Genomic DNA, 144,179 nt, shown 5'->3' on the forward strand with positions numbered 1-144,179 from the left:
GATCGTGCAGCAACGTCTCGATCCCTGAGTCAACAGATGGGGACGTTTGCAAGACAACAACCACGGTCTACTCATCGACGAACCTGGGTGCACGAATGGCAAAACGTCATTTTTTCGGATGAATCCAGGTTGTGTTTACAGCATCATGATGTTCGCATCCGTGTTTGGCGACATCGCTGTGAACGCACATTGGAAGCGTGTATTCGTCATCGCCATACTGGCGTATCACACGACGTGATGTTATGGGGTGCCATTGGTTACACGTCTCGGTCACCTATTGTTGGCATTGACTGCACTTTCAACAGTGGACGTTACGTTTCAGATGTGTTACGACCCGTGGCTCTGCCCTTCATTCGATCCCTGCGAAACACTACATTTCAGCAGGATAATGCACGACCGCATGTTGCACGTCCTTTACTGGCCTTTCTGGATACAGAAAATGTTCCACTGCTGTCCTGGCTAGCACACTCTCAAGATCTCTCACCAATTGAAAATATCTGGTCAATGGTGGATGGGCAACTGGCTCGTCACAATACGCCAGTCACTAGTCTTGATGAACTGTGGTATCGTGTTGAAGCTGCATGGGCAGCTGTACCTGTACACGCCATCCAAGCTCTGTTTGACTCATTGCCCAGGCGTATCAAGGCCGTTATTACGGCCAGAGGTGGTTGTTCTGGGTAGTGATTTCTCAGGATCTATGCACCCAAATCGCGTGAAAATGTAATCACATGTTAGTTCTCGTATAAAATATTTGTCCAATGAATACCCGTTTATCATCTGCGTTTCTTCTTGGTGTAGCAATTTTAATGGCCAGTAGTGTACTTCAAGATAGACCTTTCTAAATACCCATCCTATTGTAAAACCTTTCCAAATAACCATCCTATTGCAAACTAGTTGTCTGCAAAGTGCAACAAAAAAATACCTTCAGCAGTGTCTAGATAGAAAAAAATTACACGTTTTTAAAGCCAGTAGTCCACGAGACTCTGCACTAAAATGTCCACATTATGATGAGGGCCACACCAGACTACGGCAATATCCTGTTGCAAAATTTGATGAAGAATGATGCTGCCCACTGAAAGGTTTGCCAACAAGCGTCTCGCACAAGTTCTTCAGCTCAGTGCAAAGACATTCGTCGCAAACTTCACGCAAGAACATTCGTAGACATCGTGTGAAAATAGTGGTCGAAATTAGTGTCAGACAGTGAAAAAGCTGCAAAAAAGCACAACAATTAACATATGACTTCGATGTATTTATCTCGATTTGATACAGTTTGCGTCTCTCTATATAATACGTGTATGTGTCTCAATAAGAACTGTATAACAGTCTTTTCATAATATTTGATTCATGAGCAGTGAAGAAGAAACCTTTTCGTAAAGAAACGTTTTATGTACTTATAATATAATTAGAGTAAGAAGTCAAAAAGAAAACGTGTTCATGTTTATTGTGTCTTAAATATGACATTTTTGTAGAGTTAATTTACTGTCTATGAGTGTGATATTTTAAAATTTTATTCATGCTTAACTACCAACGTAACGTTTCTTAAAAATTACATTATCAGAGTAAATTATTTTAGAATAATATTTGAGTACGAATATTCTTTGTGATTACAATATTTATCAATTTGCATAAATCAGTAATAGACATGATCAAAATTTTTGCAAGATTGGGATTCGCTAAAGTATTATTTTGATGCTTACATTAGTTGGTAGAATCATAATTTTTGTAAAACAAACAGCAGAATGTAAACACTGCATTTTTGGATTATATATAAAGTTTATAAATTTTAAGTTGATTTAAATAGCAAGTACTTGAGAAAATAGTGTTAAAAGATGGATATGAGAGGCTCCTCATCTTTGATATAAAATCTAAAATAGACACAACTCGTTTAAATAAACAAGAAAATAAATTGATATTACTATAAAAATTTAGCCTTCACTTAAGGGAGACAATTAAATCAGTAACCAAGTTAACCATGATAAAAATTATAACGTATAGAAACCAACAGAATTAAACATAATAAGGACTATACCAAGTGGCTGAACAATATTCTATGCGTTAGAAAAATTATAATTTTTGACTGACTTAGACAAAGCCTCAACCAGTGTCTAACTTCAGTACAAAAATTATTGTGGAAGGGTGTGTGGAAAAGTGGTGATATGTAAGGTGTCAAACAAATAACACACCTTACATTGAATTCCTGAAAAAATCCTATTTAACTCGATATGTCACATGACATAGTTACGTGAAACTGAACGAATTTTCTTAATATGCACATGCGATAAATAAGACAGCATTTCGTGAATATAAACCACTAACACTCACTCTAGTAATCACACAAGAGTAATTTCCTACCAAAGCTACGAGACGCTGCTCTGAGGGAAAGAGAATTTTACGACGGCTATGCCTGTCCCATGTAGGCCGCCACCTTTCGCCAAAGGGCATCTAGCGGATACAATGAGACGCCCCATGTCCGCAAAAGCCGCCCCTTGACCCTTCTTTTAACGATGACCCTTTGGAAAGCCTTTCTACAGGAACACGGCAGGAGATGGCAGATAAAATGTCCAGAAATGAAACGTTCAGAGAAACCCAACTCAAAACATTGGTGACTCTTTGTAGCCACCTGCGTTAAAAACTCACGTGAAAGAAAAATCTGTTTCTCTCAGTATTGCGTAGCAGAAGTTAAAGTCTGCCCTATGAAAAAAAGGACAGCTTGCGATAGGCTAAAAACTAGTCTGTGGAGTTTTAACAAGTACGAAAGCCCTGATTGGCCAGAAAGAAAATGCATCGCCATCAACTTTAATACAGGCAAATTGCAGGCAGAGTAATACGTTCTTCTCTGGCAGAAAATCGTCGACTGTTTGAGCAAGGTGACTGACGCCGCGTTGAGATGATTGTGAGAGTCATTATGTGAACACTTGTTCACATGCTAGCCTTAACTCAAAGCAATTAATCTGCAAACTATCCTAGTACGGAGAATCACACCGAGAACTGACAATTTATGCTTGTGAGCGATTTGAGGGCAACGACGTACGTGCTATTCCAGCCAAATAGCGTGTACCATGCCAATTAACTTAGCTAGGGAATAACTAGGAATCTTGGCTTCATTGAGGACGTAGGAAATGTATGTGAGTGGCCTTTAACAGTCGAGAGAGATTTTGAATAGACTGTCGGGTGCAGCCGCCAGTGCCACTGCCGATGCAAGGTAAAACACACATGCGCTTGGGCCTTGCCAGCAAGTGATATTCTATTGACACTCCGAGCTGCGGTCATCTCTGTCCCTCCACTTTTATTTTGTACATTCAACGATGACGTGTAGTTAAACATATTCACGACTGTTGGGCCTAATTGAAGCAGAAACGCGAGAAGTCAGATCTAACGAAAAGGATTGATCAGTCACTGTAGAGTTATGAATTGTTTTAATTGTCTATTTCATCTTGATTGTTCTCTACTGACCCTCATTCAATTTGGGAACTTTCATTGTGCATTTTAGCGTAATTGATATCTCTGGCCCCGACTGTATTTAATTTGTTTGTATTTTTATCGACTCCCAGCCATGGTCATCAACAATCTTACCATTAAAGAACCTTATAATAGTTAGATATTTCCCTTTACAGATGTGAAACCCAGTATCAATATTTTACTAACCTGTACGTAATTTTGCTAACATTTTTAAGTCAGAAAGTCAGACTGAAAAGAAACCTTAATAACGAAAATCTAAGCTTTTCATTTTTGCTAAGATATAGTTACACCTGAACCCATAGACTATAATCTCTATAAGTGGTAATGTTTCCTTTACAGAGAGTGTAGTGGTAATGACACTGAAATCATTCTCTAATTAAATCACTGTCCATACTGCTGGACTCTTCTGAACTGCATGTGTGAGAGGGTATCTTTCTATCCTGCAGGCCGTAGGTTCAACACCAAATTCCTAAAACACTCACAGCGCATCATTGCATAACTGTGGTAGGAAGATACATCACAACCAGTGAGAGTGTCTATAACGCATTTCGAAACTTCCAGCAGTTTTCAATCTTTTTGTTTGAAAATTTAATCACAACTATAAAGTAACATTTGAAAGTGAACCACATTGGGGATTTTCAATTAGTTATTTTAGACAATATTTACTAACAAATGAATGTCCTTTTTCCATGAAAATTTAATGACCTGATTCAAACCCTCTCCTGTTACACAGAAATCAATATTTGTAAAAGCCCCTGCCTGTTTCACTAACTACACTCATGAAGATTACATAGATTTTTCTTCTTTTTTCCAGATTCGGAAATCGTGTGTGCCACAGACCGCCTCAAATTCGACATGCCTGGCGAGAGATGCTGCAGAGCTGCTATTTTCTAATATTTTCCAACAATTTTTGTAATATACTTTAACATACACTACTGGCCATCAAAATTGCTGCACCACGAAGATGACGTGCGACAGATGCGAAATTTAACCGACAGGAAGAAGATGCTGTGATATGCAAATCATTAGCTTTTCAGAGCATTCACACAAGGATGGCGCCGGTGGCGACACCTACAACGTGCTGCCATGAGGAAAGTTTCCAACCGATTTCTCATACACAAAGAGCAGTTGAACGGCGTTGCCTGGTGAAACGTTGTTGTGATGCCTCGTGTAAGGAGGAGAAATGCGCACCATCACGTTTCCGACTTTGATAAAGGTCGGATTGTAGCCTATCGCGATAGCGGTTTATCGTATCGCGACATTGCTGCTCGCGTTGGTCGACATCCAATGACTGTTAGCAGAATATGGAATCGGTGCGTTCAGTAGGGTAATACGGCACGCCGTACTGGATCCCAACGGCCTCGTATCAGTAGCAGTCGAGATGACAGGCATCTTATCCGCATGGCTGTAACGGATCGTGCAGCCACGTCTCGGTCCCCGAGTCAACGGATGGGGACGTTTGTAAGACAAGAACCATCTGCAACAACAGTTCGACGACGTTTGAAACAGCATGGACTATCAGCTCGGAGACTGTGGCTGCGGTTACCCTTGACGCTGCATCACAGACAGGAGCGCCTGCGATGGTGTACTCAACGACGAACCTGGGTGCACGAATGGAAAAGCGTCATTTTTTCGGATGAATCCAGGTTGTGTTTACAGCACTATGATGTTCGCATCCGTGTTTGGCGACATCGCGGTGAACGCACATTGGAAGCGTGTATTCGTCATCGCCATACTGGCGTATCACACGACGTGATGTTATGGGGTGCCATTGGTTACACGTCTCGGTCACCTATTGTTGGCATTGACGGCACTTTGAACAGTGGACGTTACATTTCAGATGTGTTACGACCCGTGGCTCTGCCCTTCATTCGATCCCTGCGAAACACTACATTTCAGCAGGATATTGCACGACCGCATGTTGCAGGTCCTGTACGGTCTTTTCTGCATACAGAAAATATTCGACTGCTGCCCTGGCCAGCACATTCTCCAGATCTCTCACCAATTGAAAACGTCTGGTCAATGGTAGGCGAGCAACTGGCTCGTCACAATACGCCAGTCACTACTCTTGATGAACTGTGATATCGTGTTGAAGTTGCATGGGCAGCTGTACCTGTACACGCCATCCAAGCTCTGACTCAATGCCCAGGCGTATCAAGGCCGTTATTACGGCCAGAGGTGGTTGTTCTGGGTACTGATTTCACAGGATCTCTGAATCCAAATTGCGTGAAAAAGTCAATCATATGTCAGTTCTAGTACAATATATTTGCCCAATGAGTACCAGTTTATCATCTGCATTTGTTCTTGGTGTAGCAATTTTAATGGCCAGTAGTGTATGTTCAATAACTACCGCAAATACTACTTCTCTATCACCTTTCTTTCCACCGAAAAAAATTGTCAGGAAAACTCTTGTTTTGGGCCGTTACACTGGTGTTACCCCGTAAGTATGGTGAGGAACTGGAGCATTCGAGAAGCAAATAATGGGGAGTGTAATTAAATTCGCATGATTATATGAGGCAGCTGATGACTGGTACGGTCACCCGGTACAGCGTTTTCATAAATCCAGAGCGGTATGTCGACGGCTCGCAGTAAACTCACACCTTTGCCTGTGCTAATCTGCTTTTTATGTGTTCATTCCTTCGTCTGAAATGCGTTATTTACCTGATAAGGTAGCAATACAACTTAGACTACTTCAGGATCCCCAATTTTGCTGTTAAGTTTTCACTGGTTGTTATGGTTTCAGTTGAGATGTACAGGATCTTTCAGATATTATGCAATTTGTAAACTGAGTGGTAAAATTTTGTTTTCAAGTCTACAGTACTGTATGTATTCCTTTTAACGTCGATTTTCATTCCGATTACTTGATCAGTTGTTGTGTTTGTATTTCAGGATCTAAGATGCCACGGAGCGGTTCAAGAAGGAGGAACGTGTTACCATTGTGAAAACCCTTCACAGAACGAGCGAATGCTATGCAGAGACTGTTCGTGTACTTCGCGGGATCTACTGACGTAATAATGCTGCTACAGCGTCAAAAGTTCTGCAGTTGACAAAGAAATTCGAGGAAGCCGGGTCCGTTGCAAAGATAAAATAGTCCGCACGAAACCGTGCATTTAGTACGGAACGAAACATTGCTTTAGTGCAGTGTAGTGTGGCTGTGTGTCATCGCAAGTCGCTTCAGTGTCGTTGACAACAATAGGAAATTTCGGCAGTCACTTTGGGAAGAATTTTGAAAAAGGTTCTTCATTTGCAACCATACAAGATTCAGCTGACGCTTTATCTTAAAGCAAGAGATCATCTGAAAGGGAGAAATTGCTCGAGTGGGTTCTCACCAAGCAAAAAGAGGAGAAAAATTTTGCTGAAAGAATAATGTTCAATAACGAGGCACATTTTCATCTGTGTGGGATCGTTAACCGACAAAAATGCCGTATTTGGGATCAAGAAAACCATAGCGTGATCCAAGAGAGCCACGTGCATCCACTGCGAACCATAGCTAGTTGTGGCTTATGGGCATGTGGTGTTATTGGTCCCCCCCCCCCTTTTTTTTAAGTTTTCAACAGTAACGCAGTAACAGTTAGCAGTGAGTGTTATCGTGAAACGGACAGGAACAACTTCTGACCTGCTCTGGATGAAGTGTATACTGCCAATATTATGGTTTCAGCAGGACAGGGGTACGTAGCACACATTCCACGAGACAATAACCCTACTCCATGAAATATTCCCTCAGCCTGTAATCTCACTTCGCGCCGACTTGGAATAGCATCCAGATCTTATAACCTTACTCAGTGTGACTTCTTTTTATAGGGTTATGTGAAGTCCGAGGTCTACGAGAACAACACACAAACAATTTTTTCAACTTAAGGATGAAATTCAGTGACATCAACAGAGATGTCTGTGAAAGGTCCGTCACGACCTTCGTAGACCGAGTAACTGCGGGCTGAGGCAGCAGAGGTGGACATAAGCTTCGTACAATTTACAGCTCTTAAATGTGAGTGTACGCAGACAAAAAATTCTTTATTTTGATGCATTTTTAGTTAATTTCCGCATTTTTAAAAATTGCATAATGTACGAAAGACCCTTTGAATCTGACCGGACTAATTAATAACTTAGTCTCTCCAACACAGACACTGAAAAAAGTTTTCATTTACGATTGCCTCCACGAAAATTTCCCCCAGACAGTGAAGTACAATTCCAGGACGACACATACGGAATAATAAGATCTCAGAATCGTTAGTAGAAACTTGCTTCCGAAAAGTTGTTTCTTAGCTAACAAAAAGAGAATAGCCAAACACTGTAACACATCATGGTACGCAAAAATTAAGGAAAGTAACTTTCGTTTGAGGTTTCATTGCTAAGTAACATAGCTCGATGAAACTTGGACCATACATAGAAAGATTTGCTGCGGTATAGTACAGAAAATAGTTGAAGGAATACTCAATGAGAGGACGAGAGACGACACATTTATACAAAAGGCAGGGCATGGTTCTTAACAGGTTGTGTGGTCACCGTGGGCTGCAACGTGCTCCAATGCTGGCCACGGGGTTGCTACGGAGTTGTTGTGGTGGAGCTTTACATCCCTCCACCGGCGCGGCTGACAACTGTTAGATGGTCGTTGGTGCATGTGGACGTCCAGCAGTACGTATCCTCAACGCGTCCCAGACACGCTCGATGGGATTTAAGTCGGACGGGCAGGCCAATTCATTCGCTGAACATCCTCTCTTTGAAGAGTTTTCTCACCTGCGCTGTGCGCTGTTCTGGGCCTGCTGGACACTTTAGATTAAGTGCACTTCCTGTTGCTTCCAAGTTTTTCAACTGCATCTGCCGATGGTGCAGGATCGCTCCGTCTGAGGCTCAGGTCACGACGGAGTTCCCGTGTAGCAGCCGCACCACAGCCACAGCACGTTCAAGCCCACTACATCTCAGCAAATGGCGAACCAGCTGAAGCGTATGACAAACCAGTGGTGAAGGTATTCAGAGGCTTATGAGGCTTAACCCAGACAAAAATTTGAAGAAAACTTACAGTTGGAACTTACAATGTAGGCTTTCACGTCTGGTGTAAATCTTTAGTTGAAACTTCCGGGCTGAGAGGCCGTGGTCGATGGATAAAATTTCCACCTAACGTTTCGTCTCCATCTGTCGGAAACATCTTCTGAGGTTGTCCGGCTCAGAAGATGTCTCCCGCAGATGAAACGTTAGGTGGAAATTTTATACATCGACCACGGCCGCCCAGCCCGGAAGTTACAACTGAAGAGAATATACACTGTCTCATCATTGCTAAGGGACACAGACATTATGGAACAGGAATAATCACAGACAATGATGGCTGGCATGAAGCATGGTACATATGTAATATACACTCCTGGTAATTGAAATAAGAACACCGTGAATTCATTGTCCCAGGAAGGAGAAACTTTATTGACACATTCCTGGGGTCAGATACATCACATGATCACACTGACAGAACCACAGGCAACAGAGCATGCACAATGTCGGCACTAGTACAGTGTATATCCACCTTTCGCAGCAATGCAGGCTGCTATTCTCCCATGGAGACGATCGTAGAGATGCTGGATGTAATCCTGTGGAACGGCTTGCCATGCCATTTCCACCTGGCGCCTCAGTTGGACCAGCGTTCGTGCTGGACGTGCAGACCGCGCGAGACGACGCTTCATCCAGTCCCAAACATGCTCAATGGGGGACAGATCCGGAGATCTTGCTGGCCAGGGTAGTTGACGTACACCTTCTAGAGCACGTTGGGTGGCACGGGATACATGCGGACGTGCATTGTCCTGTTGGAACAGCAAGTTCCCTTGCCGGTCTAGGAATGGTAGAACGATGGGTTCGATGACGGTTTGGATGTACCGTGCACTATTCAGTGTCCCCTCGACGATCACCAGTGGTGTACGGCCAGTGTAGGAGATCGCTCCCCACACCATGATGCCGGGTGTTGGCCCTGTGTGCCTCGGTCGTATGCAGTCCTGATTGTGGCGCTCACCTGCACGGCGCCAAACACGCATACGACCATCATTGGCACCAAGGCAGAAGCGACTCTCATCGCTGAAGACGACACGTCTCCATTCGTCCCTCCATTCACGCCTGTCGCGACACCACTGGAGGCGGGCTGCACGATGTTGGGGCGTGAGCGGAAGACGGCCTAACGGTGTGCGGGACCGTAGCCCAGCTTCATGGAGACGGTTGCGAATGGTCCTCGCCGATACCCCAGGAGCAACAGTGTCCCTAATTTGCTGGGAAGTGGCGGTGCGGTCCCCTACGGCACTGCGTAGGACCCTACGGTCTTGGCGTGCATCCGTGCGTCGCTGCGGTCCGGTCCCAGGTCGACGGGCACGTGCACCTTCCACCGACTACTGGCGACAACATCGATGTACTGTGGAGACCTCACGCCCCACGTGTTGAGCAATTCGGCGGTACGTCCACCCGGCCTCCCGCATGCCCACTATACGCCCTCGCTCAAAGTCCGTCAACTGCACATACGGCTCACGTCCACGCTGTCGCGGCATGCTACCAGTGTTAAAGACTGCGATGGAGCTCCGTATGCCACGGCAAACTGGCTGACACTGACGGCGGCGGTGCACAAATGCTGCGCAGCTAGCGCCATTCGACGGCCAACACCGCGGTTCCTGGTGTGTCTACATCTACATCTACATCTATACTCCGCGAGCCACCTTACGGTGTGTGGCGGAGGGTACTTATTGTACCACTATCTGATCCCCCCTTCCCTGTTCCATTCACGAATTGTGCGTGGGAAGAACGACTGCTTGTAAGTCTCCGTATTTGCTCTAATTTCTCGGATCTTTTCGTTGTGATCATTACGCGAGATATATGTGGGCGGTAGTAATATGTTGCCCATCTCTTCCCGGAATGTGCTCTCTCGTAATTTCGATAATAAACCTCTCCGTATTGCGTAACGCCTTTCTTGAAGTGTCCGCCACTGGAGCTTGTTCAGCATCTCCGTAACGCTCTCGCGCTGACTAAATGTCCCCATGACGAATCGCGCTGCTTTTCGCTGGATCATGTCTATCTCTTCAATTAATCCAACCTGGTAAGGGTCCCATACTGATGAGCAATACTCAAGAATCGGACGAACAAGCGTTTTGTAAGCTACTTCTTTCGTCGATGAGTCACATTTTCTTAGAATTCTTCCTATGAATCTCAACCTGGCGCCTGCTTTTCCCACTATTTGTTTTATGTGATCATTCCACTTCAGATCGCTCCGGATAGTAACTCCTAAGTATTTTACGGTCGTTACCGCTTCCAATGATTTACCACCTATGGCATAATCGTACTGGAATGGATTTCTGCCCCTATGTATGCGCATTATATTACATTTATCTACGTTTAGGGAAAGCTGCCAGCTGTCGCACCATGCATTAATCCTCTGCAGGTCCTCCTGGAGTACGTACGAGTCTTCTGATGTTGCTACTTTCTTGTAGACAACCGTGTCATCTGCAAATAGCCTCACGGAGCTACCAATGTTGTCAACTAAGTCATTTATGTATATTGTAAACAATAAAGGTCCTATCACGCTTCCCTGCGGTACTCCCGAAATTACCTCTACATCTGCAGATTTTGAACCGTTAAGAATGACATGTTGTGTTCTTTCTTCTAGGAAATCCTGAATCCAATCACAAACCTGGTCCGATATTCCGTAAGCTCGTATTTTTTTCACTAAACGTAAGTGCGGAACCGTATCAAATGCCTTCCTGAAGTCCAGGAATACGGCATCAATCTGCTCGCCAGTGTCTACGGCACTGTGAATTTCTTGGGCAAATAGGGCGAGCTGAGTTTCACATGATCTCTGTTTGCGGAATCCATGTTGGTTATGATGAAGGAGATTTGTATTATCTAAGAACGTCATAATACGAGAACACAAAACATGTTCCATTATTCTACAACAGATTGACGTAAGCGAAATAGGCCTATAATTATTCGCATCTGATTTATGACCCTTCTTGAAAATGGGAACGACCTGCGCTTTCTTCCAGTCGCTAGGTACTTTACGTTCTTCCAGCGATCTACGATAAATTGCTGATAGAAAGGGGGCAAGTTCTTTAGCATAATCACTGTAGAATCTTAAGGGTATCTCGTCTGGTCCGGATGCTTTTCCGCTACTAAGTGATAGCAGTTGTTTTTCAATTCCGATATCGTTTATTTCAATATTTTCCATTTTGGCGTCCGTGCGACGGCTGAAGTCAGGGACCGTGTTACGATTTTCCGCAGTGAAACAGTTTCGGAACACTGAATTCAGTATTTCTGCCTTTCTTCGGTCGTCCACTGTTTCGGTGCCATCGTGGTCAACGAGTGACTGAACAGGGGATTTAGATCCGCTTACCGATTTTACATATGACCAAAACTTTTTAGGGTTCTTGTTTAGATTGTTTGCCAATGTTTTATGTTCGAATTCGTTGAATGCTTCTCTCATTGCTCTCTTTACGCTCTTTTTCGCTTCGTTCAGCTTTTCCTTATCAGCTATGATTCGACTACTCTTAAACCTATGATGAAGCTTTCTTTGTTTCCGTAGTACCTTTCGTACATGATTGTTATACCACGGTGGATCTTTCCCCTCGCTTTGGACCTTAGTCGGTACGAACTTATCTAAGGCGTACTGGACGATGTTTCTGAATTTTTTCCATTTTTGTTCCACATCCTCTTCCTCAGAAATGAACGTTTGATGGTGGTCACTCAGATATTCTGCGATTTGTGCCCTATCACTCTTGTTAAGCAAATATATTTTCCTTCCTTTCTTGGCATTTCTTATTACGCTGTGCCGTGCGTGTGATCATTGCTTGTACAGCCCTCTCGCAGTGTCCGGAGCAAGTATGGTGGGTCTGACACACCGGTGTCAATGTGTTCTTTTTTCCATTTCCAGGAGTGTACGTAGAGTGGTATATTCAATAACGAAAAATGGTAGAGATTTCACCACATGGAATAGCAAGACAACACGTAAAAAACGATATTGGATTCTCAGTAAGGAATATGCCCTCCTCGAGCATTAATGTAGATTTTGTACCTATTATTCATGCTGGTTACCAAACTGTTGAGAAGTGCTTGGGCATATTGTCCCACCCCTCTCTCAAGGCGGTTTTCAGTACTTGTACGGTTTGGAGAAGGAAGTTCGTTGAAAACACGTCTGCTAATAGCATTCCCAGCCATGCTTAATAGGATTTAGGTCCCGAAAGTACGCAGGCCATTCCATGTGTACAGTAACTTATGTCTACTTTCCAGTGTGTCCGACACCTCAGCGGTCCTGTGTTGGCGGCATTGTCGTCCATATACACTACTGGCCATTAAAATTGCTACACCATCAAGAAATGTAGATGATAAACGGATATATCATATATATCATTATATATTATACTAGAACTGACATGTGATTACATTTTCATGCAATTTGGGTGCATAGATCCTGAGAAATCAGTATCCAGAACAACCACCTCTGGCCGTAATAACGGCCTTGATACGCCTGGGCATTGAATCAAACAGAGCATGGATGGCGTGTACAGGTACAGCTGCCCATGCAGCTTCAACACCATACCACACTTCATCAAGAATAGTGCCTGACGTATTGTGACGAGCCAGTTGCTCGGCCACCATTGACCAGACGTTTTCAGTTGGTGAGACATCTGGAGAATGTGCTGGCCAGGGCAGCAGTCGAACATTTTCTGTATCCAGAAAGGCCCGTACGGGACCTGCATCATGCACTCGTGCATTATCCCGCTGAAATGTAGGATTTCGCAGGGATCGAATGAAGGGCAGAGCCACGGGTCGTAACACATCTGAAATGTAACGTCCACTGTTGAAAGTGCCGTCAATGCCAACAATAGGTGACCCAGACGTGTAACCAATGGCACACAATACCATCACGCCGGGTGATACGCCAGTATGGCGATGACGAATACACGCTTGGAATGTGCGTTCACCGCGATGTCGCCAAACATGGATGCGACCATCATGATGCTGTAAACAGAACCTGGATTCATCCGAAAAATGACGTTTTGCCATTCGTGCACCCAGGTTCGTCGTTGAGTACACCGTCGCAGGCGCTCCTGTCTGTGATGCAGCGTCAAGGGTAACCGCAGCCACGGTCTCCGAGCTGATAGTCCGTGCTGCTGCAAACGTCGTCGAACTACTGTTCGTGCAGATGGTTGTTGTCTTGCAGACGACCCGATCTGTTGACTCAGGGATCGAGACGTGGTTGTACGATCCGTTACAGCCATGCGGATAAGATGCCTGTCATCTCGACTGCTAGTGATACGAGGCCGTTGGGATCCAGCACGGCGTTCCGTATTACCCTCCTGAACCCACCGATTCCATATTCTGCTAACAGTCATTGGATGTCGACCAACAGGAGCAGCAATGTCGCGATACGATAAACCGCAATCGCGATAGGCTACAATCCGTCCTTTATCAAAGTCGGAAACGTGATGGTGCGCATTTCTGCTCCTTACACGAGGCATCACAACAACGTTTCACCCGGCAACGCCGGTCAACTGCTGTTTGTGTATGAGAAATCGGTTGGAAACTTTCCACATGTCAGCACGTTGTAGGTGTCGCCGCCGGCGCCAGCCTTGTGTGAATGCTCTGAAAAGCTAATAATTTGCATATCACAGCATCGTCTTCCTGTCGGTTAAATATCGTGTCTGTAGCACGTCATCTTCTATTTTAATGGCCAGTAGTGTAATCTGCCTGCAACACTGCTGCGACGCAGCAGTACCTCGCGCAAAGATCTGCAGCATTGTTTGACCATTGTGTATAATCAGGACTCACACCATAATGCCTAGACCATACCGACGACGATCGTGAAGATTCTGTAGTTCTTCTCTCTGTCCAAGCTGACTGGTGCGACAGTGTAGCGGCATTTGTCGGGGAACATCACTCTGGACCTGTGTTCCTGACCCCAACCAACAAGCTCCCTCCACCCGCAAACTCTTTCCCGGCGATGGCGTGGCTGAAGTGGGATGCGTTTAGCAGGTTTCCGAGCATAAAAACCAGCCTGACTTAATCGCCTTTAAATGGTTCTGGGTGAGACACTTTTACCAGTAGCGGTTGCAAGGCCTGCAGCTACCTGTTCAGGGGAGAAATGTACCTTCCTTTTCGCATCTAGGGCTACATATACATACACATCGGTGTTGTGGTCCGTCCATAACCACCAGCGTACTTCCGTATAGCATTTCCACCTTAATCGCGAAATCACACTTTTGGACACACACATTACTGCGGCTACGGCTTCGATACCAGCTGCTCGTCCACGGTCGTAATGAATCAAATGACGTCTTGCAAACATCTCGCCACACTACACGGAATGTCGCCATATTCTGTTCCACAACTACCATCGTCAAACAGCGTAATGCACACACACACACACACACACACACACACACACACACACACAGAGAGAGAGAGAGAGAGAGAGAGAGAGAGAGAGAGAGATTGTACACCGCGCTTTGCGCAGTGAAAAGCCGATTCCAAAACCGAAAATACCCTAAGTACATTTAATATGTGTGTGCAGTGCCCTCGCAACGAGAAAGAAGAAGGATCAGTCACAACAAAACATTTTGCCACATCAAAACAAGGTTTTTAAAAACCTTTCTGTTAAAATTCACGTTGCCGATGACAAGGTATCAGTGCAGGACACCATACTGATGGTCGTGAAAAAACATATAACGTAAAATCAAGGTAAGAAGAAAAAAGGAAAAAAATATCACCTTTAGGCCTCATTTTGTTAGAGCAGTTACAACCTAAAGTATGTTCACTTAAGGCGGAACCTATATCGAATAGTGATGGTATCCAGTTTAACAGCTCACTAGAGGCTTCTGAAAATAGCCCCTTGTCTCCAATAGGCAGCTGGCAGTCACGTGTGTCGCAGCGAGGATTTACTCAGCCGTCAGACTGTGTGTTATCTCGCGCGCTGTTCAGTCCTGGTTTAATAAAGCTCGTTTTAGTAGTATAACTGACGAGTTCATGTGATTAACATTATATTATAGCTTGCGCAGAGGGAATGAATGTGACTTTACTGCGCAGATTGGATGATAAACCATTTTGAAGCAGAATTTACGAAACAAAGTGCACTTATAAAGATAAGCAGTTAACGCCACACTTAAACGTTCAAATAGTTAATGGGAAAGAAAACAGAAAATTTTCTTGGTATAAAAAGTGTCCTTGAATCACAGGTTGCTCTGTAACACATGTATTGCATTGCTACACACGTATTTCGTTTGGTGACCTGGTGTTGTAAAATAATGGACGTCAGCTTCTTTCGTTGTATGTGTGACAACAAATTTTAACAGAAAGGTCTTAAAGAAGACGTGTTCAGAATCAGGAGAGTTTTCAGTTGTTGGTCATGGACGAATTGAATATTCAGTATCTGAAGGAGCGAAACTTCTAGCCATGACACACAACATGATTGTGAAACAAAATAGATTCGTAATCGATAGACTTATTCATATGCTTTGTGTCTCGGCAGACAAGAGCTTGCATTCAGACGGACACTTTGAAGATGAACCTCCCGACAACAAAGGGAATTACCTTGAATTAGCGGAACTTTTGTCTAGATGGGAACAGGTTACCTGCAGAATACTTTTGGGCTTAAAGGAACATCATGCACTATTCAAAACTAATTAACTGGCTCGTTTACCGATGTCATTAATGATCACATTAAAGAAGAGTTACATTCATGTGAGTTTGTTGGAACACAAGCAGATGAAACCGTCCATGTTTCTTCTAAGTCACAAATAAGTATTTGTATATGTTTGGGGAGTTACTGACGAAATAGCGAGCCGAACATATGATGCAGCCTCAGTAATGGCAGGTAAATATGGAGATGTCTAAAATTTTGCTAAACCTCTTAGCCGATGTGGTTCCGTTGGAAGCCACCTAGTATTTTCTCATTACGTCTCAAACGTCTGAAGCCACCCTTTACGTCTCCAGTAGATGCTGCCCTTTAGCGACTGCAGCTTGAACACTTTCATACATTTCGAATCTTGGTACTTAGACGAACAAACATGGGAGCATTTTTGTATGCAGTGCACGACCGTTTTAGAAGTGAATGACCTTCTACATTTGTTATTGTTTGCAAGAAGCCAATCCAGCTTTTTCTCTACAAAAATTTACAGCGAGTGCAAGGAAAACGTCTGAGAAAAAGTAAAAACCTGAAAATTAGTAGTATAATATTCATATTTTTTAATTTTTTATGGGAGGGTTTTATGTTTTTATTAATTGATGCCTTATAAACAATAAAAATATAGGAAAAAAATAGAATTTAGAGTCCAGGGTATTTGAGTTTTCGCCACATCGACATTATCATGCGACATTATGTTCATTTTGCGCAGTTTTCTCCTGAAATGCGTTTTTTCGTAAAAATAAACTTTAAAATTTATCGCGCTGATCGACAAAACTATCGCCCAACTGGCGATGGTGGCATTTCTTTAAAAAATTTACTCGGCATTCTATCAAATGGCAAAACATCGCTCAATTTGGCGACCCGGACGACACTCCGTTATGAAATCCAGTTTTTCTACGGAACGATGAGGAGAAGATTGTGGGCAGCGGAAGGAGTATGCGATGACACAGCACGTTTTGTAGTTCGTCCGTTCGACGGGCTGATGGAATTCATCCGAGCCTAGTCCACTGCTCCAAGTGGCTTTCGAGAACTGCAACGCTGGAGTACATCTGCATACTAGGAGAGATGGAAGGCTTTTCAGTGTCAGTCTTCTGAAGAGTAAGACAAAGCACTACGAGATAGTCGCCAAAATACAGCACGCCCAAGAACTGACGCTACACCTCCGCTTGGTGGAAACTCCCTGTTCATTATCGAATAAAATGGTTTATTGTTCTTTATGGAAATTTTCAGAATAAATTAAAAACACTCTTTTTAAGGTCCTCTTTAACAAATTGGCCTCCCCCCCTCCCCCATTAAATCCTGCGTACGTTCTTGCGGAGTAGCAGATCTTATCAAATTGGTTCTTACATTCCCTGTCAATACAGCTTCTTCTGAAAGGAGTATGAGCACCCTTGAAAGAGTTAAACTCTGTCTTCGCATTTCAGTGGTTAAGTTCTCTCCGAAAAACTGCCGTAGAAAAAAACCTGGTTAAAAATTTTGCATTTGATCGGAAATTTAAAGATAATGTGACTGATAACCTGGGCATCAAAAAGGATCGATGCATAGATCTTCTGTACAGAAATGCACCAGGTAAGTTGACACATAAGTAATCCATTAGCTTCACCACTGTTCAAACTTCCAGTGCTGCCAATAAAAGCTTTCCACTTTTAGACACTAATTCAAGCAACCTGTTTTTCTGCCACGCCCTATATATACGACAGCGTGAGCCGTTACCATCAGTTTACACACACACACACACACACACACACACACACACACACACACACACATATATATATATATATATATATACAACTGGGCTTATTCTAAAGTGCACACAATAGGAAATTGTTACACTAGCGTTTTTCGAAAACACTGCTGGGCAAAGTAAGAGATCACAATTTAATATCCGAAATTAATTATAATACAGTATTTATCACAATTCAAGTTTATTAAAAATTGATCTGTTTCGATCATGCAGTTGACTATCGTCATCCACCGGTTCCTGCTCCATCAATATGGTTGACGGTGTTACGATGATCTTGTGATAATAAACGTGCCTGCGATCTATATTGTTTCACAATTAATTCCAAATGTTATACTAGTAATTACATCATCGAGAATGACGCCTAAAGGTAAGGATATTTCATTAACAGATGCAACGATGTATTTATGCTACGAGGTGATGTCAAATGAAATCCGAACACACGGAACTATGAAAATGATCCCATTCAAAAGTAATCACCGCACGTGTTAATAAGACATGTATCCCACAGGAAGACGATCAATTTCTGTTTCGTAGGCGGCGGTCGGCCGTCCACAAATCCAAAACCGCGATCACTCTTGCACTTTCTCGTCCGTCTAAAAGCGACGTTCACGCATGTCTATCTTCAGGTTCGAAAATTACACGGTGAAAGATTCGAGCTGATTTCTTTGGAGCCTGCAGTGCAAAATATGTCTTTTAATGACATGTTTATCATCAATAATAGCCAGCTGCACTAATCTGTAAATTTCTGTTTTTTTATGTCTTTCACGATGAGCCCGTTTCGGCAAATTGCCATCATCAGGTGCTGTGTAAGTACATAAGAAAGCGATGATCCTAATATAATGTAAATGTAAATTTAAATTAATGCAGATGAATAGGAAAAAGAATTCCGTAATGTTTGAATACTCCATTAGTTGTGTAGTGCTTGACACAGTCACGTCGATTAAATATTTGGGCGTAACATTGCAGAGCGATATGAAGTGGGACAAGCATGTAATGGCAGTTGTGGGGAAGGCGGATAGTCGTCTTCGGTTCATTGGGAAGATGTGGTTCATCTGTAAAGGAGACCGCTTATAAAACACTAATACGACCTATTCTTGAGTACTGCTCGAGTGTTTGGGATCCCTATCAGGTCGGTTGGTTGGTTGGTTTGGGGAAGGAGACCAGACAGCGTGGTCATCGGTCTCATCGGATTAGGGAAGGATTGGGAAGGAAGTCGGCCGTGCCCTTTCAGAGGAACCATCCCGGCATTTGCCTGGAGTGATTTAGGGAAATCACGGAAAACCTAAATCAGGATGGCCGGACGCGGGATTGAACCGTCGTCCTCCCGAATGCGAGTCCAGTGTCTAACCACTGCGCCACCCCGCTCGGTCCTATCAGGTCGGATTGAGGGAGGACATAGAAGCAATTCAGAGGCGGGCTGCGAGATTTGTTACTGGTAGGTTCGATCATCACGCGAGTGTTACGGAAATGCTTCAGGAACTCGGGTGGGAGTATTTAGAGGAAAGGAGGCGTTCTTTTCGTGAATCGCTACTGAGGAAATTTAGAGAACCAGCATTTGAGGCTGACTGCACTACAATTTTACTGCCGCCAATTTACATTTCGCGGAAAGACCACAAAGATAAGATAAGAGAGATTAAGGCTCGTACAGAGGCATATAGGCAGTCATTTTTCCCTCGTTCTCTTTGGGAGTGGAACAGGGAGAGAAGACGCTAGTTGTGGTACGAGGTACCCTCCGCCAAACACCGTATGGTGGATTGCGGAGTATGTATGTAGATGTAGATAATAGTCTGTAGCTACGATCAAAAAAGCTACAATACATAATACAATAATAATAAGTACATTATTAATCAAGAAAACGGGTAAACTGATAAATCAGGTACCCTAAACAACATATATCCATAGTAATAGCAATAACAACATGAAGAGTATAAAACAGAGACATAATACCAACATAAATCATAGACAATAACAAAATTATTACGAAAAAATTGAAAATGTAAAATAAAAATCTCAAATCTAAAACTCTGGGTAAAAACATAATAAGAACCAAACCTATAAAAATAGTAAAAAGCAACTGTATTTCACATATTACTTATCTATAATGGTAATTACGTAAACACGTAATATCGTTGATCCACTGTCATACAAGCTGTCAGAAAAGTTGAATATATGGAAACCAACCTAAATCAGATGTACATCTCCAGTTTTCACCTAGGAGAAAGTAATAATTTTAAACAAAGACAGGACATGACAGAAACATGTCACGTGTAAGTTAAAAACACCTAACAATGCATTATAACTTTTGTGATCGTAGTTAACAGACCATTGGGTGTGTACTTACGGAGCGCCTGATCATGGCAATATGCCTAAATGGGCTTATCGTGAATGACATAAAATATTAACAATTGACAAATCAATGTAACTGGCTATTATTCATAGTAATCGTGTACGGAGAATGTTGCAACGTTTCGCAACCAAAGTGCTGAAGCGTAGCCTTAGTCCGAATGGCAATGTGGGGGGCAGGCGTTATCGTGCAAGGGGGTGGTTGCTCCCGCAGCATTCGTGGGAGTTTTGACTTAATGTCTTGTCGCAGTTCCTGCAAAGTGTCTTCATAGCGCTGCACGCTGATTGTGGTTCCACGCACGAGAAACTCGGCAAGCAGAGGCTCCACGCTGTCGAAGAAGGAGCTCATCACGACATTACGTTGTGCTACCAGTTTGAAACGAAGAGCAAACGGCAAAAGCAGCAGTGGAAACACGCCACATCTCCCCCGCCAAAGAACTCCAAAGCTATGCCTACAAATTCTGTTAAGTTGGAGGATAACATGTGCCCCTCCCTCCCCGCCCCACAAACTGCCAAAAGGCTTAAGCGATTTTGTTGGGAAACACTGGAACATCCTCCGTACAGTGTGTTAACTGTAAGACGGCTGAGTTGTGAGGGGTGTGCGGGGAGAGGAGGAAGCAAGCATTGGCTGGCGAGGGGACAGGAGCCGTTGTGGGGGGGACAAGGAACGCCTACCAGTTGCAGTGCTGGCACTACAAATTGCGCGTCATGCTTACACGAAAGCAGACGAAAGGCTTGCAAGTAAAACTCGCGTTAAATGTTGTTCGTAAACGAAACTGAAATCGTCATGTTCATTAAAATCTATACATATAAAAATGAATGTATGTAAGTTTGTCTACTATGCGCTCACAAACCATTCATCCGATTGCAATGAAACTTTGGCGAGTTGTTCTCCGAACGCCCGAAAAGAGTAATGGAAGCAATTTTTTCTGCTCCCTTCCCCTTTCGCAGCATTCAATCACACGCAATATAATTTTGCGAGCATCGCTACGTAATACTGGTTTCCTTCTAACCGTAGGCCTACCGGTAGGGGTTGTTGGCGACTCCCGAGATGGGCCAGCAACTGCCTCTTCACTCATTTTGATAATGTTTAGCACAACTGCACAATAAAAACACGCAGAACAGTACAGCGCAAAACAAAAACGAAGCAGACGACAATGGCTGCCTTGTACAACACAGTCAGCTACGTAATGTTGGCAGCAGTCGAAACTGCGTGCCTACCGAAGCCCCCCGACGTTTACCGACTTCTATCGATTCAGGACTAGGGAGAGGTCTGCCATCTAAAAGTTTACGCACTGTACAACGCGTAGCTTCGCGATTGTAACATCGTTGGTGATGTGAAGAAAGACGGGCGTCGACGTCGGTTTCAGTCGGACGGGGAAGTTCAAGAATTGGTGCGGTTGTGGATCCGCCAGCGGCCGACCGCGTTCTGCGCAACAATTGATAGCCTCCTGTCCCAAAGGTATAAATATCTGAAGGCGTGCGGTGATTACTGCCATCGTCCCACTGTAGCGTGTGTTCGTATTTCATTGGAATGCTCCTTATATTAACAAAAATATTAATAAAAATTTGGATGGAACCTGTTTTAATAAAGGCAGCGTAGTCAACGTATCAGGTAATGAAACTAGAAAATATTCACTAATGATATTTTATTCATATACCAAGAATGTTAGTCTGATCCTGAATGTTAAAAATCCGAAACAAAAAAAAATATCAGAGTGAAAAAACCGTGTTCGGGCGATCAACAAAAATGCATTCTTCGAACCGGAAAAACAGACACTAAACTTGAAAAAAAAAGTTTATACAATTCTGATATACTCTTTAACATTATAGAAGACATCATATTTACGCCAGTGACTCTAACACTTCCTTCACCAAGCGAGGTGGCGCAGTGGTCAGCACACTGGACTCGCATTCGGGAGGACGCGGTTCAGTCCCGCGTCCGGCCATCCTGATTTAGGTTTTCGGTGATTTCCCTAAATCGCTCCAGGCAAATGCCGGGATGGTTCCTTTGAAAGGGCACGGCCGACTTCCTTCCTCGTCCTCCCCTAATCCGATGAGACCGATGACCTCGCTGTCTGGTCTCCTCCCTCAGAACAACCCTCTAACACTTTCTTTATTTCACGATTGCAATTTTGGGCCTCAGGCCATTATCAAGTAAAGATTTTGTGGCTATTAGGCCATGTCAACCAAAAATGAGTTGACACATTTATGTGTCATTGTCAAAAATGTGTCAGCTCATTTTAGTTTGACATGGCCTAATAGCCATAACATCTTCACTTGATAATGGCCTAATGCCGAAATTGCAATCGTGAAATAAAGAAAATGTTACAGTCACTGGCGTAAATATGATGTCTTCTATAAAGTTCCACATGACTGTGGATCCCAGGTATAAAAAGTCTATAACATTGTTTGCTTACAAACTTCATATCTGTTCATTTTAAGGGATTTGTTGGATTCCTTGCGTGTATACAATTTTTTCATGTTGAGTAGTAGAACTGAAGTTGAATAAAATGCATTATGAAAGCTACGAGAGTAAACTGATAAGCATGGTAAAAAAGCAAGAAAGTATGTTCATTGTGTAAACAACTCATCTCAATTCTTGACTGTCTCCTTTGAGGAATATACACTGGATCCAGCGATCCTCCAGCTTTTTCATCCAATCAGAAAAATACGTTGTGTCAAATTCTACAAAAAACTCGTTGACTGCAACTGTCACTTACTCATTTGATGAAAATTTCTTCCCAGCAAATCAACCTTTCAAGTTTGCTCCAAGCGACTTCTTCCTGTTTCCTAGATGTATTGAGCAGGGTGGCGTTGGAACCTGTTCAAACCCCATGCAGGCACTTTCGCCATTGTTATCGCTGATGTTTGGGATGGTGCATTATCCTGGTGAAAGAATGCTATTTTGCATGCCAACCTTAGTCTTTTTTCAGCCAAAGCAAGTTTCAAACGATTCAACAATAAAACATAGTAGGTTCCAGTTATGGGTCGGCCTTTTTGTAAGTAATCTTTGAGGATTATTCGTTCAGTGCTCATCACTTTACAAGCTGACAAATTTTTTTCACATCCTTCGATGCACTTTCACTTGATTTTGTCTGTGCTTTTGAATAATGATGGACCCAGGTTTCATCAACAGTTACAAATGAGCGCAAAAAGTATTGAGGATTGTCATTAAACATCTCTAGCAATGGTGCCGAAATGTTGTGCCGGATGCGCTTTTCGTCGACTGTGAGCAATCGTGGTACCCAACTCGCACACAGCGTCTTCAGAGCTAATTCTCGGTGCTGGAAATTATGCACTCGCTCCGTTGAGAGGGCTACAGTCTCAGCATTCTCACGAATTTTTCCTCGGCAAGGTTTCATTACCATATCATGGATTTTGTCAATGGTTTCCTTTGTAGTGACCTGACTGGATGGGCTGTATCTTGTCCGACCACGTTTAAATTCATTTGTCCCAAAGTAAATGATTTTCAGCGACGGTACATAGTCTACGTCAACTTCATCCAATGCTGTTTTGGTCTGCACGGCAGTCGAACACTTCAAATGAATATGTTTACTTCATTTGCAATCTCAGTCGACACATTGTCCATTTCAGACGATTGTGAACAATCAGTTGTACGCTGTACATTTTTGAAATTCTTTATACGATCCTTGGAATAATCGTGCTCACCAGCCATGAAGGCGCAACAAAAATGTTCTATTTTTTCATCGACACTGACTAGATTTATCACCACCCTCGTAATTTTTATAGGTTGTTTGGGGAAGAGTAACTCACGCCCAGTATTCGAACCTTCCAAAACCCCACACTCAGATTGTCCGGTAAGCGACTCTTTAACATCGTAGCACTGAACCAAGACAGTCTTCGGTGTGACACGTTATTGTGCTGCTGTGCGAACAGGACTGGAGTATCCATAACTGTGTGGTAGCATGATTGGGGACCCGTGGTCTAGGGTGCCGGCACCGTAGCTCAGCGTGTTCTCTGTAATGAAAAACTCAGTGATAGGATCAACAACGAACTTGGACTAACGCTACGATCACATACAACGAACAATAACGAACAAAATGCAAAAAAAAGGGAGGTAGCGTTTCGGACTAGTAATCAAAACTTCTTGGGCCGCCGGTTTGAGCCTAGCTACTGCTTAAATTCTGAATAAAATAATAAAATAATCAGCCAAAGATTTCCAGCATAAGAAATCATCCTCGTTCTGCCAAAGTCCTTGCTAAACACGGCGGACGAGAGGACAGAGGTTCAGGGCACTCTCTTGTCCTTGGGATGGGAAACTGCACTTTAAAGGCAGGAGAATCAGCAATGATCAACGGCATGAGGATGCAGCAGGCAATGGAAAACATTACATTAAATCGCCATAATACGTATCCATAGGACATGCGGTCTGTAACTGAAAAACTATCATAATGACTTCTCCATTGATTCTCCAGGTGGGATGTGGGAGGTGACCATGAGAAAAAGACGTAATACCTACACCGGGACAATATTCTACGAGTTTGAGCGTGGGATGTCAGAAGTTTGAATGTGGAAAGCTAGAAAATTTGAAAAGGGTAATCTAAAGGCTTAATCTGAGTGTTGTAGGGGTTGGTGAAGTGAAGTGGAAAGACAAGGATTTCTGGTCAGACGTACATAGGGTAATAACAGCAGCAGCTATAGTTGGAGTAGGATTGTGTAAGGATAATAAAATCGGGCTGAGAGTAACTGCGAACACTACAGTGATAGGGTTGTTCTCACCAGATTCGACAACAGATCAACGCCTACGCACAGGTACATATTCCAACGTCATAAGCATCAGATGAAGAGATATATAGAAAGTATATGAGGATATTGAACAGGTAATTCAGTAAGTAAAGGGAGATAAAAATCTAATAGTCACAGGGATTGGGACGCGGTTTTAGGAGAAGAAATAGAAGAATGGGTTGCGGGAAAATATGGGTTTGGCGGTAGGAATGAGAGAGCAGAAAGACTAATTCAGTTCCCCAATGATTTTGAGATGGCAGTAGCAAATACTCTGTTCAAAAATCACAAGAGAAGGAGGTATGTTTGGAAAAGACGGGTAAACACTGGAAGGTTCCAGCTGGATTATACTATGGTCAGACAGAGATTCCAGAATTAGATAGTGGATTGTATGACGTATCCAGGTGCAGATCTACACTCAGATCGCAATTTAGCAGTGATGAAGAGTTGACCGAAAGGATCAATGTGGGGAGGAAGCAGGATAGTAAAGTACTGAGGAAGAGCGAGACGTGTTTGAAGCTCGGTGAGGATGTGAGTACTGCGATAAGAAAGACCGGAGCAGACAGTTCAGCTGAAAAGGGCAATCACAGCAGTTGAAGTAACAAACATTGGTACAAGGAAGGTAACTGAGAAGGACCCTCAGGTAACAGATGAATATTTCAATTGAACAAGGAAAGAAGGAAGTACATAAATATTCGGGGAAAGACAGGAATAGAGCCATATAAATCGCTTAGGAAGGAAATAATAACAAGTGTATGGGAGCCAAGTCGAAACGTCTGCAGAAAACATGTGAAGAAATCTAAAAAGAAATGATCGTCGGGAAGACTGACTCAGCGTACAGAAAAGTTAAAAGAACGATAGGTGAAATTAAAAGTAAGGGTGGTAACATTAAGAGTACAATGGCAATTCCACTGTCAAATACAGAGGAGAAAGCACATAGGTGGAAAGAGGACATTGATGGACTCTATGAGGGGCAAGACTTGTCTGGTGTGACCGAAGAAGAAAGAGGAGTCGATAGGGAAGAGATTGGGGATACAGTATTAGAATCTGAATTTTAAAGAGCTTTGAAAGGCTTAAGATGCAACAAAGCAGAAGGGATAGTTAAAATTCCATCTGAATTTCTAAAATCATGGTGGAAAGTGGAAACAATATGACTATTCCCGAAAGAACGGATACCATCTTCATATGTATATATAATTAAGGCTCACCAGCCATTTGACCATCTTCTTCTGTACGGATGCACAAACACTGGCCGAACTCTTACGGGAATCGGCAGTAAAGCAGGATAATGTGTATAATGTGTATAATGGGCAGGGGTACTATGAATATAGTGCGGGACAATAAGTTGCTAATGTGGGTCTCACGGGAGGCGTGCCAGAGATAAGTCTCTGCAGTCGCACTATCCTCTGTGTCCTCGGTGGCTCAGGTGGATAGAGCGTCTGCCATGTAAACAGGAGATCCCGGGTTCGAGTCCCGGTCGGGGAACAGATTTTCAACTGTCCCCGTTGACTTATATCAAAGATTGCATGCAGCTAGGGGTATTCATTTTATGGTAAATACACAGAAGAATGAAAAAGAAATCTGAGGATGTGTTAGATGACGATTTGTTTGGCATAGAGAAAGATAAAGGCATTAGACAAGCAGTTCTGACGCGCTTGATAATGGAAGCAAGACTGAAGACAAATCAAGATGTATTCATAGGATTTGTCGACGTGGAAAAAGCGTTTGACACTGTAAAACGGTGCAAGATGTTTGAAATTCCGAGAAAAATAGGGGGAAGCTATAGGGAAAGAGGGGTAATATACAATTTGTGCAAGAACTAAGTCTTATTATTCTATAAGACTGGACGACAGAAAATTAAGTGCTCGAAATAAAAAGAATGTAAGACAAGGATGCAATTTTTCGCCCCTACTGTTTAGTCTGTACGACGATGATGCAGTGATGGAAATAAAAGAAAGATTGAAGAGTGGGATTAAAATTCAGTCTGAAAGGATATCAGTGATAATATTCGCTTATGACATAGCTACCTTCAGAGAAAATGAAGAAGAATTGCAGGATCTGTCGAATGGAATGAAGTCTAAAGAGTACAGAATATTGACTGAAAGTAAACCGGAAAAAGACAATGGTAATGAAATGCAGCAGGAAGGAGAACAGCGAGAAACTTCACATCAAAAATCTAATGCTACAGGGGAATGGTCAGAATTAGGCGGACTGTTCAAGAACGAGGAGATTCTCTGCAGAATCCGAGAAGAAAAGAAGATAGGAAAATACTGCCAAGAAGGGACAGGATGATACAACACGTGTGTGGCACTAGGGAATAACATCCATGGTGTTAGGCGGAGCTGTAGAGTGTAAGGACTGGAGGGGAAGACAGAGATTTGACAAAATCAAACAAATAATTGAGTATGTAGCCACAAGTGCTACTCTGCGATGAATAGGTTAGCGCAGGATAGAAATTTGTGGCCGCAGCAAACCAGTTAGAAGACTAATGACTTGAAGAAAAAAAAAGAGATGGCCAGGTGTGAGTAGTACTCGCGATCTGAGTACAGACTGTGTGCGGGGTGTTTGGAAAGTCCCGTTACAAATTTCTAAGATTTGTAGAGGAGTGTGAGTACATGATATGTTTAACGGGAAACCATGTCCGAAAACATACCGTTTCCGTGCTGCAGCCATTTCAAATCATGTTGGTAACGCTACCACTTTTGCAAGTAAGTAATTGGGCGCGACCCAGTACCGTTAACAATCAAGAAAACAAAAAGCAAACTTAATCATACAAGAGCGGTCTCTTCCACTTCGGGGGTGCGGCGTCTTCTTGGAGCACAACAGTCACGTCTTCTGACGGTCAAGGTATCCATTTCTCGAAGCAGTTGCGTAATTGTGGCGAAAACTGTATTTCGTTCTACTCTTGCTTACCGGTCCGTTAATTGATATTTTGACTTCAAGCCTGCCTATAATTTACTTAAACTTGCATATAATAGAGTTCAGACTTCCGTAGGGCCGGCTCTGTGGCCGAGCGGTTCTAGGCGCTTCAGTCTGAACCGCGCTGCTGCTACGGTCGCAGGTTCGAATCCTGCCGCGGGCATGGATGTGTGTGATGTCCTTAGGTTTAAGTAGTTCTAAATATAGGGGACTGATGACCTAAGATGTTAAGTCCCATAGTGCTTAGAGTCATTTGAACCATTTTGAACTTCCGTACGCAAGTCACTGATATAAGAATACGTAAAAATAATTAAGTATTGACTTTGCATTTACTTTTTGTTGGCGGCTTCACTTTCATCATACATGGCGCCTGAACAATTTATATGTTTAAAGATTCTTTCGGTCGTATTCAAGGACAAATTTGCTGTATCTAACTTGGATCTAAAATATTGAAAATGCTGACAATGTAACAAAATAAACACTTTGCTTTGCAAGCTATTATTAGATGAAATGCATTGAACTGCTTTGGGCAGTAGCCGTGGAAAAAAGACATTAAACATTTTGTAATATTTTAAATTGCTGCGTATTGGCGGTTGATTTATTGCGCACCATCGATGTTCTTTTTCCTGGCGGCGCGGCAGCTATAAATTGCTAGAAATTGTTCAAAAGTTGAAAATATTGATACATCGGTTCGGAAGGTTACTGTCAATAATAACAAGGCTAGCCTTTGATACATATATTAACAATTACAACGTACACACTTCCTCAACGTAAATGATTGTTTCTCCAAGGACAGCGAAAACAAAATTAAGACAGAAGATTACGACCACTTGTTTTATAGAACAAGAAAAGATATTTATTATTGCAGTTGTCAGGAATGGTAGCTATATTGTTCAGACTATGTCTCTGATGAAAATTAATTACTGTAAACTTAAGACATTTTAGTAATAAGTTACAAAAATCACGCAGTTCTTAATGTCCAAATCTGGAGACGTTATAAGGGCATGCGACGGAGTAGGTCTTTGTGGATAACGACTTGATAAAGGCGACGAGCACCTCTTCCATTACAGTGAGCTTCGCCATTCAGAAGGATCGTGTCGGTGTATTCTGCAAACGTGTACTCAACCATGTTGCTCTAACGCCCACAGAAACGTGAATGAGGCTCGAACCAGGCCAGAGAGGTATGACAGATGTGAAATGTCAGCTGATCTGATGTAATCACCTCCATCACGACGAAGCTGTTGCATATCTACCTAGTAAACATGTTCTCAAACAGCTTTGGTTGAAATGAAATGGCTCTGAGCACTATGGGATTTAACTTCTGAGGTCATCAGTCCCTTAGAACTTAGAACTACTTAAACCTAACTAATCTAAGGACATCACACACATGCATGCCCGAGGCAGGATTCGAAACTGCGACCGTACCAGTCGCGCGGTTCCAGACGGTAGCGCCTAGAACAGCTCGGCCACCCAGGCCGGCTCAAACAGCCTTCTCAAACATATATCACTAATCAAAATGTTATGTATCCACTCCACTCTAGTCCTAGAAGTTCGTAACGGGGATTTCGGAACACCCTTTGTAGACCGTTCATCCATCTCGATTATTTTTGCCTGTTATCTACACTGATATTGGTAAGATATCAGTCTCGGGAAATCAAATACTTTCAAGAGCGCAAAATTTTAAGTTTGAAATCGGATAACAAATGACAAAAAATATTTTGATTGTGTTATATAATTAAAAATTAACACTTTCTGGATGTGTTCCTTTACTTGCACTGTTAGACCTTGTTTCTTGCTAATTTTCATAATTCTAGGTCAACGGTAAGTACTCAGCAAGCTATGATGACTGAGTTTTCGAGTATCGAAATACGTGACGTAAATGGCTGCACTGAGTTAAAGCCTTCAATTTTGTACACCGCCAAGGGACCTTAGACCTTGGTACGTGACTTCAACTTGATGCTATTGGTGAGAAAAAGGGGTCTTAAGCGAGCGACGAAGACTGTCGGATTATATACGACAATTTTTTGATTTTGTGAATAATAACTACTTAATAGATTTCAGCTATCATTATTCAATGAACTGTGGATGAAGCCCGACCAACAGGCATTACATGCATTGATCAAAAATTATAGTGCATTGAGAATGGCTAGTTTCTAGCTGAACTCTAGATCTGCCAATAAAATTTAAAAACGACGACTGATAGCTGAAATCTATTGTTTACAGGTCAATATAACACTCCCTGCGTGCAACAGCCTTCTGAATGGAAGGTAACCTGATAATTAGCGATTGACAATTCTCGGATTTTTTCTCAGAAAAAATATTTTTAACGGTCGGACAGACAGCCGAACAATAAAGCGATCGTTTGTGGTTTCCGCCAGGGTGTTGCTACGGCCCGTATCTGCAGTTCAGTTTAGTCCGCAGCTCGTGGTCGTGCGGTAGCGTTCTCGCTTCCCGCGCCTGAGTTCCCGGATTCGAATCCCGGCGGGGTCAGGGATTTTTCTCTGCCTCGTGATGACTGGGTGTTGTGTGACGTACTTAGGTTAGTTAGGTTTAACTAGTTCTAAGTTCTAGGGGACTCATGACCATAGATGTTAAGTCCCATAGTGCTCAGAGCCATTTGAACCATTTCTGCAGTTCATTAACCGCTCTACGAGGAAGCAACAGGGGAAAAAGTATGAACTGCGATGTTCTACATGGGGTTGGATCCACTTTTGACCGCAGAACAGTATCAGAGCCAAATTCGAATCAAGAAAACGGTATAATTTTTCTTGAACACCCACACAACCAAACTCATGTCACACAGCGGTTGCTAAAGGCGCAATATTTTTCGTCGCGCTCATCAGTGCAAAAATTCCAGTTTAGTAAACTCAGAGACCATCATTTCCAGAAATTCACGATATCACTGTAACGAATAAAGATTACGTACTTCAGATTCCGGCAGGGGGCAAATACCCCATGTTTCAGTTGCCTGTAAAAAATGGTTCAAATTGCTCTGAGCACTATTGGGCTTAACATCTGAGGTCATTAGTCCCCTAGAACTTAGAACTACTCAAACCTAACTAACCTAAGGACATCACACACATCCATGCCCAAGGCAGGATTCGTACCTGCGCCTAGAACCGCTCGCCCGCACCGGCCGGCGTTCGCCTATAGCTGACCTGTTCAAAAAACCCGTGTGAAATATTATGGGACTTAAGTGCTAAGGTCATCAGTGCCTAAGCTTACACACTACTTAACCTAAATTCTCCTAAGGACTAACACAAACACCCATGCCCGAGGGAGGACTCGAACCTCCGCCGGGATCAGTCGCTCAGTTCATGACTGCAACGCCCTAAACCGCTCGGCTAATCCCGCGCGGCTAGCCTGTTCATTTCGAGAATATTAAAACTGCACACACCATTCTCACGAGGGAGCAGAGATTTGGCGAGTATGCAGGAAGGTCAAAATAAACCTATGTAAAGCTTTTCGGTAATGTCCCTACGTAATGTAATACAGGGTGATTCAAAAAGAATACCACAACTTTAAAAATGTGTATTTAATGAAAGAAACATAATATAACCTTCTGTTATACATCATTACAAAGAGTATTTAAAAAGGCTTTTTTTTCACTCTCAAACAAGTTCAGAGATGTTCAATACGGCCCCCTCTAGACACTCGAGCAATATCAACCCGATACTCCAACTCGTTCCACACTCTCTGTAGCATATCAGGCGTAACAGTTTGGATAGCTGCTGTTATTTCTCGTTTCAAATCATCAATGGTGGCTGGGAGAGGTGGCCGAAACACCATATCCTTAACATACCCCCATAAGAAAAAATCGCAGGGGGTAAGATCAGTGCTTCTTGGAGGCCGTCCAGAACTTTTCCCTTTGCACAAACACCCATTCTCTGTAAACTGTTTATACCAACGTTTAATACACCACCTATCAGGAGGTTTAACACCATACTTCGTTCGAAATGCACGCTGAACAACTGTCGTCGATTCACTTCTGCCGTACTCAAAAACACAAAAAGCTTTCTGTTGAGCGGTCGCCATCTTAGCATCAACTGACGCTGACGCCTAGTCAACAGCGCCTCAAGCGAACAAATGTACAACTAAATGAAACTTTATAGCTCCCTTAATTCGCCGACAGATAGTGCTTAGCTCTGCCTTTTGTCGTCGCAGAGTTTTAAATTCCTAAAGTTGTGGTATTCTTTTTGAATCACCCTGTATTATTGTAATATACTGGCTGCGAGTACCAGTGATGATGCGCTACTGTAATTGAGACGACAATGCTCTTTGCTGTAAAAAAAAGGAGCATCTATGCTTTTTGTAATTGTTGGGGGTAAGGGATCGCTATGGGACAATGTCCTTTTTTTTTGGTCAGATAAGTTTGCATATAGAAGTAATCTGAAGTGCAGACGATATACAATTTGTAATCGCAATTATCAAGAATACAAAAAAAAAAAAACTCTTGCGAAAAAGAATGTAAATATCGTTTACGAACTTTTATTCGATGTTGGATCCCACGACCTTCATAAAACGATTAGTGTGTTTAGGAATTCAGTGCATAGTGATTTCTTCGCAAATTAACAATACTGGACGAATCTGCTACTATCACGGTCCGAACGACGCGCAATATTTCGCCGTCAGCTTGTGTGTTCAAGATGTTCCCTAAGCGAACGGTTTGTTAGTCAGAAGATGTACTGCCACTGTTCAACCTTCTCATTCTGACAGTGTTTCCAAAAAATCTTACGACGGCTGCGAGTACTTCAGCTGTCACGAGGAACGGAGTCTTCATCGCAAGTTGTAGCAGTTTTCTCCGGCTTTGCGTGGGGTTCCCTGAGAGCCGGAGAAACGGAAACCTCCGACCGCCATCTCATCCTGTAGGTAACCTGTTCTCTCCTTACAGCAGCTACGAAGAAAACATATTCATCCATAGTCAAATTTTTTCACAGATTTCTTTTTTATTTTACACAGGTAGAAAATTTCTGGGCAAAAAATCAAAAGAGTTTAAATGCAGTACCTACAGGGTGTTTAAAAATTGACCGGTATATTTGAAACGGCAATAAAAACTAAACGAGCAGCGATAGAAATACGCCGTTTGTTGCAATATGCTTGGGACAACAGTACATTTTCAGGCGGACAAACTTTCGAAATTACAGTAGTTACAATTTTCAACAACAGATGGCGCTGCAAGTGATGTGAAAGATATAGAAGACAACGCAGTCTGTGGGTGCGCCATTCTGTACGTCGTCTTTCTGCTGTAAGCGTGTGCTGTTCACAACGTGCAAGTGTGCTGTAGACAACATGGTTTATTCCTTAGAACAGAGGATTTTTCTGGTGTTGTAATTCCACCGCCTAGAACACAGTGTTGTTGCAACAAGACGAAGTTTTCAACGAAGGTTTAATGTAACCAAAGGACCGAAAAGCGATACAATAAAGGATCTGTTTGAAAAATTTCAACGGACTGGGAACGTGACGGATGAACGTGCTGGAAAGGTAGGGCGACCGCGTACGGCAACCACAGAGGGCAACGTGCAGCTAGTGCAGCAGGTGATCCGACAGCGGCCTCGGGTTTCCGTTCGCCGTGTTGGAGCTGCGGTCCAAATGACGCCAACGTCCACGTATCGTCTCATGTGCCAGAGTTTACACCTCAATCCGTACGAAATTCAAACGCGGCAACCCCTCAGCGCCGCTACCATTGCTGCACGAGAGACATTCGCTAACGATATAGTGCACAGGATTGATGACGGCGATATGCATGTGGGCAGCATTTGGTTTACTGACGAAGCTTATTTTTACCTGGACGGCTTCATCAATAAACAGAACTGGCGCATATGGGGAACCGAAAAGCCCCATGTTGCAGTCCCATCGTCCCTGCATCCTCAAAAAGTACTGGTCTGGGCCGCCATTTCTTCCAAAGGAATCATTGGCCCATTTTTCAGATCAGAAACGATTACTGCATCACGCTATCTGGACATTATTCGTGAGTTTGTGGCGGTACAAACTGCCTTAGACGACACTGCGAACACCTCGTGGTTTATGCAAGATGGTGCCCGGCCACATCGCACGGCCGACGTCTTTAATTTCCTGAATGAATATTTCGATGATCGTGTGATTGCTTTGGGCTATCCGAAACATACAGGAGGCGGCGTGGATTGGCCTCCCTATTCGCCAGACATGAACCCCTGTGACTTCTTTCTGTTGGGACACTTGAAAGACCAGGTGTACCGCCAGAATCCAGAAACAATTGAACAGCTGAAGCAGTACATCTCATCTGCATGTGAAGCCATTCCGCCAGACACGTTGTCAAAGGTTTCGGGTAATTTCATTCAGAGACTACGCCATATTATTGCTACGCATGGTGGATATGTGGAAAATATCGTACTATAGAGTTTCCCAGACCGCAGCGCCATCTGTTGTTGAAAATTGTAACTACTGTAATTTCGAAAGTTTGTCTGCCTGAAAATGTACTGTTGTCCCAAGCATATTGCAACAAACGGTGTATTTCTATCGCTGCTCGTTTAGTTTTTATTGCCGTTTCAAATATACCGGTCATTTTTGAAACACCCTGTATCTTATCTGTGTCAAAGTCAAAGATGAAGTTAATTAAATTTTTCTTTACGACGTGACAGTTCATTACAAGGAGTAAAAACACCCCGAAAGGTAATTTGGTATATTAGGTTTGGAGAGGATATCTTCGAAATCGTGATCTGTAAAAAATGTCTTTTATATAAAAAGTGAAATGTAAGTAAACGTTCTTGAAAAATACATGATCAACTTTTGTAGAAGGAATTTGATATTTTGCAAAGTACCCCACCACCACTAATTAATTTTGAAAATTGAAATCTTTCGTTACAACACTATTAAAAAAAAAAAAAACTTTCATATCATGTCCATCTATGTGTTAGTGATGCGGCAAGCGACTGTTCTCAACAACCGGTTGGTCAGTCGATATTTTTTCGTTCACTCGGTTTTTTCAGTCGATTGAAACGACCCAATGAAATTAGTCTGGCACGTCCTTGTCAAAGTTCGAGTGGTTTCAGTTAACCTGAGACAACTGACTAACAGTTGCGGCAGTTATATAATGTTTTTCACTCAGTCTCTGGGTCTGAGCGATTTCACTTACATACTTTCTTCATCCAACATTTTTCGTGGAGATGGATAGATGTGGGAAAAACCTACAGATTAAAACTGGTACCGGTATTTTACTTATGAATAACCGGTATTTTTCGGTATTCGTTTGCGCTCAGTTATAAGATGTGTTTTTTTAATTTTTTACTAATTACTAAGAAACTCGAATTGTCAATTAGCCATAGCAGCAGTGCTAAAATTTTTCGTTTGTAAATGAACTTTTTTAAAAAAGGATTAATTTTTATTTGCAAAATCTGCATCGGTTTGTAATACTGCACTATTACAGAAAATGGGAAAAGCGATCAGCGCTATTTTAGTAACAATGCCGGCAGAAAAGTGCAACAAACACACGACTTAAGAAGTGGCACAGCACTGCAGAGACAATACTATCCGCTTTGCCGTGTCTCGTGGCTTAAACCACGCGGGTACGTGGCAGTGTGCAAGGCTTGCCGCCACCCGCGCCGCCCCCGCACGCTGTTCGTTTGTTTTGTTTTGTCAGTCGACTCTACTGAATCGAGTTATCGACTATTCGTACATTCCTATGTAGCATGCGCGTCCGTGTCGTATTTTATACGCTTCTGTCTGGCACATAGACAGCTAACACATACCTAAGAGAAAAGTCGCGGCCATTCTAGTGATTTCGATACATTATTGTCTGAAGTTTGTTCGAGAGGCGAAGGCAGTTATGGAAGAGTTAGCCGTGGAGATGAGTGTTCCTCGTCTTTCAGGCAGACAAAAGACACAGGGAAAACTGCGATCGTAATGATGATGCTGTGACATATTGGAAAATAACTGTTTTTATTCCAACACTGGACCATCTTATGACTGACATGAGAGAACGGTTTGCTGAAGAAAATATTTACCATTTAAAATTCAACATACTTTTCCCTCACAACTACTGAAACATGACGGTTATCATCTTGCACGTAAATTGAATCAGTACTTAACTGAACTACCGTTCATTCAACAACAATCGCTTGCCGGCCAGTGTGGCCGAGTAGTTATAGGCGCTTCAGTCTGGAAGCGGGCGACCGCTACGGTCGCAGGTTCGAATCCTGCCTCGGGCATGGATGTGTGTGATGTCCTTAAGATAGTTAGGTTTAAGTAGTTCTAAGTTCGAGTGGACTGATGACCTCAGATGTTAAGTCCCATAGTGCTCAGAGCCAACAATCGCTCTTTGTGATTGATTCAAATGGCTCTGAGCACTATGGGACTTAACTCCTGAGGTCATCAGTCCCCTAGAACTTAGAACTACTTAAACCTATCTAAGCTAAGGACACGGCACACGTCCATGTCCGAGGCAGGATTCGAACCTGCGACCGTAGCGGTCGCGCTGTTCGAGCCTGTAGTGCCTAGAACCGCTCGGCCACCTCGGCCTGCCTTTGTGATTGAAAAGAGGCTAATGGGACAGATTGTTCAATACAAGCAAACGAGCATAAAAGCCTTTAACGATCGTGATTCTGTTATGCATGCGTTGTCTGTTTGTCATAGATCTGACTATCCTACTTTGCACACGCTGTACAAAATATTTGCTTGTCTACCTGCATCTGTTACAGCAGAAAGAAGTTTTTCAAGATTGCGGCATACAAAGACATGGCTGAAGTCGACAATGAAGAAGGATGGACTTAATGGCTTAGCTCTATTGAACACTCGCCCTTACATTGATTGTCCTATTGACGATCTAATTAACCAATTTACCAGGAAGAATAGGTGCATAGAATACATCATTTAAGGAAGACAACCACAATTGTAATTTTTTTATATCAAAAGATGGCATCGTCTTGTATATTTGTATAATCAGTTTAAATAAAACGTTCTTAAACAGTGCATGTGACTTGATTATTTATTATTACACTAAAAGTGAAGGTAGCTCAAGATAACATTAGTGCCCCCTCCTTGAGATTGTGTCTGTATCCACCACTGCCGCCACCTGATCTATACAGTAGTGTATCACTTGTCGCCGGACAGCCGTTGTACTGGAGAATCTCACCAAACCTATTTTGGAAATATGTTTACGAAGTGACGTTACAATGAAATACGATGCCTCATTTGCTTTAAAAGATTAAAGATTTGCCTGCCATTTCTATAAAAGAATAAAAGAGGAACAAAATTATGGTAAAAAAAATTAAAAACTTAACAACATAGTGTAGAATAAAAAGAGGAAGTAACTGATTTGCTGCCTGTGTATACATAGTCTGCTTGTAGTCCTTGAAAACGTACAAATTAACACGAAAAATAGAGATGTTCAACCTCAATTTTCACACTTTACCACTGACTTTTTGTGGTGCCGAAATAGTGTCGTTCGATTACAATACGATTTCTGAGCGAAGTGTCAAACAATTAGGATCATTAGGTGAATGCTTTACGAGAAAATCAGCGAATGATGGAGAGGCAACTTCCTTTTTTTTATTTGCCTGTTTAATTTAGTATTTTGATTCTATGTATTTTGAAACAAACAGAGTGAAACTTTTTGAATCTGTATTTGATTTCCACGTTTCAGTAAGTAAAACGAATAAAAATCGAACAGGAGTCATCTCAGAAACCGGTTGTTTTGAGCGATTTCAACAAGCAGGTTAAAATGGCGTGTGTTATTTCTTTTGTCTCGGTCGTAACAGGCGTTTTTTTAATTTTTTGCTAACAACCGAATAAAAAACCGAAATATCAGTTAGCCATGACAGCAGCTGCGAAAATTTTTCCTTTTGAAATAATCGTTTTTTAAAAAAGGAATAATTTTTGTTCCTAAATGTGCATTGCTTTGAAATAATGCGTTATTATAGAAAATGGGAAGAGCACTTAGTGCTGTTTTAATAACAAAGACAACTGAAATGAGCAACAAATACATGGCACAAGAATTCGACCAACTGAGTCATTGGGCCTGACCTGGATTTTAAAAAAATGTCCCATACCTTAAATTGGTGCACTTCACGTAAAACTGTGTCAGAAATTTTAGCTGCAGAAATGGTCCGTACGCCAGCTGGAGTTGCCAGGCGGTTCTAGGCGCTTCAGTCTTAAACCGCGCGACCGCTACGGTCGCAGGTTCGAATCCTGCCTCGGGCATAGATGTGTGTGACGTCCTTAGGTTAGTTAGGTTTAAGTAGTTCTAAGGTCTAGGGGATTGTTGACCTCAGAAGATCCCATAGTGCTCCAAGCCATTTGAAACAATGGTCGGTAGGCAATGTTGCATTTGGGTAATTAGGAGTATTCCTGAAATAATTCTTTGATTTCTCTTTAGCTTTTCGATCCATTGAAGTGAGCCCTTAATACAGTGCACTGAAAAATAAGTATTGTGTTAATGGCGGCAAATTGACTTTTTCCTTACGACAACACAATGTGAATACCGTTGTATTGTGTAACGTTAAACCTCGGATTGCATTACAAAATCTGCACTGTATATTCATCAAACAGCAATTATACATCTCAAAAATATATGGAATTACGTTCAGTGCACATTTGAAGGGCTTATTTCAATAGTGGTACAAGTCCCTTACCTCTACTTTTCTGTCTATAATGCTTCTGAAATTAATGAGCCAAACAAACAGAAAGAAAGGTTCATCTCTAGCAAGAAGCCATATGCTTGAATATTTCTGGTATCTCAACTGCAGATTTTTCAGTGTTCATTTAACTTTAGGACTCTGTATCTCAATATGAACAAAAGTGGACTTGTACCACTATTGAAATAAGCCCTTCATTTAAAATGTATGTCCTAAAAGAGCAACACATTATCATTACCAATGTCCACGTTATTCTTCATACTTTGCCTACATATGAATCACCTCTCTCTAGTTCCTCGTCTTTCAGTCCTACCTGTCAGTGTTCATACACACATAGAAACATTTAGTTCCTGTATAATAAGGGAAGTCATAGCTATTCAAAATAAAGAAACTGAAAATAAGGATCACTTCAAATTTTATGGTGCTGGCGGAAAAGGAGAACAAAGTCAGTTCCGTTTACTCTTCGTCAAAAATAATTTTAAAAAAACGACGATAAAAAAAAGTTTGTTGTCCTGGACTGCTTCATTACTACGTTTCGTCTTCCACTGCTACATCAACGATATAGTAGCTGTGGCATTGTAGCTGCCCGGTTAGCGTGTTTTAGTGCAAATGGAATATCTGCAATATTTAGACATGAACGTCCCCAGAATGCGATTTCATCAATCGTTGTTACTTCACTGTGTCATTTTTTCCATAGCACCTAATCCGTTCACAGGGATGAAGGTGGTAAGACTAATTTTAGATCTTCACGTATTACAAACTTCAGTGTATGATAGAGAAAGTGCCATTAGAGTTATGTATGGATATGAAAGCATCTACTTCCTTTTACCTCTTGTAATGGTTACATACACACATTATTTGTTCTTTTTGCACATCTATGGCGAAGTACCTTTCGAATCTTGTAAGTTTCATTGGCTTCCTTGGATAGCTGATATTAAAAATTGGTGCTTCAATTTTCGTGTTCACGTATTAACATTATGATGCACCTTATCAGTAAAACAGAATGTAAATAGTCACAAAAATTTCACAATGTTCATTTCTTCACCATCTACTTCTAAGGCAACTACTAACTTGCTCACCTTTGTGCTCTTAACGAAACTTTTTTATTCGTCAAGTGTTAATTGCACCTAGAACAGTTTAACAAATAGCAATCTATTTGTCAAAATGGTTCAAATGGCTCTGAGCACTATGGGACTTAACATCTATGGTCATCAGTCCCCTAGAACTTAGAACTACTTAAACCTAACTAACCTAAGGACAGCACACAACACCCAGAATCTATTTGTCGGTTTTAAATGATGAAAAGAAGAATTAGTTCATTACTTTATTAAATGAATATGTATACTGCTTACCTTAACTTTGGGGTATCCAATGAGATCTCTACACACACGCCTGGGGGACAGGCGGGGGGGGGGGGGGGGGGATGGGGTGGCTACCCTCTGGTGGTATGCATAAACCCAGGTTTTTACTGCAATACCACTGCTTTACACTGAGATGATAAAAGTCATGAGATTTCACCTAATATCGTATCAGACCTCCTTTTGCCCGGCATAATGCAGCGACTGGACTTGGTATGGACTCAACAAGTCACTGGAAGTTATCTACACAAATATTGGGCCGTGCTCCCGCTATAGCCATCCATAATTTCGAAAGTGTTGCCAGTGCAGCAGTTTGTGTATGAACTTTATGTTCCATAATAGTCTGAGTGGATTGATATCTGGCGATCTGGAAATCAGTCGCTCAAAATGTCCAGCAAACCAGGCGTGAACAACCATGGCACAGTGACATGGCGCCTTTTCATCCATAAAAATCGATCGTTTTTTGGGAATGTGAAGTCCATAAATGGCTGCAAATGGTCTCCAAGTAACCGAACATAATCATTTCCAGTCAATGATCAGTTCAATTAGACCTCAGGACCCAATACATTCCATTTAAACACAGCCCACACCATTATGGATCCACATCCAGCTTGGACAGTGCCTTGTTGACAACCATGGCTTTGTGGGATTTGCGCAACACTCTAATCCTACCATCAGCTCTTACCAACTTAAACCGAGACTCATCCTCAGGGCCACAGCTAAAGTCGTCTATGGACCAACCAATAGGACCACGGGTCCAAAAGTGGCACTGCGGGTGATATCATGCCGTTAGCAAAGGCACTCGCTTCGGTCGTCTGCTGCCATAGCCCACCGATGCCAAATTTCTCCACACTGCCCTAACAGAGACGTTAGTAGTACGTCACACATTGATTTCTGCAGTTATTTCACTCAGTATTGATTGTCTGTTAACACTGACTGCTCTACGCAAACGCCAGAACTTTCAGTCATTAAGCTAAGGCCATTGGCCACAGCATGCTCCGTGGAGAGAGGTAATTTCTGAAAAGTGGTTTTCTCAGCATATTGAATTCCCTAAGGCTTTCTGAATGGATGTCCTATGTATCTAGCTCCTACTACCATGATGATGATGATGATGAAGTCCCATCCTCCGTGAAGGAGCATAGGGGACGATGCAGGAGACCTGCACCGCTTTACTAGGTGAGGTCCTAGTGGAGGTGGTTTGCCATTGCCTTCCACCGATCGTGATGGGGGTGAATGATTGCCTATACCATACCATACATACTACCATACCACACTCAAAATCTGTTCCCAGCGTGTTTGGAAATAGTCAGGTCGGAAACCTTTCCACAAGAATCATCTGCGTATAAATGATAGCTCTACCAATGCTGTCCTTTTTTACCCTGTGTACGTGTTACTACCACCATCTGTACGTCTGCATATCGCTATCCCATGACTTTTGTCGCCTCTGTGTACTTCGCCTAATAAAAGTATTACAGACTGTTTTCTCTCGAAAGAATAACTGGATAGCTCAGTCAACTAAACCGCTAAGCAATGCTTTCAGTTCAATAAACGAATGAATTGATGTTCCAACCGAAAGAAAAAATAAAGACGGGTTTCACATGAAAAGAAAAAATAACTCAGTCTTTACGCAAAACACCACCACATTGCGTTGACTTTTTCATTCGGTTGCGCCCAGAGACTGGTTTCACACGAAAGATATGAATACACCCCTGGCATATACAGGGTGAGTCACCTAACGTTACCGCTGGATATATTTCGTAATCCACATCAAATACTGACGAACCGATTCCACAGACCGAACGTGAGGAGAGGGGCTAGTGTAATTGTTAAATACAAACCATACAAAAATGCACGGAAGTATGTTTCTTAACACAAACCTACGTTTTCTTAAATGGAACCACGTTAGTTTTGTTAGCACATCTGGACATATAAACAAATACGTAAACAGTGCCGTTTGTTGCATTGTAAAATGTTAATTACATCCGGAGATATTGTAACCTAAAGTTGACGCTTGAAACCTCCGACGTTCAGTTGCGTGTTGTAACAAACACGGGCCACGGTGGGCGAGCAGCTGCAACATACATCGCGTTTCTACAGAGTGAACTGCCAACGTTGCTCGAAAATGTCCCACTGAAAACGCGTCGACGTATGTGGTATCAGCATGATGGTGCACCTGCACATTCCGCAATTAACACTAGGCTGACCCTTGACAGGATGTTCGACGGGCGTTTCATAGGACGTGGAGGGCGCATAAATTGTGCTGTTCCAGTCTCTTCTGTACCTAAGGTCCATCACCGTTCCCTTTGGATCCCTATGTAATTCGGTACTCTCCGATACACACGATCGAACAGCGGAGGAGTGGTACTCAAGCGTCAACTTTAGGTTACAATATCTCCGGATGTAATTAACATTTTACAATGCAACAAACGGCACTGATTACGTATTTGTTTATATGTTCAGATGTGCTAACAAAACTAACGGGGTTCCATTTAAAAAAAACGTAGGTTTGTGTTAAAAAACATACTTCCGTGCAATTTTTTATGGTTTGTATTAACCAATTACACTAGCCCCTCTCCTCACGTTCGGTCTGTGGAATCGATTCGTCTGTGTTTGATGTGGTTTACGAAATATGTCCAGCGGTAATGTTAGGTGACTCATCCTGTAGATTTCACTCATATCGAAACTGTGTTTAAAACGTTATCCTATATTGTTCTCAGTCCTGAAACCGATTTGCAGTCTAGTTTTTCGAAACAAGTGACTTATTACGTCGGAAACGTGACCAGTGTGGTAAGGTTAAAAAATTACTTTTTTCTACTTCCTTGCTCTTTTCTAATGTAATCTTATTTCTACTCTTAATATGTTATTTCTGTTTTTTTTTTTATTTTTTTTATAATCTCATAACTGTTTCTGAGTCATAGCCATAGTGAGATCATACTTTCTTTAGTGCATGTGATTCACCACTAATACTCACCTCGTTTAAAGGGTATTTGTGTAACTTGTCAATTGTTGAGCGGAAATAAGTCTCTTTATGGGATCACCGCCAGCAAGAACTGCTGTGAATTACGCAGTCACTTGTAGTGGGTTTACAGAATATGTTGGAAAGCTTGGTATCCCCTTCTCTTTTAACTGTCAGGCCCAAAAAGTTAACACTTCGATTTTCTACATGTTCTGTGTTGAAGGTGAGGTTCTTATGTAGCCGATTAAATCGTTGGTAACAAGGGTTAGCTTCATCAAAAGTGCCATCGAATAAGGCTAGTGTATCATCTACATGACGGCGACAGTATCTGACTTTCTCAGGTAGACCATCAGAATTTTCAAAAAAAATGTTTTCAATATGCTCTAAATATATATTTGAAATAGCTGCTGACAGGTGGCTTGCGAACTTATTCTAGTTCAATAAAACTAGTCAAACAGAAATTGAAGAGTTAGGTGACTTTATTGAATTAGTTTTGTCATATAACTATTTTACCTGGAATGGCCAGTTATCTGAACAGATAGAATGCCTAGCTATCGGAAACTGCCTGTCATTCCTATAGAAGTGCATGATATCAGTATACTTATACCACTGCTACATACCTACAGTTATCATTTTGAAGAAATCGTTAAACATACAGTTGTTTGCTTCTGTGCATAAGATTCCATTGATGATGGGTTATGATCCTGAAAAACGGATTTGAGAAATAAAACATTACTAGTGCAGCCCATGGTGCATAGAATATGTCTTTTAATAAATATCTGAAAGCTACAGAGCATCAAGCAATCAAGATTTTTAACATCGGATATCGCAGAACATACTTCTATTACATTTGTAAGAGAGTCCTAGAATGCTGTAACAACGCTAAGAAGGGGAAAAATATTTGCATATGACAGGACGCGAACCTACATCTTTCGATTTCTTAAGGCACAACGTTATCCATTACGCTAGCACTTCATGATGTATCAAAATTGTACTGCCTTGGTGGTAACAGTACGTAGTGCCTATATCGTTGATGCATTATTAGCTAACTTTTAGTGATAATGGTAAAGGATTTATGATAACACAAGTATGTTTCATGCTTAATTTATAAATTATTGGCCATTACAGCTCAGTACTGAGAGACCACTCTTATGTGAAAGCATTAACCATCATTATGTTTCGTTTTATTACAACAATAATTATTATAAATCGTACCAAGAACAACATGTTTTTATAAATCTCCAGTACACTTGCATGAAGTTTTGCTTTATTTATTAACTCGTTCGGCAATGACAAAGTAGTTCATCAAATAATGTGTTAAGTAAAGTATTCTGATAGCTCTATCCTGAGTTACAACATTCTTTATACATGTTCTTATAATACTACACGGTATTACAAATGTTCTTGAGCCACTCTATGGCTGAGACAGAGGGCCTGGGTATGTCCTTCACGTCACCCTCATAGCCGTGCACTGCACACACAAGTATTCCATTGATTGGGTTTCCCTGCATTCACATTGAGAACTGTCCAATAAGTCCCATTTGTTCATCAGTTACTTATTTCTACCAATGCTTGTCCTGACACAGTTCAAATGTGTCCACAGTCTCGTCGGAAGGTTGACTCCATGGATCTTCTTGTTGCTGTCGTCCACCAAGTTTCGGTTTTATGTCCTTTCCAATCTGTCTTCGAGTCGAACCCTTGAAGTTTATCGACAATTTTTCATAAAGGTGACCTGGGTTTAAGTCTGTTTTGAGATGCCGCATCTTGGTGTATAGGGAGTGCTGGGTTGTCTAGGATTTTTCTGTACTGTCTTGTGGCTAATTGTGATCGCCCAATTTGAGGGGGCTCTATTTTTGCTAGGACGGCGAGGTAGGCACATGGGGTGGCCCAGAATGTCCCAGAGATTATCCGCATTGTCTTAGATACGTGTGCGCTACTCATCTAGACTGGCGAACTGTTAAGGACATCATATAATGAAGCACATTGTTTACATGCCATGGTTTTGAAGACGGTCCCTCTAAACCTAATATGCTAAATAACATTTCTCGATGTGCTTTTCACCCCTTAAAAGTGAAATTTGGTGAAAATGAAAAAAATATTTATAACATTATTCTGACGTCTCTACGTACCCACCAAGTATCATCAAGATTGTTTATTTTCACCTGGGAATGTTCCCTTGTGAGAAACTGTGCTACCCCTGTGCGTAGCTCTTGCAATTCAGAACTAAAGTCGATACAGAAAAGTACGTCACTGTGTCACTTTAATAGTAAATTGGAGATACGGTTGTGCTGGCGACTGAGACGAGATGGAAAACAGGTATCTCTGATGTTGTGTGTGTGAGCGTGTAACAAAATAGGCAGCCATATTTCGCTTCGAAATTTCTAATCTGGACGCCTGATTCATTTTACCCTCAGAAGAGTGGAGAGAAAGGTAAGACTATATCACTGTAATGAAAGTTAAATGGAAGGATGTGTAGCAAGAATATCCCAGTTCTGCGATTCCAGAAATATAATACTGAGAGAAGGCACTGACGTAACAGTTAAGTAGTCAATGGCCAACGAAATTCATGCGAATTTAGTTTATTGAATTATTAATTACTGACTGTAATTTTACATTGCCATATGAAGGTGTAGTTCACTTATTTTCAGCAAAAACACTGTGTCCATCATGCCCACAGAAACGAAACGAGAAGTTAAATTTAGCGTTAGACATGTCTAATGACTTCCTTCATGTCTTACAGCTTCTAAGCCAGACTGGCACTTGTTTTTATCCCTGGTGAGATTAAATATCTCAGAATTATGTTTGAAGGTCAGATTCAATAATCCTTACTAATAAACTACTGGTACTATGACAGCTTCAGACAGCCTGATGCAGTTCTTCAGTAGTATTGGTCGAAAATACGGAAGATATCCGTCGAATCAATTTTGAGAAATGAATCATTTCTGAAGGTAATCTCGTACTTGCGTCGAGTTTAACGTGGACTTCACCCAGGCTGCTCCTGCTGTGGTCTTCAATCCTGAGACTGGTTTGATGCAGCTCACCATGCTACTCTACCCTGTGCAAGCTTCTTCATCTCCCAGTACCTACTGCAACCTACATCCTTCTGAATCTGCTTAGTGTATTCATCTCTTGGTCTCCCTCTACGATTTTTACCCTCCACGCTGCCCTCCAATACTAAATTGGTGATCCCTTGATGCCTCAGAACATGTCCTACCAACCGATCCCTTCTTCTAGTCAAGTTGTGCCACAAACTTCTCTTCTCCCCAATCCTATTCAATACCTCCTCATTACTTACTTCATCTGACCATCTAATCTTCAGCATTCTTCTGCAGCACCACACTTCTAAAGCTTCTATTCTTTTCTTGTCTAGAGTATTTATCGTTCATGTTTCACTTACATACGTGGCTACGCTCGATACAAATACTTTCACAAAAGACTTCCTGATACTTACTTGCTGGAAATTTAGGCAAAATAAAAATCGGACTGGTGGTAGTTTTGAACACAGGATTTCCGTATTCGTATATCTGCATTTCGCTGACTTAACCACAGTGACAGCGCTCCCAAGTGGCTAATTTAACCGTTTAGATATCATATTGTGTGATCTTTTTCTTTCAAAAATTATCAGGTTTATTCTTCGAAAGAAAATAAATACATCAATAGTTTTCAAAATTTCAGTGATTATACCACCTGAATATAAAATGTTCTTTAATTCGTGTGTAAAAGCAAAAATGGCTACCACAGTTTAACGTCATCTTGTAATGCTCCGGGGAGTTTCTGCTGAGCAGGCTCCTCCGTAATGACAAAGAAACACGCAACCAACAACACCACACGGCCTTACGTAACCAAATGAACAATATTTACGAAAATGGCAGTGTTACCATTCCTTTCGCCATTGAAGAGGTAGCGCTAGCGATAGCTAGAGTTAAAAATAGGAAGGATATAGGCAGAGATATGTAAACAGGCAGAATACGGCGTTGCGGTCATCAACGCCTATATAAGACAACAAGTGTCTGGCGCATTTGTTACATCGCTTACTACTGCTAGAATGGCAGGTTATCAAGATTCAAGTGAGCTTCAACGTGGTGTTGCAGTCGGCCCACGCGCGATGGGACACAGCTTATCGGAGGTAGCGATGAAGTGAGGATTTTCCCGTACAACCATTTCAGGAGTGTATTGTGAATGTCAGGGATCCTGTAAAACATCAAATCTCCGACATCGCTGCGACCAGAAAAAGATCCTGCAACATTGGGACAAACGACTGAAGACAATCGTTCAACGAGACAGAAGTGCAACCCTTCCCCAGATTGCTGCAGATTCCAATGCTGGCCATCAACAAGTGTCAGCTTGCGAACCACTCAACGAAACATCATCCATTTGGGCTTTCGGAGCCGAAGGCGCACTTGTGTACCCTTGATGACTGTATGATACAAAGTTTACGCCTCGTATGGACCTGTCAACACCGACACTGGACTGTTGATGACTAGAAACATGTTGCCTGGTCGAACGAGTCTCGGATGGACGTGTACGGGTATGGAGACAACCTCATGAATCCATGGATCCTGCATGTCAGCAGGTGACTGTTCAAGCTGGTGGAGGCTGTGTAACGGTGTGGGGCGTGTGCAGTCGGAGTGATATGGGGTCCCTGATACGTCTAGATACGGCTCTGACAGGTGACACGTATGTAAGCATCCTGTCTGATCACCCGCATCTGTTCAGGTCCATTGTGCATTCCGACAGACTTGACCAATTCCAGCAGGACGATGAGACAACCCACACATCCAGATCGGCTAGAGAGTGACTTCAGGAACACTCTTCAGAGTTTAAACACTTCCGTTGGCCACCAAATTCCCCAGACATGAACATTATTAAGCATATCTGGGATTACTTGCAACGTGCTGTTCGGAAGAGATCTCCACCCCCTCATACTCTTACGGATTTATGGACAACTCTACAGGATTCACGGAGTCACATCCCTCCGGTACTACTCTAGACATTAGTCGAGGCCATGCCGCGTCGTGTTTCGGCACTTTTGCAGGGGCCTACACGATATTAGGCAGGTATACCAGTTTCTTCGGCTCTTCAGTGTAGATGCAGACATGCACAATAACAACATTTGACACAGACTCATAACACAAGGAGTAGCAGCATTTCAGATAGCAAAGATAATAATAAGAAAAGGAGATGTAGCAAGTGATTGGTTTACGTATCTAAACTGTATTTTAAATATGATAACTAAATAATCTAAAGGAAAAAGGCTAATATAAGCAACGAGACAATCATTATAGCTGAGGAATACTTCATACGGTAATGCGAGGCTCGAAGTTTAAGTTCCGGGGCTTCCCTCCAGCCTATGCATGCAAACATACAACATAAAATCACACATAAAATATGTGCAACTACTTCTAGTTATAGTAACACAAATAGTGCAATGGGTATGCCATGCATAAGTACTTAAATTATGTAATACGTAGTACTAGTTTCTTAGACACTAGAAACAGATACGCACAGAATCACTTGCGATGTATTTCATTTAGTAATGCAAAAAGACATCATTTTGTACGCTACTTCACTTCGGACAGGCTCGATGTTTGTCGGGGCCTTCCTATCTGGAACAGCAACACGAAGCATGATTTATATGTTACATTTTGTTTCAACAGTACACAAAAAATTATGATTGTTCCTTTCCTATCTTTCTATTATTTTCATCTAAATCACTAACATTTTTTATTTTAAGACTCCGTTTCCTGCGAATAGTTTAATTTTTTTGCAGCTCACTGTAATTACCCTTGTTCCATTGCTCAAAACAAATTTTTGCTAGTGATATGGAACAATGTACTATTAAAATTGTATTGTGTACGAAATGCTTTTTAAAAGGCAGCAGGTCATAAAACGTGAAATAAATGAAATGAAATGAAACGAAATCTGTTGATCTATCTGTTTCTCATTCAAAGTGTTTACTTGTTGAAAGTAGTACACGGCACACATCACATAACACGTATTTCTGCTTAACTTGTCTTACAGTTCTCCCGGGTAGATAATAAATACTTCCTCGTCTGAAATCTCGTGTACGTCGCTTGTGTTGATATCTGCACTTACAGCCGTTACTGCTTCGGTGTCGCTTTCTGACGCATCATAGCAGTGGCAGTGTTCTAGGCGGTCGACGAGGAATTCAGCATTTTCTGTCTGATAATTGCCATGGCAACAGCAAAGGAACTGCCGTAGCACAGCAATGAGTCGCAGAACTGTCTTAAAACGGAGAAAATATGGAACTGGATTAACTGCGCGGTCCATGCTGTAGAGGTTTCCCAGGGCATCTTGTGAAGGCATGCACAATAAAACACAGTAGATACCTTTTTCATTCAGTAGATAATTTTGATTGTTAATTCATGTGGCTATTGCCGGAACTAATACTGCTTTACACGTACCTGCTTCCCAAATTTTCAAATTTTCGAACAGCGTAGTAGCACTCGTGATGGATTGCGCTGCACCATTGTGTTTGTCTTCAACAGTTACACACCAGCACATTTTCTGACCAGAATATTATTGCATGCCGCCACTTGTTTGGGAAGTATAATGTGGTCGGAAACTGTTAACTCCTTTCTCAGATTCTATAGAATAACAACTGCATGTGGCACGCAATATAATTTCTTAACAACATCTATGCGATTCACCTCAAACTAATCTGGTGTAAGATGAAGTTAAAAAATTTAAACTGCTTGCACACCTCCATTACAATTAAATTAAGAAGAGAGCAATACTAAGCGAGGAAAGCTGGAGAAAGAAGATGTTGCACTCAGTGAGAATTTCGAATTTAGTACGGTATTTAAAATCGAACACTCTATCCTTTGTGCTGTAAGGTGTGTAATGCAGCCGCAGAAGATGGCTAAGATAGGCTTTTAAAATTATCTTTGTAACAAAAGAGCAATGCCAGGAGAATATTCAATTTTTTAACGACTTTCGTTTCAAATTTCGCTTGAGAGTACCTATGTTTTAGACCTCACACAAAAAGGACGTGTTATTTTACTGGTGCATCAACAATATGTATTATGCATATATTTTTATTTCTATGCGTGATTTTAATCTGCAATCATAAGAAGAGGCAGTAATTTCTCCCATCCTGCAAGATATCTTAAAATACACATATATATACATATATGTGGTAATCATCAAGATTTAATGGATGGACTGTATGATCGCCATTTTAGAAAAATTAGAGGTAAAACCATATCAGAGTAACTTGATAGTGACTTCTATTAAATATATACATGTGTAATAATCGAACAATTGACGTTTTGTTAAGCACCAAGTTAGCTGCAAACTACGGTCTGTGTGACTTCAGTATCAGTACGTTGCGTTGTATTTTTCTTCCGTTGCGAGGAAGACTGTTCATGGCACCAAATTTAGTTTCAACAAGAATTCGTGCTTTAATTCCAGTACTGCAAGTAGTAATTATCCCTCATTACGTACCGAGCGAGGTGGCGCAGTGGTTAGCACACTGGACTCGCATTCGGGAGGACGACGGTTCAATCCCGTCTCCAGCCATCCTGATTTAGGTTTTCCGTGATTTGCCTAAATCGTTTCAGGCAAATGCCGGGATGGTTCCTTTGAAAGGGCACGGCCGATTTCCTTCCCCATCCTTCCCCAACCCGAGCTTGCGCTCCGTCTCTAATGGCCTCGTTGTCGACGGGACGTTAAACAACACTAACCTAACCTAACCTCATTACGTAAATTTCATGCTGACTCATAGTCTTTGTGTTAGCTGTTGGGCAGCCTCCCTCCACGGTTATTCCAAAATCGACCAACAGAACTGACACCATGGAAACCCGTGTTAGTTACCAAATAATGTTATGTATAAGTTAATTGCTAAGCAATCGACAATGGGAGAAATGTTAACTTCTTTTAAATCATGTAGCAGACTCAAGGGCAAATGTATCTTTTCCTCCAGTCCGGTGTATAGTTTGCATCTTTCTGCATTCCTCTCGCCTTGTGGAATTCAGAAAAACTACTCAAACAGTCTTCCCTCGAACAACTTCACTATACAATACTGCGGCTTTCTTAACCGAAAAAAATTGACACTTTTGTTAGGCTCTTAATTTAATGTAAAATGAATCTGTATGTTTGATACTTTCTATATACTCTGATAATCGCTAATTAGATACATTCTTCCACTTACTCTGATGTACTGCTTGACTTCGAAATGTTCGGTGTTCATATTACCGTTCTTACAACACAATTTGCAGTTCCTTCCCTCACCCTCATGAATCCCAACTTTGTTTTTCATGCATCTGATCTTTTCTTCCATTAACATCGGTGCGCCAAATAAGGCCATAGTCCCCAGCAAGGCCAATCTCCCTTTAATTTGGAAACTTCCAGTCAAATTCGTCGGATGGCAGCGTCTACATGATTGGAACTAGCGTTCTAGTGATAAAAGAGAAGAATAGGCGCCATGTTTTACGATACTCAGTTGAAGACGTGAATCTTTGGCCTTGGAGGTTTCTGCCAAAGCTACTGTGGTACGTTTTTCGTAAGCTCTGGAGTACATAATTTTTGTGGCTCCTTTATGGACTGGTGACTTGTCTGCAGCATATTTCGAGTAGTTTTGAAACCCGTGAGTTTCTTAGAATGACAGAAACATGAGCGGGAAGGACGAAAAGTTGTGTGTAGGTCAATAGAACCTTATTGGATTCTCGCGCGCTTTGTCCCCTCATAGTTTATTAGGTGAATTATTATTTAATTCGTTTCCTACGATTATTGTAGGTATTGCTTGATCAAGCCGATCTAGCTGGTGGAGCGAAAGTCAGTGAACCGACCTCACAAGATCAGTGTGAAACGCCTCCTGATATGGAACACTCGACACCCCTTTTGGTCATGTGGTTGGTTGGTTAGTTGATTTGGGGGAGGGGGCCAAACAGCGAGGTCATACATTGGATTAGGGAAGGATGCGGAAGAAAATCGGCCGTTTCCTTTGAAAGGAACCATCCCGGTATTTGTCTGAAGCGATTTAGAGAAATCACGGAAAACCAAAAGCAGGATGCCGTTTGAGCCGTCGTCCCCCCGAATGCGAGTCCAGTCATCGTGTGCTGAGAGGTCCTTCAACGACATCTTAAAAACCTCTAAAGGAAGAAGAGTCCCACGCTGCAGAGAAAAAGTTTGGATTATGTGAAAACCAAAGTTTATTTTAAACCTCCAACGTGAACACGAGGACAGCGGAAGACAACGTCAAAATCTTCGGAGCATGCCCCAGCTTCGCAAAACCGGATGGGTCTACATCTTGGAATTGTTTCATCTGGACTGTGAACTTGGTAGAAGATATGATTCGCTATTCCCTCTGTTGATTATATGTTGACGACTCTTGTGCCAGGACCAATAAAAGAGACACTGCTGAGAACTGCGCCCCTATTGTAAAACATTACAGTTCATGTAACAGTCTGAAAATCTGAATTTTTCTTGTCGCTTTCCTTTTAATATGTAGTAAACTTTTTTGACAATTGTCCACCACTACGCTGTCTCCAATCCATCCTTTCCTAGACGTGGCCTTATTGGGTTACATGGCGTGGCTTCCCTGCGTAATCTCGAAAACATGTCCTTCTCACACGTTTAGCACTATGAGACCCCCTGCTTAACCCGCAGGACAGCACAGGTAGTTTAAATTGGGGAAAGGGGCAAAAATAAGCGGATGTCAGTTACACTTGAACATACAACTTTATTATTTGATCAAACATTACAAGCGCCCAAAAAAATTTTTTAAAACACACAGCTTTAATCTTTGGGACTTAATTACCGGCTGGAAGCAACTTTAATTTAAAAACCGCTGAAGTCCAATAAATTAAAATGCAAGCGTAATCAGAAATTTAAAATGCAAGCTTTATCTTACAATAGTTCTTTATTTAGGCTGAAGACCCAAAGAATCTGAGATTTTCAGAGCAAACTATTTGAATTCAAAATCGGCTGCAATCCCAACACTTAAGGCTAAACAACATTAATTTTTTTTTTAAAAAAAATAAGGCCTTACGTAAAACAGTACTTAATTTGGCAGAACTCAACCAAAACAGAAATTTAAAAGGCAAGTCTTATTTTAAAACAGTTCTTTAGTTAGGCTGAAGGCCCAAAGATTCAAGACACTTCAAGAGCAAACAAGTTAAATTCAAATCGGCTGAAGGTCAAACACTTAAAACTCCATAACATTAATTTTTTTAAATGTCAAAGGCCTTACGTGAAACAGTCCTTTAATTTAGGCTGAAGGCCTTAAGAGCAAAACAACTCAAACTCAAAATCGGCTGAAGGCCCAACAACATTTTTTTTTTTAAATGCCAAAGGACTTACGTGAAACAGTTCTTGAACTAGGCTGAAGCCCTTAAGAGCAAAACAGCTCAAACTCAAAATCGGCTGAAGGCCTAACACTTAAAATTCAACAACATTAAAACTTTCAGAATGCCAAAGGTCTTACGTGAAACAGTTCCTTAAATTAGGCTGAAGGCCTAAAGAATCTTACGCCTTAAGGGCGAAACAACCTTTTTTTTTTTTTAAAAAAAAAAAAGGTCAGCTAGAAGCCATACAAGTACAAACAACAAGAACAAATAAAAAAAGGCAGTATACCCAAGGATGCTCAGATGTTTGAGGGTCGGCCTGGAATTCAAACACTAACGGTCGCTTAGGTGAGACAGCCAGTCGGGCCAACCATTCACGGTCCGACGACAACCCAACCGACCGACAGTCAACGGACCAAGCGACAGGATGTCCCAACAGCCCACAACGAAATTCAAACGACACAATGTGAACAGTTGGGGCTGGCTGAAACACTTAACTTTCGTGTCCGAGATCGGTGAGCCACGGACCTCGTAGCAATGGGAACAGCCCCTCACACTCCGACCGCGCGTGGACCCCGCCAGCGGCGCCGGTCAGACACAGAGACTTCCTCGATGGTCCACGCCAAGCGACCGACTGCCCAGGCCCGGAAATGGTGAAAGCACCAAGTGTACGTCGGTCGATGAGAGACCAACCGAACGACCAACCAACGGTCGTCCCGCTCCAATCTCCCTCCGTCGTACAGTTCATGTGTGTCGCCAGCAGTCGGCGAGCACCGGCGCTCCGTCCCCGACTCCACTGCTGCTGCGTCCCGACTGCACTGCTGGTCCGCCCCGAACTAACTGCCAGACACAGGACGACCCGGAAATATTATCGGTCGCTCCAGAGATGGTACGACAGTGCACTTATCTTGGGAAAGAGACAAAAGCAGTATTTAGTAGCGACTCAGATCACATGTTACTCAAAAGAAAAGTTAGTTATTCAAATATGTAGACCAATCTGGTATTTCATTTACCTTCCTGGCCGCAGGGGATATACAGTCTGGTACGATGTCGGAAACATCCACCGAGGTGAAGAAAGTCATGGGGTACCTCATAATATCGTGGAGGACCTCTTTCTGCCAGCCATAGTGGAGCAACGCAACTCGACGTGGCATGGGATGAACCAGTCTTTGGATGACCCCTGAGCCCTGCTGCCCGTACAGCAGCCCACAATGGCGAAAGGGTTGCCGCTCCAACACGTTGTAAACGATCTGACATCTCGATTGAGTCCCACAAATTTTCGGAGGGTTAATGTTGGGCAATCTGGGTGACCAAGTCATTCGCTCAGACTGTCCTGAATGTTCTCCAAACCAATTGCGAACAGTTGTGTCCTGGTGACATTGAGCATTGTCATCCACAAACATTCCTTCCATAGTCGTTTGGCAACACGAGCCATTCCAGTGAACATCGCCAAAACCTTTCTCTAAGTCTACAAATGGTAGAAACATACGTTTGCGTTTCATTAATCTACACTACTGGCCATTAAAATTGCTACATCAAGAAGAAATACAGATGAGAAACGGGTATTCATTGGACAAATATATTATACTAGAACTGACATGTGATTGCATTTTCACGCAATTTGGGTGCATAGATCCTGAGAAATCAGTACCCAGAACAACCACCTCTGGCCGTGATAACGGCCTTGAAACGCCTGGGCATTGAGTCAAACAGAGCTTGGATGGCGTGTACAGGTACAGCTGCCCATGCAGCTTCAACACGATACCACAGTTCATCAAGAGTAGTGACTGGCGAACTGTGACGCGCCAGTTGCTTGGCGACCATTGACCAGACGTTTTCAGTTGGTGAGAGATCTGGAGAATGTGCTGGCCAGGGCAGCAGTCTAACATTTTCTGGATCCAGAATGGCCCGTACAGGGCCTGCAACACGCTGAAATGTAGGGTTTCGCAGGGATCGAATGAAGGGTAGAGCAACGAGGCGTAACACATCTGAAATGTAACGTCCACTGTTCAAAGTGCCGTCAATGCGAGAAAGAGGTGACCGAGACGTGTAACCAATGACACACCATACCATCACACCGGGTGATACACCAATATGGCGATGGCGAATACACGCTTCCAATGTGCGTTCACCGCGATGTGGCCAAACACGGATGCGACCATCATGATGCTGTAAACAGAACCTGGCTTCATCCGAAAAAATGGCGGTTTGAAATCGTGTACTCAGATTCGTCGTTGAGTACACCATCGCAGGCGCTCGTGTCTGTGATGCAGCGTCAGGGGTAACCGCAGCTGTGGTCTCCGAGCTGATAGTCCATGCTGCTGCAAACGTCGTCGAACTGTTCGTGCAGATGGTTGTTGTCTTGCAAACGTCCCCATCTGTTGACTCAGGGATCGAGACGTGGCTCCACGATCCGTTACAGCCATGCGGATAACATGCCTGTCATCTCGACTGCTAGTGATACGAGGCCGTTGGGATCCAGCACGGCGTTCCGTATTACCCTCCTGAACCCACCGATTCCATATTCAGCTAACAGTCATTGAATCTAGACCAACGCGAGCAGCAATGTCGCGATGCGATAAACCGCAATCGCGATAGGGTAAAATCCGACCTTTATCAAAGTCGGAAACGTGATGGTACAAATTTCTGCTCCTTACACGAGGCATCACAACAACGTTTCACCAGGCAACGCCGGTGAACTACTGTTTGTGTATGAGAAATCGGTTGGAAACTTTCGTCATATCAGCACGTTGTAGGTGTCGCCACCGGCGCCAACCTTCTGTGCATGCTCTGAAAAGCTAATCATTTACATATCACAGCATCTTCTTCCTGTCGGTCAAATTTCGCGTCTGTAGCACGTCATCTTCGTGGTGTAGCAATTTTAATGGCCAGTAGTGTATCTTCCAAGATAAGTCGTATGGTCAGTATTGCCTCACTTGTTCCATCATTTCTACGGAATCCAAACTAATCTTCCCCGAAGTCGGCTTCTACCGGTTTTTCCATTCGTCTGTAAAGAATTAGTGGTACAAGTTTGCAGCCGCGGCTTATTAAACTGACAGTTCGGTAATTTTCACACCTGTTAACACCTGCTTTCTTTAGGATTGGAATACTATATTCTTCTTGAAGTCTGAGGGTATTTCGCCTGTCTCATACATCTTGCTCACCACATGGTAGAGTTTACTCAGGGCTGGCTCTCCCAAGGCTATCAGTAGTTCTAATGGAACGTTGTCGACTGCTAGGGCCTTGTTTCGACTTAGGTCTTTCAGTGCTCTGTCAAACTCTTCACGCAGTATCATATCTCTCATTCCATCTTCATCTACATCTTCTTCCATTTCCATAATATTGTCCTTAAGTATGTCGATCTTGTATAGACCCTCTATATACTCCTTCCACCGTTCTGCTTTCCCTTCTTTGAACTGGGTTTCCATCTGAGCTCTTGATATTCATGCAAGTGGTTCTCTTTTCTCCAAAGGCCTCTTTAATTTTCCTGTAGGTAGTATCTACCTTACCCCTAGTGATATATGCCTATACATCCTTACATTTGTCCTCTAGCCATCCCTGCTTAGCCATTTTATATTTCCTGTTGATCTTATTTTTGAGACGTTTGTATTCCTTTTTGCCTGCTTCATTTACTGCGTTTTTTATTTTCTCCTTTCATCAGTTAAATATTTCTCCAGTTACCCAAGGATTTCTACTAACCCTTGTCTTTTTACCTACTTGATCCTCTGCTGCCTTCAATATTTCATCTCTCAAAGCTACCCATTCTTCATCTAGTGTATTTCTTTTCTCCATTCTTGTCAATCGTTCCGCAATGTTCTCCCTGAAACTCTCCACAACCTCTGGTTGTAAAAAACCGAAATATTAGTTAGCCAAAGCGGCAGTACTAATTACTTTTCGCTTTTAAATACACTTTTTTTGGAGAACGAGTAATTTACATTCGTAAAATTTGCACTGCTTTGAAATATTGCATTGTTACAGAAAACGTGGAAAGGTAAGCAGTGCTATTTTAATAATAATGTCGACAGAAACGAGCAACAAACACGTGGCATAAGAATTAGTGCGTCATTGCTGAGACGATAATGTACCTGTTACCATATGGTGTGGCCTATTAAATGGCATACATTGTAAGGAGAGTGTCAGAACTCTCCATTACATTGAAAAAAATTTACTCAACGCTGTTGTTTGCGTTGTGTAAGTACTCAGATACTGATAATACCAACCTGAGGGCGAAACATGGGAGCGTGATTCTAAGCATTATTGCGAGACGAGGTCTATCTGCGAGAGTAAAATTTCAGTAGTGTTGGTCGAGAGTTCGGAGACAGAAGACGTGTCATGCTGCCCTCACGTCGGTGTTGGCAGATCTTACCGCACTCATGGCCTGAACTCATTTGTATAACCAGGAGAGATGTAGCTGGCTTAACTACGCTTGAATATGGAATTCAAGATAAAATTCGCAAGCATAGCGCAAAAGCAATTGCAGGGTTAGGCTCGTGATTGTTACTCCGAGTTTCTAATAATCCCATGTTTTGCTTGTCATTAAAGAAGCCTCCTTATTCTCCAAATAATAATAATTATTCTCCATATCTAAATAATATGATGTCGTTATTAAATGTTAATGTAACTTTGAAACTGAAATAATTTGTTAATCTGGCACTCAGCCATTATTGGTACCTATGTCAATGTAAATGCCATTGTCTATTATTGGTTATGGGGTATGATGATTCTGAAGTTTTAAATATATTTAATTTATGAAATCCCTTCTCACAAGTTATTTAGTAGTTAACAAGACCCAAAAAACTCCTTTTTATTAAATTCATTCTTAGTAACAATGACCTTTAGCCGATGTTGCTGTATGCTGCTGCGCATTGGCGTAAACCACAAGGAAAAAGGCAGTCATCTAAAGAGGTGAGTGCAAAACTTAGGGCCAAAACAGAGACATTGACACACCACAACATGTCATGTACTCTAGTCCAGTCAATTCCACTGTACAAGCCAGATTCTTTATGACTTGTAAATTCTTGTTCAAAAACGCATTCAGGTAACTTAGGTATTCATTTTTACAGGTTCATTTGCTCCTGTAGTTTTACATATTCAAATATGCAGTCAGATAGCTCATGCAAATGTTTCCAGAATGACATTTTCACTCTGCAGCGGAGTGTGTACTGATTTTGAAACATCCTGGCAGAAACTGTGTGCCGGACCGAGACTCGAACTCATGCAAATGTTAGTTTGAAGTTTTTCACGTAACGATCTGTTGAGGACTCAAATGACAGTGAAACTGACACTCATATAAGACGCACACAGTGTTATGCAGGTTAGATTCCGTTTACTGATAGCTCAGGTTGCTTATCGAAGTTCGGTATCTGTATACTACAGATATTTGGTTTAAAAGATTAAAGATAGGAGGAGCTACAACCAACTTGTGAAACAATATAGCGAGAAAATGTAAAACTTAACAGTTCATTCATAGTATACAAAGAAAATAGAAAGCATCTTATGTGCTGCCTGTGGCTACATATCATGCCTTTATCTGCTTGTAACACTTGATAACGGATAAATTAACATGAAAAGTATAGTTCTTCAACGTCAGTTTTCGTCCTTCAGCGCTGACTATTCGCAATGTCGAAGTAGTTGTGCGATAGCCGATGAAATGTTTCTTAAGCTTAGAGTTTAAAAAAATTGGAACCAATAGGGGTATACTGCTGATTTTTTGTAGTATTCAACACTTTTCTCGAAAAGCAGCGAAACGTGGACAAACTAAATATTATGTAAGTCTGCAGGCTTTCGTGGCAGTAGTCATTGAAGTTAAAATCTTATGGGTTGGTGGCCCATCGTCATTGGATAGAAAGGCACCAATAGTATCCATAGGAGTGTAGCCAACGACACCCCTTCTTCTGCAACAATGGGGGAAAATTAGCCTATGACAATGGTAGCCATAAGAATTTTAACCAATACTACCACTTATCCAGCACGAACGCGGGAAAACTTCCTTTATAAGAAGAAGTGACACTCGTTTCTGACAGTGTGCTAGCAGTAGTGGACACCGGAAGATCCTGAGGAAGATCCCAGCAGAGGGCTCGGAACGTCGATCATTTTAGAGGAAATACGACCTGGCCTAACAATCCAGAAGATTTTAACTTCAGGAACTAAATTTTCTTTTATTTGCTTGTTTAATTTAATATTTTGATCCTATGAATTTTTCATTTTCTGTTCGACTTCTGCGTTTATTACAGGAAGTAGCAGGAATAAAAATTCGAAAATTGGTTATTTCAAAAATGGTTCAAATGGCTCTGAGCACTATGGGAATTAACTACTGAGGCCATCAGTGCCCTAGAACTTAGAACTACTTAAACCTAACTAGCCTAAGGACATCACACACATGCATACCCGAGGCAGGATTCGAACCCTCGACCGTAGCAGCAGCGCGGTTCCGGACTGAAGCGCGTAGAACCGCTCGACCACAGCGGCCGGCGGTTATTTCAGAAATCTGTTATTCTAAGCGGTTTTAATAGTTCCGTTAAACTGGCGTTGAAAAAAAAAAAGGTATAACCGAAAACTGATTGTTTGAGCGATAAACCGAGCGAGGTGGCGCAGTGGTTAGCACACTGGACTCGCATTCTTGAGGACGACGGCTCAAACTTCAAACCAGCGTCCGGCCATCCTGATTTAGGTTTTCCGTGGTTTCCCTAAATCGCTTCGGACAAATCCCGGGATGGTTTCTTCGAAAGGGCACGGATCATTTCCTTGGGGCCCCGCTGTCTGATCCCCCTCCCCAAATCAACCAGTCAACGATGTCCGCCAACCTCAGCCTTAGATGCACGCATCTTCTTCAGTTTGACATTCAGTCAAGCAGCCACTGTAATCGATTAAAGAGAGTCGTGAGTTATTTCAGAACGTCAGTTGCATTTATAGCTTCCTCTCTCAGGTTCATTTTGTTTGGAGTACTTAATACATTTGTTTCCATATGTGGGCTTTGTATAAATGAATTAATACGTTCATTCGCATCTTGTTTTTGTTGACAACATAAATACTTTCATTTTTATATTACTCAATTTCCAATCCCAAAGAAAGCAGGTGTTGACAGATGTGAAAATTACCGAATCGTCAGTTTAATAAGTCACAGCTGCAAAATACTAACGCGTATTCCTCACAGACGAATGGAAAAATTGGTATAAGCCGACCTCGGCGAAGATCAGTTTGGATTCCGCAGAAATGCTGGTACACGTGAGGCAATACTGACCCTACGACTTATCTTAGAAAATAGATTAAGGAAAGGTAAACCTACATTTCTAGCATTTGTAGACTTAGCGAAAGCTTTTGACAATGTTGACTGGAATACTCTCTTTCAAAGTCTAAAGGCGGCAGGGGTAAAATACAGGGAGCGAAAGGCTATTTACAATTTGTACAGAAACCAGATGGCAGTTATACGATTTGAGGGGCATGAAAGGGAAGCAGCGCTTGGGAAGAGAGTGAGACAGGGTTGTAGCCTGTCCCCGATGTTATGCAATCTCTATATTGAGCAAGCAGTAAAGGAAACAAAAGAAAAATTCGGAGTAGGTATTAATATCCATGGAGAAGACATAAAAATATTGAGGTTCGCCGATGACATTGTAATTCTGTCAGAGACAGGACTTGGAAGAGCAGTTGAATGGAATGGACAGTGTCTTGAAAGGAGGATATAAGATGAACATCAACAAAAGCAAAACGAGGATAATGGAATGTTGTCGAATTAAGTCGGGTGATGCTGAGGGAATTAGATTAGAAAATGAGTCACTTAAAGTAGTAAAGGAGTTTTGCTATTTGGGGAGCAAAATAACTGATGATGGTCGAAGTAGAGAGGATATAAAATGTAGACCTGCAATGGCAAGGAAAGCGTTTCTGAAGAAGAGAAATTCGTTAACATCGAGTATAGATTTAAGTGTCAGGAAGTCGTTTCTGAAAGTATTTGTATGGAGTGTAGCCATGTATGGAAGTGAAACATGGACGATAAATACACTCCTGGAAATTGAAATAAGAACACCGTGAATTCATTGTCCCAGGAAGGGGAAACTTTATTGACACATTCCTGGGTTCAGATACATCACATGATCACACTGACAGAACCACAGGCACATAGACACAGGCAACAGAGCATGCACAATGTCGGCACTAGTACAGTGTATATCCACCTTTCGCAGCAATGCAGGCTGCTATTCTCCCATGGAGACGATCGTAGAGATGCTGGATGTAGTCCTGTGGAACGGCTTGCCATGCCATTTCCACCTGGCGCCTCAGTTGGACCAGCGTTCGTGCTGGACGTGCAGACCGCGTGAGACGACGCTTCATCCAGTCCCAAACATGCTCAATGGGGGACAGATCCGGAGATCTTGCTGGCCAGGGTAGTTGACTTACACCTTCTAGAGTACGTTGGGTGGCACGGGATACATGCGGACGTGCATTGTCCTGTTGGAACAGCAAGTTCCCTTACCGGTCTAGGAATGGTAGAACGATGGGTTCGATGACGGTTTGGATGTACCGTGCACTATTCAGTGTCCCCTCGACGATCACCAGTGGTGTACGGCCAGTGTAGGAGACCGCTCCCCACACCATGTTGCCGGGTGTTGGCCCTGTGTGCCTCGGTCGTATGCAGTCCTGATTGTGGCGCTCACCTGCACGGCGCCAAACACGCATACGACCATCATTGGCACCAAGGCAGAAGCGACTCTCATCGCTGAAGACGACACGTCTCCATTCGTCCCTCCATTCACGCCTGTCGCGACACCACTGGAGGCGGGCTGCACGATGTTGGGGCGTGAGCGGAAGACGGCCTAACGGTGTGCGGGACCGTAGCCCAGCTTCATGGAGACGGTTGCGAATGGTCCTCGCCGATACCCCAGGAGCAACAGTGTCCCTAATTTGCTGGGAAGTGGCGGTGCGGTCCCCTACGGCACTGCGTAGGATCCTACGGTCTTGGCGTGCATCCGTGCGTCGCTGCGGTCCGGTCCCAGGTCGACGGGCACGTGCACCTTCCGCCGACCACTGGCGACAACATCGATGTACTGTGGAGACCTCACGCCCCACGTGTTGAGCAATTCGGCGGTACGTCCACCCGGCCTCCAGCATGCCCACTATACGCCCTCGCTCAAAGTCCGTCAACTGCACATACGGTTCACGTCCACGCTGTCGCGGCATGCTACCAGTGTTAAAGACTGCGATGGAGCTCCGTATGCCATGGCAAACTGGCTGACACTGACGGCGGCGGTGCACAAATGCTGCGCAGCTAGCGCCATTCGACGGCCAACACCGCGGTTCCTGGTGTGTCCGCTGTGCCGTGCGTGTGATCATTGCTTGTACAGCTCTCTCGCAGTGTCCGGAGCAAGTATGGTGGGTCTGACACACCGGTGTCAATGTGTTCTTTTTTCCATTTCTAGTAGTGTAGTTTGGACAAGAAGAGAATAGAAGCTTTCGAAATGTGGTGCTACAGAAGAATGGAGAAGGTTAGATGGATAGATCACATAACTAATGAGGAGGTATTGAATAGAATAGGGGAGAAGAGGAGTTTGTGGCACAACTTGACAAGAAGAAGGGACCGGTTGGTAGGATATGTTCTGAGGCATCAACGGATCACAAATTTAGCATTGGAGGGCAGCGTGGAGGGTAAAAATCGTAGAGGGAGACCAAGAAATGAATACACTAAACAGATTCAGAAGGATGTAGGTTGCAGTAGGTAGTGGGAGATGAAGAAGCTTGCACAGGATAGGGTAGCATGGAGAGCTGCATCAAACCAGTCTCAGGACTGAAGACAACAACAACAACATTACTCAATTCTCCCCTTTAAGATGCACAGCCATAGCTGCAACATTTGCATTGTTTATCAGCGCGTTTCGGTACAGTAATTTAGTTGCGGCGTTAAAGGAGAGTGTCCGTTTCGTAATTACATTTCTGATACAGATTTTCTTCTTAATTTTTATTTAGATGTTGTTTCTTTTTTACATTCATCGAACTAGGAATTTTGTAAATGAACGAGGACGTATTGATAATTTGTTGTGTGCTTAATTTGCGATAGCTGGCCATACACCGTTTGAAATTAGTTTATATCTTTCAGAGAAAGTACGCACGATGCTAGGAAGAAAAGGCAATGTTTGATCCTTTCTAAAGTAATATCTGCAAAATAATAGACATAATACAGTTATGGGTAATAGCCTACAAGAATGGACACACTACACGCAACATTTCATTGGTGCTCACTGCAGTAGCCCATACGCCCGCCCCCGCCCCCCTCCCCACCACCTTTCACGCATCTTTCAAGAGACGTACACCTTCCTGAAATTATTTCAGATATTACTGAAGGTATTTTAAATCTGTCTTTGCAACTGCAAGAAAATACATATTTTTGTCAGCAAATGCTTTTCGCTCAACTGGAGTCTTTTCTGTATCTAAAAACAGTTCGTTACAAAATATGTTGCTCCTTAATATATAACACGTCCGATTTTCGCCCACATCAAGAAACGGTGTCTCCTTGCATGTCTGTGAGGTATTTCCTCGATAGGCAATGTCGTTCGTTTTCATAACAATCTGGTCCACAGTCCGAAATTTTTCAGCCATCTCTTTCTAAGCCATAGTTTTTACATTCTTGTTTGTGTAATGCTCCGATGTCAATTTTCACAAACAAGGTATTTCATGATACAGTTGTATAAGTTTTTCATTGCCCACATTTTTACTATACTTGTAGTAACTAAAACTTAATGTATCTTCTGCATTTCCCTTGTTGCCATGTTAAAATTTCCGTCTTTTGTCAGAAAAATGTCTAGTTTCCACATTGTGCCCTCACTAACATCCTAATGAAGTTGCAAATACGACAGAACCCTGTAACAGTGGTTTATCAAACCGAGAACTGAGGACAAATCAGGTCAAAAGTTTATAAAATAAATTCTCAGTATAAATATAAACGCTTAATTCCTTTACTCATCTTGTTCCAAAGCCACACTAATATTCACTTCACCCGTTAGTGGTGACTTGTAATTAATTTCATCATTACATTGCAAAAGTCTGAAGTTACTGGTATATTGCGGTAAATAAGAAAGTTACGCTTGTCTACAATATCGCAAATTATGCTTCTTTGCGTACTGTCATTTACCAAAGTCTCGTATCGATATTTCAAACTGTATTTGAGATATGACGGGTGTTATGAACACTTCGTTCCAGCTTTTTTGCTGGCGCACACAATCGCAAATGAATCTGATACATAACATCAATTTTCTCGAGATCAGTGTTAGAGACCTCTTCACAAGTCTAAAGAAAAATTCAGTACGTCAGCTACATTTCAGAGGCAGCAATACATGGTCTAGTATGCACCAAATGCAAATTCATAGCGATCCCTATTTTTCATTGCGAAGTTTTACAACTGTACTCAGTCTGTTACTTATACACGAAATATCAGAATAAGTGTGACCACTAGCAAATTGAGAGGCACTACATCATGAAGCTGGCATATAAAGATATAACTCATGTAGAAACCATTTCTTTACCGGATAGTTTCTTTGAAATAGTTTGAGAAAAATTGCGGGGTAGCTGACTTGGGTTCGCCAGACTTGTTCCGCCAGCGATAAATCTAGGATGAAATGCTCATAATACCCCTCATATCTCAGATATCTAAATGAGAACTTTCTTATCTACCGCCATATACGACTAACTGCATACTTTTGCAAAGGAATGATGAAATTTGCTACGAATCGCCGGTAACTGGTGAAACGAAGATCAGTGCGGCTTTGGAACAACACAAATGAAGAAATTAAGCTTTTATATTTACACCTAGAATGTGCTTTTTATAAACTTTTGATCTGATTTGTCACGAGTTCTTCGTTTAATAAACCACTGTTTCACTGGTTCGTATTTGGAACTTCATTAGGATGTTACCGAGGGGACAATGTGGAAACTCAGCTTTGTTCTGACAAAAGAAGCAAGTTTTAACATGACAGCAAGGGAAATGTAGGACATACACGAAATTCGCCACTGATAAATTTGTGTTTTGCAAGTTACACTAGGTTTTAGTTGCTACAAATATAGTAAAAATGACCTCATTAAAATGTTATACAGCTGTACAATTAAATACCTTGATTGTGAAAATTGACATCCGAACATTACACAAACACGAATGTAAAAACTATGGCATACATAAGAGATGGCTGAAAAATATCTAGATAGTATTCCATCTGTGGACCAGAGTGTTATCAAAAACGAACAACATTTGCAAACGAGGGAATACCTCAAAGACATGCTGCGGGGAGAGACCGTTTCCTGATGTAAGCGAAATAAGGATATAATACATAGTAAGTAACATCAACATCTTATGTAACGAACTGTTATTAGACGCAGAAACAACGCAGATTGTAAAAATGTTTCATTACAGACCACTGATGACGCTTTATTTCACTAAAACGAAAAGCATTTGTTGACAGAAATACATATTTTGCTGTAGTTGCGAAAACAGATTTAAAATATTTTGAATAATTTCTGAAATAATCTCAGGAAGTTGTAGGTCTCTTGAAAGAGGGGGCGTATGGGTTGTATAAAACAACATTATAGTGACCGCCAATGAAATGTTGTTTGTACTGAGTTCATTACAGTAGGCTGTTACCCATAACTGTATTACGTCAACTTTTTTTACCGGTGTTACCAGTTACTATAATTTACAAAGGCTCAGACATTCAGCGACAGGCACAGTTTTCTTCCTAGTATCGTCTATACTTTCTCTCAATTATATAAACTGCAGGTTGATTATAATTAAAGTTAAACTTTGAAAACGCTTTCGAAATAACATCAGTGGCCAGAATGACGTTTAGTTTCAACTGAATATTGTCGCAGAAGGGGGAAAACGTATGGCTCAAATGGCTCTCAGCACTATGGGACTCAACTGCTCAGGTCATCAGTCCCCTAGAACTTAGAACTACTTAAACCTAACTAACCTAAGGACATCACACACATCAAAGCCCGAGGCAGGATTCGAACCTGCGACCGTAGCGGTCGCGCGGTTCCAGACTGTAGCGCCTAGAACCGCTCAGTCACTCCGGCCGGCGGAAAAACGTATGGCGCAAGAAAAAAATAGTGTGAAAATTGATCAATAGATGGCGCTGTATGTGCCAGAATACGTAAATGAAAACACCTGCCATGCACACGACCCACTGAAGTTGGTATAAACACGCCGGGTACACGGCTTTTCCTCCTTTCGCGTCTGCGACGTTCGCCATGACTGTCTCAATGCAGGATCGCGCTCTGCTCGTAAAGCTGTGTTACAAGAATGATGACTGTACACACGTTGCTCTGCAGAAGTTTCAAACACTGAAGGAATTTGAAAAAGGCGTTGGTCCGATGACTACCGTGGGTCTGGAGAAAATGATTCGGAAATTCGAAAAGACGACGTGTTTTTTGGTGTGCTATCTGGTAGATGGAGGAAACGAATTGATTCGACGTCAGTGGAAGCAGTGGTCACAGCAGTACAGGAGAAGACGAGTGGTGGTGTGAAAACGTGTAGTGCACAGAGAATTGCCCCAAAATTGGACATACCCGAGAACACAACGCGAAAAATCCTACGACACATCCTACTTTGCTACCCATTCAAAATTATCCATTGCACGAGTTGCTTCCTGTCGAGCTGTCAGAAAGAGAGAGACTTTTGCTTTGGAATTTCTTGCTCGCATGGAAGTGGACAATGAGTGGCCGTGGAAGATTTTGTGGACAGACGAAGCCCAATTCCTTCTGACAGGATACGTCAATACACAGAACTGTCGAATGTGAGTGACGGAAGGTCCTCACGCAAATCGACTAGTACCACTTCATCCTGAAAAGGTCACTGCGCGATGCTGGTTTACGGCATGTTTACCACAGGGCCATATTTTTTCGAACAGACAGGAACTTCCGGTCCTGTTACCTGTAGCGTCACTGGTAAGCGCTACGAGTGTCTTTTGCGCAACCACGTCATTCCAGCTCTCCAACAGCGTGTATGTGTGGTTGGGATCACTTTTACGCAAGATGGCGCACTTCCGCGCATTGCAAACACAGTTAAACAGCTGGTGAAGCGCCACTTCGGAGAGGCTAGAATTATCAGCCGCCATTTCCCTACAGCCTGGCAGTCCCGATCACCTGATCTTAATCCGTGTGACTTCTGGCTGTGGGGCTATCTGAAAGATGTTGAGTTCAGTGTTCCGATTGCAAATTTAGCTGCATTGAAGGCAAGCATTGCGCGAGAGATTCTGAACGGGACGCCGGAAATACTTCGATCAGTTGTGGAACATGCTGTTTCTCGATTTCAACTTGTTGCAGAAAACGGTGGACAGCATACTGAACATGTTTTGCACCAGTCACACGGAAATTAATAATCCTGTTTGATTTTGACTGATGGTTTTTATGCGGTTTTTGGCCTCAGGACAAAAACCGATATTTCGTATGACCTAGCCGCGGTGGATGGGCTTACGTAACTAACAGTATCACACATATACACCCATTTACACTATGACAGTTCGTTTAACGTCAGACGTACACCTTGGGCATTGTTGTATGATTCATTTGTCATTTGTAGTCGACCACTATTAAATTATGATGCTTACAGCGCCACCCCCCCCCCATGAACCATGGACCTTGCCGTTGGTGGGGAGGCTTGCGTGCCTCAGCGATACAGATAGCCGTACCATAGGTGCAACCACAACGGAGGGGTATCTGTTGAGAGGCCAGACAAACGTGTGGTTCCTGAAGAGGGGCAGCAGCCTTTTCAGTAGTTGCAAGGGCAACAGTCTGGATGATTGACTGATCTGGCCTTGTAACAATAACCAAAACAGCCTTGCTGTGCTGGTACTGCGAACGGCTGAAAGCAAGGGGAAACTACAGCCGTAATTTTTCCCGAGGGCATGCAGCTTTACTGTATGATTACATGATGATGGCGTCCTCTTGGGTAAAATATTCCGGAGGTAAAATAGTCCCCCATTCGGATCTCCGGGCGGGGACTACTCAAGAGGATGTCGTTATCAGGAGAAAGAAAACTGGCGTTCTACGGATCGGAGCGTGGAATGTCAGATCCCTTAATCGGGCAGGTAGGTTAGAAAATTTAAAAAGGGAAATAGATAGGTTGAAGTTAGATATAGTGGGAATTAGTGAAGTTCGGTGGCAGGAGGAACAAGACTTCTGGTCAGGTGACTACAGGGTTATAAACACAAAATCAAATAGGGGGAATGCAGGAGTAGGTTTAATAATGAATAGGAAAATAGGAATGCGGGTAAGCTACTACAAACAGCATAGTGAACGCATTATTGTGGCCAAGATAGATACGAAGCCCACACCTACTACAGTAGTACAAGTTTATATGCCAACTAGCTCTGCAGATGACGAAGAAATTGAAGAAATGTATGATGAAATAAAAGAAATTATTCAGATTGTGAAGGGAGACGAAAATTTAATAGTCATGGGTGACTGGAATTCGAGTGTAGGAAAAGGGAGAGAAGGAAACATAGTAGGTGAATATGGATTGGGGGACAGAAATGAAAGAGGAAGCCGCCTGGTAGAATTTTGCACAGAGCACAACATAATCATAACTAACACTTGGTTTAAGAATCATGAAAGAAGGTTGTATACATGGAAGAACCCTGGAGATACTAAAAGGTATCAGATAGATTATATAATGGTAAGACAGAGATTTAGGAACCAGGTTTTAAATTGCAAGACATTTCCAGGGGCAGATGTCGACTCTGACCACAATCTATTGGTTATGACCTGTAGATTAAAACTGAAGAAACTGCAAAAAGGTGGGAATTTAAGGAGATGGGACCTGGATAAACTAAAAGAACCAGAGGTTGTACAGAGATTCAGGGAGAGCATAAGGGAGCAATTGACAGGAATGGGGGAAATGAATACAGTAGAAGGAGAATGGGTTGCTTTGAGGGATGAAGTAGTGAAGGCAGCAGAGGATCAAGTAGGTAAAAAGACGAGGGCTAGTAGAAATCCTTGGGTAACAGAAGAAATATTGAATTTAATTGATGAAAGGAGAAAATATAAAAATGCAGTAAGTGAAACAGGCAAAAAGGAATACAAACGTCTCAAAAATGAGATCGACAGGAAGTGCAAAATGGCTAAGCAGGGATGGCTAGAGGACAAATGTAAGGATGTAGAGGCCTATCTCACGAGGGGTAAGATAGATACCGCCTACAGGAAAATTAAAGAGACCTTTGGAGATAAGAGAACCACTTGTATGAATATCAAGAGCTCAGATGGAAACCCAGTTCTAAGCAAAGAAGGGAAAGCAGAAAGGTGGAAGGAGTATATAGAGGGTCTATACAAGGGCGATGTATTTGAGGACAATATTATGGAAATGGAAGAGGATGTAGATGAAGATGAAATGGGAGATACGATACTGCGTGAAGAGTTTGACAGAGCACTGAAAGACCTGAGTCGAAACAAGGCCCCCGGAGTAGACAATATTCCATTGGAACTACTGACGGCCGTGGGAGAGCCAGTCCTGACAAAACTCTACCATCTGGTGAGCAAGATGTATGAGACAGGCGAAATACCCTCAGACTTCAAGAAGAATATAATAATTCCAATCCCAAAGAAAGCAGGTGTTGACAGATGTGAAAATTACCGAACTATCAGTTTAATAAGTCACAGCTGCAAAATACTAACAAGAATTCTTTACAGACGAATGGAAAAACTAGTAGAAGCCAACCTCGGGGAAGATCAGTTTGGATTCCGTCGAAACACTGGAACACGTGAGGCAATACTGACCTTACGACTTATCTTAGAAGAAAGATTAAGGAAAGGCAAACCTACGTTTCTAGCATTTGTAGACTTAGAGAAAGCTTTTGACAATGTTGACTGGAATACTCTCTTTCAAATTCTAAAGGTGGCAGGGGTAAAATACAGGGAGCGAAAGGCTATTTACAATTTGTACAGAAACCAGATGGCAGTTATAAGAGTCGAGGGACATGAAAGGGAAGCAGTGGTTGGGAAGGGAGTAAGACAGGGTTGTAGCCTCTCTCCGATGTTGTTCAATCTGTATATTGAGCAAGCAGTAAAGGAAACAAAAGAAAAATTCGGAGTAGGTATTAAAATTCATGGAGAAGAAATAAAAACTTTGAGGTTCGCCGATGACGTTGTAATTCTGTCAGAGACAGCAAAGGACTTGGAAGAGCAGTTGAATGGAATGGACAGTGTCTTGAAAGGAGGATATAAGATGAAAATCAACAAAAGCAAAACAAGGATAATGGAATGTAGTCTAATTAAGTCGGGTGATGCTGAGGGAATTAGGTTAGGAAATGAGGCACTTAAAGTAGTAAAGGAGTTTTGCTATTTGGGGAGCAAAATAACTGATGATGGTCGAAGTAGAGAGGATATAAAATGTAGGCTGGCAATGGCAAGGAAAGCGTTTCTGAAGAAGAGAAATTTGTTAACATCCAGTATTGATTTAAGTGTCAGGAAGTCATTTCTGGAAGTATTCGTATGGAGTGTAGCCATGTATGGAAGTGAAACATGGACGATAAATAGTTTGGACAAGAAGAGAATAGAAGCTTTTGAAATGTGGTGCTACAGAAGAATGCTGAAGATTAGATGGGTAGATCACGTAACTAATGAGGAAGTATTGAATAGGATTGGGGAGAAGAGAAGTTTGTGGCACAGCTTGACCAGAAGAAGGGATCGGTTGGTAGGACATGTTCTGAGGCATCAAGGGATCACCAATTTAGTATTGGAGGGAAGCGTGGAGGGTAAAAATCGTAGAGGGAGACCAAGAGATGAATACACTAAGCAGATTCAGAAGGATGTAGGTTGCAGTAGGTACTGGGAGATGAAAAAGCTTGCACAGGATAGAGTAGCATGGAGAGCTGCATCAAACCAGTCTCAGGACTGAAGACCACAACAACAACACAGCGCCATGTATTGCTACATTTTGTAACTATTTATTTTTCTTCTGCCATACGTTTTCCCCCTTCTCCGATAATATTCCGTTGCAATATGACGTCATTCTGAGCAGTGGTGTTATTTCTTCTGCGGTTTGAAAGTTTGAGTTTAATTACAATCACCGTGCACTTTCAGTGTGCGAGAATGGACTACAATGAAGAAAATGCCTGTGAAGCGCCGCACTGTGCAGCGTACTTTCAGAGCGAGGCAGTGACAGCTTTCGAAATCCGCCGCCTCTGGCGTCTGGTCTATCGGGAACGCAGAGCACGGAAACCCGCCGGCAGAATATAACGGCGGTCACCGGCTCGCCGAAAACTGACCGACCCGACTCAACGAGGCCCGTCGCAGAAATCCGCTCGTGTGTGTGTGTAACTGCTGAGAAGGCGGGTCGTCAGATCCCAGATCTCCAGGGACGCTCTGAAGGTCGCGTGTCCACTACCGCACGACCGAGCGACGTGGAGCAGTGGTCAGCACACTGGACTCCCATTCTGGAGGACGACGGTTCAAACCTGCGTCCGGCCATCCTGATTTAGGTTTTCCGTGATTTCCCTAAATCGCTTCAGGTAAATGCCGAGATGGTTCTTTCGAAAGGGCACGGCCGACTGTAAGGTGTCAGGCAAATCCAACACCTTCCACGAAAACCCTGACATGATAAGCAAATCCAGTAGTATGTCACATAGCTCCGAATAAATCGTGACATTAAATTAACCAAAGTAATACGAGTAACGAGTGAGCAAATGGAATACCACAGACTAACACAAGAATGCCTAAATGCATGTCATACCTTCCCACCGTGAGACAGACGCAGTTCCGAGGGGAGAAACGAGAACAGAAGCCGAGAGCAGAACCGTGTTAAGCTGGAAGGCCCTACGATAAGGGACGGACGGACACCCACGTTGCCAGCTAACCGATAGGACCCCACCACCCGCAAGTTTTAGCGTGAGACTTTTTCGCGTCTCTGTTACGTCATGACCACCCCCCAGCCAATGTTAAAAGCTAGAGCCCTCTAGAAGAACAGTATAGATCTTACGATAACACAAAAAGGGCTACACCACCTGCAAGTTTTAGCGTGAGACTTTTTCGCGTCTCTGTTACGTCAAGACCACCCCCCCAGCCAATGTTAAAAGCTAGAGCCCTCCGAAGAACAGTATAGATCTTACGATAACGCTAAAAGGACCACACCAGCTGCAAGTTTTGGCGTGAGACTTTTTCGCTTCTCTGTTACGTTGCAAACTTTAAAAGCATTGCCCCACCACGAAATGTATAACGTTTCTCATTGGATAGACACAATTTTTGTAGGCGGAGCTTGCATGGGAGCTTAATTAAATATGATTGAAAATATTTTTGGTTTTTAGTAGCTGTAAGTCCGATTACGCTGTTTCGTAAACGGTTGGCCCTGACTAGTATAATTACGCTATCTGACTGCATAGAACAACGACAAAGAATGAAATGAAAATTTCGTTAACATAATTAATTAATTAAGTCCCCAGCAACTATGAAACCTACGAAACCAAAGCACAAGAGTAACTGTTCTGTATGTGGGAGTGTGACTCAACGTACACATCTGGCACGGTTCTTCTCCAACAAGACAAGAATTTTTGAATACCAATTATACTGACGTGATAAAAGAAAATTAGAAATACTATAATTGCTCAAGGAAAGTAGAATTACACTCTAATACAACAACACAAGCCAGATACTTTGTTGACTGAACCTGTAATGACGCATTATTTAAAACATGGAAATAATAAAAAAAACACGCAATATTTTACCTTCATATATATTGGCGAAAAGCACTCTGATCGTCACAGTATTTTCATTAGAATAACATCTGCTATCTCTCCCATCAAACAACTGCATAAAACATGGAACAAAAACTCCTTACTACAACATCTCGACAAGCCTTGCCCACTAGCACATCTCAACACGAACTGTCTTCTACGAGCTCTGCCCACGCACTGACTACCACGGGTTCTTAACAGGCACTCCCTCTACGAGCTCTCAACAAGCACTGTGGAGGCGGCTTAATAATACTCTTTGGCGCTATCTCTGGCGCAGTGGCTCAGTGTAGCCACCTTTCATATGCCCCTCCTCCACAGGCCAGAATTTGATGGTATTTTTGCCAGCATTGGTGGTGAAAATACCACCAAACTCGTCCAGAAAAATACAGACAAAAATAAAAGATAATATTAATACCTAAATATCACATAAATAGTAAAAATTTTGGCTTTGCACTGACCTTTTAATAACCTAATGTATAAAATACAGTAGGCAATACAAATTCTTTTCACACATGTGGCTTTACATAATACACTCCTGGAAATTGAAATAAGAACACCGTGAATTCATTGTCCCAGGAAGGGGAAACTTTATTGACACATTCCTGGGGTCAAATACATCACATGATCACAGTGACAGAACCACAGGCACATAGACACAGGCAACAGAGCATGCACAATGTCGGCACTAGTACAGTGTATATCCACCTTTCGCAGCAATGCAGGCTGCTATTCTCCCATGGAGACGATCGTAGAGATGCTGGATGTAGTCCTGTGGAAAGGCTTGCCATGCCATTTCCACCTGGCGCCTCAGTTGGACCAGCGTTCGTGCTGGACGTGCAGACCGCGTGAGACGACGCTTCAACCAGTCCCAAACATGCTCAATGGGGGACAGATCCGGAGATCTTGCTGGCCAGGGTAGTTGACTTACACCTTCTAGAGCACGTTGGGTGGCACGGGATACATGCGGACGTGCATTGTCCTGTTGGAACAGCAAGTTCCCTTGCCGGTCTAGGAATGGTAGAACGATGGGTTCGATGACGGTTTGGATGTACCGTGCACTATTGAATGTCCCCTCGACGATCACCAGTGGTGTACGGCCAGTGTAGGAGATCGCTCCCCACACCATGATGCCGGGTGTTGGCCCTGTGTGCCTCGGTCGTATGCAGTCCTGATTGTGGCGCTCACCTGCACGGCGCCAAACACGCATACGACCATCATTGGCACCAAGGCAGAAGCGACTCTCATCGCTGAAGACGACACGTCTCCATTCGTCCCTCCATTCACGCCTGTCGCGACACCACTGGAGGCGGGCTGCACGATGTTGGGGCGTGAGCGGAAGACGGCCTAACGGTGTGCGGGACCGTAGCTCAGCTTCATGGAGACGGTTGCGAATGGTCCTCGCCGATACCCCAGGAGCAACAGTGTCCCTAATTTGCTGGGAAGTGGCGGTGCGGTCCCCTACGGCACTGCGTAGGATCCTACGGTCTTGGCGTGCATCCGTGCGTCGCTGCGGTCCGGTCCCAGGTCGACGGGCACGTGCACCTTCCGCCGACCACTGGCGACAACATCGATGTACTGTGGAGACCTCACGCCCCACGTGTTAAGCAATTCGGCGGTACGTCCACCCGGCCTCCCGCATGCCCACTATACGCCCTCGCTCAAAGTCCGTCAACTGCACATACGGTTCACGTCCACGCTGCCGCGGCATGCTACCAGTGTTAAAGACTGCGATGGAGCTCCTTATGCCACGGCAAACTGGCTGACACTGACGGCGGCGGTGCACAAATGCTGCGCAGCTAGCGCCATTCGACGGCCAACACCGCGGTTCCTGGTGTGTCCGCTGTGCCGTGCGTGTGATCATTGCTTGTACAGCCCTCTCGCAGTGTCCGGAGCAAGTATGGTGGGTCTGACACACCGGTGTCAATGTGTTCTTTTTTCCATTTCCAGGAGTGTAGTTTGCACAATACACAAAAAATCAGTTTATACAAAAGTTCACATAAAATACTTTTAATTCTTCAAAAAAAAAAAAAAAAAATAGTTGATAATTCCAGCCCAGCAATGGTCAACAGGTGCAAACACCAACAAGTGACATCATTTCAGTAGAAGCAGTCCATCAGTTGCACCCAGCAATGTTGAGAGCAGGTGCAGACACCAACAAGTGACATCTTTTCAGTAGAAGCAGTCCATCAGTTGCACCCAGCAATGTTGAGCAGGTGCAGACACCAACAAGTGACATCTTTTCAGTAGAAGCAGTCCATCAGTTGTACCCAGCAATGTTGAGCAGGTGCAGACACCAACAAGTGACATCATTTCTGTAGAAGCAGTCCATCAGTTGCACCCAGCAATGTTGAGAGCAGGTGCAGACACCAACAAGTGACATCTTTTCAGTAGAAGCAGTCCATCAGTTGTACCCAGCAATGTTGAGCAGGTGCAAACACCAACAAGTGACATCATTTCAGTAGAAGCAGTCCATCAGTTGCACCCAGCAATGTTGAGAGCAGGTGCAGACACCAACAAGTGACATCTTTTCAGTAGAAGCAGTCCATCAGTTGCACCCAGCAATGTTGAGCAGGTGCAGACACCAACAAGTGACATCTTTTCAGTAGAAGCAGTCCATCAGTTGTACCCAGCAATGTTGAGCAGGTGCAGACACCAACAAGTGACATCATTTCTGTAGAAGCAGTCCATCAGTTGCATCCAGCAATGTTGAGCAGGTGCAGACACCAACAAGTGACATCATTTCTGTAGAAGCAGTCCATCAGTTGCATCCAGCAATGTTGAGCAGGTGCAGACACCAACAAGTGACATCATTTCAGTAGAAGCAGTCCATCAGTTGCATCCAGCAATGTTGAGCAGGTGCAGACACCAACAAGTGACATCATTTCAGTAGAAGCAGTCCATCAGTTGCACCCAGCAATGTTGAGCAGGTGCAGACACCAACAAGTGACATCATTTCAGTAGAAGCAGTCCATCAGTTGCACCCAGCAATGTTGAGCAGGTGCAGACACCAACAAGTGACATCATTTCAGTAGAAGCAGTCCATCAGTTGCATCCAGCAATGTTGAGCAGGTGCAGATACCAACAAGTGACATCATTTCAGTAGAAGCAGTCCATCAGTTGCACCCAGCAATGTTGAGCAGGTGCAGACACCAACAAGTGACATCATTTCAGTAGAAGCAGTCCATCAGTTGCACCCAGCAATGTTGAGCAGGTGCAGACAGCAACAAGTGACATCATTTCAGTAGAAGCAGTTCCATTAGTGGCACCCAGCAATGCTGAGTAGGTGCAGACAGCAACAAGTGACATTATTTCAGTAGAAGCAGTTCCATCTGTGGCACCCAGTAGAGTTGAGTAGGTGCAGACAGCAAGAAATGACTTCATTTCCTTACAAGTAGTCCATCAGTTGCACCTAGCAATGATGAGCAGGTCCAGAGAGCAGTCCATGATATTCACTATCACTGATGACACTGTTCATCAGAGTATATAAGCACCAATTAAACATGTCCTAGTGGCACCAATCATGTAGAAAAAGTACAAGTAACAGTCCATAATATTCACTATCCCTGATCACACAGTTCATCAGCAGAAATTAATCATTCCTAAGTGTCACACATTACGTTGAAAAAGTGCAGGTAACAGTTCATAATATTTACCTTCACTAATCAGACAGTTCAGGCATGAACAATAGTTTGAATGCACATACAAATGCTTTTACACTAAACGTACAAATCATAACAAACACACAAATGATGTCAGATAATTTTCATATTAACTATTACAAATACTCAAATATCAGTAAACCTATAATATTTATGGGTGTCAGTGCAAGCCACTACAAACAAATAAAATAATATTCAGGAGATAGGTGGGTAGGATTAGGAAAAGAAAACACACAAAACACACTCACTCATCTCTCATCCACATTAAGTACTACTGTGTAATTGAATAGTGTTAACTGTGTAAATGCAATTCTGTCAAAATCTGATGTTCATCATGTGTATCAAGTAGTAATGGCAGCAATGTATAACAGTCAGTAATAGTTAAGTCAAAGTCATAGTCATCATGTCAAGACCAATGTTTGCCAAGCCAGATCAAATGTACTGTTGTTGAACAACTGTCAGTGAGCCAAGATATGCAAATACTTCCTCTCTTCAAAAAAAAATATATATACTGCTTAGTGATTTAACAAAGTGTGTGTATAGACTATCTTCCTTCTACTTTAGTGTTCTAGTCTGCTCTCTTCATCCTCCTTGTTCCATAAGACCAACAAAAAAAAATATGCATCTCACTTACTTTACCTCTTATCCACCAAAACTCCAATAATCATCAATCTTCACACAATCTCAATAATACCTCTTCAATACGTCGATACATATAAACCTTATTGCCAATATATGCTCCTCACTTACTTTACCTCTTATCCACCAAGACTCCAATAATCATCAACTTCACACAATCTCAATAATACCTCAATAATACCTCTTCAATGCGTCAATACATATAAACCTTATTACCAATATCATTTCACTTCCATAACAACTCTTTCCTCTAGTCAGTCTCCTCGAACAAGTACAGATAAAATCCTAATGCAAACCTCATCATCCCATACAATCCGAAGACACATTGTCAACACACAACCTCTGTGTAATCCATCTGACCCAAATCTTATACTCATTATGAATTATAAACGAAAGAAAAGCTTACATGACCTCTAACAGACTTAGTTCGAATAACTCTCAGTAATTAAGTACGATTACGGAATGTGAATGATCATAATATTTCGCAGTGTGTACACCACTTCAAGAATTATGGCAAACAGAAGCAAACATGTGGAGTATTTCTTGTGTCAAGTGTCACCTCCTATTTCCATTGCTCACGAAAAACGCAGTGTAATAACTGTCAATGGTCTAAACCTAGTTTTGGTATGTCATGTCGTTAGCTTCCTTCCTATTAGCATAAAGTTATACAGCTTCCATAAAACCTCAGCTCATGTGACTTCTATGAAGTTTCTTGTACTAATGTCGTTCGTCGAATTATAACAGTTCATTTTCTTATCTCAAAAATATTAGGCACTGAGCGTAAGCAAAACAAGCAATAGCGAGTAAATATACCAGTAGAGAACAGAATGTCAACAAGTGTATGCAGCACAATTCTTACAACGAGGCTCTGCCAAGCAAACAATCTATAATTAATACAATAGTGTGACCTAAACTCTATGTTCATACACAGTATATCAGCATTTCTGTACACCAAATTAAAGAGTAGTTATGACAACAAACAGAAATGTATAAATATGCAATCCATACGCATAGCAGCAAACAGGTCATTAGCATCATATCAGCATAAGCAAATAAATGTTCATATGTCATCCTAATAAGTAAACATGAAGGCGCAAGCAGATAAATCACAAAGTATAACTTACATACCTAACCACATCAGCACAATTAATCAGGTGACAATTATAATTTAAATAAATAAGTACAACAGGCACATAATTAAAAAATATGACATCAGTGAAAAAGCAGTGCAGCCAAGCGATGCATAATATACACAAGTTACAACCCAGTTCATTAATAATCATTGTCAAAATCAGTTAACGTACGCAAGCACGTCGCTTCACAAGTAATTTCATAGAACATCAAATTTAGCACAAAGTATGAATCACGTAATCGCGAGCAGCAAATTACGTCTAAAGTACGTACCTAAGTGGAAATATGTTACCTGAAAAAATGAACTCAATTAATAGTTACCCTTTTTAGTTTATTAGTTTCTTCTTCGAAATTACATTCTTCCTGAAAATTTCTCGATAGCAAGTCCTCTTAACGTCGGAGACACACAGAATTTACCTGAAGTTCTTAAATATTTTATACAACCGTATCCTGAAAAATACTGAACGTTAATAACATAATTCATCAAGTCACTATAGCTTTAGACTGAATTCAATCGGACAAATTAAACTGTGTATTTGTTTACGGCTGTCAGTGCATTCGCACCGAGCGCTCGATCAGCTGTAGGCGCGTGACGTAGGAAGCAATTGTTTTCGGTCAACGACTGCCTTGTGCGGCGCGCAGACTTGACTGTTGCTTTGAGTATATGCCGCCGCCAAAACACAGCGCGGTATCCTTGTACTCTCCGCATGTTTACATCTAGCTGTTGGTTTCTCAAAAGTATGTCATTCCACAAAAATTTTTCAAAAGTATATCATTCCACAAAAATTTTTACGTTAGATATATGATGTATTCCCTTAGAGCGTCGTGATTTAAGAGTTTCTACTTTAACAGTGTTATCATGTATAATTTTGCGAATTCTATATGGACCGTTATAAAGCAGAAAAAATTTGCGACACAAGCCTTTTCCTTTGTGCGACAAACGATGAGACTTAATTAACACTTTTTGACCAACTGACAAGATTTTTGAACGACCAGGACGCTTAGCTGATTTCTCTCTTCTAGCAGCCGCAGATGCAATATTTTGCAGAGCCAGGTTGACAACTTCAGAATGCCGCAGTTTCCGTGAAGGCGGAAAAGGAACGATTTCAGATATGCGATTTGTCGGTGTTTTGTTTTTTAATATTAGTATAGGCGATAAAGAAGTTGAGTCATTAGAGAGTTCATTCAGAATGTTTTGAAAAATATGAAGATACTGATCCCAAGTTCTGTGATTCTGATGACAATAAAGACGACACAATTTATTGATTTCCTTCATCCATCTCTCTGAAGCGTTAGATTGAGGGTGAAAAAGTGAAATGAAAATTGGTTTAATTTTACGACGCTGTAGAGTACGAAGCCAAATTTTAGAACGAAACTGTGATCCATTATCTGATATAACCTTATCAACATGACCAACTTCTTTAAGAAAATGTTTGATGAAAGCGTTAGATACTGAACGAGCTGTTGCTTTGCGTAAAGGTGTAAAACATACATATTTTGATGTCAACTCCACTGCTACGAAAATGTACGCAAAACCATTAGTAGAGCGAACCACTGGACCGAACAAATCGACTGTAGCCATCTCCTTTAATTTCGCTGGAATGATAGGAAACAACGGTGCTCTGTGAGAAACTGTTGGCGGCTTAGCCTTTTGACATAATTTGCATTTGGCCAGAACAGATCGAATACGTTTTTCCATATTACTGAAATAACAATTTTCTCGTAATTTATGAAAGCATTTTCTGGGGCCAAAGTGTGCATAACTGAAATGCGTATACCAAATCAGCTTATTAACCCACTCATCAGGAATACAAACTAACCAAACAGAGTTGTCGACCGATTTTCGTTTAAAAAGAATGTCATTGCGGACTAAATAATGCTGTCTAATCGCTACGCTTTCCTTTCTCCTCCACTTCTCCTTAATGTCCTTCCAGATTGGATCCTTATTTTGCTCCTTAGCGATATCCTGGAGCGAAGACGAAATAAAGTTCTCAAACGCAACACATTGAATATACATCAAACAATAATTGTTTTCTTTGCAGTCCTCTTCAGCACTTCGTTTCAAACCCATAGGTGCACGTGATAAAGCATCAGCAACAATATTTGAAGAACCCTGTATGTAAACAATACTAAAGTCAAATTCCTGTAGGTACAACGCCCATCGTGATAATCTGCCATGAGTTAATTTTGTCGACATAAGAAATTCCAGAGCTCGATGATCGGTGTAAACCTTAGTATGTCTGCCAAACAAAAATGTGCGAAATTTTGTGAAAGCCCATACAACAGCCAAAGCTTCAAGTTCCGTAATGGAATAATTCTTTTCTGATTTAGAGAGAACACGACTTCCAAATGCAATAGTCTTCTGTACTACAACGCCGTTTTCTTCTATCTCTTGAAATAAGTGTGCACCTAGGCCTTTGTATGATGAGTCCGTCGCCAAACAAAAATCTTTAGATAAATCCGGATGTGAAAGAAGTGGAGCAGCAACTAAAGCATCACGAAGCTGTTCAAATTCTGACTGAGCTTCCTCATCCCAACACCAATTAGAGTTCTTTCCAGATAATTCACACAAACGAGGTGTGGCCAAATCGTCCAATTTAACAAAGCGTCTAAGAAAATTACAGACACCAAGGAAACTACGAACATCACGTTTTGTGGTAGGAACAGCATAATTACGAATAGCATCTAATTTTTCTGGATCAGGGAGAATACCTTCTGTAGAAATAATGTGACCGAGAAATTTCACCTGAGAACGACCAAATTCAGATTTTTCCAAGTTTACTGTAATGCCAACTCTTGCAAAGATACGTAATAATGAATCCAAAATTTTGTTATGCTCACTCCAAGAATGTTTAGCAATAAGAATATCGTCGACATATGAAGTAATATTGTCACAAAGATAAACAGGTAAAATTTCATTTAAGCTACGAATGAATGCTGCTGAAGATACAGTAAGTCCAAAAGGTAATTTCCGAAACTGGTAACAATTACCAAAGGCTAAAAAGGCCGTGTATTTTCTACAATCAGGGTGGAGTTCTATTTGCCAAAAACTTGCGCGCATATCAATCGTGGATAAAACTTTAATTCCATGAAAATGTTGAAGAAGTTCATCTAAATTTTGTGGACGGTCAGTTTCAGGAATGATGATATTATTTATCTGTCTGGAATCCAAAACCAAACGAATTGACCCATCCTTTTTAAGAACAACGTGTAATGGGCTAGTATAAGGACTGACTGCAGGCTCAATAATGCCCTGATCTAACATGTACTGAAGTTCATTCTTAACCTTGTCTCTGTAAGCCAAAGGAATAGCGTACGTTTTCCCGCGAAATGGTGTGTGTTCTTTTACTTTAAATAAATATTGTAAGCCTTGTATAGTTCCTGTGTGGTGACTAAACACTGTAGCATGTGAAGTCAAAATGTGGTGCAGCTCTTCTCTTGCAACGTCATCTGGCACTTCAGCTTTCTTAACCTTTTCATTAATTAATTCTTCGCTATTAATTATATCATCCATCGCGTCTCTGTATCTATTGTCATTGTCATGAATAAACACATTGTCGTCATAATGCTCAACGAAAACATCAGAAGTAAGAAACCTTAAACATTTTGTATCTGATTCAGATCTTGTTAAACACTCGAAAAATTTCAAACATTTCGGCATTCCGGCAACAGTCAAATTCACACTTCCTTCTTTAAAGTTCAAAATTGCCTTGTGTGTGTTAAGAAACTCCATACCTAATATGATTTGGGTACTGAGTAATGGAACAATAATAAAATTAGCAGAAAATTCGTATCCTTGACAAATGAAATTTAAATAGGTCTGTTGTTTGACTTCCACACTTTTTCCAGAAATCGCTCCTCGAATTGTAGTTTTAGAAATAGGTAACACAGGACAGGCAATAGTTCTTTCACATATACGAAAAACTGATTCACTAATGACATTCAATGGGCTCCCAGAATCTAAAACTGCAGTGAACTTATTCTTACCGACACATACTTCAATAACAGGGTGTAAAAATGCGTCTACATTATTTTCCTTTTCGTCTAGCAAAATGTCTCTCATGTCTTCCAGGCGTACGTAGTGTAAAGTCGTATTGTCATTACTTTCTGAACCGTCTATATTGCTGCCAGAAGCCGAAGCTGCAAGTCATTGTCGATTGTTTGCGTCACGTCTTTGATTATTCGCGTCATTTCGCGGATCAATTTCTACGATTTGCACTTGTCTCTCTGAAGTTCTGTCACGTGGAGGATGCCAATTAGGTCCCTCCTGTCTGTTAGATGCAAATTCTTGGTTGTGTCTGTTATTAAAATTTCTGTTTTCCTGTCTGTCTGCATAACTACTTCTTGTATAATTTCGACTATCACTTCTGAAATTATTGTTGTATCTACTACCCTGATTATTTCTGTAGTAAGAATTTCTATTACTATTTGAATAATTTCTGTCTTGATAATACCGATTACTGTTTCCGTATGATTGATCATTCCGGTACGAATTACCGTTATTATAATTGTCTGTGTAATTTCTGTTAGAACGTCTGTTATTGTCATAGGGCTGGTATCTAATGTCCTGTCTGTTACGTCTGTCATTCTCAAAATTACCCATATAACGTCCGTTCCGATCACCATCCCTTTTCTCTGAAAATCTATTGTAATTACTGTTACTGAAAAAATTACAGGAAGTCCCGTCGTCATTGTCATACTCGAGTTCTTGTAGCAAAGCCTTAAAAGTCTCAACGTCGTCTTTACATCTTCCAGCTAAAGCAATTTGTCTTATGGATTGTGGCAGCTTAGTTAAACAAATTCGAATTAATTCAGTCGGGCTATAAGGGTTGGACAGGAACTGATTCTTTCGAATCATGTCTTCAAAGTACTCTGCCGGCGTGCGGAACTCAGACTGTTTAAAATTACGCTGCATAATCAGACTATGTTTGACTCTGTCTTGTGTGTTTTCGGACCAATATGCCGATAGAAATGCATGATAAAAATCATTTAGATTATTACAATCTCTAATGAGTGCGCGCATCCGCGTCGCCGGTTCGTTTTCTAAATATCCACACATAAATTCCAGTTTGTGACTTAGTGGCCAATTTGGTGGAAGTGCGTACATAAATTGATCTAACCATGCACATGGATGTATGTCATTCTTAGAATTGCGGAAGATCTTAAATTTCCGGACAGTCAAAAAGTGTTTATAGTCAAAACTTTCGCCTCGTGGCGACAAAGACCTACCGCGTCTGTCCCAGTCCCAATGACGATTATTGTCAAGTTCGCGCGCCTGGCGCTCTCTTGTCGCATCCCGTAAATGAAACAAATTATTTTCTTCAAACCCCTCTGATATCTGTGATTCCAAATTTCTTTTGCTGTCTGTTCCTACAATTTCGCCTTCGATCTGTTTGACTTGCTTTCGTAATGCCTCAACTTCCCTTTTAACGCGTTCATTAAATTTTCCCTGATTTTCAACATGCTTATTTATGTTCTGATACTCTTCGGTTTCTGCAAATGGCAATGGTGCTGTATCATCTGAATCTCTGTCCCCATGTAAACTAAGATTTTCTTTATTCATCATTGTTATTGTTATACAGAATAACCTACTACCTAATACATTAGTAGGTCCTATTATTAACTATTTCTAATTTTCTATCTGCAGCTAATGTTATGTTTAACACTACAGGATTTTTACGATACATCACCACTATGAGAGTATTGTGCTACTGCTTTGCTATGCTGTTGTTTTACTACTGTACTTTAATTTTTTTTCTTCTATTGTTAAGATGCTAATATCAAATGGTTACTTGTTATAACTATTCTAACTATTCTACCTGCAGCGTTACATCTGTGTCAGATTATGATACAAACCTATTTTATTGGCCGTTCCCACTGAGCTAATCCCAGTGGGAGTGCCACTGACACTGGGCTGGCCAGAAACCTGGTCGCTGCAGTTTTATACTGTTTCTCTTATCCTAATTATTGATCTTATAACTAACTTAATTCTAATGTCATAATCGGTGCTTATCAAATCCGGTAGTAATGTACTGCCCCCAACCTATTCCGTAGACCTGGCGGATTCCAGCCGTGAAGCGACTGGCCTATTCCACGTCCCGGCGGAACAGGGGGGCGTACGCGACAAATCTGATGTTTAATTAATGATTATTACGGAGATATTCTTTGAGGACTTTAGTTGAGATATCATTAGTTAATTTGTTCAGAATTTCGAAGGTGTTTTCTTGCCTGAGCAGGTGGTACGTGTCGTTGTTCGGTAGTTGTTCCCTGAGTTGGTGTGCTACATCGTCGAAGAGGGGACACTCATACACCACATGGTCTGGAGTGCCCAGCACTGCTCCACAGTCACACGCTGATGCCGCCCTTTTCCCGAACCGACAGAGATATGTCGGGTAGGGTCCGTGGCCAGTAAGAAAGTGCAGTAGCCCCCTTGATGGTTTGATATAGGTCAGTTCAAGGCGTTCCTTTATGCTTGGAAACAGCTCATGCGTTCTTCGGCCAGTTTCCTCACTGTCCCAGAGTTCCTGCCACAATTCCATTCCCCTTCTTTTAATGCTTGGCTTATCCCCTACATATACCCCCATAATTTCCTCTATCTTCTCCCTTCTATTTTTCTTGACCCAGTACCAGGTAGCCTGTTCCCTAATTTTTATGTCCAAAGGACATATCCCCATCAGTACTGAGAGTGCCCCTCCTGGAGTTGTTCTATAAGCGCCTACTGACCGTAGGAGCATATTTCGCTGCACTCTTCTTACGGCCACGGCAGGCATGACCCTCGTGAGCCTGTGTACCCAGACCGCTGATCCGTAGCCTACAATGGATGTGAGAATGCTGTTATGATACAGTTTAATGAGATCAGGTGGGAGGTGAAATCTTTTGTGCCCTACTCCAATTAAGTTGTGTAATACTGTGAGCGAACGTTGTGTTACTGTGTCTATATGTGATGCATAGTTCCGCCTCTCGTCGATGATGACACCAAGGTACCGAGCTTCTCTACGCCTGAGGATTGGTAGGCCATTTATTCTGACGGTAGGGTTTCTTATAAGTAGACCCTTAAGCAGCAAGTAGGTAGACTTATTGGGTGCTATTGACATCTTAATTTTATGACACCATGTTGTCAGTATTGTGATAGCTCTTTCTACCTTTGGCTCCAATTCTTCGCGACTATGGCCGCCAACCAGCAGAAGGAGGTCATCTGCGTAGGCTATGACCTCTAGTACATCTTCACTTCTCTTGAGTTCTTCCAAGAGTGGTTCCATATTTATGTCCCAAAAGAGTGGCCCCAGGACGGATCCCTGAGGACACCCCTTGGTGATTTTCTTACTAACTTTTCCACTAGGGGCCGATAGCCAAACCTCCCTGTCTTCACAATAGCTCCTCAGACAGCCATATAGTGGCCCTGGGTACTCCTTCTCCCGCAAGCAGGAGAAGAGCGAAGGCCACCAAAGGTTGTCAAAGGTGCCACTGATGTCCACCATGATGCCAACTATGTACTTGTGCGGGGCAGAGTCACAGACATCCGCAGCCAGGGCGATTGCGTCAGACGCGGATCGCCCCGTCCGAAAACCGAACTGTCTGCCACTCATCCCCCACAGGACCCGGTGTGCAGCCAACCTGTCTGCCAGCAACCTCTCAAAGAGCTTGCCCAGCAAGTCCAGAAGACATATAGGTCTGTAAGACTTTGCTTCTTTGGGATCTTTGTCTGGGCCTTTTTTAATTATGACAACATTTGCCTTTTTCCAAATTGAGGGGAATGTCTGAAGCCGTAGACATTCATTGTATAGCTGAGTGAGAGGTGCTACCAGCTGGGGGGCGAGGTATTGTATCACCTCCGCAATGATGCCATCTGGGCCGGGAGCCTTTCCTTTTTTGAGATCTTTTATTTGAGAGCTTACCTCTTCTTCAGAGAAGGGGTAAACCACGCGATTGTTTTCATAGACCCGCTGGTTCTCTAGTCTTATTCTTTGCTGTTCTTCCGAGTCATCTTCTTCTCTATCGTCAGGTAACAGGGCACGGAGTAGGGCCTCTGCAGTTTCCTGCCAGGTTCCCGTCATCCGGTCCCCATCCCTGACGGTAGATAACACCATAGGTGATTTTATTTTTTCTCTGACTATTTTGTAGGGAAGTCTCCAGGGGTCCGTAGCCAATTGGCTTTGCACATATTTCTCCCAGCTTCTCATCCTGACAGCCTTGAGTTCCTGTTGGAACTGTTCTTTGGCTTCTCTGTATATCTGCAGCCAGCGCTGCTTTTCATGCCAGACGACACACCGCTGGTAATACCTCCTCGCCCTCCGTACTGCTTGGCGCATTTGCCCCAGTTCGGCTGACCATGGTGAAGGGGAAGCCGCGACGGCCCTCCTCCTGGTTGGTACAGCTGCCTTTACTGCCCTGATTATCGCATTTGTAAGATCTTTGGTATATTCCTCCACGTCGACATCACCCTCCAGCAATGGAGGAATGTCACACTCCCTCGCCAGACGGTCCCAGTCAATTTTATTGTAATTGAACTGCGTTTCCCACCCCATGTCCCAGTGGCACTCGCTGTCTCCTATGATAAATGTTATCATGTTATGATCACTGGTACTGATCTGATCCCAGACTGTCCAGTTGGATAATTTTGTTGTAAGATTTGGTGTGACCAAGGTCACATCAATGTTTGTGCCATGTCCCCCCCCCCCCCTCTGGTGTAGGTGGGAGGGTTTCCTTGTTTGTTAGCGACTATGAGTTGTAATGACATGATTGTATTGACAGCTTTTTCTCCTCTTTCATCCTGGGTGCCACTGAACCAAAGGGGGGATTTTGCATTGATGTCCGCGGTCACGAGAATTTTCTGTCCCCGCAACGCCGTGGCTATTTGGACAAGCTTCTCCAAAAATTCTTCAATTTGTCTTCCGTACTGGAAGTACATGTTGACTAGGTATAATAATCCAGTGGGTGAGTGAAGCTCCACGACGTTGCAGTGGTCATCCGAAAATTGTGCTAATGTGGTGGCTCTTAATGCTTTATTTATTATCATAACCGCGGCTCTTGGTTCCTCTCCACTATAGATTTGTTGCCAATTGACTGCACTGAACGGGATCCGGCCAGCCAGGGAGTACGGCTCCTGTATGCAGAGTACGTCCAGACTCTTCTCCTCCACCACCTTTCGGAGTTCCTGCAGGACCAATCTACTATTATGAGTGTTTATCTGTCCCACTCTTAACTGGCTCACGTGGAAAGTATGTATTTATATGAGACTCTGGCCAGTTTTTGCGCCAGTCGTGAGCTATTCTGCCATTTGTCATGACAGATTGGTTGTATAACTCATTAAGGTCGAATTTTTCATTTCGCCTTTCAAACACTTTTTTGACCAGGTCTCGCAGGGCTCCGAAATCTGTGGGGAGATTCATTGTCTTGAGCTGTATTCTGTCAACAGCCTCCATCACTGGAAAGGTAATGTCTCTACCGTATTCGTGGCCGACACGCACCACGTGCCTCAAGGCTGTTGTGAGGGTGGCCGGCTCTTCCAGCCTAGACAGCTGTAATGCGTGCTCCAGGTTGGGGTAGATCCTGACGGGATCTATTCCCGGCTCTCGTTTAGTGTGTGGACTTGTTGGTGTACCACTATTTATCGGTATACTAGTGCTACTTATTGTGTTCACTTGCACCAACTCTTCCCGCATTGATAACTTCCCCACCACAGGATGCCCAAGTGGTCGTTCTTGATCTTTAGACGACCTTTGTCCCCGATTCGGAGGGGAGGGTGCATCATTCTCGTCGCAAGGATCGGTTTGAATACAGGCGTCTTTCATGATGATGAAGTGTTGTGGCTTGGTGATCTTTTGTATAAATTCTCTGAATTTATTGGCCCTTATTGCATCCCTCAACCTCTTGCTTGGAGACTTCCTTTTGGGCTTCTTGTTCCCATTTGGGGACTCAGCCATAGTCAATTCGAGCTATAAGTCTCTGCTCGAGCATCCTGTAGGTAGGGCAGTTTCTGCCAGTGGTATTACATGATTTTTTTCCTCTATTTGTGCAGGGTATACAAATCCCGGCTTTGTTACAATTTTTTCTCGTATGATCTTCGGCCCCACACCTGGAGCAGGCCGGCCTCCTTTCACAGTGTTTATGTATGTGGTCTAAATCGCCACAGTTGTGGCATCTGGGTACTACTAAGTAGTCCCGTACATTTATGGCGTGAAAACCTAAATAGATTCTTCCCATAGTGGTGATTTTGCGCCACATGTTTCCAGAGACTAAGATTTGTCAATTTATCTGAAATCTACTCAACTCTTTCCGATAAGTCACCTATTTGTTCTTTCTGTTTATTTACGTCTTCCGTAAGTGTCGCGACTCGGGTTTCAGTATTGACACATTTGGTAGTTAACTGTTCATATTGTTGTGTTAGATTATTTAATCTGTCATTTGGTACGGATTCTTCGATTCTCTCAAATATTTCTTCCTTATCTTTTGCACGTTGTAAATTAAACTCTGAAAATTTCTGTACTATCACGCGATCTCTTTCTTCCTGTTCTCTATCCTGTTCCCTTTGTCTGATTTCTACTGCAATTAATCTATTACTGTGAGCATTCAAAATTGGTTGTACTTCTTCTCTGATTTCTTTCTTTAATTCACCTTTCATGTTTTTGAAACATGTCCCTATTCGTGAGTCTAACCGTGTTTCCATTGTTCCCATCTCAGTTTTAATTGTCCCTATCTCTGTTTTTAATTCAGATCCTAACTGTGATCCCAATGAGTCTAACCGTGTTTCCATTGTTCCCCTATCTGTTTTTAATTCAGATCGTAACTGTGATCCCACTGAGTCTAACCGTGATTCCATTGTTCCCATCCGTGTTTCCATTGTTCCCATCTGTTTTTTTAATTCAGATCCAAACCGTGTTTCCATTTTTAATATAGCACTCATCAACTGCCCCATAGTAACTGATTCGAAACTCCTTTCGCCCCTAACATTTCCCGCAAAACCAACTTCTTTCGTCATAGCTGTAAAGCTATCTGTGTTCGATACTATTTCAGAATCTTCTATCGTTAATCTCGGATTCTGTGAATTATCTGATTGCGAAAAATTTTGAAATGGTTCCGGACTATTTTCCCGACTTATTACATTGTTTTCCACCTCTTTATCCACCATACTGTTTTCCTCTGTTGGCTAGTTCGCCATGTCAACAATTTCGCCATTCTCACTATTCATCATTTTTGCCTCTTTCATTGATCGCGTAATCATTTACAAAATATACAAAACTCGTCACTATATGAAAATTACACACAATGACACTTTATCATCAACAATACCATTCACTCGAAATGTTTCCCTCAAACACGATTCGAACAATTGAAATAATTGCACTAAATTGTCAAACGCGTGTACAAGGCAATAAAAATTAATTTTTGAAAAATACCATTAGAAGAATGCTAATTACCAAATCTACACATGCAAAATAGACTACAGTTACTAAACTACAAATTACTACTACAATACTACTGTCTACTATTTTTACAATCAGAAGATTCCAAGGGACGATCCGAAGCAGCAGTCGCCACGTGCATGGGGGCTTAATTAAATACAATGCAAATATTTTTGGTAGCTGTATGTCCGATTAGGAAGTCTCGTAAACAGTTGGCCCTGACTAGTATAATTACGCTATCTGACTGCATAGAACAACGACAAAGAATGAAATGAAAATTTCGTTAACACAATTAATTAATTAAGTCCCCAGCAACTATGAAATCTACGAAACCAAAGCACAAGAGTAACTGTTCTGTATGTGGGAGTGTGACTCAACGTACACATCTGGCACGGTTCTTCTCCAACAAGACAAGAATTTTTGAATACCAATTATACTGAAGTGATAAAAGAAAATTAGAAATACTATAATTGCTCAAGGAAAGTGGAATTACACTCTAATACAACAACACAAGCCAGATGCTTTGTTGACTGAACCTGTAATGACGCATTATTTAAAACATGGAAATAATAAAAAAAACACGCAATATTTTACCTTCATATATATTGGCGAAAAGCACTCTGATCGTCACAGTATTTTCATTAGAATAACATCTGCTATCTCTCCCATCAAACAACTGCATAAAACATGGAACAAACACTCCTTACTACAACATCTCGACAAGCCTTGCCCACTAGCACATCTCAACACGAACTGTCTTCTACGAGCTCTGCCCACGCACTGACTACCACGGGTTCTTAACAGGCACTCCCTCTACGAGCTCTCAACAAGCACTGACTTCTACGAGCTCTGCCCACGCACTGACTTCTACGAGCTCTCAACAAGCACTGTGGAGGCGGCTTAATAATACTCTTTGGCGCTATCTCTGGCGCAGTGGCTCAGTGTAGCCACCTTTCAAGCTTAAGGTTAAAATTAAGACCCAGATTGGTCAGATGAAAACACAGCCAGATAGTTTTTTTAAACCAACTTCGGTAAATTGTAGTAAGGAGAAGTTAGGAGAGAGAGTTGCTTCGGAGACGGCGAGGTGAGCGGAGCTGTGCTGTCCTCCACCCCCTGACAAACACCGACAAGGTAATGAACGCACGCGATGCCGCAGTTTTGAGCGCATAAGGCTTCACTCAGAATGGCAGAAGTCTCATCTGTTACATCCCCTTTACGTAATACTAGTGTTGGTCGTCAATTAAAGCTCATGATGTTCACATTTGCCGCTTGAAGTAAAAATCAGAAACGCGATGATTTTTCTGTTATATAGTTATTGAGAAGCCACATCAGCCACTGTAATTTACGACAAGTTAGATAAGTAATTAAAGATAATTGAGGGTCGCTGTAGACCATTTTGATAGTTTTCTCTTTTGTGAAACTTAAATTAAACCTAGATTATAGATGTGATATGGGATAGGTCATCCTTCGATCCATTGTAGAACTTGGAAACCCACTCAGGGAATATTCGTTCACATTTTTGTTGAACGCAGTTGGTTTCTACCATCCTGTATTAAAACATTTCCTTTTATCAATAGTGCAATTTATAAACGATGTTTTGTGAGTAGAATAAAATTTCCAATGGTAAACTTAACTGCTTTTTCGACGTTATTTTACCAGCTAACTAAAAATAGGAAGGCCTTGAACCCCTTCCACTAAATTTAGTTAGTATTAAGATTCTTTTACAGGGAGTGCAGTGGAGCTGACGCTGAAATCATTAAGTATTTGGTTATATCATCGGTAGTCTCACTGAGCTCTTCTGAACTCTACATGTCATGTGTGGTCTGGCGTCTCCTTACCAGCAACAGGTCCCAGGTTCAAACTAGTCAATTCCCTAAAAAACACGCTCAGAGCGTCGTTGCACGAAAGTGGTAGGGAGACACGATATAGAACAAACAGACACCACGCAGAATGTTTAGACGACTTCCATTCCCATCCTTCCGTAATCCAACGCGACAGACGACCTCGCTGTTTGGTCCGCTTTCCTAAATCAACCAGTCAACCACTGTCGCACGGGTTGGGACTGAAGCTATTCAAGAAACAGCCTAAAATATCCGTAGAGCGTCGCGGAAATCCGTTGGTGTATGGCCAAACTGGAAACCCGCTCGTGTATGGACAAAGGTACAATTTGATAATATACTCAGTCCTCAATTACAGTTAACACTAGAAATACCATGTGGGTTATTTTTGACCCGCGAGGTCTTTTCAAGGACAGTACCCCCTCCCCCCTCCATAATCATTGCAAGACCAAATGTTTCCGTGCCTTTTCATTATATGTGGTGCTATACAACTCACCAAAATTGCATCCCTCTATCCAATCTAAAAGTATGAAAAAATTACAAGTAGTACCATGTGGATCATTTTTAACCCATACACATTTTAACGCAATTTGATATCAGTAACACCAATTTTCAGACAATAAATAATTTCTGGGCGTGCCTTGACATTATTCACGAGATGTTGGAGTATACTACAACACTTTGTGCCAAAAAGAACGCAAAAATCGGAGGTCAGACGATACTTTATACCAGCGCGGCTTTCCGTTTTATACGGACTGGTGACATGCAGACCTACAGAGTAATATATTATATACTGGGAAAGCTGGGAAAACTGGGAAAACTGCCCCCCCCCCGCCCCTCCGACAGTGGTGTCAGGAGCACTGTTAATAGTTCTCTTACATGGCAGCAGATGTCAGGCGCGTCGCCCCTACGCAACATTACGACTGACAACTTCTTCACCTCTGTGAAACTGGCAGATGAGCTGAAACGCAAAGGAGCAAGTTTAGCCGGCAATCTTCAGAGATCACTCAAAGAGGTCCCTCTTCCGACACGAAGTGGAAACGACGCACTGTATGCAACATTCTTCCAAGTCAGGCGACAATCTTCTCACAGCATACCAAGGGAAAAAGAAAAACAAGTAGCCTCATTCTGGCCCACCCGGTTAACGGCTTTCCGGATTGCGAAGGAGCGCCTGGTCCCCGGCACGAATCCCCCCCCCGGCGGACTTGTGTCGAGGTCCGGTGAGCCGGCGAGTCTGTGGAAGGTTTTTAGGCGGTTTTCCATCTGCCTCGGCGAATGCGGGCTGGTTGCCCTTATTCCGCGTCAGCTACACTATGTCGGCGATTGCTGCGCAAACAAGTTCTCCACGTACGCGTACACCACCATTACTCTACCACGCAAACATAGGGGTTACACTCGTCTGGTGTGAGACGTTCCCTAGGGGGCCCACCGGGGGCCGAAACGCACAATAACCCTGAAAGAGTGGTTCGGTGTCGGGTGAAGCGGACTGCGGTAGTCATCGTGGGGTTGTGGACCACTGCGGCTGCAGCGGGGACGGTGCCTCTCCGTCGTTTCTAGGTCCCTGGTTAACATAACATACAATACAAGCCTTATTCTGAGTAACATGAATACTGGATGTCAGATGACTGAGAATACTGGGAAGAAACTTACAGATACGGTGAAGTTTTATAACGAAACTAACGCTGGAATCGATACAGCTGACCAAATGGCTAGACACTACAGTGTCTCGGCTGGCGCCCACCGATGGCCTGTGCATATATTATACAATATTTTTTACCTTGGGTCGTTATCAACACTCGCACAGTTTTTAAGTTACTCACCTCTAAGATTTCTCACCGAGCCTTTATCCTCAGAGTAGCAGATGAGCGTGCTGCCCTCCACAAACTGCAGAGAGGAGCGAATCTCCCCTTGCACCTACTCGGTACTACTGTTGGCTAGTACACAAACATAATGTGTTATCAAATTTGGTTTCCTGCAAACAAGAAAACAACATAGGGGAATAAAACATCAAACATTTGCTTCAAGTGCAACAAATATGTGTGCAAAAACTGCCAAGCAAAAACTCTTGTTGGATGTCTGAGCTGTGAGCCCATCCCAGCTTAGGCACCTCAGTCAAGTCTGTGTTCCTATATACATTCATGCGCATAAATTAAGGATAATGCTGATACATGGTGAAACAACGCTCTGGTGGGCGGTTTGCGGGTTTAAATCACCTCAGGGTATGACCATGTGGTGCATTTGACCTGCGGTCGTCGCACGGTGGCGCTGGCAGCAGTCCACATACGTAGAGGTGTGTTGGTGCATGTCATAGCACGGTGCAGTGAGTAAGTGTGCAGACGTTTTCAGACGTGCTAATGGTGACTGTGTGTTGGAAATGGCTAAAAGGACACATATTGATGACGTTATGAGGGGTAGAATACTAGGGCGAATGGAGGCTGGTCAAACACAGTAGGTGATCTCAAGATTATGGCAACGATTCCAGCAGACATGAAACATGTCCAGGCGCTACAGTACGGGACGTCCACAAACACCACAAGAAGACCGATATCTCACCATCAGTGCCCACAGACGGAGTACTGCTGGTAGCCTTGCTCGGGACCTTACCGTAGCCACTGGAACAGTTGTCTCCAGACACACAGTCTACAGACGACTGAATAGACATGATTTATTCACCCGGAGATCTGCAAGGTGCATTCCACAGACCCCTGATCACAGGAGAGCCCGTAAAACCTCGTGTCAGCTACACAGTACATGGTCATTGGAACAGTGGTCCCAGGTTATGTTCACGGACGAGTCCAGGTATAGTCTGAACAGTGATTCTCGCCGGGTTTTCATCGGGCTTGAACCAGGAAACAGATAACAACTCCTTAATGTCCTTGAAAGGGGCCTGTACGGAGGTCGTGGTTTGATGGTGTGGGGTGGGATTATGATTGGTGCACGTACACCACTGCATGTCTTTGACAGAGTAGCTCTAACAGGTCAGGTGTATTGGGACGTCATTTTGCACCAGTACGTCCGCCTTTTCAGGGGTGCAGTAGATCCCACCTTCCTCCTGATGGATGATAACGCACGGCCCCACCGAGCTGCTATCGTGGAGGACTATCTTGAAACAGAGGAGATCAGGCGAATGGAGTGGCCTGCCTGTTCTCCAGACCTAAACCCCATCGAGCACGTCTGGGATGCTCTCGGTCGACGTATCGCTGCACGTCTTCAAACCCCTACAGCACTTCAGGAGCTCCGACAGGCACTGGTGCAAGAATGGGAGGCTGTGCCCCAGCAGCTGCTCGACCACCTGATACAGAGAATGCCAGCCCATTGTGCGGCCTGTGTACGTGTGCACGGTGATCATATCACATGTCTTTGGGGACGGTCTTGTAAAATCATCACCAATACAGTGGACTTACAGATCTGTGTCGTGTGCGTTGCCTATGTGCCTATGCTATTAGCGCCAGTTTTGTGTAGTGCAATATTGTGTGGCACCACATTCTGCAATTATCCTTAATTTATGAGCATGAGTCTGTTTCCAAATATTTATAATTATAGACTGAAGTTTTTTGTTCTTATGTTTTAGTTCCTCGATTGCGATAAGCAAGAAGACACGCAAAGAATTTTAGCCACCTGCTGTGTTTTAAAATCTTTCACAAATACTCGATAGTTACTTTGTCTGCAAATGTAAAAATACTATTAGTACTCACATAAACAATATGTTTTGATTGTGTTTCAACCGTTTTATAAAGAAAAACGTTGTAATATTGTTATACTTACTTGTTTTAATGATGATTGATAAAAGACTGTGAAATTTCTCCTGTAAAATTCAAAATAAAAAAAAGTTTTAAAATTTATATTTGACAGTGTACTATTAATTTTGGAGATAAAATTATCCTATGTTTACACTGTAGTGTCTTCCAGAACATACTGTCAACATGGCGGCACTCAAAATACGACACAAATATGAATAAAACAGCGGTTTTCTACTGTGGGTCAAAAATAACCCACTCGGTATTACTAGGGTACGGCGAAGTCCGGTACTTCTAGTGTAAATGGATCACAGCAGACGCCCAAGGTGACGTTCCCGCAGTCCTTTTGAGCAGCGTGCTACTAAACTGTGCGCGGCGCCTCCCTCCCTAGCGGACGCCTGTGGCACGGTCCTCGCTGCCGCTACGCGGGTTCTCGGTCGCTGCCGGTGTAAACGTCCTCCGGCGCCACAGACAGCCACGCGCTGCTGACCGCGCAACGGGGGCGACACCGGAAGAGCAGCCTGGGAGATTACCGCTCACCACAGCACCGCCGTTAACGGCAATTACGGCAGTTGCGGACCTCGTGTAGGTAAGTATCTGCCACACACCTGTCAGGGAGCAGAGAGACCGCCCGGTTGCCGCAGCCTGCCTCGTCCTCCCAAGGTGAGTTCCACATCTACATTTATACTCCGTAAGACACCCAACGGTGTGGGGCGGAGGGCACTTTACGTGCCACTGTCATTACCTCCCTTTCCTGTTCCATTCGCGCATGGTTCGCGGGAAGAGAGACTGCCGGAAAGCCTCAGTGTGCGCTCGAATCTCTCTAATTTTACTATTCGTGATCTCCTCGGGAGGTATAAGTAGGGGGAAGCAATATATTCGATACCTCATCCAGAAACGCACCCTCTCGAAACCTGGACAGCAAGCTGCACCGCAATGCAGAGCGCCTCTCTTGCAGAGTCTGCCACTTGAGTTTGCTTAACATCTCCGTAACGCTATCACGCTTACCAAATAACCCTGTGACGAAACGCGCCGCTCTTCTTTGGATCTTCTCTACCTCCTCTGTCAACCCGACCTGGTACGGATCCCACACTGATGAGCAATAGTCAAGAATAGGTCGAACGAGTGTTTTGTAAGCCACCTCCTTTGTTGACGGACTACATTTTCTAACGACTCTCCCAATGAATCTCAACCTGGCACCAGCCTTAGCAACAGTTAATTTTATATGATCATTCCACTTCAAATCGTTCCGCACGCATACTCCCGGATATTTTACAGAAGTAACTGCTACCAGTATTTGTTCCGCTATCATATAATCATACAATAAAGGATCCTTCTTTCTATGTATTAGCAATACATTACATTTGTCTATGTTAAGGGTCAGTTGCCACTCCCTGCACCAAGTGCCTATCCGCTGCAGATCTTCCTGCATTTCGCTGCAATTTTCTAATGCTGCAACTTCTCTGTATACTACAGCATCATCCACGAAAAGCCGCATGGAACTTCCGACACTATCTACTAGGTCATTTATATATATTGTGAGAAGAAATGGTCCCATAACACTCCCCTGTGCCACGCCAGAGGTTATTTTAACGTCTGTAGGCATCTCTCCATTGAGAACAACATGCTGTGTTCTCTTTGCTAAGAACTCTTCAATCCAGCAACACAGCTGGTCTGATGTTCCGTAGGCTCTTACTTTGTTTATCAGGCGACAGTGCGGAACTGTATCGAACGCCTTCCGGAAGTCAAGGAAAATGGCATCTACCTGGGAGCCTGTATTTAATATTTTCTGCGTCTCATGAACAAATAAAGCGAGTTGCGTCTCACACGATCGCTGTTTCCGGGATCCATGTAGATTTCCACAGAGTAGATTCTGCGTTTCCAGAAATGAGATGATACGCGAGCCAAAAACATGTTCTGAAACTCTACAACAGATCGATGTCAGAGATATAGGACTATAGTTTGCGCATCTGCTCGACGACCCTTCTTGAAAACTGGTACTGCCTGTGCTCTATTCCAATCATTTGGAACCTTCCGTTCCTCTAGAGACTTGCGGTACACGGCTGTTAGAAGGGGGGCGAGTTCTTTCGCGTACTCTGTGTAGAATCGAATTGGTATCCCGTCAGGTCCAGTGGACTTTCCTCTATTGAGTGATTCCAGTTGCTTTTCTATTCCCTGGACACTTAATTCGATTCAGCCATTTTTTCGTTCGTGCGAGGATTTAGAGAATGAACTGCAGTGTAGTCTTCCTCTGTGAAACAGTTTTGGAAAAAGGTGTTTAGTATTTCAGCTTTACGCGTGTCATCCTCTGTTTCAATGCCATTATCATCCCAGAGTGTCTGGATATGCTGTTTCGATCCACTTACTGATTTAACGTAAGACCAGAACTTCCTAGGATTTTCTGCCAAGTCGGTACATAGTTACGCTTAGGATGGCCGGCTCCAAAAATGGCAAAACCGGACTCAGTGTATTATTAGGTCGGTGCATAACTTCGTAGCGTCTTTGTTTTGCATGTTGATATTCCGGTTGGTATCGTTTTATTTATCCATTGTCATTTTTTATTTGTCGTTGACTGTTGCTATTTGAGTTTATGTATTGTCATTTGGAGATAGTGATGGAGCTGTGGACACTAGAAAACGGAGTGTCAACTGAGACTTCGGAACATTTCCGACATATTCGTGTTTGGGCTCAATAAAGGGGTGACAGAAGTGGAGGCGGCCAGTAAGATGTGCGTCGTGTGTGGGGATAAGCCACTGGACAGGGCGCGGCCAGAAAATGGTTTCCTCGTTTTAATGTGAGATTGTACTTTATATACTCACAATGTTAAATTTGACGATTTTAGGTACATTTATCTCGCGAACGGTTCATGATAATGTTATAAAATTTTAATGGCTGGTGGAGGAAGGGTCCCCCCCCCCCCCCCCCATTGTCCTATTTTTGTAGATAAGTCCCTTGCATAATTTATTTTTTAGAGAATTTTTGGAAGTTGTAACATTTTTTCCACATATTTAAGCTTTATTACTTCATAATTTCTACAATATTAAAACGAACTTGTTTTAAAAATGCATCAATGATGTTCAGCTCTGTTTCTGTAAATTGTGTAAGTCTCATTGTTCTACGATTGTAAATTCCGGATAAAATGTACCTAATCACTAAAAACATAAAATCTCAGGAAGACGTACTGCAGACGCAGCCCAGGAAGCCTGCGTAAAGTGATGCTACTCCACTGTAAAATCCCTCTCGCATTCTGTTAGACTGACAGAAAACACTTAGAGGAGCTGGGCTGGCAAGCCATTTCGCACCCACCTTATTCACCTTATCTTGCGCTCCCAGATTTTTCACCTTTACCGCTCTCTATCGAACAAACTTCAAGGAACTTCATTTCCGGATGAAAATACGCTTCGAAAACGTCTCTACGAGTTCATGATCTCAAAACAAACATCATTTAAACGCTTTACTGCCAACGATCCACGTCAGTGTAGTCGAGAACTGCCAAATGTGATGAACTGTGATAATTCCACTATCGCCGTGCAGTCGATAAGTTCCTTAGCGTTGGCAGGCTGTTGTAAAGAAAGCAGTAGGTTATTGTCGAGGCATGACTAAAGTCTCTCTTATGTGTATCTGCCCTGTTTATTAAGACTAATGGAAAAACGCTACGAACTTATGCGCCAACCTAATATTTATTTTTGAACGATTATTACTATTATGATTATTTCGCATTATGCGTAACACATTGCGGTGGGTGTTACAGCTTGTGAAGCAAAGATATGAACAACATCTTTCTCACATAGGCCACAACATACACGTAAACCCTGTGCTTTGCACCATACATACACTCCTGGAAATTGAAATAAGAACACCGTGAATTCATTGTCCCAGGAAGGGGAAACTTTATTGACACATTCCTGGGGTCAGATACATCACATGATCACACTGACAGAACCACAGGCACATAGACACAGGCAACAGAGCATGCACAATGTCGGCACTAGTACAGTGTATATCCACCTTTCGCAGCAATGCAGGCTGCTATTCTCCCATGGAGACGATCGTAGAGATGCTGGATGTAGTCCTGTGGAACGGCTTGCCATGCCATTTCCACCTGGCGCCTCAGTTGGACCAGCGTTCGTGCTGGACGTGCAGACCGCGTGAGACGACGCTTCATCCAGTCCCAAACATGCTCAATGGGGGACAGATCCGGAGATCTTGCTGGCCAGGGTAGTTGACTTACACCTTCTAGAGCACGTTGGGTGGCACGGGATACATGCGGACGTGCATTGTCCTGTTGGAACAGCAAGTTCCCTTGCCGGTCTAGGAATGGTAGAACGATGGGTTCGATGACGGTTTGGATGTACCGTGCACTATTCAGTGTCCCCTCGACGATCACCAGTGGTGTACGGCCAGTGTAGGAGATCGCTCCCCACACCATGATGCCGGGTGTTGGCCCTGTGTGCCTCGGTCGTATGCAGTCCTGATTGTGGCGCTCACCTGCACGGCGCCAAACACGCATACGACCATCATTGGCACCAAGGCAGAAGCGACTCTCATCGCTGAAGACGACACGTCTCCATTCGTCCCTCCATTCACGCCTGTCGCGACACCACTGGAGGCGGGCTGCACGATGTTGGGGCGTTAGCGGAAGACGGCCTAACGGTGTGCAGGACCGTAGCCCAGCTTCATGGAGACGGTTGCGAATGGTCCTCGCCGATACCCCAGGAGCAACAGTGCCCCTAATTTGCTGGGAAGTGGCGGTGCGGTCCCCTACGGCACTGCGTAGGATCCTACAGTCTTGGCGTGCATCCGTGCGTCGCTGCGGTCCGGTCCCAGGTCGACGGGCACGTGCACCTTCCGCCGACCACTGGCGACAACATCGATGTACTGTGGAGACCTCACGCCCCACGTGTTGAGCAATTCGGCGGTACGTCCACCCGGCCTCCTGCATGTCCACTATACGCCCTCGCTCAAAGTCCGTCAACTGCACATACGGTTCACGTCCACGCTGTCGCGGCATGCTACCAGTGTTAAAGACTGCGATGGAGCTCCGTATGCCACGGCAAACTGGCTGACACTGACGGCGGCGGTGCACAAATGCTGCGCAGCTAGCGCCATTCGACGGCCAACAGCGCGGTTCCTGGTGTGTCCGCTGTGCCGTGCGTGTGATCATTGCTTGTACAGCCCTCTCGCAGTGTCCGGAGCAAGTATGGTGGGTCTGACACACCGGTGTCAATGTGTTCTTTTTTCCATTTCCAGGAGTGTATATGACAGTAAAATAAATCGAGACATATGCATCAAGTATGCTTAAATATCTCATGGAAATGCATTCTTCAGACCTTATACTGTATAATTCCCGCAGTAGACCAGAAATTGCTTCATGTGTTCACTTCACAACAATAAACGAACTAATTGACAGCACAACCCAACAGTAACTACGTAACTACTGTAGGATTTACATTATATTATTATCGTTGTTTATAATTATAAATGTAATAATAGTAATAATAATATTGTCATCATAATTATTATTAGCGTGAAGTCTTCCAATTTCTACCAGTTCGGAAGTAAGGAGTCTAGTGGTAAAATGATTTACAAACAGTAAATATGGCGCACACATTTAATGTGGTTGATTTTAAATGGGGGTGCAGAGTGTAGGTGAAGCGACTGTCGCTACGAACAGGACTGGTTCAAATGAAGCCTCTTTGTAACAAACATCTACTCTCATTTGTGGATAGGTAGCTTTCCTTTCTGGGAAGAAGCTGTAGGGCTCTGAGCACTGTGGGACTTAACTGCTAAGGTCATCAGTCCCCTAGAACTTAGAACTACTTAAACCTAACTAACCTAAGGACATCACACACATCCATGCCCGAGGCAGGATTCGAACCTGCGACCGTAGCGGTCGCGCGGTTCCAGTCTGAAGCGCCTAGAACCGCACGGCCAAACCGGCCCGCAAAAAGAAGCTGTAGGTACTTGTGATGGACTGGGTATTGCTTAATCATTCTATAAAAAGGTTGTCAGAAATAATTAGTGTCTATTGTCTCACTGACTAACACTTAGATAACAGAAGTCACGGGAAAGTGATATGCACATTTAGAGATGCGGTAGTATCGCGAACACAAGCTATAAAAGGGTAGTGCATTGATGGAGCTATCATTTGTACTCAGGTGATACACGTGACACGTTTTCCGATGTCATTATGGCCGCACGACAGGAATTAGGGAAGGAATGAAGGACGTACGACGAACGTATCCATTACGACAGTGCGGCGAAATATGTCGTTAATGGGCTCTAGCAGCAGACTAGAGACGCGAGTGCCTTTGCTAACAGCACGACATTCCACCAGCCCGTCTCCTGGGCTCGCGACCATATCGGTTGGACCCTAGATGGCTGGTCTGGTCAACTGGTCCCGATTTCAGTTGTTAAGAGCTGATGGTAGCGTTCGAGTGTGGTGCTGACCCCACGAAGCACTGTGCAAGCTGCTGGTGGCTCCATAATGATATTGGCAGTGTTTATGTGGAATGAATTGGGTCCTCTGGTCCGACTGAACTGGTCAGCTGAGTCCCGATTTCAGTTGGTAAGAGCTGGTGGTAGGGTTTGAGTGTGACGCAGACCCCACGAAGACGTGGAGACAGGTTGTCAACGAGGCACTGTGCACGCTGCTGGTGGCTCCATAATGATATGAGCCGTGTTTACGCGAAATGAACTGTGTCCTCTGGTCCAAAATGGCTCTGAGCACTATGGGACTCAACATCTGTGGTTATCAGTCCCCTATAACTTAGAACTACTTAAACCTAACTAACCTAAGGACATCACACACATCCATGCCCAAGGCAGGATTCGAACCTGCGACCGTAGCGGCCACGCGGTTCCAGACTGAAGCGCCTAGAACCGAACGGCCACACCGGCCGGCCCTCTGGTCCAACTGAACCGATCATCGACTGGAAACGGTTGTATTCGGCTACTTGGAGACCATTTGCACCTTTCGTGGAGTTTATGTTCCCAAACAGCGATTTAATTTTTATGGATGACAATGCACCATGCCAATGGGTGACAGTTCTTTGCGACTGGTTTGAAGAACATTCCTGACATTACGAGCGAATGGCCTCCCACATCGCCCGACATGAATCTCATCGAACGTTGATGGGAAATAATCGAGAGTTGTTGTTTTGGCTGGGGGATTAGACAATACAGGCAAAACAACCATTCTTAAAAAATTTAATGGTGAGAAGATAGATACCATATCACCAACACTTGGATTCAACATTAGGACACTGGAACATCGAGGGTGAAAGCTGAATGTGTGGGATGTAGGTGGACAAAAATCCCTGCGTTCTTATTAGAGGAACTATTTTGAAACAGCTGCGGCCTAATTTGGGTTGTTGATAGTGCTGACATACGGAGACTGGAGGATTGGTGTAAAGAATTGCACAGACTTTTAGAAGAAGAAAGACTGGCGGGAGCAACACTGCCAGTTTTTGTTAACAAACAAGATCTGTCCGGGGACTGTCTGCGGAAGAAGTAAGAAATGTGTTGGAGCTGGAATCCATAAAAACTCATCACTGGCAGATTGTATAGTGCAGTGCTATAACAGGACAAAACTTACTTCAAGGAATAGATTGGCTTATCGATGACATTGCTGCTAGGATATTCACGTTAGACTCATGTACTGTGAAATTTAACTAAATTATTTAACTATTTCATAATAATTTACTATATGTGCCTTTTTTATACTCCATAATTACAGTTTCAGTTATAGTAACATAGCTTGACATGGTACCACGGTACTTTAGCTTTTTATGTTTGACCGTGCCTTATTCTGGCATGTATTGGTTTATTTTATGCTTCTGAACAAGGCTACATTACTCTAGCAGAAACCTGGGTAAAGACCAGTAACTTTTGCAATTGAGGTGGATTTTTCTACTGAAGCCAACGTTCAAATACTTTTCGAGATGTTTCGTAACAACATTTCTCCTTTATATATGTGTATATTTAAAAATACATACATCGTGTGTCCGCCCAAAAGTTCATTAGGGGCTCTTGTAGAAATTTGCAGTAAATCGATTTTTGATAACAGCCTTTCCCCTTTATGTATTACATACATATATGATTCAGTAAAATTAGTAAAAAACGGTCTTGACTGCATAGTCATTTATTAAAAATATTACCGGTTTCGGCTTGTAGTAGTAGCCCATCTTCAAATAATACACCAGCCTGTTGATGATCTGACGATGACCTACTACTACAGGCCGAAACCGCTCAAATTTTTAATAAATGACTGTGTGATCAAAATCGTTTTTTGCTAATTTTACTTTGATCACATCTCGCTGTTACCAATAATGATATCTGAAATTATATATCTTTGAAGTCAGATTACGAAATCTTACGTAGACATTGATCTTACTCTTGTCTTGAAGGTAAAGTGTGCAAAATTTCCCCAAGATCGGAATAAAACTGTAGATTTGTATAAATTACAAAGAGACAAATGGATACTCTTAAGTCTCTCTCTCTCTGTCTCTCTGTGACGCTCGCGTCGTTTCGACAAAGGCATACTTACGCCTCCTACTATACCGGCAGGTCCGGATCTCGTGAACGTTGTGTTCAATTCCGCATTACGTGAGGTGTTGGAATACTTCTATGAGATAGTGCATCTCCTGTTAGAAATAAAATGTTCGGTGACGCTTTCCGTTGACACTAGTTGTCCTTTGGTATTCGACTACCCTGGGACCGAAGTATTTGGGTCTGCTACCCAGTGAAACATCCCCTTTGAAAAATTTATGAATTACTGTGCTGGTAAACCCCTTACGTTATTTGATTTTCAAACAGCTGAGCAAAACTGAACGTACTCAGATATTTCGCTCTTTACCTATTCTGATCAACACTTAACTGACACACAATATTTTTAGCGCAACGCAATCTGACTTTCAAAAATCCCAACAAAAGATTGGCCCTGACTAACAATAACCTGTACCTTTCATGAGTAACTTACCTCACAAAAATCTTCGTTACTCACACCAAACTACTGCAATACAGCGTGCGCCAATACTGCCAGCTGAATAAAACGTTCAAACTACTGAAGGCACTAACTACTGATAGGCATAGTTAGCAAATGAAAGATTTTGATAGAGAACAAACAATGTATTTACCTTAATAGTGTTCAAAAGTCATAAAATATATATATATATATAGTAGTTCATGACATCCAGTCTTACAAATTTACTGTCTCTGATGGACACACGTCCAGATCATCCGCTCTCAAAACTCCGCCATCTCTCTCCCCACATCCACCACTGCTGGCGGCTCACCTCCAACTGCGCAACGCTACGCGCTGTTCCCATCCAACTGCCCAACACTACAATAGCGAATATTCCAACAATGCAAACCGGCCACAGACTACACACAGCACAGCCAGCGATTTTCATACAGAGCGCTACGTGGCGTTACCACCATAAAAACCTAAACAACCTACTTACACCAGATGTGCAGCATAGTACCTACCCGATCAATAGTTATTTATTAAGAAAGGGTATTCTATGCAAAGAAAGATATTTTAGAAGCGAAAAAGCTAATTTAATTTTTCTAGGTCTAACGACTTTCATACGGAGCAGATGTCCCCAACGAAACGCGCTGATATCACGCATTTGCCCATCCTGCCGCCGACTGTCACACCAGTGGCCTGAACACGGTATGGTGGCATCACAGTCACGTGTTACACTGAAGTACTCGATTCCCTACACCCAAACATACACTATGCGCTCAAAAGTATCCGGACACCCCCAAAACATACGTTTTTCATATTAGGTGCACTGTGCTGACACCTACTGGCAGGTACTCCATATCAGCGAAGTCAGTAGTCATTAGACATCGTGAGAGAGCAGAATGGAGAGCTCCACGGGACTCATGGGCTTCGCACGTGGTCAGGTGATTGGGTGTCACTTGTGTCATTCATCTGTACGCCAGATTTTCACACTCTTCGATATCCCCAGGTCCACTGTTTCCGATGAGATAGTGAAGTCAAAACGTGAAGGGACACGTACATCACAAAAGCGTACAAGCCGACCCCATCTGTTGACTGATAGAGACTGCCGACAGTTGAAGAGGGCCGTAATCTGTAATACGCAGACATCTACCCAGTCTATCACACAGGAATTCCAAACTGCATCAGGATCCACTGCAAGTACTAAGACAGCTAGGCGGGAGGTGAGAAAACTTGGATCTGATGGTCGAGCGGCTGCTCTTAAGCCTCACATTACGCCGGTAGATGCCAAACAACACCTCGCTTGGTGTAAGGAGCGTAAACATTGGACGACTGAACAGTGGAAAAACAATGTGTGGGGTGACGAATCACGGTACGCAATGTGGCGATCCGATGACAGGGTGTGGGTATAGCGAACGCGCGGTGAACGTCATCTGCTAGCGTGTGTAGTGCCAACAATAAAATTATAAAATTCGGAGGCAGTGGTGTTACGGTGTAGTCGTGATCTTCATGTAAGGGGGTTGGAGCCCTTGTTGTTTTGCGTGGCACTATCACTGCACAGGTCTTTATTGATATTTTAAAGCCGGCCGAAGTGGCCGTGCGGTTAAAGGCGCTGCAGTCTGGAACCGCAAGACCGCTACGGTCGGAGGTTCGAATCCTGCCTCGGGCATGGATGTTTGTGATGTCCTTAGGTTAGTTAGGTTTAACTAGTTCTAAGTTCTAGGGGACTAATGACCTCAGCAGTTGAGTCCCATAGTGCTCAGAGCCATTTTGATGTTTTAAGCACCATCTTGCTTCCTGCTGTTGAAGAGCAATTCGGGGATGGCGATTCCATGTTTCAACACGATCGAGCACCTGTTCATAATGCACGGCCTGCAGCAAAATGGTTAGGCGACAATAACATCCCTGCAATGAAGTGGCCCGCACAGAGTTCTGACCTTAATCCTATGGAACATCTTTGAAATGCCAGAATGAAATTTTCACTCTGCAGCGGAGTGTGCGCTGATATGAAACTTCCTGGCAGATTAAAACTGTGTGCCCGACCGAGACTCGAACTACAGCACTTGCCCGCGTAAGGCAAAGGTCCCAAGTTCGAGTCTCGGTCGGGCACACAGTTTTAATCTGCCAGGAAGTTTCATATCAGCGCACACTCCGCTGCAGAGTGAACATCTCATTCTGGAAACATCCCCCAGGCTGTGGCCAAGCCATGTCTCCGCAGTATCTTTTCTTTCAGGAGTGCTAGTTCTGCTAGGTTCGCAGGAGAGCTTCTGTAAAGTTTGGAAGGTAGGAGACGAGATACTGGCAGAAGTAAAGCTGTGAGGACCGGGTGTGAGTCGTGCTTCGGTAGCTCAGTTGGTAGAGCACTTGGCCGCGAAAGGCAAAGGTCCCGAGTTCGAGTCTCGGTCGGGCACACAGTTTTAATCTGCCAGGAAGTTTCATCTTTGAGATGCTTTGGAACACCGTGCCAGGCCTCACCGACCGACCGATACCTCTCCTCAGTGCAACACTCCGTGAAAAATGGGCTGCCATTCCCCAAGAAACCTTTCAGCACCTGCCTGAAGGTACGCGTGCAGTAGTGGAAGCTGTCATCAAGGCTAAGGGTGGGCCAACACCACACTGAATTCGAGCATTACTGATGGAGGGAGCCACGAACTTTTAAGTCATTTTTAGCCAGGTGTCCGGATACTTTTGATCACATAGTGTATCAGGCGTCTCTTAGCTGCTCACAAGGAGATGTCAACTGTCAGTACTATCTAGCAGTAAATACGTGTAGGCAGAGTCTCGATACACGGAACATACTGAAAAATTAGATCGAAAACAGGTATTTATCTGTCGAATTTCAGGCATGCATCATGACCATCCGTCAGCTGCAGCTCGTCCTGGCAGTGACGTTATGCGTGCTACACGCCGCAGCCGGGGGTCGAGCGGAGGACCTGCTGGACGGCGTGCTGAGCCCCGAGTTGCTGCCTGGCTCCCTCCTCATGCTGGACTCCAGCGTGGACAATTCCAGCTGTAGCGCAGGGCGGTGGGACGACGCCTTCGCCACCATGGATTTCCACAGGTAGAGTACCAACATGAGACCGTGTAGCAACTGCCAGAATAAGGCAAAAGGTTTGGGTGTGACATTGGAATATTGCAGCTTTCTTGAGGTGAGTGGGAGGAATTGGGGCGGGTATATTACTCGCTGCACTCGGTCTTCCATAAAATCGCCTACACATCAGTTCACTTGGTGCAAAGTTTCTTTACTGAAGTGTTGAGTGCTATTGACAAGGGATTTCAGATCGATTCCGTATTTTTGGATTTCCTCAGGGCTTTTGACAGTGTCTACACAAGCGGTTTGTAGTGAAATTACGTGCCTATGGAATATCGTCTCTGTTATGTGACTGGATTCGTGATTTCCTGTCAGAGAGAACACAGTTCGTAGTAACTGACGGAAAGTCATCGAGTAAAATAGAAGTGATATCTGGCGTTCCCCAAGGTAGTGTTATAGGCCCTTTGCTGTTCCTCATGTACACAAACTCTTTGGGAGACAATATGAGCAGCCGTCTTAGATTGTATGCAAATGACGTTGTTGTTTATCGACAAGTACAGTCATAAGAAGACCAAAACAACTTGCAAAACGATTTAGGAAAGATATCTCTATGGTGCAAAAATTGGCAGTTGACCCTAAATAACGAAAAGTGTGAGGTCATCCACATGAGGGCTAAAAGGAATACGTTAAACTTCTGTTACACCATAAATCAGTCTAAATCTAAAGGCCGTAAATTCAACTAAATACCTAGGAATTACTACTATGAACAACCTGGATTGGAAAGAACACGCAGAAAATGTGAGAGAAGGCAAACCAAAGACTGTGTTTTATTGGCAGAACACTTAGAAGACGCAACAGATCTACTAAAGAAACTGGCTACACTACGCTTGTCCGTCCTATTTTAGGATACTGTTGCGCGGTATGGGTCCTTACCAGATAGGATTGACGGAGTACATCGAAAAAGTTCAAAGAACGGCAGCACGTTTTGTGTCGCCGCGAAATAGGGGAGGGAGTGTCGCTGAAATGATATAGGATTTGGGGTGGACATCATTAAAACAAAGGCGTTTTTCGTTGCGGCGGAATCTTCTCACGAATTTACAATTACGAACTTTCTCCTCCGAATGCCAAAATAATTTCTTGAGACCGACCTACATAGGGAGAAATGATCACCGTGATAAAATAACGGAAATCAGATTCGTACGGAAAGATGTAGGTGTTCGTTCTCTCCGCGCGCTATACGAGATTGGAATAATAGAGAACTGTGAAGCTACTTCGATAAAACCTCTGCCACGCACTTAAATGTGATTTGCAGAGTATCCATGTAGATGTAGATGTAGATGTACATACTGAGCAGAATCTATAACTAAAGTGCGTATTTGGAAAGTCGAAAATATCTAGCTATGGTTGCCACACTTTTCTTTTTTTTGACTCATCTGTCTTCTGACTGGTTTGAATCGTCCCGCCACGAGTTTCTTCTCTGTGCCAACCTCTTCATCTCAGAGTGGCACTTGCAACCTACGTCCTCAATTATTTGCTAGATGTATTCAAATCTCTGTCTTCCTCTACAGTTTTTTCCCTCTACGGCTCCCTCTAGCACCATGGAAGTCATTCCCTCATGTCTTAACAGATGTCCTGTTCCTTCTCGTTATCAGTGTTTTCCACATATTCCTTTCCTCTCCGATTCTGCGTAGAACCTCCTCATTCCTTACCTCATCAGTCCACTTGATTTTCAACATTGGCCTGTAGTACCACATCCCAATTGCTTCGATTCTTTTCCGTTCCGGTTTTCTTACAGTCCATGTTTCACTACCATACAATGCTGTGCTACAAACGTACATTCTCAGAAATTTCTTCCTCAAATTAAGGCCTATTTTTTAACTAGTAGCCATCTCTTGGCAGGAATGCTCTTTTTACCAGTGCTAGTCTGCTTTTCATGTCCTCCTTGCTCCGTCACTGGTTATTTTGCTGCCTAGGTAGCAGAATTCCTTAACATCATCTACTTCGTGACCATCAATCCTGATAGTAAGTTTCTTGCTCTTTTCATTTCTGCTCATTACTCTCATCTTTCTTCGATCCATATTCTGTGCTCATTAGACTGTTCGTCCCGTTCAGCAGATCATTTAATTCTTCTTCACTTTCACTCAGGATAGCAATGTCATCAGCGAATCGTATCATTTCTAACCTTTCACCTCGAATTTTAATTCCACTCCTGAACCTTTCTTTTATTTCCATCACTGCTTCCTCGATGTACAGATTGAACAGTAGGGGCGAAAGACTACATCCTTGTCTTACACCCTTCTTAATACGAGCACTTCGTTCTTGATCGTCCACTCTTATTATTCCCTCTTGGCTGTTGTACATATTGTATATGACCCGTCTCTCCCTAAAGTTTCCCCCCTATTTTTCCCAGAATTTCGTACACCTTGCACCATTTTACATTGTCGAACGCATTTTTCAGGTCAATAAATCCTATGAACGTGTCTTGACTTTTCTTTAGTCTTGCTTCCATTATTAACCGCAACGTTAGAATTGCCTCTCTCATGCCTTTACCTTTCCTAAAGCCAAACTGATTCTCATCTAACGCATCCACAATTTTGTTTTCTATTCTTCTGTAAATTATTCTTGTCAGCAACTTTGATGCATGAGCTGTTAAGGTAATTGTGCGATGATTCTCACACTTGGTAGCTCTTGCAGTCCCCGGAATTGTGTGGATGATGCTTTTCCGAAAGTCAGATGGTGTATCGCCCGACTCATACATTCTACACACCAACGTGAATAGTCGTTTTGTTGCCACTTCCCCCAATGATTATAGAAATTTTGATGGAATGTTATCTATTCCTTCTGCCTTATTTGATCTTAAGTCCTCCCAAGCTCTGTTAAATTCTTCTTTACCAGACTTCAAAGAATTTCAGTTTCAAATGTATTAATATTTTAACACTGTGAATATCTGACGTCAGGCGTCGCCAAATACAAGATCTGACAAAAGTAGAAGGGGAAGAGGAAACGAAATAAAGTTTCATTGGTTGATAGGGTAAGTGATGTTACCTCAGTGATTTCAAAATCGAGTCAAATTTACAAAGAATTTTACGGTGTCGTTGGGTTTTGGGTGAAGGAACCAAACAGCGAGGTCATCGTTCCCACCGGATTAGGGAAGAATGGGGAAGGAAATCGGCCGTGCCCTTTTAAAGGAACCATCCCGGCATTTGCCTGGAGTGATTTAAGAAAATCAGGGAAAACCTAAATCAGGATGGCCGGACGAGGGTTTGAATCGTCGTCCCCCCGAATGCGAGTCTAGTGTGCTAACCACTGCACCACCTCGCTCGGTCTTTACGGTGTGAACCCACTTATGATCTTAACCACATCAGGCCAGGGTGCACACTCTGATTAGGTTGGGAAGGGTGTCACAAAGCCATTTTCTGTTCTCCTGAGGCAATTTGGCCCACAACTGTTGTAGGCCGTCCGTGACATTCTGGATACTGACACTTGGATGGAGTGGATATCTGAGATGATGCGACATTACTCGTATGTTGCATCGGGGCAGATCTAGGGATCTCGTACCCCAGCACAACGCGGATAGCACATATGCACATGAGCCATATGTGGACGAGCATTGTTTCTTGAAAAATGGCCTCACAATACTATCACATGAGAGGTAATACAAGAGAACGCAGAATGTCCATTGTGCCGCCAGAGTTCTCTCACTCGTTACCAGCCGTGGCGTGAAGTACTGCTGGATGGTTCCCCATACCATGACCCCAGGAGTGAAAGCGCTGTCCCTCTCCAAAACGCTGGAGGAATGGGACCTCCCACCAAGTCGCCGCCATGTTCACCTATAATGGTCATCGAGGGTAGTGCAGAATCGCAATTCATCGCTGAACACACTGCAGTGCCATTCATCAGCAGCCCAAGCTTCCCAGTCACGACACCACTCGACACGCAGCCGTTTGTGTTGCCAAGTCCGCCCCCTTAGCTGAGTGGTCAGTGCTTCTGGGCCGAGTTCGATTCTCGCCCAGGTCTGGGATTTTTATCTGCTTGGAGACTGGGTCTTGTCCTCAACATTATTTCATCGTCAGTGTCACACAAGTCGCTCATTGTGGTGTCAACTGAAAAGACTTGGCAGCTCGGTGGCCGAACTTCCCCAGGTGGGAACTCCCAGCCATCACTGCCATACGATCATTCACTGACGTTGCACCGTTAATGGCAGCCTATACCTGCTGACAGTCTCAGCAGAAGCATTACTTGTTCTTGGATGGCATGTGCTGATGAGCAATGGTTATGATGTGTTCGGTGCACAATATGACAACCCTCCCTTGTGGCGGTCAGACGTGTTGGACTAGAGCTCTGACAACGAGACCTGCCATCATTTCCACATGCTGTCCAACATCTGACCGCTCTCACATCTGAATCTCCCACAAATCCAGATATTAAACCATTCGACCTGCCTGTCAAATGGTGATCCACAATGACGCTTCTTTCAAAGACTGCTATATGCTGAAGAGGCTGCGTCACTTGAGTACACGGCATCTCCGAATCCTTCACAGTGATAACTCAGTATCCGACGCTGCTCGCCCCCTACCAGGACATAACACTAAAAACGAACAGCACTTATGTATTTTGGTGGCCAATATACTTATCACAGAGAACTGGACCTCTAATCATTTACATACCTGCTGATGATGTGTATGTATACAAAATTTACATCCAACCTTGTCTTCTACACTACTGGCCATTAAAATTGCTACACCAAGAAGAAATGCAGATGATAAACGGGTATTCATTGGACAAATATATTATACTAGAATTGACATGTGACTACATTTTCACGCAATTTGGGTGCATAGATCCCGAGAAATCAGTACCTCTGGTCGTAATAACGGCCTTGATACGCCTGGGCATTGAGTCAAACAGCTTGGATGGCGTGTACAAGTACAGCTGCCCATGCAGCTTCAACACGATGCCACAGTTCATCAAGAGTAGTAACTGGTGTATTGTGACGAGCCAGTTGCTCGGCCACCATTGAACAGACGTTTTCAATTGGTGAGAGATCTGGAGAACGTGCTGGCCAGGGCGGCAGTCAAACACTTTCTATATCCAGAAAGGCCCGTACAGGACCTGCAACATGCGGTCGTGGATTATCCTGCTGAAATGTAGGGTTTCACAGGGATCGAATGAAAGGTAGAGCCACGGGTCGTGACACATCTGCAAGGTAACGTCCATGTTCAAAGTGCCGTCAATTCGAGCAAGAGATGACCGAGACGTGTAACCAATGGCACGCCATACTATTACTCCGGGTGATACGCCAGTATGGCGATGGCGAATACACGCTTGCAATGTGCGTTCACCGCGATGTTGGCAAACACGGATGCGACCATCATGATGTTGTAAACAGAACCTGGATTCGTCCGAAAAAAATGACGTTTTGCCATTCGAGCACCCAGTTTCGTCGTCGAGTACACCATCACAGGCGCTCCTGTCTGTGATGCAGCGTCAAGGGTAAACGCAACCACGGTCTCCGAGCTGATAGTCCATGCTGCTGCAAACCTCGTCGAACTGTTCGTGCAGATGGTTGCTGTCTTGCAAACGTCCCGATCTGTTGACTCAGGGATCGAGACGTGGCTGCACGATCCGTTACACCCATGCGGATAAGATGGCTGTCATCTCGGCTGCTAGTGATATGAGGCCGTTGGTATCCAGCACGGCGTTCCGTATTACCCTCCTGAACGCACCGATTCCGTATTCTGGTAACAGTCATTGGATCTCGACCAACGCGAGCAGCAATGTCGCGATACGATAAACCGCAATCGCTATAGGCCACAATCCGACCTTTATCAAAGTCGGAAACGCGATGGTACGCATTTCTCCTCCTTACACGAGGGACCACAACAACGTTTCACCAGGCAACGCCGGTCAACTGCTGTTTATGTATGAGAAATCGGTTGGAAACTTTCCTCATGTCAGAACGTCGTAAGTGTCGCCACCGGCGCCAAACTTTTGTGAATGCTCTGAAAAGCTATTCATTTCCATATCACAGCATCTTCTTCCTGTCGGTTAAATTTCGCGTCTGTAGCACGTCATCTTGGTGGTGTAGCAATTTTAATGGCCAGTAGTGTAGTTGTTTCTTTCTGTCAAGCTGTGTATACCACGTATGACAGCGTTGATTTGTAACGATACAGAAGATTATCAACATTTTTCCTTGTATTGTCCACCATCAGAACAGAGAGACTGAAATTGTACCAGGTAGGCAGTTAGTTGCAGAACAAGATTTAGACATAGGTGGATAATCTCTCCCCAAGTCAGGAATCGTCAAAATGCTCATGACAAACTGGACAGTCTGTGTGGTTGCATTTTACAATTTCGATCTGTACGCAGGAAGAAGATGAACGAGTACCTGTGCCGGAGCTACTTGGCGGAGCGTATACTGGATGAAGTGGAGAGGCCGCCTCCTGCCCCTGAACTGCCCTCTACACCATTCCCGTCTCCGCCTCCCGCCTCCCAGCTGCCTGCTACACCGCTCCCGTCGCCGTCCTCCGTCCCCCAGCGGCCTGTTACGTCGCTGATGTCTCCAGCCCTCGCCCCAGCTCCAGAGAAGAGGTCTGGAGAGCCTGCGCCAGCAAAGCCGGGGGCAGCAAAGGACACAGAGCGCAGGCGGCAGGACCTGCTGCATGACGAGGGTTCCAGCGCCTACAAGCAGTGGCTCTCCAGGTGAGCTGTCCGGCACACAGATTCATAGTCCATAGTACATAACTCACGGCAGTTACGAAGTAATTCTGCGGTTGGAAGCTCCATCTAGTTGTTAGTGGGAACTCAAAATGTTGTCATCCCTTTGTGTGATGCCACAGCTAATGTACCGCCCCCACTATCACAGATCGGACGGTCACCCCTCTCCCAAGGGACGCCATCACTGAATCTCAGACGCCAACACCACCACCAGTCATTGTCACCGAACTGGTTGCTGTCATAACTGGAAGATGCTCTTAAAGGGGAGGTCAGCCTCAAGATGGTCTCCTTCTTGTTCGAGTCTGGTAACATCGACATTCTAGCTTACTCAGTCAGTCTATTATTCTTGAAACTATGCAACATCCACACTTTTGGGTAATCTTATGAACTTTGCTTGCCGTGTTTATGTATGTAAAATTTTCTTAACACGAATTCGCTTCCTGTTTCGAAGACTGCTATTGGCTTCCAATTCTTTCACTTTTGTCGCCTATTACATAGACCAGGGAAGTTAGGTTTGTTGTTGTTACATGGAAAATGAGTTCAAAACCAAATGAATGATCACTGTTGATAGACTGCATTGAAATGTGTACATCTTTGTTGGAACTGTGGGATATTAGGGCAGATGTGTACGGAAACGGAAGTGTTGGGAATGATGAACAGTACGATTTGTCACACAGAAAATATAGGAAAGACCCACGATGGAAAAAAAATTTTTTCGAAAATTTCAATTAACTTAGAGTAATAAATAAGCGTTCCCGGCGGGAAGGAGAGTCGGTCCCCGGCATGAATCCGCCCGGCCGATTTGTGTCAAGGGCCTGTGAACCGGCCAGTGTGTGGATGGTTTTTAGGCGGTTTTCCATCTGCCTCGGCGAATGCGGGCTGGTTCCCCTTATTCCGCCTCAGTTACACTATGTCGGTGATTGCTGCGCAAACAAGAGTTCCACGTACGCGTACACCACCATTACTCTACCATGCAAACATAGGGATTACACTCGTCTGGGTCCGCAGCTCGTGGTCGTGCGGTAGCGTTCTCGCTTCCCGCGCCCGGGTTCGATTCCCGGCGGGATCAGGGATTTTCTCTGGCTCGTGATGACTGGGTGTTGTGTGATGTCCTTAGGTTAGTTAGGTTTAAGTAGTTCTAAGTTGTAGGGGACTGATGACCATAGATGTTAAGTCCCATAGTGCTCAGAGCCATTTGAACCATTTGAACACTCGTGTGGTGTGAGACGTTCACTGGGGGGGAGGGGGGGGGGGGGGGGAGGTCCACCGGCGGCTGAACCGCACAATAACCCTGGGTTCGGTGGGGTGAAGTGGACTGCGGCAGTCGTCGTGGGGCTGTGCACCACTGCGGCTGCGGCGGGGACGGAGCCTCTCCGTCGTTTCTAGGCCCCCGGTTAACATACAATACAATAAATAAACGTATACGTACATATCTATCTCTGTATATACTCACATCAAAAAAGTTTTGCATCACCCCAGGTCTCAGAGCTCCTGAAGATAGACGTTGACTGTGGATATTGTATCACAGACACAGTCCCTTTGACTGTTCAGAGATGTCTCTAAACCCGCCCAAAGATGTAAACAACCTTGCATGAGCAGAGCCTATTACACGGAGGGGGTCCGACAGCCGATCAGTTCCAGTCAATCCGCCAGGAAGGAGGTACACGGCTCGTGTTGTCTGTAGCGCATCTGTGCCTAGACGGTCAACACCACGGTTCGACCGCGTGGGCATTGTTACTTTGTGCCAGGAAAGGCTCTCAGTAAGGGAAGTGACCAGGCGTCTCGGAGTGAACCAAAGCGATGTTATTCGGACATGGAGGAGATGTAGAGAGACAGGAACTGTCGATGACATGCCTCGCTCAGGCCGCCCAAGGGCTACTACTGCAGTGGATGACCGCTACCTACGGATTACGGCTCGGAGGAACACTGACAGCAACGCCACCATGTTGAGTAATGTTTTTAGTGCAGTCACAGGACGTCGTGTAACGACTGAAACTGTGTGCAATAGGCTACATGATGTGCAGCTTCACTCCCGACGTCCAAGGCGAGGGCCATCTTTGCAACCACGACACCATGCAGCGCGGTACAGATGGGCCCAACAACATGCCGAATGGACCGCTCAGGATTGACACCTCGTTCTCTTCACCGATGAGTATCGCATATGCCTTCAGACAATAAATATATATTAATACGTCCTACCACAGCCACTTTCGCCAACTCGCCGCGAGCGGCCGATTAGGAGGCGGGAGCTGGGCACCATGGGTTGAGCCTCCCAGCGGAGGACAGTGCAGTCATTCTGCGAGAGCACAGTGGGAAGTCGGACGGACGTCGTTGCCTCACTCAAAGAGGGCCATGATGCGCAGGGCCCATGTGACAACGAGAAGCGTGCCGAGAACTGATGGACACCTGCAGTCATTAGGACAGAACGCCGTGAATGTACACGCGAAAGCATCCGAGTTCTTCTGGCCTGGCGGCAGTCATTTTCCGGGTCTCAGAAAGCATGAATGTGCCGACAATTCCAGCATCCCACGGGCACAGCGAGCGGTGTACAGAAAGCGCGGCGAACTGGCGCGGGGAGCCTTGTGAAAGAAGTCAGCGTGCTTAAGAAGATGTTTTACTCTACAGTAAACACGTTCCATATAAATCACGGATGCCGGCAGATTTTGAGACGGAGCCCAGGCCTCAAGCAGAGAGAGCAGTTATAAAGAAGTGTCGTGTAGCTGCTCTCACAACAGCCTCGGTATTAGGAAAACACGGTAAGAATGTGAAATTGTGAGAAAGAAGGCGATTCACGAGGGAGACGCCAGCCCACGCTAGATAGGAAATTTCCATCCTGCACGGAGAGGCTTGGCTATGAAACGGTGGTCTGTTATCGGGCTGCATTGAAAACTTTGTCCGCCAATGACATCGCCGAAAGGAAGAATAGTTCGAAGACGAGTTGAACCGAGAGGTGGAAGATAAGTGATATATCGGAGCCGTGGGGACCGCGCGGAAGCGAGAGGACACTGGCGCTCTCCCACCCATCGCCAACACCCGCCTCCCGACACCGTGATAGCATAGCTTCGGCCACGCGACCGACAACGGGCAGACAAAGCGGAGATCACAGCTGGTGTCCCCTCCGCAAAGCCGCAATTGCCGACGGGGGCAGCCGACTAGCCCCGAACAGCTCCGAGGTGACGCGTCGCCTGCCGCCGACAGCAGTACACGACGAACGGTATCGAATAATGGTGAGACGGTTCGTCTCCTCTTCCCTCCCCTTAATAACTGAGTTGTGTCCACGCCCAATCAAATCGGCCCAGAGATTTAGTATTTTGCCTTGGTTTCTATAAACAGCACGACAATAAATACATTTCTCTCATATTTTGACCATATAAGCAACCTTTTACATTCATAGATGAAACCCTTAATTTTGTACCCTTAGTGTCTGATTTCATTTAATTATTGATATCAGTTAATTGTTGGCTGCTAATCTGGGGCAATCTCATCAGTCATCTGCTCGTCATTTCATGTCTGGCAGCAGCGACAACAATTCACAGTTCACTACATTTTTGGCGCCCAACGTGTGGCGAGCTGATTGGTAATTTTCGTGGTATCTGATGTCACAAAATAATTTCTCGAGATGACAACTATATACAAGGGTTGGAACTTAAATAGTGGCAACTATTTATTCACAACCGGTACGAAAGAGTTACGTGTTTGCACCTGTTACCGTCCTTCAAAGTAGTCACCTGCGTTGCCAGCGATGTGGAAGGCGTAGCATACCGTTAGCAGAGCCTGTTCTGTTGATGGTGCGAATGGAGCGGTCTACTGCCTGTCGGGTCTCTGGAACAGTTCTGAAGCGAATGCCACGAAGCGGTTGTTTCATCTTCGGAATCAAATCAAAGTAACAAGGACTTAAGTCCGGGGAGTATGGTGGATGGTACAGTACTTCCCAGTCCCATCGACCGAACAGAGCAGCCACAGCTTGCGCTGTATGCGTCCGCGCATTGTCGTGCAGAATGATGGGTGAGTTGCGCGGAAAGTGTCTCCGCTTCTTTCGCAAAGCTGGTCGCAGGTGTTTGTCCAAAAATGAACGGTAATACTGTGCATTGACGGTCTGCCGTGGATGACCGTAATGCGTTAGGATAACACCATCACAGTCGTACACAAGAATCACCATTACTTCAGACCGCTCCATACGCACCATCAACTGAACAGGCTCTGAAACGGTATACTACGCCGTCCACATCGCTAGCAACAGATTCTACACGACGCTGGTGACTACTTTGAAGGACCCTAACAGGTGAAAACATGTAACTCTTTTGTATCGATTGTGAATAAATAGTTGCCACTGTTTGAGTTCCAACCCTCGTACATACATCCCTAAACTTTACTACAGTAACGTGTAAAATTTGAAGTAAATACGAAAGGCACATTTTCAGATTTTTGGTAAAAATATTTTCCCTTTATGTATTACATATATACAGATATTGAAGAATTAGGTACCTAAAAACACACCCGTATATGAATTCAAAGTTGTTTCAAAATCTCAAAGGAGTCACTCAAGAACTTCCGGAGATTAACGATTTTGAAAAAAACCAGCATTTACATCTTCATAACGTTTCTCCTTTTGAAACTTCTTGACAGATTAAAACTGTGTGCCGGACCGAGACTCGAACTCGGGACCTTTCCCTTTCGCGGGCAAGTGCTCTACCAACTGAGCTACCCAAGCACGACTAACGCCCCGTCCTCACAGCTTTCTTTCAGGAGTGCTAGTTCTGCAAGGTTCGCAGGAGAGCTTCTGTAAAGTTTGAAAGGTAGGAGACGAGGTACTGGCGGAATTGAAGCTGTGAGGACGGGTCGTGAGTCGTGCTTGGGTAGCTCAGTTGGTAGAGCACTTGCCCGCGAAAGGGAAAGGTCCCGAGTTCGAGTCTCGGTCCGGCACACAGTTTTAATCTGCCAGGAAGTTTCATATCAGCGCACACTCCGCTGCAGAGTGAAAATCTCATTCTGGTTTCTCCTTTTGTTACATTCATATTACACATATACCACACGGTGTTCCAGTAGGAATAGAAGAACACGTGAGTACTCGACAGGAATGTTGTGTCAAAACTTCACAGCAATCCTGAACAAGTTTCGAAAATTTGACGTTTTGAAGAAACGAAAATTTATGTCTGTTCTTACACAGAAATTCTAAATGTTCCTAATCGCAAATCTCCGAAATTTTTTGACCGAATGCTTTGAAATTTTGACACAACGGTGCTGATACGGGTTTACTTAGCACGTGGCTGACCCACTAAAGTGAACATTTCAATTCCAATGGGTTTATTAGCTACCCAAATCAACCGCATGAAATTTGACAGGCGCCACTCGGGCAAGATTATCTAAGAGACTTACATTACATAAAATCATGAACACGTTAATAAATCAGCTCTCATACACACTGAGAACCGCCAGTCAGGAAAAATATTCAAGAAACTCGTTACATAAAATCATAAACAACTTAATAAATCATCTTCCACCAAAATTGACAGGACCCACTAAGGCTGAATTTAATCATAACTTTAACAAACAACTCTAGTTAACACACATTATTTAAGACCCTTTCAATTTCAACTTTAACACGAATACTTAAAACATATTTATTAAACGTAAGCTGGGCAATTTTGCAGGGCGAACCCGAAATTATTCAAATGCCGATTGAGTTGGAAGATGGACGTTTAGGGCATAGAAAGTTACAACTTTGTACAATGATAAATGTGTAGCAACAGAAGCAAGCTCCAAGCTTGTAAGGCCGAAATTTAACCACGAACGGTGGAAGCGACTGAGAGAAGTAATACTTAACTTCGAACCAAGGCGCGGCTCCGTTTGCAACGCCACGTCGAGTAGGCCACCGAAATGTGTAGCCAGCAAACGCTACCGAAAGGGAACACACGAGCTCAGGCGAAGTCCACCGCCCGTAAGCCAAACTTGTAATCTACAGGGAAGCCCAGTGCTTCGGTTGCCCCCTGGCTCAGCTCACTGAAACACAGACCACTCCTGACAACAGGAGGCAGGATAACTTTCCTTAACTTTAACATTTAAGATTGACCAGTAAAGAAACTCTATAAAATCAAGGCTAAACAACAACCAATATCACTGGCAAGTGATTCTTTTAAGTAAAACTGTACTTGATAAACAAACACTACGAGTGGGAAATGAACTGGCTCCCGAGAACCGACACTCACTGGAACTTAATGACACACATCTGCAAAAACATCAGTATTAAGCGGAAGCAGAGCACACACGTAGTGAGACGCCTCATAAGAATGCGAACAAACATAACCACACGTCTTGCAACGTCTTACTCTACCAAGAGCGATCACAATCACAGTTAACTAAGCGCTCTTAGTACACTACTGGCCATTAAAACTCCAGAACACCAAGAAGAAATGCAGATGATAAACGGATATTCATTGGATAAATATATTATACTACAACTGACATGTGATTACATTTTCACGCAATTTGGGTGCATAGATCCTGAGAAATCAGTACCCAGAACAACCACCTCTGGCCGTAATAACGGCCTTGATACGCCTGGGCATTGAGTCAAACAGAGCTCGGATGGTGGTGGTGGTGGTTGTTGGGAAGTTTAAGGGGGACTAAACAGCTAAGGTCATCAGTCCCCCATCGGATAGAGTGTACAGGTATAGAGCTGCCGATGCACCTTCAACACGATACCACAGTTCATCAAGAGTAGTAGCTGGCGTATTGTGACGAGCCAGTTGCTCAGCCACCATTGACCAGACGGTTTCAATTGGTGAGAGATCTGGAGAGTGTGATGGCCAGGGCAGCAGTCGAACATTTTATGTATCCAGAAAGGCCCGTACAAGAGGAGCAACATGCGGTCTTGCATTATCCTGCTGAAATGTAGGGTTTCGCAGGGATCGAATGAAGGGTAGAGCCACAGGTCGTAACACATCTGAAATGTAACGTCCACTGTTCAAAGTGCCGTCAATGCGAACAAGAGGTGACCGAGGCGTGTAACCAATGGCACCCCATACCATCACGCCGGGTGATACGCCAGTATGGCGATGACGAATACACGTTTCCAATGTGCGTTCACCGCGATGTCGCCAAACACGGATGCGACCATCATGATGTTGTAAACAGAACCTGGATTCATGCGAAAGAATGTCGTTTTTCCATTCGTGCACCCAGGTTCGTCGTTGAATACACCATCGCAGGCGCTCCTGTCTGTGATGCAGCGTCATGGGTAACCCCAGCCATGGTCTCCGAGCTGATAGTCCGTGCTGCTGCTGCACATGTCGTCGAACTGTTCGTGCAGATGGTTGTTGTCTCGCAAACGTCCCCATCGGTTGATTCAGGGATCGAGATGTGGCTGCACGATCCGTTACAGCCATGCGGATAAGATGCCTGTCATCTCGACTGGTAGTGATACGAGGCCGTTGGGATCCAGCACGGCGTTCCGTATTACCCTCCTGAACCCACCGATTCCATATTCTGCTAACAGTCGTTGTATCTCGACCGACGCGAGCAGCAATGTCGCGATACGATGAACCGCAATCGCGATCGGCTACAATCCGACCTTTATCAAAGTCTGAAACGTGATGGTACGCATTTCTGCTCCTTACACGAGGCATCACAACAACGTTTCACCACGCAACACCGGCCAATTGCTGTCTGTGTATGAGAAATCGGTTGGAAACTTTCCTCATGTCAGCACGTTTTAGGTGTCGCCACCAGCGCCAACTTTGTGTGAATGCTCTGAATAGCTAATCATTTGCATATCACAGCATCATCTTCCTGTCGGTTTAATTTCGCGTCTGTCGCACCTCACCTTCGTGGTGTAGCAATTCTAATGGCCAGTAGTGTAATTTGCGTACTTAACTGGGTGTCTTGATGCCGAGGCGATTTTGCGAAGGTGTCAGACCATCACTTCGCGAGACCATAACAGCGTGTCCCTCCCAGGAAGCGGGCACACCCACAGCTCATGAGGTTGCCGGAGAATGCACAGCGGCGGCCAACCCCTGCCGACTCCAGTACGATCACGTGACAACCGCCGCCCGGCCTCAGGCACGCCGTTTTCGCTTCTGCCCGCCAGCCAATAGCCGACTCGCGTACCGCCGCGTTCCGTACTCAAGCGTTGTGTCCTCCCTTTCTACTCGCGGTCACCACTCCCTTTATATCTCGAGCCGGCCCAAGCCCAAAGACAAACCCCTGCACTAGGAAATCGATCGCACTCATGTCAGAGATACTAATGGCGCCAGTCCCGCCACGGCTCAGGTGCATTCGAATACACGTGTGTTTTTATATACTAATTTTTTAATATATATTTTTTGTAAATTTAATAATAGGGAACCCCTGTTACTAAAAGTCTCATATATTACAGTGTTACACAAATAGGTACATAAGAACACGCCTGTATTAGGCTGCACCGTTGTCAAAATTTCAAAGTCAAGAACTTTCGGAGATAGACGATTTCGAGCAAACGAACACTTATATTTTTATTCATGTAGATTTTGTAACGTATTTAGTATAGCAATGCACCATAGCGTAATGCCGCAGGCAATGACTGGGTGCGTCATATAAAGAGCTTGAAGATATTCTGATACCGCAGAATTATGCTGTTCTTCGCATCACCACAAAAAATTATGAGGCAAATTAAAGAAAAACACTTTATTAACAACATTACAAGTGCCATACGAGGAAAATGGCTGGTTGGAACTGCACGGATAACTGGTGTGGTTAAGGTGACTGCTCGCGATAAGCGGTAAATCCAGGCTGGAGTTCTTGTTGGGTAGTAGATCTCCAGGGTGATTGTTTTTCAAGTTTAAAAACCCTCGTAGCGACGTAGATGATGCTGATAGGAGCAATTTCATATTAAGAGACGTGGTGTTGCGAATGTCGGGAAATACTCCGAAAGTGGATGACAAATGTTGAACACATGACGTCACATCCAAAACAAGGACGGTATTTTCGAGCGCGTGAGTGAATATCAGATGTAGAAGTTCGAAACTGGAATTTGGCTGCAATAATTACACGTCTGTATTTTAAAACTGATAAACAATACTTTATACAAAATAATCTCCACTGCTATTTGTAAATTTCTCCCTCCCCTCCTGCAGGCTATGAATGCCACGCCAAAAAAAACAGTGCTTCTTTATAAGTGAACCAGTAACCGAGCCATTTTAGTACATCTTCATACGAATTGAAGCGTTGTGCATAAAGAGCGTGTCGCAGTTATGCAAATAGATGATAATCGGACGGAGCCAAGTCTGGAGAAAAGCCGCACGCCCTAGTATTTCCCAACTGAACGCCTCCATCGTTTCCGTGACCCGTTTGCCGTGTGTGATGGGGCGTTATCATGGAACGATATCACTTTGCGTTGCCATTTTCCATATTCCGGTCGTCTTTCACGTAATGCTCGATTTAAATCGATCATTTGCTGTCGATAGTGATCGGTGTTAACGGTTTCACCAGGTTTTAGCAGCTCAGAATAGATGACACCCTTCTGGTCCCACCAAGCACAGAGCATCGTCCTGCAGTGGATGGCGATGGTTTGCCTGGATTCACCCATCATGTACGACGCTTAGGATTCTCAAACTATATCCATTTTTCATCACCTGTCACTATTCGATGGAGAAACAACTTTCTTTTGTATCTGGCGAGCAGCATTTCAGAAGTGGTCTTTAGATTTGCTTGCTGTCTTTCATTCAGTTCATACGGAAGCGATTTTCCCACTTTCTGCACCTTTCCCATAGCTTTCAACCAAAGAGCAGAAAGAGGTTCCGACTCAATTGTCTGAAGATGACCACAGTAGTGGTCGAAACCGGTCACCTTAATAAATAAATCATGATCAGGACTGTTTTTAATAGTAAATATTTGTAACACATTGATCACTGTCACTCCCATAATGTATTCAAAAGAAAAGAGAAACGGCTTTCTGCGTCACATTCAATTGTTCCACGAGTTCCTGTTGAGTTTGAGTATCATCTTCATCCAATAAGGTCTGCAATTCGTTGTCTTCGAACTTTTTCGGTGGTTTTCCACTCTCGTCGTTTCTCAACTCAGAATCACCACTTTTGAATTTTTTGAACCACTCCGAAACACTGCGTTTTCGCAAGAGCATGTTCACCGAAAGCTTCGACAAGTATTCGATGCGATTCTACATCTGTTTTCTTCAAATGATAGCAGAAAACCAATGCTGTCCGCAAATCGTAGGTCGTAGGCACAAAACTCGACATGTTTGTTGTTGTTGTGGTCTTCAGTCGTGAGACTGGTTTGATGCAGCTCTCCATGCTACTCTATCCTGTGCAAGCTTCTTCATCTCCCAGTACCTACTGCAACCTACATCCTTCTGCTTAGCGTATTCATCTCTTGGTCTCCCTCTACGATTTTTACCCTCCACGCTGCCCTCCAATGCTAAATTTGTGATCCCTTGATGCCTCAAAACGTGTCCTACCAACCGATCCCTTCTTCTAGTCAAGTTGTGCCACAAACTTCTCTTCTCCCCAATCCTATTCAATACCTCCTCATTAGTTACGTGATCTACCCACCTTATCTTCAGCATTCTTCTGTAGCACCACATTTCGAAAGCTTCTATCCTCTTCTTGTCCAAACTAGTTATCGTCCATGTTTCACTTCCATACATGGCTACACTCCATACAAATACTTTCAGAAACGACTTCCTGACACTTAAATCTATACTCGATGTTAACAAATTTCTCTTCTTCAGAAACGGTTTCCTTGCCATTGCCAGTCTACATTATATATCCTCTCTACTTCGACCATCATCAGTTATTTTACTCCCCACATAGCAAAACTCCTTTACTACTTTAAGTGTCTCATTTCCTAATTTAATTCCCTCAGCATCACCCGTTTTAATTTGACTATATTCCATTATCCTCGTTTTGCTTTTGTTGATGCTCATCTTATATCCTCCTTTCAAGACATTGTCCATTCCATTCAACTGCTCTTCCAAGTCCTTTGCTGTCTCTGACAGAATTACAATGTCATCGGCGAACCTCAACATTTTTAATGTCTTCTCCATGGATTTTAATACCTACTCCGAATTCTTCTTTTGTTTCCTTCACTGCTTGCTCAATATACAGATTGAATAACATCGGGGACAGGCCACAACCCTGTCTCACTCCCTTCCCAAGCGCTGCTTCCCTTTCATGCCCCTCGACTCTTATAACTGCCATCTGGTTTCTGTACAAATTGTAAATAGCCTTTCGCTCCCTGTATTTTACCCCTGCCACCTTCAGTATTTGAAAGAGAGTATTCCAGTTAACATTGTCAAAAGCTTTCTCTAAGTCTACAAATGCTAGAAACGTAGGTTTCTGGGGCGTTTACGCGTTTGAAACGGATATCGATGTATGGAACTTGGGTTTACTGTGTGTTGACATTCGTCGTCAGTCGTTACAGGAAGCAGATGGCGCTTCAGTCGCGGTCTCACGGGCCCTACACTGACGGCTAGCACCATCTACTGTATAGGGTATACACCTGGTATATGATTGAGCGATGCAACACCTGCATTCAACCAAACTGTTCAAATTTCGAATATTTCTGGTAAATGTGATTTGTTGTAAATGTAAAAGTTACAGAATTGTTGTCCTCGCTGTAACCAAGCAAAACGTGCTCTTATTCTGTGTTTCTTTCCTTTTCTCCGTTTTCTTTTCGGACGTTCTAAGAAAAGGTAGGTCATTTACTGATGATGACGCAGTTCAGGAGCTTATACTCGTTTACTTGTGACTCAATACGAAAGGTTTTATTGCACTGTACTTTGCAAAAACCAACAAAGACCAGGAGACCGATGAATAAATTCATACCTCAATTCTTTTATTTCTTTCTTTCTTTTGCTTGCGCCTTTGTCCTGCAATGACGCAGGGTCGGCATGGTTAATCGGGTTTGGCAAGGTTAATTTAAGGGGTAGTCATTTTGACCAGGTTGCGGATTGGGCATTGCCGATTTAGGCACCGCTACCTGTTGTCCGGTGACCCCGCCCCGCAGCGCCCCTGTGTTCATCCATTGACGGTGCGCCACGTTTTATTGTCCTGTCCCCGTTTTCTTCACTCTCGTGTTGTCCTGTGTCTGCCGTCTATCTTACAGGAACTTTTAGCTGTTGACGCTCAAGCAGCTGCTCGTGTCCTTCGTCTTATTACACTGACAGACTTGTCCAAAAAGATCTAACTCTTATTTTGTATCTCTGCGTCCTTTTAAGTACTTTCTGATGTTGCCCCCTTGCGTTTTTATACGCTATTAGTGCACTAAAATTTGTGACTGGGCGCTAATGACCTTAGTAGTTGAGCACCCTAAACAAAACAAAAAAAGCCACCCCATACCCCCCAGGACAGAAGTAGTGTGCCCCAACTGTCTGTGTCTAATCCATGGAATAGTGCAAATGTGTTCAGATGTCTGCAAGCTGTGGAACTGAGGGGGGATGTGGGGACCAGCCCGATGTTCACCTAGTGGGATGTGGAAAACCGCCTAAAAACCACAGTCAGGCTGGCCGGCACATCGGCCTCCGTCGTTAAGCCGCCAGGCGGATTCGATCCGGGGCTGGCGCGTCCAGGAAGCAGCGCATTAGCGCTCTCGGCTAACTTGGCGGGTAAATTCATACCTTAATGTAAACACATAATTGTCTAACGGAATGAAAAAAATTAGTGGCCGGCAGACGCAAGAGTCGAACGCTGAGCACCATGCGTTAAAGCAGAGCACGTATGCCCGGAGCCTCACCGAAGCGAATACTTGGCTGGGATGACCAGGTGTGGCAGACCTATAGGCTCAAGCGCTGCACGTGCGGCGAGGTACGTCACATGTTCAACATTGGTCATCCACCTTTGGAGTATTTCCCGACATTTGCGGTGCCACGTACCTTGTATTAAATTACTTGTCTCTACGTCATCTAAGTCGCTTCGGAGATTTTTTAAATGTTGATTAGAAACACCGTGTATGCATAATACAGCTCATATCAAAGAATTCACTATCAGAGAATAAATTTCGAATTATTTCGTTAGCAGCGGCTGTCCTTTCGTACACGCACGTCAGTGCACAGTAGTTTAGTTTGTGTGTCTGGTTCCAGAACGACGACGCTGGAGGACGTGTACCGGCACTACGGCGAAGACGCCGGGGGCAGCGCCCAGGACCTGGAGGCGCAGGGGGATGCCCCGCTGGGCGGCGGAACCCAGGGGTACGACGGTGACGTCACAGGGTACGCCGTGGTGGGCGGCAAGATGGGCGGCGCCTCGGGATACGGCTCCAGCGGCTCCGGGTAAGTTCAAAATTGCTCAAATGTGTGCGAAATCGTATGGGCCTTAACTGCTAAGGTCATTAGTCCCTAAGCTTACACACTACCTAACCTAAATTATCCTGAGGACAAAAACACACACCCACATACCCATGCCCGAGGGAGGACTCGAACCTCCGCCGGGATCAGCCACACAGTCCATGACTGCAGCGCCTGAGACCGCTCGGCTAATCCAGCGCGGCCCTGGTAAGTGCCTGCCAAAGTGCAGATGGGTGAAAGAATTTTAGGATGACCTTACGGCAGTAAAGGCGCAGCTACACTACCAGACACAGCCTTGTGCAATGATTTCACGTTTTCAGTATATGTACTAAATTCCTGTTCCAAAGAAAGCAGGTGGTGACAGGGGGGGGGGGGGGGGATATTACCGAACTATCGTCTACATCTACACGGCTACTCTGCAAATCACACTAAAGTTACTGGCAGAGGGTTCATCGAACCACCTTCACACTAATTCTCCGTTATTCCATTCTCGACCAGCGGGCGGGAAAAAAAAACAAACACCTTTATCTTTCCGTGCGAGTTCTAATGTCCCTCATTTTATTATGATGACTATTTCTTCCCACGTAGGTCGGCGCTGTAATGGTGCTTGAATTACGTAAGCATTACGGCACCTCACCTCAACCTCTCGATACCAGCAATATTCTACTATGTTTCTGTAAAATAGTTAACATATTTCTGTGACAACATTCAGATTTGATTTCATTAATGTAGAGGTACTTTGATACATCGATATGTATATATTGCAATGATATCATTCTTATGTATATTCTTTCTTTTGTCAGTATGATCTTTGACGTACTTGTAACTCTGATTTTTGGGTGCGTAAGCGGTTAGTAGAGAGTCAAGCTTAGGTCGTCACGTTAAAAAGACGCAAATTGTGGTCAGTATGTGAACTTTAACAGTGAGGAAGATATTTTCAAATATGTTTTGTATTGTGAAGTGTTGTTTTGGGAACGAGTTACGTAATATTGCAACAAAAGTAATAAAAAAGAAGTGTAACTTAAATTCGGAGCGCTGATTACTTTTTTACATCACCATTGTCCTAACTTGCAAAACTTTAATGTGTTTATGAAACACATCTATAAAACTTTTGAATATCGCAGAATAAAACCTAGACCTCTTTGCATCCGAGCTTGGAATCATCACTACCTAGATTTTCGACGATTGAGCCGTGAGTTCACAACGAGACCAGCGTGGGAAACACGAAAAGATGAGTGCCTAGTTTTTCCATTACTTCAAGAAATGACTTTATTAGCTGTGCTCTAAGACACCTGCCACTTAATATAACTTTGTTGTTGCCCTAAAACGCAATATTTAGCAGCGTGAGCAACACTACAATCGTAATTAATTTTTGACCTCTGTTGTGGTAGGGTTGTTAGAGCGTCAACACATTCCGAGCAGAACGGTGGTGAATTTTATCCATAGTGAATGCTGTTGATCTCCGTGACTATTCTTTTATAGGGTGTAGAAAAATTTCCGCTACCAGTCACAATAAAAGGTTATTTAATCGTCACACGACCGGTTTCGGTCTTGTGCCCATCCTCAGCTGTTTATTCATACATGTACATGTTTATATTGCTGGTGATCACTGTATAAAAACAAAAAAGTTATTTGCTAGTGACGAAACAGATACAAGTGGAACAATTGTTAAGTGTCAAGGCAGCTTTTGTCGAAAATGTACCTGTACTTACATAATGATGAAGCATCATTATTATAACTACGCTGTACTGACAGTTTTTCCACTTAGTTTCTATACCCTAGAAAGTTGGTGATTGAAATTTCGTGAGAAGATCCCACCACAGCGAAAAGCGCCTTTGTTTTAATGATTTCCCCCCAAAATTCTGTAATCGTTTCCGAGACGCACTCTCCCTTATTTATCGTTAATACGAAACGTGCTGCCCTTCTCTGAATTTTCTCGATGTACTCCGTTAATCATATCTGGTACATATCCCACACTGCACAGTACTAGTCAGGAAGAGGACGGACAATGGCACTGTAGGCAGTCTCTTTAGTATATCAGTTGCATTTTCTAAATATTCTGCCAATAAAACGCAGTCTGTGGTCCGCCTTCCCCACAACAATTTCTATGTGTTCTTTCCGATTCACATTGTTAGTACAGTGTCAAAATTACTGAACCATATGAAATAAAATCGTCATAACTTCGGAAGGGGCTCCGTTATGACGTTCAAACTACACGGTTGTCCCCGGGACATGATGGGTTGGCTCTGAGCACTATGGGACTTAACTTCTGAGGTCATCAGTCCCCTAGAACTCGGCACTACTTAAACACAGCCATGACCGAGGCAGGATTGTGCAGCGATGCTGGTATCAGTGGTCACGTGAACATTCCCACACCCGTAGACGAGTTTCTGGATCTCCGCGCACCACAGGCGCTGATCAGGATCGTCGTGGTGGAAGGGCAGCAGTGGAAGATCGTACAGCTACGCGTCAACACTACGAAATGGTTATTAGCAGTGGGACTGTGGGCGGACACACCTCTAGCCGATCTTACACTCGTGACATGGGAACGACGTGCAGTGCTCGACTGGTGCAGTCAAAGGATCACTTTTAAGATGGAAGGGCGCACTGTGGTCTTCGGCGATGAAAGCAGATTCTGCCCGCACATAAGTGACGGTCGTTTGCATGTTCGATGTAGACCTGGTGAGCGCTGTCTTGTACAGTGCTTTCGCCCATGACATAGTGACCCCACCCTGGACATTCTGATCTGGGGTGCGATAACATACAACTCTTGTTCACCTTTGATGTTTCTGGAGGTGACGCTAAGCAGCGTTCGGTTCGTGAATGTTATCAGACCAGTTATTTTGCCATTCTTGCAACAGAAAGGTGATGTATTGTTCCAACAGGATAATGCTCGCCCACACACTGCCCGTGAAACTCAACGTGCTCTGCAAGATGTGCAGCAACTTCCCTGGGCAGTATCATCTCCGGACATGTCTTCAGTGGAGCAAGTGTTGGATACGATGAGACGGCAAAACGATTCGTGCGACTTGTCAACCAACAACTGGTACGGAACTACGCGAACAGGTCGAGAATAACGTATTCCAGGACAGTATTCGACTGGATGCCAAAATCAGCTCCCGCCTTACCCCCCGTGGAGGTTACAACACATAGTGATATCGGTCTTTCATCGTGGCTCCATACATGGTACCTCAGAACCGTTTGTGCTATTGATCTGTAAATTAAATCATTTCATGTACTCCACATGGACTGTTGCAAAATAAGTCTTGAGTGAATCTGAAACCTCTGAAATAAAAGCACTCTGTCTACCGGGACCATCCGACAGCCGTGTCATCCTCAGTGGACGATGTGGATAGGAGGGGCGTGGGGTCAACACACTGCTCTCCCGGTCGTTATGGTGGTATTCTTCACCGAAGCCGCTACTATTCGGTCGAGTAGCTCCTCAATTGGCATCACGAGGCTGAGTGCACCCCGAAAAATGGCAACAGCGCATGGCGGCCTGGATGGTCACCCACCCAAGTGCCGACCACGCCCGACAGCGCTTAACTTCGGTGATCTCACGGGAACCGGTGTATGAAACCTCTGAAAGGGTGTGTTAATTTTTTGTTTCGGCACTGTATTCTACCAATCCGTCCAGTAGCTGCAGACCCAATGGAAGTAACACGCTAGAACTATGCAAGATTGTTACGGATTCAATTATGCCGTTGCAGATACGGCGGCAGCTCCAGCCATCAGCCCACGGGCTATGGGGCTGCGGGTGGAGGCGACGATATGGACAAGGCCATGGAGTGGAAAACGGTTGTTATGTGCCCCATACATAAAAAAGGAATATCCCTGCTAACTACTACATATAAAATGTTCTCCACGATCCTAACTAGGAGGCTTACTCCCTCTGTGGAAGCGAGAATTGCAGACTTTAGAAGAAGTAGGTCAACAACTGACCAAATATTCACATTACGCATACTACTTGAAAAATGTTATGAACGTCAAATAAACATACATCAGCTTTATATCTGTTTTAAACAAGGCTCTGACAGCATCTCAGGAGTGACATTGCGGAATGTGATGGAAGAGGCTAGAATACCTAAAAAGCTCGTTAAACTTACTATGCTGACCCTCAGTCAAACCAACAGTAAAGTAAAAATAAAGGGTGAAATCTCCAGAGAAGTGGAAGTGGAAGTGAAGATGGGACTGAGACAGGGTGACAATATCTCCTCACTGCTATTCAACCTCTGCCGAGAAAAAGTCATAAGTCAGATAGAGATAAATAGATGAGGAAACATTTTTAATCGTGTAATGCAGTTTTTTTAATTTTAATTTTAAATTAACAACAGCCTCAGTTGCAATGTTCACCTAGATGTACCAAGGTTTCAGTTGGGATAACCTAACTTTCTTCAGAACAAAATGAACTACGATTTGTCCATAAGAAGGTTGGGTTATCCCTACTGAAACCTAGGTACATCTAGGTGAACATTGCAACTGAGGCTGTTGTTAATTTAAAATTAATATTTATGCAGTTACCGACAGGGCCGCGAAATGTTGAAAATATTAAAATTTCTACCTGCTGAAGTTTACTGCAGTACTTGGCCTACGAAGACGATGTGGCGTTACTCGCACGAAACACTATTGTGCTGTCTGCTGCCTGTCGACAGCTGGAGAAAGATGCAAGGCAACTTGGCCTGGTAGTCAATATCGAAAAGATGAAATATATGGCAGTGACCAACCAGCGAAACCTACCAAATCTCAGGATAGCCGACAAGGAGTCTGAAAGGGTGAGAGATTTCAAGTACCTCGAATCGACTATCACAGAGACAAATGACATCAGCAGCGAGGTGAAAGCTAGAATAGCAGCAGGCAACACGTGCTACTTTGCCACACTATCCACGCCAAATATCTCACGAAATAAGCGTCAAACGAAAAAACTACAAAGAATGAAACTTGTCTAGCTTGAAGGGGGAAACCAGATGGCGCTGTGGTTGGCCCGCTAGATGGCGCTGCCATAGGTCAAACGGATATCAACTGCGTTTTTTTTTTAAATAGGAACCCCCATTTTTTATTGCATCATCGTGTAGAACGTAAGGAAATATGAATGTTTTAGTTGGACCACTTTTTTCGATTTGTGATAGATGGCGCTGTAATAGTCACAGACATATGGCTCACAATTTTAGACGAACAGTTGGTAACAAGTAGGTTTTTTAAATTAAAATACAGAACGTAGGTACGTTTGAACATTTTATTTCGGTTGTTCCAATGTGATACATGTACCTTTGTGAACTTATCATTTCTGAGAACACTTGCTGTTACAATGTGATTACCTGTAAATACCATATTAATGCAATAAATACTCAAAATGATGTCCGTCAACCTCAATGCATTTGGCAATACGTGTAACGACATTCCTCTCAACAGCGAGTAGTTCGCCTTCCGTAATGTTCGCACATGCATTGACAATGCGCTGACGCCTGTTGTCAGGCGTTGTCGGTGGATAACGATAGCAAATGTCCTTCGACTTTCCCCAGAGAAAGAAATCCGGGGACGTCAGATCCGGTGAACGTGCGGGCCATGGTATGGTGCTTCGACGACCAATCCACCTGTCATGCAACATGCTATTCAATACCGCTTCAACCGCACGCGAGCTATGTCCCGGACTTCCGTCATGTTGGAAGTACATCGCCATTCCGTCATGCAGAGAAACATCTTGTAGTAACATTGGTAGAACATTACGTAGGAAATCAGCATACATTGCACCATTTAGATCGCCATCGATAAAATGAGGACCAGTTATACGTCCTCCCATAATGCCGCACCATACATTAACCCGCCAAGGTCGCTGATGTTCCACTTGTCGCAGCCATTGTGGAATTTCCGTTGCCCAATAGTGCATATTATGCCAGTTTACGTTACCGCTGTTGGTGAATGACGCTTCGTCGCTAAATAGAACACGTGCAAAAAATCTTTCATCGTCCCGTAATTTCAATTGTGCTCAGTGGCAGAACTGTACACGACGTTCAAAGTTGTCGCCATGCAATTCCTGGTGCATAGAAATATGGTACGGGAGCAATCGATGTTGATGTAGCTTTCTCAACACCGACGTTTTCGAGATTCCCAATTCTCGCGCAATTTGTCTGCTACTGATGTGCACATTAGCCGCGACAGCAGCTATAACACCTACTTGGGCATCATCATTTGCTGCAGGTCATGGTTGACATTTCGCATGTGGCAGAACGTTTCCTGTCTCCTTAAATAACGTAACTATCCGGCGAACGGTCCGGACACTTGGATGATGTCGTCCAGGATACCGAGCAGCATACATATCACACGCCCGTTGGGCATTTTGATCACAATAGCCATACATCAACACGATATCGACCTTTTCGGCAATTGGTAAACGGTCCATTTTAACACGGGTAATGTATCACGAAGCAAATACCGTCCGCACTGGCGGAATGTTACGTGATACTACATGCTTACATGTTTGTGACTATTAGAGTGCCATCTATCACAAAGCGAAAAAAGTGGTCCAACTAAAACATTCATATTTCTTTACCTACTACACGAATATGTAATAAAAATGGGGGTTCCTATTTTAAAAAACGCAGTGGCAGCGTCATCTAGCGGGCCAACCATAGCGTCATCTGGTTTCCCCCTTCAATCTAGACGAGTTTCGTTCTTTGTAGTTTTTTCGTTTGACACTTACTTCGTGAGATATTAGGCCCGATCACTATCAATGGACCACCCTGTATACGACCAAGAAGCTTGGCGCATCCGTACGAATGAGGAATTAGAACAACTTTTTGAAGAACCTGACGTTGTCACTACCATTAAAATAAGAAGACTGCGATGGACAGGACACGTGGTTAGAACGGAGGAAGACTGAACTTGTAAGAAGATTTTTGATGGCAAGGTTGGAGGCAGACGACGGGATGGACGACTCAGAAAGAGATGGGTGGACAGAATTGAAGAAGAGATGAAAAAGGTTGTTTGTCAGAGGATGGAGACGGAAAGCCACGGAGTTGATAGAATGGCAGCATATTGTGATGCAGGACAACGGCCTTGAAGAGCTGTAGAGCCGAGAAGCAGTAGTAGTAGTAGTACAGTGTGTAAACTTTTAGATGGCAGACCTCTCCCTAGTCCTGAATCGGTAGAAGTCGGTAAACGTCGGCAGGCTTCGGTAGGCACGCAGTTTCGACTGCTGCCAACATTACGTAGCCGACTGTGTTGTACAAGGTAGCCATTGTCGTCTGCTTCGTTATTGTTTTGCGCTGTACTGTTCTGCGTATTTTTATTGTGCAGTTGTGCTAAACATTATCAAAATGAGTGAAGGGGCAGTTGCTGGCCCATCTCGGGAGTCGCCAACAACCCCTACCGGTAGGCCTACGGTTAGAAGGAAACCAGTATTACGTAGCGATGCTCGCAAAATTACGTTGCGTGTGATTGAATGCTGCGAAAGGGAGAGGGAGCAGAAAAAATTGCTTCACCCCATTTACAAACCTTCAGTGAGAGCTGCTACATACACGGGACAAAGCATGTGTAGCGTTGGAAGATTCAAACAGTTTTCCAAGAATCATCATGGCGTGTCACCACAAACGCCTGGCAAGAAAAGGTGAGTTTCCATTTCAGATATTTTGTTCGCGATCACTTTGAAGGAGCCTCATATTTCGTCCGAATTACCTTATATTTCATTTTTCCTTGCTACCGTATTGCTTTTTATGGAAACACCACTGGTTACTGTATTATTTCGAAACACATTCATATTACAGTACATTTCCAAGTTCAAAAAAATACATGCAGTGCAGAAGGCATTTTCTTATAAATCTTTCTCTCTCTTTTAACTTAGGAAAAGAAGTGGAGAAATCGAAGTAATGATCGATGATTTCAATCAGGGTGTCATTCGCGACACGATAGCGGAATTTTATTCAGTGCTGAAGATTGTGCCGAGCCTGCTAACACTGCTTCCAGTTTTGCACGACAAAATAGGCTGGAAGTGGAGTATTGTCTCGCTGAGAAAAGTACTTTTGTCTATGGGATTCATATGGCGTAAGGTGGGAAACAAGAGCAATGTGTTCTTGGAACGTCCAGACATTGTGCACTGGCGATCTCGTTTCATTGTTGACATGAAGAACTTCAGGGAAGCAGGCAGAGGATTATTTTATCTCGATGAATCGTGGATCGATAATAACTTAACGTTGGCAGAGGAAGGGTGACTTACTATGTGAAGAGAGTGTCGTTGGTGTCACTGCATGGGGGATCTCATCGAGAAGACTAATAGCTGCAAGTGTCGGATCCAAGAATGAAATAAAATGAAAAAAAAAAAGAAAAAAAATTGCGCGCAGTGGGAACCGAACGCTGGTCCGCTGCAGCACAAGCCTTTATCTAATCAATTGCGCCACGCATGCTACAGTCACCGAGCTCTTGAAACATCGTCTATTACTCTTTTCAGGCGTTTGGAGGACAACTCACCAAATTTTCATTGCAATCGGATGAATGGTTTGTGAGCGCATATATACACTGCTGGCCACCGTAAATGCAACACCAAGAAAGACAAGAGGTAGCACAACAAGATTTATTTTGTAGATAACATGTTGACCAAGTATCAAATGATTACGTTTACAGACGTCTGTGATATGTGGTTCCTGCCAGAATCAGTAGCCAGAGTAGCCGCCATTGTTGGAGATCACCGCTGCCACACCTCTCGGCATTGAGTCAAAGAGACGTTGGATGTGTTCCTGGGGTACAGCAGCCCAAGCAGCTTCCACACGTTGCCAAAGATCATCTGGTGTGGCAGCTGGGGATGTAATCTGGGTCACTCGTTGAGCAACCATGGACCACATGTTTTCTATCGGCGAAAGATCCGGAGAGCGAGCAGGCCAGGGAAGCAATTCAATCTGGTTATTGACGAAGAACCTTTGGACAATGCGTGCCACGTGTGGTCGCGCATTATCCTGTTGAAATATGGCTGTGGCCGAGCCCTGAAGGTAAGGAAGGACAACTGGTTCCAGCACCTCGGATATGTAGCGCCGGCTATTTAAAGTACCGGCAATGCGTACTAGAGGCGTGCGAGAGTAATATCCAATACCGCCCCATACCATAATACCCGGTGCAAGACCAGTGTGGCGGTGCATAATGCAGCTGTCCAGCATCCTCTCTCCACGGTGTCTCCACACTCGAATTCGACCATCGTGGTGCTGCAGACAGAAGCGTGCCTCGTCAGTAAAGACAACGTCATTCCATTCTGCCGTCCACATCCGTCTGTCATCACACCATTGGCGACGGAGACGTCTGTGGTTCTGCGTCAATGGTAGACGAAGCAATGGACGTCTTGCGGACAGACCACTCTGCTGTAAACGGCGTCGAATGGTACGCGCAGACACTGGATGATGCGTTACAGACGCAATGTGCTGTGCTATGGTTCGGGATGTCACTGAGCGATCCGTCATTGCCATGCGCACAATTTGCCTATCAGCACGTGCAGTGGTGCACCGAGGTGAATGCGATCGACCACGTCGGTCCGTCGTACCCTCCTGCATCCAACGGTCACATATCCGCATTACAGTTGTTTGGTTTCGTCCAACACGACTAGCGATTTCTCTGTATGATAATCCACAATCTCGGTAAGCCACTATCCTTCCTCTGTCGAACTCGGATACTTGATCAAAAGATGTTCGCTGTTGTCTACGAGGCATAACTGATCGTCTTGTGAAACAACCACAAGGTAAACACACGTGCCGAACGTACACTCGTCGAAATCGCCAAGCCTTAAATGGCGCTATGAGGTGGCGCCACAGGCGCGCGTGATGTGCGTCTGCGCTGAAATTCTAATCAGTTGCATATCTCATCGCTGCAAACCCATGGTGTAAATTTCACTTGATTCGGATGCTTCCTTCAGGGTGTTGCATTTACGGTGGCCAGCAGTGTATATTTTAATGTACATGACGATTTCAATTTCGTTTACGAACAACATTTAAAGCGAGTTTTACTTCCAAGCCTTTCATCTGCTTTAGTGTAAGCATGACGGGCAATTTGTAGTGCCAGCACTGCAACTGGTAGGGGTGCCTTGTCCCCCCAGCGGCTCCTCTCCCATCGCCGGCCAATGCTTGCTTCCTCCTCTCCCCGCACTGCCCTCGCAACTCTGCCGTCTTACAGTTAAAAAATGGTTCAAATGGCTCTGAGCACTATGCGACTTAACTTCTGAGGTCATCAGTCGCCTAGAACTTAGAACTAATTAAACCTAACTAACCTAAGGACATCACACACATCCATGCCCGAGGCAGGATTCGAACCTGCGACCGTAGCGGTCGCTCGGTTCCAGACTGCAGCGCCTAGAACCGCACGGCCACTCCGGCCGGCTCTTACAGTTAACACACTGTAGTAGTAGTAGTAGTAGTAGTACATGCACTGTTGCAAAATAAGTCTTTAGTGAATCGTAAACCTCTGAAGGGGTGTACCAATTTTTTTTGTTCCGGTACTGTACATTACCAATCAGTCCAGTAACTACAGACCCAGTGGAAGGAACAGGCTAGAATTGTGAGTGATTTTTACGCATAAAATTGTGCCGTTGCAGATACAGTGGCGGCTCCAGCTACCACCCCACGGGCTACGGGGCTGCGGGTGGGGGCGGCGGTATGGACAAGGCCATGGCCATCAAGGACCTGTTCGAGATGGCGCTGACCGCCATCGCCTTCCTGTCCTTCGGCATGTTCGTGCTCAACCTCATCATGACCTGCTTCATGGCGCAGCCGGTAAGCTGACCCCCTTAGTTTTCATCGACTGCTCACACTCTGCTACCACAGGTACTCAGACCAAAAATACGTACGTTTTGGATTAACAGTATCCTGCAGAAGCTGATGTGAAAGAATTGGAAATTTGTGGTAAGGTGTTACGGGACGAAACTGCTGAGATTATTGGTCCCTAAGCTTACACACTACTTAATCTAACTTAAACTAACTTACGCTACGGACAACACACACACCCATGTCCGCGGGAGGACTCGAACCTCTGACGGGGGGAGCCGCACGTACCGTGACAAGGCGCCTCAGACCGCGCGGCAAGCTGATGTACGATATTGTTTGTACACAGAGAAGACTGCTTGTTTTACTGTTTACTTTTATTTTGGCCATATCAATATCGGACTACGTGGCCACTTTCAGTGATCATATACACTCATGCTCATAAATTAAGGATAATGCTGATACATGGTGAAACAACGCCCTGGTGGGCTGCTTGTGGACTTAAATCACCTCCGGGTATCACCATGCGGTGCATTTGACCTGCGGTCGTCGCACGGTGGCGCTGGCAGCAGTCCACATACGCAGAGGTGTGTTGGTGCATGTCAGAGTACGGTGTAGCGAGTAAGTGTGAAGACGTTTTCAGACATGCTAATGGTGAGTGTGTGTTCAAAATGGCTCTAACAACACATATTGACGACGTTGTGAGCGGTAGAATACTAGGGTGACAGGAGGCTGGTCCAACACACCAGGTCGTAGCACGGGCCCTCCGTGGAAAGTGTGATCTCACGATTATGGCAACGATTCCAGCAGAGAGGAAACGTGTCCAGGCGCTACAAAATGGGACGTCTACAGTGTACAACACCACAAGAAGACCGATATCTCACCATTAGTGCACGCAGACAGCCACAGAGTACTGCATGTAGCGTCGGTCGGGACCTTACCGCAGCCACTGGAACAGTTGTCTCCAGACACACAGTCTACAGACGACTGAACAGACATTAGCCTGGAGACCTGCAAGGTGCAGACCACTGACCCCTGGTCACAGGAGAGCTGGAAAAACCTGGTGTCAAGAACACAGTGCATCTACATCTACATTTATACTCCGCAAACTACCCAACGGTGTGTGGCGGAGGGCACTTTACGTGCCACTGTCATTACCTCCCTTTTCTGTTCCAGTCGCGTATGGTTCGCGGGAAGAACGACTGTCTGAAAGCCTCCGTGAGCACTCGAATCTCTCTAATTTTACATTCGTGATCTCCTCGGGAGGTATAAGTAGGGGGAAGCAATATATTCGATACCTCATCCAGAAACGCACCCTCTCGAAACCTGGCGAGCCAGTTACACCGCGATGCAGAGCGCCTCTCTAGCAGAGTCTGCCACTTGAGTTTGCTAAACATCTCCGTAACGCTATCACGGTTACCAAATAACCCTGTGACCAAACGCGCCGCTCTTCTTTGGATCTTCTCTATCTCCTCGGTCAACCCGATCTGGTACGGATCACACACTGATGAGCAATACTCAAGTATAGGTCGAACGAGTGTTTTGTAAGCCACCTCCTTTGTTGATGGACTACTTTTTTGTAAGGACTCTTTTAATGAATCGCAACTTGGTACCTGCCTTACCAACAATTAATTTTATATGATCATTCCACTTCAAATCGTTCCGCACGCATACTCCCAGATATTTTACAGAAGTAAGTGCTACCAGCACATGGTCATTGGAACAGTGGTCCCAGGTTATGTTCACGGATGGCTCCAGTATAGTCTGAACAGTGATTCTCGCCGGGTTTTCATCTGGCGTGAACCAGAAACCAGATACCAACGTCTTAATTTCCTTGAAAGGGACCTGTATGGAGGTCGTGGTTTGATGGCGTGGGGTGAGGTTATGATTGGTGCACGTACACCCCTGCATGTCTTTGATAGAGAACCTGCAACAGGTCAGGTGTATCGGGACGTCATTTTGCACCACTATGTCCGCCTTTTCAGGGGTGCAGAGGGTCCCACCTTGGTTGGTTGGTTGTTTTGGGGAAGGAGACCAGACAGCGAGGTCATCGGTCTCATCGGATTAGGGAAGGACGGGGAAGGAAGTCGGCCGTGCCCCTTGAAAGGAACCATCCCGGCATTTGCCTGGAGCGATTTAGGGAAATCACGGAAAACCTAAATCAGGATGGCCGGACGCGGGATTGAACCGTCGTCCTCCCGAATGCGAGTCCAGTGTCTAACCACTGCGCCACCTCGCTCGGTCGGTCCCACCTTCCTCCTAATGGATGATAACGCACGGCCCCAGATGAATGGAGTGGCCTGCCTGTTCTCCAGACCTAAACCCCATCGAGCACGTCTGGGTCGAGGTATCGCTGCACGTCTTCACACCCCTAGGACATTTCAGGAGCTCCGACAGGCAGTGGTGCAAGAATGGACGTCTATACTCCAGCAGCTGCTCGACCACCTGATCCAGAGTAAGCCAACCCGTTGTGCGGCCTGTGTACGTTTGCATGGTGATCATATCCCATACTGATGTCGGAGTACATGTGTAGGAAACAGGGGAATTTTGTAGCACATATGTTTCGGGACAGTTTTCTCAACCTATCACCAATACCGTGGATTTACAGATCTGTGTCGTGTGTGTTCCCTATGTGTCTATGCTATTAGCGCTCTTTTGTGTAGTGCCACGTTGTGTGGCACAACAGTCTACGATTATCCTTAATTTATGGGCATGAGTATAGTTTATTATTGTACCCTCGCAGAATTTCTGTAGATTTACCGTAATTTGTAACTGTTTCAGCACGTCCTCGTTGCATTACGTGATGAACGTTGCCTCATTTGTAACACAATGAGGACGTGCTAAAACAGTTCAAAATTATGAAAGTTCCTGACATTAAAACTGTATGCTGGACCGAGACTCTTTGCCTTTCGTGGGCAAGTGCTCTCCCGAGTTCGAGTTGTGGTCTAGCACATAGTTTTAATCTGTCAGGAAGTTTTATATCAGCGCACACTCCACTGCAGTGTGAAAATCCTATTCTAGTTAAAAATTGCGTTAAAATTTCCAGTACAAAGAGGATGTTTCAAAAGTAATGTCACATATTCCTACAAGAGGTAGTACTGGTCAAAACTAGAAGAAAAGTTTCGATAATTAGGTATGGAAAGCAATAGGTGTTGAGAAATGGACCAGTCTTACCTCTCATTCCCTTGCCTATGTTACGTGGAAGTAGACACGCTAGGCAGTGCTGCACGTGGTTACCACCCGTCCCGACACACCCTTCAACCCTTCTTTAACCACGCACTCTTCTAAATACACCTAATATACGAGGGTCACTCAATATTTAAAGACATTAATTGGTCTGGAGAAAAAAGCATTTACGTTTTAAAGAAACTAATACTTTTTCTACTTTTCAACATAATACCCTTGAACATTTACCCACTAGTTCCAACGCGCTACAAGCTTCTTTATTCCGGCTGCAAAGAACTCTGAATCTTGATATTTGAACCAATTTCCCACAAACGTTTTCACGAGTTCATTGCCCTTCCATGAAGACGAATGCCTCGCCAATATGCTACCGATATGGTTGAACTATCGGTCGGAGGATGGTATTCACGTATCGTACAGCCGTTACGGCGCCTTCCACGACCAGCAGCGACGTACGTCGGCCCCACATAATGCCACCCCAAAACATCAGGGAACCTCCAACTTGCTACACTCGCTGGACCGTGTGTGTAAGGCGTTCAGCCTAACCACCTTTCCTCCAAACACGTCTCCGACGATTGTCTGGTTGAAGGCATATGCAACACTCATCGGTGAAGAGAACTTCATGCCAATCCTTGGCGGTCCATTCGGCATGTTGTAGGGCATATCCGTACGACGCTGCATGGTGTTGTGGTTGCAAATATGAACCTCGTCATGGACGTTGCGCATCATGCAACCTATTGCGCACAGTTTGAGTCGTAACACGACCTGCTGTAGAACCACGAAAAGCATTATTCAACATGGTGGCGTTGCTGTCAGGGTTCCTCCGAGCCATAATCGTTAGGTAGCGGTCATCCACTGCAGTAGTAGCCCTTAGGCGGCCTGAGTGAGGCATGTCATCGACAGTTCCTGTCTCTCTGTATCTCCTCCATGTCCGAACAACATCGCTTTGGTTCACTCCGAGACACCTTGACACTTCCCTTGTTGAGAGCCCTTCCTGGCACAAAGTAACAATGCGGACTCGATCGAACCGCGGTATTGTCCGTCTAGGCATAGATGGTTCTACAGACAACAAGGGCCGTGTACCTCCTTCCTGGTGGAATTACTGCAACTGATCGGCTGTCGGACCCCCTCCGTCTAATAGGCGTTGCTCATGCATGGTTGTTTACTTCTTTGGGCGGGTTGAGTGACATCTCTGAACAGTCAAAGGGACTGCGTCTGTGATACAGTATCCACAGCCAAAGTCTATCTTCAGGAGTTCTGGGAACCGGGATGATGCAGAACTTTTTTTGACGTGTGTATTTTTCAAAAGTATTTTAGTTTCTAATTAACCTTCAAAAGTAATTTAGTTTTGTGAGTGAATCACAATTGCCGGCCGAAGTGGCCGTGCGGTTCTAGGCGCTGCAGTGTGGAACCGCGAGACCGCTACGGTCGCAGGTTCGAATCCTGCCTCGGGCATGGATGTGTGTGACGTCCTTAGGTTAGCTAGATTGAACTAGTTCTAAGTTCTATGGGACTAATGACCTCAGCAATTGGGTCCCATAGTTCTCAGGGCCATTTTTGAAACACAATTGAGTCCTTTTGTTTTTACCCCCTGCACCCGCCCCAAATTTACATTTTACACATGAGGAAATGACTACATCCCAAGTTAGGAACGACTGCAATAGAGGAAGATGGAACGTGTTACACCAACAGAACAAGAAATGTCAGTCGCTATCTTTCGAAGACAAAGTTATTTTGTCCATCATTTTAACGACTGTGACAGTTCGGCGTGTGAAAGTTCGAGTTTCAGAAAAGCTCCAGTCTGCTTACTGAGGCGGTCTTGTGTAGGCTGCTGGCGTAGGCGGCGCAGGCGGGGGCGGCAGCGGTGGAACGGTGACGGTCAGCCTGCCGCCCGGCTTCGACCTGGGCAGCCTGGGCTTCGGAGGCGGGCTTCCTGGGGGTGGCGTCGGCGGCGTCGGCCTCGGCGGCGGTACTGGAGGCGTCGGAGGCGGCGTCGGCACTGGAGGCGTCGGGGGTGGCGTCGGCACTGGAGGCGTCGGGGGCGGCTTACCGCGCCCCGTGGTCGGGCGGAGGCGACGGGCGGCGGCACCGCCCCTGGCGTGGGAGCTGAACGAGATGTCTGCGCGCGCGCTCTCCTCCGTGGACGCGCTGCTGCTGCTGCGGCCGCCCGGGCGCCGCGGCGCCACCGACGCCGACGTCGACGCCGCCGCGTGCGTGCGGAGCAGCCTGTGCCGCGCCGCGGCGCTGTCCCGCCGCCTCCGGCCGGCGCTCAGGGTGTGGATGCCGCTCTGGAGGTACGCAGCGACCAGCCGTACCACCTCCACTCTCTAACCTGCCACTTTCTCATTATTAGTTTCCCATCGCTTTCCCATACACATACATACATATACTTGGTGTTTCACAGCTCAAGTCACACACTTCTATAAGTTGTAGAGTGGACTCGGTAGATCAAGTTTTACATAGGAACCCTTCACTGGAAGCGTCATCTGACGGAGCTACAGAGCGTCAAAGTTATAGGTGTCAGCACCTGCAAATGAATGTACACTACTGGCCATTAAAATTGCTACACCAAGAAGAAATGCAGATGATAAACTGGTATTCATTGGACAAATATAGTATACTAGAGCTGACATGTGATTACATTTTCACACAATTTGGTTGCATAAATCCTGAGACATCAGTACCCAGAACAACCACCTCTGGCCGTAATAACGGCCTTGATACGTCTCGGCATTGAGTCAAAAAGAGCTTGGATGGCGTGTACAGGTACAGCTGCCCAAGCAGCATCAACACGATACCACAGTTTATCAAGAATAGTGACTGGCGTATTGTGACGAGCCAGTTGCTCGGCCACCATTGACCAGACGTTTTCAATTGGTGAGAGATCTGGAGAATGTGCTGGCCAGGGGAGCAGTCGAATATTTTCTTCATCCACAGAGGCCTGTACAGGATCCGCAACATGCGGTTGTGCATTATCCTGCTGAAATGTAGGGTTTTGCAGGGATCGAATGAAGGGTAGAGCCACAGGTCGTAACACATCTGAAATGTAACGTGCACTGTTCAAAGTGCCGTCAATGCGAACGATAGGTGACCGAGACATG

General features: G+C 43.9%; 1 non-coding gene and 1 pseudogene across 1 annotated transcript; both read left to right on the forward strand.

The window, feature by feature from the left end:
- Positions 1 to 18,194: 18,194 nt before the first annotated feature.
- LOC124552359 lies at positions 18,195 to 107,212 on the forward strand (annotated as a pseudogene).
- Positions 26,341 to 26,414, forward strand: Trnat-ugu. The gene has a single exon. It is a non-coding gene; the product is annotated as a tRNA-Thr (tRNA).
- Positions 107,213 to 144,179: the final 36,967 nt, after the last annotated feature.

The sequence above is a fragment of the Schistocerca americana genome, chromosome 10, assembly GCF_021461395.2.
Source record: "Schistocerca americana isolate TAMUIC-IGC-003095 chromosome 10, iqSchAmer2.1, whole genome shotgun sequence".
In the NCBI taxonomy this organism is placed as follows: Eukaryota; Metazoa; Arthropoda; class Insecta; order Orthoptera; family Acrididae; genus Schistocerca; species Schistocerca americana.